The following is a 144,179-nucleotide window of genomic DNA, read 5'->3' on the forward strand; positions in this document are numbered from 1 at the left end:
AAGATTTCCTTGGCAGACGTCAGGATATGCTTCTACGGGCACAATGTTCTGAGGATTCAGAGCAGGCTGCGCAATGGGGATGGGGATGTGAAGAAATTTGGCAGCATGTGACCTCTAGAAGAAGAAAGGGGAGTGTCCATGTACCAGCAGCGCAGATACAGGTAAGCAACCATTTTCATGTTCTCTCCACAGAGTGGACTAGATGATACATCTGAGGGAAGGGAACAGAAGGAGACTCCGCCGACTGGAAGGCATGAGATGCACTGTCCTAGGGATGGGGGTTCCACGACCACCGCTCCGAACAGGAGGAGGCAGGTAGTGGTGGTCGGGGACTCTCTCCTCAGGGGGACTGAGTCATCTATCTGGCGCCCCGACCGGAAAAACCGAGAAGTCTGCTGCTTGCCAGGAGCTAGGATTCACCATGTAACAGAGAGACTGCCGAGACTCATTACCTCTGCCATGTGGGCTGTTGTAGCCCGAGGAGAAGTTGGAGGATGCTGGCGTGGTGTTCATCCATAGCTAGGGTACTGGTAAACAAAGGTGGGTGCAAGGTTCTGGAGTGAGGAGGGGAATGCAGTGTTAGCCCAGACCCCCTTATTTGCACTGAAGCACAAAGTCTTTCTGGTTGAGACACAGCCTGGTTCTTAGCAGGGCATCCCCCAGCATAGTGTCCAGGTTCCCCATAATACAGCCATAAATCCAAAGCACACCACAAGCCCTTCTCCGGCTGATCTGCCTGGGTCCCTGTGATAAGAATGTGGAAAGGGGTTGGGAACTTGACTTTTCTCTCCAGGTGGTGTTCAGTCAGGCAGTTGTCCATACTGATACACAGCTTGACCAATGTGCCAACATCAGGTGGCAGCTCCACCCATGCCAACTCAGCTTTGATTTCCTCACTTAGGGCATGTTGGAAGTGGTAGACCTGTGCCTCCTCATTCCGTTTGGGGTCTACTGCCAGGTGCCAGAACTCAATGGCAAACTTGTCAACTGGCCTGTTCCCCTGATGTAGCCCCTAAAGTCTGCTCTTGGTGGACTGCATATGATTTGGATCCTCAAATACAATTGCCATGGCTCAGATGAACTCTTTGACTCTGCCCCAACAGGAGGCCAGAATTCTCCAGGAGTGGAGATGCCCTGGCCAGGGATTCCCCAGTTAGTAGACTAGACTAATAATAAGTCTTTACTTGGGCCTGGTCAGTGGAGAATGACTGGGGCCATAGTATGAACAGGAGCCAGCACTGGTTCATGAAACTGCAGAACTTTCTATGATCCCTGTTAAACTTATCCATCACTGGAATCTCTGGCTCCCTAGATGCTGGGTGGCAGATATGGGAAGAAAGGCTTGATGCTGTAGGGCTGCAGTTTGTACCTGGAGGGCCATAACTGGGGCCTGGAGGGTCTGCAGGACTTCCACAATGTCCATAAAGGGCATAGCTGTCATTACAAAATCCATCTAAAGGCCAATCCAGGCCTTTACCCACCATTTCTCAATCTTTTTCGGCTGTTCAAACTGTCAGTGACTGAGTTGTCAGCAGGCCTAATGGTTGGAACAACAGTTCGGCCTACCAGATAGAGCTGAATCCAGCCGGGGTGGGGTCCTGGAATGAGGTCAAAAGTCATCCCAGAGAGTCTGAAGCCAAAACCTCAGCTGAAAGGTAAGTTGAATTTGCAGTCCGAGGGTGTGGCTAAGGAGTCAGACCCAGGAGTCAGAAGCCAAAGCTGAAGCTGAGCGGGTAACTGGAGTCACAGTTGAGAGGCATAGCCAAGGGTCAGAGCTGGGAGTCAGAAGCCAGGATGGAGCTGAATGCTAAGGCAGGAACAGGTACAGGCTGAGGCTTGAGTTGGGACAGTTTCGGGCTGGGACAAGACCAACCACAGCTGCAAGTGAGGAGCACATTGAGCAGCCACTTGACTGTTTCTGCTAAGCTTAAACATCAGCCAGCTGGTTCCCGCAGTCAATCGGGTGGCTCAGTCAGTAAGAAAGCTTGTATCAGAGATAGCTGTTCTCATTAGGTTGCCTGGAGATTGGCTCTGCTGCAGGCTGGCCCCTGATACCCACATGCATATGAACTTCATACTACTAAATTAAAAGTGGTGATATAGATTTGGTATGCAATGGAACAAACAGTTCAATAATGCCAGAGTATTCCCAGATCTAGCGATCATTGCAGTTACATGCTGTCTTCACCTGAGAGGGTTTCAATAAGACCATCTCGCTGTGGGGAAAAATGAGTTTGCAAAGTTAAAAATAAAATATATGCCACACATCATCAGCATGAATGGGCCTGAACCTTAGGCAGCCAAGATACATGTGTTTGTAGATGTCAGGAGTTTGATGAATCCTGGAGATGACCACAGAAATCAGGAATTTCATCAGTTTGCTCAGATTACATCACTTGCGAGCATTCCCATAACCAAAGATAAGGATATTTGAAATTAAAAAGAGCTTCTACTATTTCTATATGTTTGTTACAATATTCTATCAAACCACAGACAGTGGTAATGGCCATGGGCCAGAATTGATATATGGTAACTTCTACAACGACAGCATGGTGAACATTTGACGATATACTCAAGGTAAAGAAAAAAAAAGTGTAGTAACTCAGGCATGGGAAACCTTTAGATAGAAGTGCTAGCTATTGAGTTAATCAAACCGCAATCTTTTGCTGGCCCTTCCTGGATCAAAACCATTGGAAGAATGGAGTAGAATCCAGAAGATATCACCTTCGCCACCTGCACTTGACCTACAAAACAATAAGTGCCAAGAAAGATCCTAAGAAGATGAAAGGCACTAGCTAGAGCTCTATTAAAGACTGTCTATATCAACAAAGGAAAAGGACTTTGAAAGACATAATAGAAGTATATATGGACTCTTCTGGGGAGAATGACCCAGCAACCACTACCTGATTTATCCCAAATAACAGCTCCAAAGCTACAGGATATCTGTTTTTAATTTATCAGAGTTTACAAGGACTTTGTGGGCAGAGGCCAGAACTGTCCATGGATCAGATAGCTTATTGCAATATAACTGCCCTCCTGTAGCAGAGGTTCTGATCTTTATGCAGTGCTCAGAATAATGCTGAAATCTTTGCTAACAAAACCACAATACTGATGATGTACTACTAGTATATAGAAAAATTTATAAGTGATATGAAAGGAGCTTCTGCCATGCTATTTTCAGAGATTTTCAGCACCTGGTCACTAAGGAAAAAAAAGTCTGCAAATCAAATTCAGTGCTCAACCCTAATCTAAATAATAAATAAGGGACCATTGACCTTCCAGTACTCAAAAATATTTCAGGAGTAAAAGTATTTCCAGGCCTGATATGATATGGGACCAAAGGGCAGAAATTGAAAGGCACAGATTTTTCATAATGTGATCTAGGGCAGCTTTTCTAAATCTTCAATAAGAATGGCAAACAGTTGACTTCACTTGTTGAGACCTAACAGAAGTAGAGCAGTGGTACATGTATTTTGGGAATAGAAAGCGTTTGCAATAACATGGACATATTCATGCTTTTACACTTGGCTGATGAGCAGCTAGCTCACTGTAGAAATAGACAATACATCTTTCGCAAAAAGAAAAGGAGTACTTGTGGCACCTTAGAGACTAACAAATTTATTAGAGCATAAGCTTTCGTGAGCTACAGCTCACTTCATCGGATGCATTTGGTGGAAAAAACAGAGGAGAGATTTATATATACACACACACACACAGAGAACATGAAACAATGGGTTTATCATACACACTGTAAGGAGAGTGATCACTTAAGATAAGCCATCACCAACAGCAGGGGGGGGGAAGGAGGAAAACCTTTCATGGTGACAAGCAGGTAGGCTAATTCCAGCAGTTAACAAGAATATCAGAGGAACAGTGGGGGGTGGGGTGGGAGGGAGAAATACCATGGGGAAATAGTTTTACTTTGTGTAATGACTCATCCATTCCCAGTCTCTATTCAAGCCTAAGTTAATTGTATCCAGTTTGCAAATTAATTCCAATTCAGCAGTCTCTCGTTGGAGTCTGTTTTTGAAGCTTTTTTGTTGAAGTATAGCCACTCTTAGGTCTGTGATCGAGTGACCAGAGAGATTGAAGTGTTCTCCAACTGGTTTTTGAATGTTATAATTCTTGACGTCTGATTTGTGTCCATTCATTCTTTTACGTAGAGACTGTCCAGTTTGGCCAATGTACATGGCAGAGGGGCATTGCTGGCACATGATGGCATATATCCCATTGGTAGATGCGCAGGTGAACGAGCCTCTGATAGTGTGGCTGATGTGATTAGGCCCTATGATGGTATCCCCTGAATAGATATGTGGACAGAGTTGGCAACGGGCTTTGTTGCAAGGATAGGTTCCTGGGTTAGTGGTTCTGTTGTGTGGTGTGTGGTTGCTGGTGAGTATTTGCTTCAGATTGGGGGGCTGTCTGTAAGCAAGGACTGGTCAGTCTCCCAAGATCTGAGAGAGCGATGGCTCGTCCTTCAGGATAGGTTGTAGATCCTTGATGATGCGTTGGAGGGGTTTTAGTTGGGGGCTGAAGGTGATGGCTAGTGGCGTTCTGTTTTCTTTGTTGGGCCTGTCCTGTAGTAGGTGACTTCTGGGTACTCTTCTGGCTCTGTCAATCTGTTTCTTCACATCAGCAGGTGGGTACTGTAGTTGTAGGAATGCATGATAGAGATCTTGTAGGTGTTTGTCTCTGTCTGAGGGGTTGGAGCAAATGCGGTTATATCGTAGCGCTTGGCTGAAGACAATGGATCGAGTGGTATGATCTGGATGAAAGCTAGAGGCATGTAGGTAGGAATAGCGGTCAGTAGGTTTCCAATATAGGGTGGTGTTTATGTGACCATCGCTTATTAGCACCGTAGTGTCCAGGAAGTGGATCTCTTGTGTGGACTGGTCCAGGCTGAGGTTGATGGTGGGATGGAAATTGTTGAAATCATGGTGGAATTCCTCAAGAGCTTCTTTTCCATGGGTCCAGATGATGAAGATGTCATCAATGTAGCGCAAGTAGAGTAGGGGCATTAGGGAACGAGAGCTGAGGAAGCGTTGTTCTAAGTCAGCCATAAAAATGTTGGCATACTGTGGGGCCATGCGGGTACCCATCGCAGTGCCGCTGATTTGAAGGTATACATTGTCACCAAATGTGAAATAGTTATGGGTGAGGACAAAGTCACAAAGTTCTGCCACCAGGTTAGCCGTGACAGTATCGGGGATACTGTTCCTGACGGCTTGTAGTCCATCTTTGTGTGGAATGTTGGTGTAGAGGGCTTCTACATCCATAGTGGCTAGGATGGTGTTTTTAGGAAGATCACCAATGGACTGTAGTTTCCTCAGGAAATCGGTGGTGTCTCGAAGATAGCTGGGAGTGCTGGTAACGAAGGGCCTGAGGAGGGAGTCTACATAGCCAGACAATCCTGCTGTCAGGGTGCCAATGCCTGAGATGATGGGGCGTCCAGGATTTCCAGGTTTATGGATCTTGGGTAGCAGATAGAATACCCCAGGTCCTGGCTCCAGGGGTGTGTCTGTGCGGATTTGTTCTTGTGCTTTTTCAGGGAGTTTCTTGAGCAAATGCTGTAGTTTCTTTTGGTAACTCTCAGTGGGATCAGAGGGTAATGGCTTGTAGAAAGTGGTGTTGGAGAGCTGCCTAGTAGCCTCTTGTTCATACTCTGACCTATTCATGATGACGACAGCACCTCCTTTGTCAGCCTTTTTGATTATGATGTCAGAGTTGTTTCTGAGGCTGTGGGTGGCACTGTGTTCTGCATGGCTGAGGTTATGGGGTAAGCGATGCTGCTTTTCCACAATTTCAGCTCGTGCACGTCGGCGGAAGCAGTCTATGTAGAAATCCAGGCTGCTGTTTCGACCTTCAGGAGGAGTCCACCTAGAATCCTTCTTTTTGTAGTGTTGGCAGGAAGGTCTCTGTGGGTTAATATGTTGGTCAGAGGTGTGTTGGAAATATTCCTTGAGTCTGAGACGTCGAAAATAGGATTCTAGGTCACCACAGAACTGTATCATGTTCGTGGTGGTGGAGGGGCAAAAGGAGAGGCCCCGAGATAGGACAGATTCTTCCGCTGGGCTAAGAGTATAGTTGGATAGATTAACAATATTGCTGGGTGGGTTACGGGAACCATTGTTGTGGCCCCTTGTGGCATATAGTAGTTTAGATAGCTTAGTGTCCTTTTTCTTTTGTAGAGGTCAGAGTAGCAGCCGTGTTAGTCTGTATTCGCAAAAAGAAAAGGAGTACTTGTGGCACCTTAGAGACTAACAAATTTATTAGAGCATAAGCTTTCGTGAGCTACAGCTCACTTCATCGGATGCATTTGGTGGAAAAAACAGAGGAGAGATTTATATATATACACACACACACACACACACACACACACACACACACACACACAGAACGCTCCAACCCCTCAGACAGAGACAAACACCTACAAGATCTCTATCATGCATTCCTACAACTACAGTACCCACCTGCTGAAGTGAAGAAACAGATTGACAGAGCCAGAAGAGTACCCAGAAGTCACCTACTACAGGACAGGCCCAACAAAGAAAACAACAGAACGCCACTAGCCATCACCTTCAGCCCCCAACTAAAACCCCTCCAACGCATCATCAAGGATCTACAACCTATCCTGAAGGACGAGCCATCGCTCTCTCAGATCTTGGGAGACAGACCAGTCCTTGCTTACAGACAGCCCCCCAATCTGAAGCAAATACTCACCAGCAACCACACACCACACAACAGAACCACTAACCCAGGAACCTATCCTTGCAACAAAGCCCGTTGCCAACTCTGTCCACATATCTATTCAGGGGATACCATCATAGGGCCTAATCACATCAGCCACACTATCAGAGGCTCGTTCACCTGCGCATCTACCAATGGGATATATGCCATCATGTGCCAGCAATGCCCCTCTGCCATGTACATTGGCCAAACTGGACAGTCTCTACGTAAACGAATGAATGGACACAAATCAGACGTCAAGAGCTATAACATCCAAAAACCATTTGGAGAACACTTCAATCTCTCTGGTCACTCGATCACAGACCTAAGAGTGGCTATACTTCAACAAAAAAGCTTCAAAAACAGACTCCAACGAGAGACTGCTGAATTGGAATTAATTTGCAAACTGGATACAATTAACTTAGGCTTGAATAGAGACTGGGAATGGATGAGTCATTACACAAAGTAAAACTATTTCCCCATGGTATTTCTCCCTCCCACCCCACCCCCCACTGTTCCTCTGATATTCTTGTTAACTGCTGGAATTAGCCTACCTGCTTGTCACCATGAAAGGTTTTCCTCCTTCCCCCCCCCCCCCTGCTGTTGGTGATGGCTTATCTTAAGTGATCACTCTCCTTACAGTGTGTATGATAAACCCATTGTTTCATGTTCTCTGTGTGTGTGTATATAAATCTCTCCTCTGCTTTTTCCACCAAATGCATCCGATGAAGTGAGCTGTAGCTCACGAAAGCTTATGCTCTAATAAATTTGTTAGTCTCTAAGGTGCCACAAGTACTCCTTTTCTTTTTGCATAATGGAGAAAACACTCACACTCACATTCAGAAAGTCAGATTCTTCCTTGAGCAACAAGAAATGAGACACATTGTTGCTAGACAATGATCCACAATTGTTTGCACAGCCTCTACCAGTTTGAACAAAGCTTTTGATTTTGAATCCAGGGACAGTCATCCATACCTTCCTTGGAGTCACAGGGAAGAGGAAAGATTGGGGAGAAGAGGAAATCTAAAAGCTTCTCTAAGAAACGCAGGAGACCTCCAAAGATTGCATTTCCACATTACCCAGCTCTCCTAGCACATGCAGTATCTCTCATACAACTTGACATGGGAAGAATGGGGTGAAGGGGGAGGAAGTAGGGGTTGGGAAAGGACCTGAATGTAGAAGGGAATATGGTTGTAGAAAATTTAGGAACACTTACTGATAGCACTCTTTTTTGTCTTGGAAATTTGCACACTTTGGCAGGGGGAAGGGAGTAAGTGAGAGCTGAATTTTCCCTTCCTTGTACAAACCAGAGTGTAGCGAAGCGATGACTCACTGGTGTGGTGCCTCCGGCTGGTCATCTTGGGAATTAGCTCTTTCCAGCTTTCGGAGCACCCTCTGCTGGCTGGTGTCTCACCTGCTGTTGGCTTGTGTCCCTCCCAGATCCCGGTGCCCCTTTACCTCAGGATTCTGGCCCAGCAGTACCCGCACACTCTGGGTCTCCCCTCCCAGGAGAACCCCCAACCCTCTATCCCCACCTTGCCTCAGTGGCTACTGCCAGTCATCATCCAGCCCACTTTCCCTGGGTCAGACTGCAGTCTGTAATGGCCATTCATCACTGGCAAGGGGGTAGGATCTACTGCCTTTGCCTATCCCCAGGCTGCCCCTCTGCAGCCCCAGTACCTTTCATATGTCTTCAATAAGGCCTGCAGCCTGTGGGTTTACCAGGCTGGAGCTCCCCAGTTCCCTTTGCCCTTCCCCAGCACTGCTCTGCTTCAGGTACCTTGCTCCCAGGCAGCTAGCCCTTCCCACTCCAGGGCTAGAGTGAGACTCCTTCAGCTCCTGGTCCCTAGATCTCTTATAAGAGCCTAGCTTGGTTGCTTTTAACTCCTGTTCTGCAGGAGTGGGGCAACCACCCCACTACACAGAGCCACATGGAATGCAACTGAAATAAAGCAGTTGGGGAAAGGTCCTGAATGGGGAAGGGAACACAGCTGTAGAAAACTTACAGTTGTTTCCCTAAGGAACAGTTAGACAGAGCACAGCAAAGTTATGCTATGTCAGGTAATTTCTCAGCTTGTTCCAAAGGTCAAAAATATAATGGTCGCTTTCTCTTTCCATTGGCTGGACTTTCAGCTCCGCTGGTAGAAATCATGCTGCCATGAGGAGCACCCTAGAGTGGGCAGGGCTAGATGGAGAAGGGACCTAGAGAAGCTGCCAAAAAGCACTGGTGTCTACTCTCAGGATGGACATTAGACACCAGGAGCAAGTGGAGTTCCTCCAGGAAAGGAAGGAGTCATCTTTTCAGCTGGAGGACACACTTATCAACTGGCCAGAACCAACCCATCCATTGTTGCCTCCTTCTCCTCTTCTGGTTGCTACCAAGCATGCACTGAACTTGTAGATCTTGTGCCAGTGTTTCCCCAACCAAGAAGAAAGAAAACTTTAAGCCTGCAGGAGTTCTAGACCACCACCACCACGTATTGGGCCCTGTGACTGCTTTCAGGAGAAGTCCCAATTCTCATCAAGAATCATTTCCCCCGTAGTTCACCCCTTCTGATGATGAGGGGAAGGAGATCAGTGCAAAGACGTTCACCTGTGTGTAGCGTTCTCAATTGTGAACAGTTAATATTTTAAAAAATTTGTTCTGTTTTCAAAATATTTCCATAATACCTTCTACCTCATACTTTTAAGAAAAGTTATGCTTTTTTTAACTGCGTGTGGCTCCTCCTTCCCAATTATAATGAACTGAAGCTGTTTATTGGTTCGAGAATAGGCACCGCATGTAAGCAAATGGGGTGCACAAATGGGGTGTCATGATAGTGAATATATTTTAGTCTCCCGCCTCTACCCCCGTCCCACAAGGTTCAATAATATCTAAAGTCCTATGGATACACGTGAGAGAGGGGGGAAATGCAGCATATATATTATGTGCTTTTAAAAAATTACTAACTTTCAACACAGCATATGTCTAAAAGACAGACAAGGGGTCAATGTCTTCATGGCTTTATTGAACATGTTTAAATGTTTATGATCTTCAGCATATCAAAGAGGACCAAAACCCGCACAAAGCTATGCAGCTCTGCTCCATATGTACAAATGTTCCCCCATATACATTTCAAGTAGCTTTACAGTATGTGAAGGTGTCTCTGGGCAGAAGCAAAGGGCAGATGTCTTCTTCTGCCTCCCTTCTGTGTACATACGGAATCCCTAATTTCCCTTGCCCGCTGGACCAGTATGCACATGGGTGAGATCCTGCTGCCTGCACAGATTTTGCAAACCAGACTTGTGCTGAGCCCAGTTGGGATGAAAACATTCTCCCCTTTGCCCTCACAAATGTTGTATAGTGTGGCACAAGAGATGAGCATACGAACGACATTTGCCACATTGCAATCTCGACAAGTGTGTAAGCTGCATCAACAAGCTCTCAGTCTATCAGACATGTATTCCACGACCATTCTACAGGTACTTAGCTTGAAGTTGAATTATCTTTTTCCAGGAATAATCAAAACATCCAAACTGTTCCAAAATAACACGTTGGCACAGCTATAACACTCAGAACAATATTGTTTCTGGGAAATAAAGTCCCTTATTCCCCCTTCAAGTACAATCCTGATCTACTCAGCACCCATGGTGTGATGAACCTGTCCAGTGTTTCCCCACATTAGCATTCATTAATCTGCCTCTGTAGTCCATTGACCCTTGTGAAACAAGTACACATACTCACGTGCCCCTTGTGGTGGCCAAAGCATTGGACTATGAGTGCTGTCAGTGGCCCCAGCACAGTTTGGAAACCCCATCCTCTGAAAAACAACTATAATTTCTAGAAATTTTCTTAGGCCAACCTCCTCACAAATCTGAACATCCATAACTCCAACAGTAGACTTTCCAAATGGTTTGCAATGGACCTATAGCTGTCTGGTAATCAGCTTCCACAGGCAATAGGAACTCACACCTGAACTTGTGTGGGTTACCTAAATTGAGTGTTCTGATGCTAAAGGGCTGGTGCCAGCTCCTCGTACAGCTCCCTGAAGGCCTGTTTCCTCATGCAGAAGTTCTGAAGTCACTGCTAGGCATCCCAGATTTCCAAAATCATGTGATCCAACCACACTGTGCTGGTCCTCCTGCACCAGAAGCAACAGTCCACCAAAGAACATACCGTGGAATACCAGCATTCAACATATCTGTCTAATGTGACCTGAATAAATTGTCATTGAGCCTTAAAGTCAACCGTCTTTGATGAATGAAACAAATGATGCCCAAATTCTATCCAGCATTTCTCTGAGCACTTACGGAACTGCACAGTCTACCCTCCGTAAGGAGCAGGAGCATGACCAGATCAGCATCCCATTGCTCCAAGTTTTTGACCCAGTTTTGCAGAGAACAACAGAGAGTGGGTGATGTGATCAGCAAGTGTGACTGCAGAAGCAACACCACACAACAAAGCAGTTCCTAGAGCATCTCTCTGTGACACATAGAACCCTGAGATGCCACCTGAGAAACGGTAGCACTAATGTCACATACCTACTGCTACAGTGTGAACACCAGTATGTGTATGTACAGAGCATTATACCTGTGTCCAGCAAAGCACATGTGGACTCTCAGGTCTGGATAGGGGAAGCATGCATGAGCACAATCCAGTAGTCAGGTATGCATGCCAGTGTAGCCAGAGCCTTATTCTCCATATAGATAAGCCCTTAGAATTCAGGGTGTGAAGACTTGGAAGCAATCTTGACATCAATCTAAATTAGAACAATGGAATTTTGTGGCCATCTTTATAGAAGCAGCCTCTCTGACACCTGCACTAAATATAATAAAAGTTTGAGACTTGGCAAAATTAGTAGAAATATCCCAATAGCCTTTCTAGCCCCTGTGAGCAACTCCCTTTCTACATGTAATCCTTAGTGTTAGAAAATGCTAGCACCACCACCAGGCCAACAGAAAATATTCAGAGCTGGTTGGAAAATTTTCATCAAAATCAGGGGAGATCACTATTTGATATGTAAATATAAAATCTATTTTAATTAAAGATGATGGCATAAAATAACCAATGCTTAGAATGTGGAGGCTGGAAAAGCATGGGAACCTGCTATTAAAGTTATTTTGACCAGGAAACATTAAGAATGCAGTTGAGCATGGTGGCTAACACCTCAAAAGTTTCAAAAGAACTTTTAGACATCTAGGGCAATATATTTCACTCAATCCCCCTGGATTGGATTAGATGTATGTTTTAGATTCAAAGATAGTATGTGTCTCTCTAATATTCTCCTCCTCCTCTAAATAGTTTCAAGTCTCAGTTGTGTTAAGTTATTAAAGAAAAAATAAACTTTAGGCCAAAGCATCCCCAGGTGTATTAGCTAAGCAACTGGTTATACTCAATCTTTAATGTAAAAATGTTCTGCTTCAGGGAAGGACTGTAAAATTTAAATGAATGATAATCTATATTCTCAATATCATGAAAATGACACTGAAAACTTGGAAAGACCTTGAGCAACTAGAAAAGTTAAATATAATCTGATTAGATAGGCAGCAGCACATGCACATGGTGTATTATGGGTGGCTGCTTGTGAGACTTTGTGTGATACTTCTTTGGAGTATGTGAGGCACCTGCTACTAGCTGCCCTTAGCATGAGGAAACCTTGCCTGTGCCTGTCAGTGGGTCAGCTCCCTGATACCACCAGTCATGGGTAAAACAAGCACTCCCCTCTCAACCTCTGCAGTCTCTACTGTCTCTCTGCAGGTTAGTGATAGGCACATTCCACCCCCTGAGCCACCTGAGCATCTCCTTGAGGTGTCCAGTCCTTGTTCCACTGGCACTCCCAGTTTTGACAGATTCACTGCTCCCAAAGAAACAGTAAATGTCATCTTACCAGCATCACCTCATATCACTGCTCCATTTAACACACAACACTTAGATACGTTTATTACGAAAACCAGCAAACATTTAACAAAGAGGAGAAATTCAAATGATAGCAAGTAGAAATATTTGCAGCAAATGTTACATATACAATAAAATCATAACATGCATTCTAGAACCTAGACTATTTTACTAGATATTTTTATGTTTAGTGAAGCGAAGCTCACCCCAAAGTCCTTCTGGCATTTTTCAGCCAGATGTGGCTGTGATCTTTTTTTCATGAGACAAAATACATCGCCAGCTTGCCCCCTAAGTAAAGGATACTGTCAGGCTCCTTCCAATCCCAAATATATCAAAACACTCCTTTGATCTTTATTCATAAATTGGACACCCTCCTGCAATGTGTCCCTTCCTGTAGATATAGCATTCTCTTATTGATTTCACAATCTAGAATATGCAAATAGAGATACACAATGACCAGACCAGGATATAAGCATCTACTTTCCCCTGCCTGAACAAAACCTGTCAGACATTTCACTTCCTGGGGATCTGCCTTTAATTTCAAGTCTTTAAGCATACAATTTCCAGTATAGATACATAACTTCTTAAATATTATCCATACATATATTTCACAATGATTATGATAATCAAAGGTAAAGACCTGACCTACCAGTCTTTGGTAAATTGTTGTGCATACTTGCCCCAGGGAGCCCTATAAAATGTTATGCTCCCCTATGATCTCTGTTAATTGGCACAAAAAAATTCCTGGGTCACAGTTTTCAATGTGTGTTGGGAGTTCTATTCTGCTGACGTCCATTTGTTGAACCAACATACTTACATCTCTGTCTAACTAGGCATTCTGCCTTGTTGAGATACTGTTAGGTGATCATTTGGATCAGTTGAGCAAACCCCTCACTAAATGTATTTCTTTGGGGGGGCATTATTTTGCTGAACTGTGTTGGGAACTTAAAACATTTCTTGCCACTATAGCTGGTGTGGAGGACCAACTGTAAGTGACTGCCTTTGACCCTTGACTTCTACAGGCTGGAGGGAACCTTTGAGTTAATCTAGGAAAATTTACAACTGTAAGTAACTCACACAAGAGAAGCTGAAAACTGAAATAGGTTTATGGAAAGTTGTTTTGCTTGCTCTCATGAAGAACAATGCACTATTGGAAAAGTAAAACCTGGGTCGGTGAGGGATTAGGGGAGACGTACAAAATTCAAACTCTTCCAAGTGTTAGGTATTAACACTAGCCAACTGCAGCTGTGAAGTCAGTCTTGAACATCTCCAATTTATTGGGTTTAATATTGTTTTGAAAAAAATGACCCACCTCTGAGTAAATAAAAAGTATTTGGGATTCAGTGTTCACTGTTTCGGTTGCAGGTAACCAATATACTTGGATCCCCAATCTATGGATAAGTGTCAGGCCTTAACTCATCAATATTTTTCAGCATTTAAATGACACTGTGTTTTGGGCATAAAGAGCAGAATCAAAAGTTGTATTTCTTGAACAGAAACAGTGAGTGTTTCCTGATGTGATGAAAGTTTACAGCTTGAGGGATTAATTCTCCTATATTGGAATACAGACAGTAGTGATAAGGTGAGGACTACATATCCCCAACACAAAGCCAGCCCCATCCTTAGATCTTTCTTTGGATTAATACTTCAGTTGGCCCTTCTTCAATTAATGCTGACTGTGCTGTCAACTACTTCCATAGGAATTTATTAAGGAACTTCCATGGCAGGCAGGACAATAATGCTACTTAGAGTAGGTCTACACTGCAATTGGGTGTGAGATTGCAGCATGTGTACACATATGTGGGCTATCTTTAATCTAGCTAGCTCAGGTACTGATAGCAGTGAAGCTGTGTAACCCATATACCTCCTGGGTGGGGTGCTCTGTCCCATCTAGTGGCACTGAGACCACTTAGAGAGAAAGAGAGATGAATGAGTTTGCTCTACAGCCTTAGCTAACAGCCAGTTGGCTTTTAGCTCATGTGGTAGAGGCCCATGCACTAAGCTCCAGAGGTCTCAGGTTTGATCCAACCTGCCGACGACCGGGGTCTGTCAGTGTTTTAGCAGCACAGGTTCAAGCATGGGCTGTATAAGCTCTCCCAGGACTCTTGGACATGCTGAAGTCCATGCTCCTGCAGCTTTACTGCTAGTGGTATGCGAGCTAGCTAGATCAGTAATTCTCAAAGTTTCGTACTGGCGATCCCTTTCTCATAGCAAGCCTCTGAGTGTGACCCCCCTTATACAATACAAACACTTTTTTTATATATTAAACACCATTATAAATGCTGGAGCAAAGCAGGATTTGGGATGGAAGCTGACAGCTCGTGACCCCCCAGTAATAACCTCACGACTTCCAGAGGGATCCCGACCCCCAGTTTGAGAACCCCTGAGCTAGATTAAAGCCAACTCAGGTATGTCTACACATGCAGCAATTACTCCCCTGATTGCAGTGTAGACACACCCATAGAGTGCCAGTCTTTTATTCCACTTCCCTGGGCTGAGTCATGCCCCCATAAAATCACTGTAAATCCAAACATGCACTGGTTGTGCAGAATAGCCACTGCATATCTGGGGGAGATTGAGTTGCTTAAATTATTCTCCCATGCTTTAAGCTGACCAGGCAGCTTTGGCTTCTATTTTATGTCTGTGTGACATACTGCGTTATACTTTATGTCTGTGTCATACTTTAAATGTCATTTTGTTACCTATTGAAAAGTATTTTGAATGTGCATTTACTTACCCCTATGTCCCTTATGCCTTACTTAACAAGTTGTTATTGCACTTTATTATATTTGCATCCCTTTGTATTCATACATTGTCATGTTCATTGCTGATATTTCTAGATCTTTCATTGATTTTGTTCTTTCTTTGAACTTGATACCTAATTTTGGTCAAAGATAGACTCCTTTGATATATCCATATAACACCTAGTTATTGGTTTGCAACTGCATCCTGGAATCCTTGATTATAGTTTTATCTTCAATTTATTTTTTCCATTCTGCATATATATTGCAGGATTTATATACTTTGCAACTTTATACTCTTCCCCGCCCCCCAGCCACTTTATAAATGAATTCCCCTTCCTACAACTGAAAACTGTGGGATTCCTCATGCTCTGATATACTGCTTTGTGTTTGTAGGAGTCCTATATATTTTTCACTGGGCACAGTGCCAGATTTTCTGCTGTACTGAGTTCACACTTTGCAGAAATGGGGGGGGGGTTGTCAAGGAACCAATTATACTTACCTGATTCTCTGCCTGGCCTCCTCATGGTGCACATTAAGCCAGTCTGGGAGTAATGGTCCACAAAGCACCATCCACCAGTTGAGAATAAGCAGTATGTGTTTACTCTGGTCATGCCTCCTCCCTGCCTTCTAATCCAAGCTGGTGGCCATCACATAAGTGTAGCTGTCTAGCGAGGGCTGTACTATATCCATATCCTCTGGAGATGGGCAACCTGTAAAACACACTGATCACTAGATTATATGCAAATCTCAATAAAGGGAACAAAGAGCCAAATTTCATCCCCTCTGCACATCTACAGTGACACAAAGAGGACAGAGTAGAGCAGAGAATCTGGCCCATAACATCTTACCCAGCAAACTGAAAAGTAACAACAAATTTTTAATTATATGTTCAACTTTCAAAAAAAACCTACACAAAACCAATATCAACTTAAAAAGTGCCTCAAAAAGGGTCCTTCATCTCTAATTTGTCTTTTATTATAGTTGGATTTAACTTTATGAATATAACTTACTTAAAACAAACTTAAATTACAGTACCTCTTCATAATTATCTATAATGTTAAATAGACTTGTTTTTGTCATTGATTTTAATCCTCTGACACTTACTATAAAATAGCATCAGGGTACTTTTCATGTTATCACTGCTATTGTTACTATATTTTTTAAAATAATTGTATGTATAATTATCCATTTTTACCCTTTTTCACACATGATTCTTGTATTCTAAAATTCAGTAAAAACTGGGTGAACTGAAAGAGAGAGACCATTTAAATTGAGTTTATAATTAGATTCTAATCCTGATAGATTCACTTTCCTTCAAACATGAAACTCATGAAAAGAAGTGGTCAGAAATGCAAATAAGATATCTCTCCCTAACTATATTTGATTGCAGAATAGTTCTTTGCCTCGCCTTAGAATTTCTGTAGACAGTACGGTCTTTTAATTTTTTTTTAAAGTATGATTCAAGTTAATTTATTCTTTACAAAACAATACTAAATGCATTTCAATATTTAATATTGTTTATACCACTGACTTTCAAAGGAATATCGTATTTGCTGCATATGGTAATGCTCTGCACTTTTCTAGTGACGTCCATGTGAAGAACTCAAAGCACTTTAACAATATTAATCAAACCTTGTGTAATATTTCCAAAGCAGGTTAATAGTACTCTCCCAATTTTATTGATTGGAAAACTGAGGCAGAGAGGGCCTGCTCTTGCAACACTGAAGTCAGTGAGAGCAGATTGGGCACAAAGACTCAGATTTATAAAGGTATTTAGGGACCTAGAGATGCAAGTAAACACCTAGTGGGACTTTCAAAACTGCCTAGGTGCCTAATTCCCCTCCATGGAAGCAATATGCCCAGGTACTTTTGAAAATCGCACAGATATCTATAGTTTTCAGAGTAGCAGCCGTGTTAGTCTGTATTCGCAAAAAGAAAATGAGTACTTGTGGCACCTTAGAGGCGAACAAATTTATTTGAGCATAAGCTTTCGTGAGCTACAGCTCACTTCATCGGAATTCATCCGATAAAGTGAGCTGTAGCTCAAGAAAGCTTATGCTCAAATAAATTTGTTAGTTTCTAAGGTGCCACAAGTACTCCTTTTCTTTTTACAGATATCTATCTGCATCTTTAAGTGCCTAAATACCTTTGAAAATCTGGCCCAGAGTGATTACCCACATAGCTGAGCCCATAATAGACTCCCTGATTTACTCGCCCCCTCAAACATGATTATATAGAGGATAATTAACAAGCAACTGTGAATTACAGGGCAAGTCATCTGATGACAACATAAACCACACAAGCAAGTGCTTTGAGATTCTGCCCATTTAAGTCCCACTAGAAGGAACCACTTCTGCTGTGCTGTCTACAGTGCATGGAGCTGACTTATATGTAAGTTACTTATTGTTGTTCATCTTTACCTAATATACTTACTTGTCTGTCTGCCCTAGACTGTGGGCTCTCAGAGCAGGAAGTGTCTTTTCTTGAGTGTTTGGAAAGCACATAACGGGTGCTATCATAAATGAAAAATAAATACATGCAGAAATTATGAAAAATAAATGGTGCATTTTAAATAAGCTAAAATGAGACTATGGGGCATTGATTGGTTTGCAGTCATTTCTCAAGTGTGACATCATATCCATGCATATGATTTCCTGATTTTCATAATTTGCAGGCATGACATTATGCTCATTAATTAGGATACACTTGCCAGGTTGCAGCATGGGTAATTGGGTTTGAAGTGATGCCCTGGATCAATTCACTTCAAAAATTTGGAGAAGTTTGGTCCCAGATTTGAATGTTGTCTCTCATCCCCAACTCTGCTTAGCTCTGCAGTCCATTTATGGTTCCTCATACTTAAAGCTGGCTGAATAGTTTAAAAAGAACCTTTCATAAAAAATTGCATCAAGGTTGGTTTGCTATGATCCATGCAGTTATATTCTTCATTAGCATATGGATAGCTGTTGGGTATCCTAGAAAACATTTCCAATAATTTCAGACATTTTGATGTTAATAACTACTAGAGTTGGATGATTCTGTTTTGGAGAAAAATAATGAACCAAAATGCATTTTTTTCAGTAAAAAATTTTTGAAATGTCAAAACACGGTGTTTTGACATTTTCAAAACAATCCATTTCAGGAATCTCATTTTGAATTGGCATTCAAAACATTTTGTTTGACCTAAACAATTGTTTTTTGGTTTTTCATTTCAGCAAGAAAAAAATCAACTTCACTTAGCTCTAAAAACCACATACATACAACACACATTATTTGTTATTTAACAAACATCCAGTTTTAAAAATATTTGAAGCAGGAAGCAGAAACAATATCATATGACTTAATCACACCACAAATAGTGAATAGAGGAAGCAAACACATTACAAACAGTCCAGGGATCTGAAAATTATTGGTCCATCTGTTTGATGAATACTTACAAATAAGGAAATGAAAATCAGCAAATGCTACTCAGAAAAAGGAGACATCTGTACTGAATATGATCAGGAAGGAAGAGCTCAGCCAGCTCTTTACATACTATTTGAGATCTAATTTGTTTTTCAAAGGAGTAATGTTTATTTAACACATTAATATTGTACTATATGCAGTGCTAATAGAGGTTAAGTAAAAGACACAAGGGCAGCAAAATCACTTACTTATTCTTAACACAAGGACAAAACTGTTATGTGAGCAAAATGTAAAGTAACTTTTCAATCCTCACAGCACTTTTAACACCTTAGGCTAGCAGCTGCCTCTTAAGTATTTGAAGATTTTAGCAGGGCTGACTGATTTAGATTTGGATAGGTTTAAGTCTAACTTGTCAGAGTGCTATTCATTTTTAAAAACACAGTCATTTTTTTTCCCTGGACATGTTAATATGCCAGAAGTCACATGCAGCATCAAACTTTGACCCATGCTCTCCAACACTTGCATATAGCACTTTTTCAGCATGCTATATTCAAGAATCAGGATTCTAACTATCTTCTTAACAGCCTGCAGATATAGGCATCTACAGACCTCTGAATGAGAAGGCACCCAACCTGGTCATTTGATTATCAGATATACACTCTTTGATGTGTGCCATTCTTTTCAGATTCAATTCAGAAGAAATATAAGCAACTTTGGTTGTCCATTTAACATGGAGAGCACTGTTCCTTCTTGAATGGTGCAGGTTGGTGGAATATGATATCACCTTGCAATCTGCTAATTACTTAAATGTCTCTTCTTGACCTTGAGCTTTCCTTGGAAAACCACATCAGTCAGAAAAATTCAGTAAGACTGAAATCACTGCTGTTTAAGCAGGATGAAACACTTTTGATTTATGTCTTTATTACAATCAGTTTGGGGACCAGTACAATTCCATCTTTTAGGCATCCTGCATAGATAACTACATAATTCCAGGTTGTTTAGAATTCTCAAGGAGTGGGAACTTTGCAGGAACAAAAGTGAACTAGCACTAGAAGCATTTCATTTGTTTTGGGTCTAATACTGAATTGCTTTTAAAATGCTTGCTTGAATTCACTTGCAGCTTCTGAAAACTACTTCTTTCTTGTAACCTCCTCTGGAAAAAATCAATACATTTTAGACTACATTTTAGGCTAAAAATTATTAAACAAATAACAATGAATTGGATGTATAAATTTCACTGTTCACAGTGACTGTCTGCACAGATTTCCCAGGCAACAGTAGGGTAGAATCAAGGACTTCCTCTCCAGAAGCACAGGTCTCTATCACTTGAGTTAAAAAGGGACTTTTATATTATATCACAGCATTAGGTCTTTGTCGGTCATTCAATATAGAGCAAGGTGAGAATCACACACAAATGCAAATTATCAAGCAGATGACAGTGATAAAAATACACACTATCCAGCGTCCTTCATGCTACAAGATAAAGATTAAAATATACGCAACACCCATATCATTACTTTTATTAAGGATTTGGGAACCAATCTAATGAAAATAAATCTCAAAACTTTTATGCAGATGAGAGACAGTGTGGACAATCAGCTAGAGCACCGTACTGGAACTCAGAAACTTGGGTTCTACTCCTGGCTCTACCGCTGATCTTTGGCAAGTCACTTCATCATTCCATGTCTCACTTTCCCCATCTGTCAAATTGGGATAATGATACTGACCTCCTTTGTAAAGCTCTTTGAGATCTATGAGTGTCAAGGTATGATCCGCAGAACCAAATCTTTGCCAGGATTCTTGAAATATTTGATTAGCTCTTAGCCCTGCTTTATTTTTAGAGAAATATTATTTTTTTAAAAGTACTGATGTGCTCCTCTCTTCCCTTCAGGACAATGCCTCTTTCCTCTCTACCCTGTCACAGCAATCTGCCTTAAATAAACAACACTTACCTTAAATTTATGCTTTTTTGTTTTTTAATTCCCATTTCTAACCCCGTCTCTCCTCTACCTTATGTGCCTTTCATTCTTCCCTGCTCCTTCCAATATGAATGTATTCTTGCATCCTTCAGTTTTACCATATTATTTGCTAATCAACACTACCTTTCCATTCAAATTGACTCCAACACCTGCAGTCCAAACCACTTGTTCACAACTTTTGACTCCCTTTGGAAATCTTCCCCCACTCTCACACCCTCCCACTTACCTAATCTTTCTGATCTTCCCAAAGAAAAGATCAGTGTGTCCTCATCAGTCCTCTGAAGCAACAAAAGCATCTAATGAAGTATCAAAATAAATAGTAACAATAACTAATAATAAAATGTGAATTTCAAAAATAATTATTAATCATTTGAAAATTCACCCCTTAAAGTCCATTACCACAACCATAATGGTGTCCTCATACTCAAGATCCAGAATTTTGCATATCATATGTGTACACATTAATACTGTCTCTGATGCTATTGAGTTATCTGGGCTTGTGTTATATATTTTTCAAAGTGCACCTTTTATATGTAAAAATAATAATCTTAGTAAAAGGTCAATTTCTCTGTGTCTCAGTTCCCCATTTTTAAAATGAGGACAATGGGGCTTCCTTTCCCCCATCCTTTGTCTGTCTTTTTGCAGACTATAAATTCTCTGGAGCAGGGACTGTATCTCACTGTGTGTTTCTGCAGTCCCTAGCATGATGAAGCACCAATTTTATTTTGGGTCTGTATTATTAATTATTGGTATGTCTTTTTTGATAGTTATCATGGCAAGGTACTTCAGATGATATCTATTTCAAAAGTAAGACATTTTCAATGAAATCCCACAGAAAAATAATATTACTGCCACTGTTAATAATACAAAAATAACCCCCTCTGTTGCTAACATGTTCAGTCTTTTTATCTTAGTGGCTAAAAATCAAAAAGCTTAGTCTGGTAGAAGATAAATGATTCAAGGAGTTTGGGGAAATAGCAAGAGCTTCTGAAGAATGGCACTAGATCTGTTCTTTGAAAGACTAGAGAGGACATGATGTTTTTAAGTGGGGAAGGTGACACTTTCTTTGCCAGCAGTGTATGACTAGACAATGTAACGGATAATGTGAGAGAGAACATTAGAATCTGACAGGATACTTTCCAAGAGGCAATTGAACCATAAATTTTGACAGTCATCTGTTGGGCTCCTTATCACATTTACCCTTAAATCCTCTTAAACATTTTGTAAGAGCTTTGTTCCAATGGAGAATTATCATCAATTCTTAATGAAATATTTGTTGCAAGGACATTTTCGTTAACTCAGGAATGTAATTTGGACAGCAGTGTAACAAATGTTGTCTTGAACCCCAGTCCTGAAAGCTGCTCTGTGGAGAGCCCATTGACTTCATAGGGGGTCCGCATGAGTGGAGTTAAAGGTCATGAAATCAATGGTGCTTCACACAAAGCCTGATTGGTAGATGGTTTTAGACTTCCTGGCTGGGGCTGAAGAATACAGATAAATGCATCAGAGTAAGAAGGAAATTTACTTTGTGAAAGCACACACACAGAGACACCAAAGGCTAGACTGGGATCTACCATTGCACAGGACAGGTGACTTATATTTCATGTCATACAAACACATAAGTTAGATAAAAACATGAAATACTCTTGCTGGACGTTTGCAGCATAACATTACTTTATTTCTTAGAATTTAGAACAACACACAAGAATGCAAAAAATCAGAAAAGACAAAGCAGGCTGCTCCCTAAAACAGAGAGGCACAACTCATACTTACTCTAGACTGGCAATCTGCTAACTGACTTACTTGATCCAAAGCATATGGCTTCTCTCACAGCACCATAGCCTGCAGGCAAGAGCAGGACCACACGAGGAGACTTTCCTCAGCTAAGCTCTGTTTTCTATTCCAATGTAGGTGTGCAACTTCCATGGAAGCATATTATATTTATGTATGTGCAAAACTAGTCCCATTAAGATATATATTTAAAAGCATAAATATCCTATACTTCCAGTTCTGCCATCAGATATAATGAAAACTATAACTTACTTCAATGGGAGTTGTAAATATGAAGCCAAATTATGTTCTCTATTGCACCCAAGAAACAGCGTGAAGCAAGAATCAGAGGTTGCATGGGAGTTTAAAACAGCGGAATCGGTCCATTAAAGTAGGTATGTATAAAAACATAACTAGTAATCAAAGATAATCTAAGACATCCAATTCTGTCCTTCTTATTTTATTGGGGGATGCAGAAGAATAATTGTGCACAAAATTTGGAATGGTGCATTGAGGCTGAGTTTAGATTACTATGATAAAATGAACACTTTTAAATTTTCTGACTTTTGATTGTTTAAAAATGAAGTCAATGTTAAAACAGACTTGAAAAAACCTACTTACTCAACTTTCGCTATAATCATTAATGGCAATGAAACAAATAATAATATTTTACTCACCCCAATAAAACAAGAACAAATCTCTCCTTCTGCAAGTGGTTGTGTACAATTTTGTCATGCTGAATCAAGCTAAGTTTTGTTCTGTTCTATTCTATTTAGGTTCTTATTCCACGATCACCACAGTATTTGAACGCTTTCCAGTAACTAATTTAGCAACATGACTACACAGCTGTCGTGTTTGTTCTCTCATTCTGTCCACAGAGGGAGAAGTGTGTGCAGTAGAGTGTCTTGGGTCTGGTCTACACTGGCGGGGGGAGAGGTAAGTTGTTCTAAATTACGCAACTTCAGCTATGAAAATAGCATAGCTGAAGTTGACGTACTTAGAGCTACTTACCGCGGTGTCTTCACTCCACCATCAACTCCACTGTATCTCGCTCCAGTGGAGTACTAGACACGATAAATTGACCTCTGCCGGACCAATCACTCCGGAGATAAGTGTAGACATGCCCTTTGTTTGGTAGTGTGAGTCTTTTTTGGTTTCGTGTTTTGTTTAATATGACTATATCTGATGCTGTGTGTTTACATTACAGAAGTGAAGGTCAAAGAAATGTGCCTTGCAGTTGTGGTGAAAAGTGGTGAAATTTGTGATGGCCTTCAGTTCTTGAGGGAGTTCATTCCACAAATGTGAAGCCAAATTATGTTCTCTATTGCATCTATGCAACAGGGTGAGGCAAGAATCACAGGTTGCACATGAAACAGAAGATAAGTATTTAACTTGGAAGAGTGGTTTAAATCCTGACTCTGTAACTTATTGCATTTGAGCAGGCACTGGGTCTCTCTGTGCTCAACAAGTTGCAAGATTCCAGCCTTAATTACCTATCTGAGTACTCTGGGTATTTACACAGTAACACTTACACAAAAACAAAAACACAGCAGTCCTGACCCTGATCCCATTGAATGTCAAAATATCAACATGCCTGTTGATTTCAATTGGAGCAAGATGGGATCTCACTATGGAACTCCACAGTGAAACTGCAGCACAAAAATCACATCAGTATAACTAATCTATGTTTTATATTATGTATTTATATTATTTATAGACCTGCAATTAGTATCATAACTTTAGTCACAAGGCTAGCTAAATTGATCATTTAAATTGGCGTAGCTCCATTATTCTAGCTGAGAATCTGCCCCATATTGTTTATTTCATGTTATTAGTTTGCAAATTATTTGTTCAGTCACTTATAAACTTATAACTCCACTATTGTATAACAATATTTTGTTTTCGCAAACAGGCCTCCAATTGGCCTTTTAAAAGAATGAGCCAAAAGGACAGCCTCAACTTCTTAATTCAGTCATTTTGGAGTTATGTCAATGTCACAGTGTAGATTCTCTAGAAGGGTTTATGTTGGAGTGTTTTTCTCTCTCTTTTCTTCACATACTTAAATAATAAGTTAAATGGATTTTCCTTGAAGTTAAAAAATAACCCTTTCAGGAGGAGACTAAGCATGGGATAATTCAGATAAAATGGGGTGGGGGGAATCTCAGAAAATTACAAGCACATGAAAACAGTGGATTATAAGGGATGTCTCAAGCTAAAGTTAACTATAGCATTTGTTACAAGTGAAATCTGTAATAATGCACATCACTGTTTACATTCCATTTGTGACCATCATCTTAACATATTTCAGTGAGATGTTTGGAGCCACTCTGTCTTGCAGAGCATTGAGACACTAGTGTTTCTAAGTGAAAGAGGCAATGAAAAGAGATGAGCTTAAATCAGAACCTCATATCTGAACCCCTTTAGATTGTGAGTGGCATATGGAGACAGATCACCAAATAAAACCCAACCTCGACACTTCTAGTTACAAGCATATTCCAGAAGGGGTCTGGAATTACCTGGTTCAGGTTTGGAAATGGCCAAAATCACATAAAAACAGGCAATGTTGTGAGATTTCCATAATTCAATCTCACAAAATCTTATATTTCATCTTTTTGTGACGGACTTTGATGCCACTGAATTTAACCCCAAAATCAAGCCTTTACAAAGATTTAACCTCAGACAGTGAATCCAAAGCTAAATTGATCTAGATCCAGATGATGCCTCTTTGGACCATCTAAAGAGATAAAGATGCTTGTGTAGAAATAGGTACATTAAAGTAAGAAATTGAGTCTGTCCCTAAATTTTGCCCATTCCCAAAGACAAGATACTATTTTATTTAGTTTGCAGTATTGTTGTAGTCACGTTGGTCCCAGGATAGTAGAGACAAAAGGTGGGTGAAGTAATATCTTTTTTTGGACCAACCTCTGCTGGTGAAACAGACAAGCTTTTGAGGTTAGATAGAGCTCTGTTTTTGACCTGAAGAAAAGCTCTGTGTAAGTTTAAAAGCTTGCATATTCATCAACAGAAACTGGTCCAATAAAAAAAAATACTACCTCACCCACCATATATGTCTAATATCCACTTTAGTGATTAGTGAATATAGGCCAATAAACTCTGACTACAATATTTTTATCAGATGTATCTCAATAATATGAATGCTCTCATTTTTTCTAAATAATCATATAGGCTTGGATTCCAGGAACAGGATAGTTTTCTGCTAGGTTGACAAATCAGTTTACAAGTATATAGGATATTTTATCTAGTCCAACTGATTTACAATAGGTGAAATACTATAGTACACTTTTAAACAGAGATACAGTTTTAGGTGGCAAAAGCATGTGGGTTTGCACCCAGTAAGCTTTGCTCGGTTCCTAATCTAAAGAAACCAAACAAGAGGAGATTTGTGTGTTTTCAGTTTTCACTGCAAATCTTGTGTGTAGCTTCAAGTTTTGCTCTCCATTTCACAAATAGATAACTGTGACACACTGGGCTAGACTGTGAATGGCCCACTTTGGTCACACAATAATGGTCTCTGTAAAGCAAAAAGATAACATATACAATATTAAAGAGCAATGTGTAAGTTGAGCTACAAATCTATTGGATAAGGCCATAAACCAAAAACAATAAATAGCACTGTAATTTTACAAGGTCACGGTAAGCTGATAACTATTGGAGGTGAATTCATTATTATTTATTTCACTTCAAAGCTAAATGTCAGTTCTCATGACCCAATAAATGGAGTGTAATTACTAAAAGTACATAAATAACATAACTAGAAAAATGCTACTCCAGTTGATGTTCAAGAAGTTTTTCTTCTATACATCTGGGTGATTTAAAAATTGAACTCCTGGGCAGAGCGATCAGTCAAATTACCTCCCAGTCTCCTGACAGACAATATATACATTGAGGGGTCTTATTAAGCAATCTCTCTCTATAGAGATCATTAGATTCTAGACAACTAATAAGAATTTAATAGAATCTTGGATGTCCTCTGTAACATAATCTGACAAGCTGAAACTTAAATTCAACTTCATTTGGATGAGCAAACTATAAACCATGTGCTGGTTTAAGACAAAGTTGTGCAGCTCCCATCTAGAGACAGTGAGACCCCAGGGGGTATAAAGAAAGCCAGAATATGACCCAGGCTTGAAAACCTGATGTCATTCATGTCCCCTCTCTCCTTCTCACATACCCAGGCTGTCAACAAGTCATCTTGCTTTTTTCTCTACACTATTCGCCTCTTTAGGTAAGAGCTCTGTATAAGAAGTCAGTTGCTATGCACAAGAAGTTTTATTGGTCCTACGAAACCCAGGAACTATGCTACATGTTGAGCATTCTTGCGTGTCTTCTACTGGGACCTAATCTATTAACACATTATATATAGCATGTATGTGTGCACAAAAACGTACTGTACAGTAACATCTTTTTCACTGTCCTGTTAGCTAACTATGACGCTTTGAGGATCACCCTGAACAATAAGAGGTTCTGTCATTGCCTTCCCTGTAAACTTGGGTGCCTTTATACTCTGCAGCTTTGATTCAGAGCCTTGATACCAACAGCCCACTCACAAGCATATGGTCTCACCATGACTTCCACCAGCCTAGTTACTCTTGCAGGGTGACACCAACAGCCCTTTCAGTGCTGAATTCCCCCAAATCCCATCCACACAAGTTCTTAACTACCAGACACTGAAGTTTCCCCTCTGCTTCATCACCCCAGAAGGTGTGACACCAACCACCCTGACACCAGCTCACTTTGGGACACACACTCCACATAAAGAAAAGGAGTACTTGTGGCACCTTAGAGACTAACAAATTTATTAGAGCATAAGCTTTCGTGAGCTACAGCTCACTTCATCGAAAGCTTATGCTCTAATAAATTTGTTAGTCTCTAAGGTGCCACAAGTACTCCTTTTCTTTTTGCGAATACAGACTAACACGGCTGCTACTCTGAAACACTCCACATAGTTTGCACACCAGGGACCTGCTTGTTTTAAAAATTAAAAAGCAACAACGTTATTTATAAAAAAGCCACAAATCGAAGAAGAAATACTAAAGGAAGCAAACACATACAAATTACACAGAAAATAAACACATAGATGCACATACTTCTATAGTTGTGAAAATCTCTTCTCTCATACAAGCTACCTATTTCCTTTGAGTAGTTTCCTAGCATATCCCCTATCTGAAGGGGGATCCAGCATTTCACAGATGGCTTCCCACTTGGAGGCGGCTGCTCAGTTTCTAGATGAAAACTTCCGTTTCAAGCCTCCTCTTAAAAAGATTTTTCCCCTCCCCCACTTTGCTGCCATGGTGACATGGTTATTCAGAGTGGGAAAATTCTAACATATACGTCTCAGTGTCTCTCTATTAACACTAATGGCTCATCATTTGTCTTTTACCATGTTGTACATGCTAGTGCTTGGAGCTAGTCTCATCTGGTTGGGGAAAGCCCCTCCCTGCCTGACTACCTACCATCCTGTTGTGTGGCAGTGATGAAGCTGCACCATACAGAGTATGAGCAGTTTTCTATATATACACAATACACAAATTCATAGCCGTAGTCTGTGCACATATTTCACAATGATGAGTATATTTAGAACATCACAATGCTTCATAAAAGTCTTTACTCTATATATTTTGATTCACAATAACATTGAATACAATCAGTTGATCCAACTGCTTATTCTGTGGTGTTCAGAGCCCCCGTTCTGCCCTTGGGGCATCTGGACCCTGATTGTCCGATTAACCATGCCTTGGTTATCTCCCAATTTGACTTCTGCAATCTCGTTCTCTATGGACTACCTCTTTCACATCCTGCTCCCCATGGGTCCATCCAGGACCTAACAGCCCTAATCCAATTTCTGAGATGCATCATGGTATTGCCCTTGTCAAATCCCACCTTTAGCTCCCCGTCTCCTAACAAATCAAGTCTGAGATTTTAGTTTTCACCTTCAAGGCTTTGAATTACCTCAGGCCCGATTCCCCTCCTCCCCATCTTCCTCCATTACATTGCATTTTGCCTTTGGTCTGCCAAAACCCCCAGCCTTACTGCTCCCTTTGTTCTTCTTCCCCTGCTTCTTGGAATGACCTCCCTACCCTATTGCAAGGGATACATATGCTGTCTTCATTCAACTTCTTGCTAGACCCTCATTTAATCTGCAATACCTACAGATACCACCCCATTTTGTAGTCATGCTGTCACAAGCCCTAAGATCATAAATAAAAACTAAATTAACTTTATGTGGGCCTTCTATTGTGCATTTTGTCTGAACTTTGTCTTTCAGATTGTAAATTCTTCAGAACATGACTGTAATCCTCCCTCCTCACATGCACTTTGAATAGAGGACTGAACTCTCAGGACTTGTCTTCACCTCATTGTTAGCTTCAGTTATAACTTGAGTTTTGCTCCTAACCTGACTACTGTTCACACACAAATCTCTGGATGAAGTTAGGTGGTGCATTAAACTGCAGCTATTAACCTATTGGAGATGAGGGGCAGGAAAAGAAGCTGACTTGCTTCCACTGCTGCAGCTAGTAATGCAGTGGAGATGCAGCAACTCAAGTTACAACTCATCATATGCTAATCTCATTACTCTGGGCTGCTAATCCAATCCCACTGTGCAGCTCCTGTTGTTTTGCAACATGGTAACTCTCAGTCTTCTCCCATGCCAGCTGGCCTGGGCTAGCTCGAGTGGATCAACTTGAGTGTTCTAACTCAAGCTAAAGACAAGCCCCCACAGAGCCCAAGGTAGTAAAAATCTACCTCAGCCTGTGACATGTGAGCAAAAGTTAGAGACAAATTAATAGAAACTGCATTCTTTGAATTAAGAGAACTCTGATAAGAGATCAAGGCTCCCACGGTAACCTAAGGGGTTGGCATAACAATGAGCTGAAAGATTTTATAAATGAGAAAAAATGTACATAATTCTAATCACTGAAAATTGTTTTGATTTTAATGGGGTGAGATTGTTACCCCTTCTTGGGCATTGTTTATCTCGGGGTAACTGAATGGGAACAAGTGGAACAGGTACTTGAACGAACAAGCTTTAGCATCATGGCTCACACCCTAACCATCTGACCACTGGGCCTTCATCATCCTGAAAGGCATACTGGCTAGACAAGGAGAGAGAGTGGGAACCAGATGACACCACCACCTCCACCAACATCAGCTAGCTCCTGAACAACACCTGGAATGAGAGACTTGAATTCCTGAGGTCACCCCTGACTCCTGCATGTGTCATTTTCCTTCACCATCTTATTTCTCCTTTCCCATCTCTCCGCTTTTGCCTTCTGTCTAGTAAGAGGCTGCTGAGCTGGGCAAGAGAACTCCACCTTCTGTAACTCCCTTGAAAATCTTGTTTTATTCACAAAGCGAATAAGTAAATACAGTTTAAGCTGAATGAGTGAAACTTTATTAACCTCTGTGGACTGCTCTGTCCATGTGGCTGAGTTGCTTCCACCCTTCACTGAACTGGAGGCGGGGTATTCCTATGTGCCAAAAATGCTAACAAGGGGTCTGAGCTAGAAGAACCAGCCTTGTGTAAAAGTCCCTTTGCCTTGTTCACAGCGGATTCCACCTCACCATTACTCTAGGGATATGGTGGCGAGGAGGTGCGCTGCGGTGGTCAAACTCCCATTTTTATGCAGATTATTTTAATTCTTCCTAGGCAAACTGGGGTCCATTGTCAGTGAATACCGTCTCTGGAATGCCATACTTGTAAAGTTGTCTCTGAGTTTGCCAAGCACTGATTTATTCTTGTATCAGGCAGGGCTTCGACTTCCTAAAAATTTGAATAGTAGTCCACTGTAATCAAATACTGCTTTCCCTTGAAGGTAAATAAATCCAATCCCAACTTTTCCCATCGTCAGGTGGGCAGCTCATGTAGTAAGAATCTCTTTCTGCTGGTGGTAATCACATGACTGGCAGGTGTCACAACCTTTTATCAAGGAGTAGAGTTGTGTGTTCATTCCCAGCCAGTAAACACACTCTGTAGTCCATCTAAGACAGCTGTCAATGCCCAGATGTACGTCGTGTTTTTTTGTATGACATCCTTACATAATAAGGTGGGGACAACAGCTCTCTGTCCTCGGAATGCGATTCCATCCTGCACACTCAGCTCATCTTCGATTTGGAAATGGTTCTGCTCCTCCTGCTACTCGACTTTTGTCTTCTGGCCACCCTGCTAGTACCACTCTTCCCATCAGCTTCACTGTTGAAACTTGGAGACTGAATCCATTAATGTGCTGCACTACATCCCAATCTCCTTCCCCCCATGCACAAATACATACATACACCAGTAATTGTCCTGGACAAAATATCTAATCTCTACCTGGTAGCTCTGGAGATACATAAACACATGCTGCCATCTCTTTGGCGCCGAGAAGGGGCTTTGCTATGATTGTCTACAGGGGTTTGTGGTCTAATTGCACTATTATGGGATGATCATAAATGTATTGATGGAATCACTTCACTCCCAATACCACAACCATAACCTCTTTTCTATTTGGAGGTACTCCAGTTCAGTTTCTGACTGGACTTTGCTGACATAAGTGACCAGCTGCTTCTGCAAAAGAGCTTCACCTGATTCTTCATTTGAAACACCACATGAAGGGTCAGTGACTCTCCTGGCTGGTAGTACTTCAGGATAGGTGCATCCATTATCATTTGTTTTAATGGGTCAAATGCTTGCTGTTGGGGATCTGTCCAGTCCCACTCAACATCCTGCCTTATGTGTTGACATGTGGGTTTTGCTACCGCAGCCAGGAATGAATAGAACTTGGATAGAATATTTATCATTCCTATGAAGCACTCTACCCCTTTCACGTCCACTAGAGCTGTCGTGTCTCTAACTGCCTTGATCTTGTTGGGATCTGTTTTCAATCCCAAGCAAATTTCCAATATATGTCACCTCACTGTATCTGAGTTGCCTTATTTTGGATGTTGTGTTATGTTCTTGTCCCTGTATCTCTGTAGAAAAGCTTACAGTTTTCTGTCACTGTCTCATTTAGCTTCTGTCTCATTGCTCCCTTCATCTACAATGAGAATATCAACTGCAATTATTTTCATTCCAGACAGTCCTTCCAGTGATTGTGTAAGTCTTCTCTGAACACTTCTGGTGCTGGCCTTATGCCCATCAGCATGCATAACCATCTGTAGCGACCAAATGGTCATGCAAACATTGTCAGCATGCTGGATTCTTATCTAGGCTTATGTGCCAAACCCTGTTCCTCATGTCGCAGACCATAAAGATTCTGGCTTTGGAAATTTCTGGCAAGATGTCATCAATTGTGGGCAGTCCTCAGTCCTGTGGCTTTAGGTCTATTCAAATGCATACTTTTCCTGATGGCGTCTTTACCACCACCACCACCACCACCGTCCTTACCCAGGCTGTACTGGGCTCTCCGGATACCATAATATCCCTGCTCTGCTGACTTCCATATTGAATTACATATGCATATTGAATTACATAGTGCAACTGGAATTTTCCTTTGTGGTATGCACAGTTTCCACTGTGGGATTACTTCCAGTCATAGCTTTCTCCAAGGCATCCATCATCTTTGAAAATATCTCCTTTTTGCTTCTTGTACTGAATCTATAAAGTTCTGATGCTGCACCCTGAACTTATCCATTGCTTCTATGGTTGTATTCCCCTGAGAGAGTTTGTGATGCTGTCCATTTTTAGGGAGGGTTCGTTACTATGAGGTTACTCTGACAATGAGGTCACTATGACGCTCTCCTAAGGACACCCATAACTATAAGCCACTGTGTTACCCCTCTGCCTCAGCAAAGGAGCGTTTTTCTCAGGGCTTAAATTATGCGTCAGTTCCTGGCTATACCAATCTGTCTTCCTCACCAGCAAACTCCTCAAGACTCTGCCAGTCTTAGCATTGTCTTGCAGACAAGAGTCAGTGACATCAGTTCCCAAGTTCTCCAGAGACATCTCTCTGCAGTACACAGCCTGTCTCACTTCACACTCACAGAAAATATGAAATTTACTGCCTCCAAAGAGACAGTACACACACCAGTCTGTTAGGTCAGCTGGGATCTCACTCTTGACCTCAGAATAGCAGAACTGAGATGGTTTATAGTAAAACTAAGAATAAATATCAGAGATTTAAGTGATACTAAGCAAGAGAGAGAGAGAGAGAGGGAGAGACTGGTCTGATTACAAACAAAAATAACATGATTTCTAGCTCCTAAAATGATTTTTTTGTAAGTTATATCTTTGCCCAAAAAGTTCTTTCTGGTAGGAGAATCCAATAGTCACAGAATCAAAAGAGGGTATTGTCCTCTTCATTCCCTAAGTGATGGATAACTAAATTGTCTTTCTGCTCCCCTCATTTTTCCCAAACTCCATTTTCTTTACTTCAAGGGCTAGGAAGACATCTTGGTATTGCAGACTCTGTCCCTCAGTGTGCTCACTAAGCTGTTTCTCCACCACTTGTTAGCTTGATTGCTTTGTTTACCTGATATGTAAATGCACTTTCATGGTCCTGGGCCTTTCATCAAGCCAGACAGGTAAATCCACATTCCTTTGTAAAGAAATTCATTTAACATGGGGGAAAAAACAACAACAAAAGGAGAAAATGTCTGGGACCCTTTTTTTAAACTACTTAGATCATGTTCCATTTCATTGGTATTGCTTTTACAAAATTACCATATGATGCTCCTCATGTAACCATTCATTTTCATCAATGATTTAAACCAGCGTATGCTACTTTTGACTACACTAATTTATTTCCATTCCATGTGCTCCTTGCAGAAAATGAAAGATGTACTGGACTCCTACCACTTGGTTGTCATCCAGCACAAAAATAGTAAGAATAGCTTCTGCTTTTGTTTGTTTTTTTCTCTGAATCATCAGTTTGCTGTCATTAGAGGGAAAAAAATTGTTCTTGTCAACAGCTGTTCTTTCAATAAAAAGCATCAGTCTATTTCTGAAACTTTTTTTATCTATATATATACAGAGATAAAAATATATAATTTGCCATGCAATATCTTTGCCTCCTAATACAATGCACTGTGCCCTTTGATGTGAGACTAGACATTGTGAACAGCCTCATGTGATGTTACATGATGTACCACATCAGCCATGCTGCCTGAAGCATCAAACTGTATATGATTTAGATTGCGTAAAAACTAAAAACAAACACAAAAGCTGAAGGGTACAAACCAAAGTGTTTCTATTATCTTGTCATTAACTGAGCTGAAGTATATGATTGTTCTGGTAAATCATAACACACCATTTCTTCACTTAAAATGACAATTTAACAGGATTGTGTGGATCAGTTTGTTTGCCTTATCTGAAATGGACCCTGCAGGGTACATCTATGTAGATTGGCAATGGCCACCATAGTTCACTTGGATTGTTCACTGTGGGGTGCACTTATGCAGAGCCTGTAATTCCCAGGGAGCACCACCACTCACACTACTGTTCCCATGTATAGTTAGTTGTCAATTGAGCAGAGTGAAATTTCAACTACTGTAATTTTTTTTTCTTAAAAAAAAATCAGATTTGAGTCAATTGAAACATTTCATGAATTTGTGTCAATGTCAGCAAATTATTTTGGTCAAAAAACATTCTACAATGTTATGCTAGATTTTCAGATGTGCTTAGTGCCCGTAATTATGGCCAGTTTTTCAAGATTTCGGTTACCATTCAACAAGAAAATCAAGGACAAGGATTACAAAAGAGCTCATCATATGGTGTCAGTTACTTGCATGTCTAGTACAATGGAGCCCTAATCCCTGATTGGTGCTTTCAAATGCTACTATACTAGAACTTAATACATAAAATAATAAGGGGAAGCAGAAATGCAAAAATACAATTACTGCTTGGAATAAAAAGTGTTTTAGGTGAATGTTAGAGAGAGATTTTATTAATCTAACTTTATGAAAGCCCTATTATACATGTTATTAATTTTATTTATTTCTAAGTCAAAATTTTAAAGTGGATGCAGAATTTAACAAGAATCAAAGTTAAACCCTTGTTTATTAATAACTAAGCCTGGGATTGTCAAAGATGTCACCCAATTCCCATTGAATTTCAATGGCATTTGGGTACTTAATTTCCTTAGATTCCTTCCTGAAAAACCCAACAAAAGATTTGCTTCATCTCATTTACAATTGACATTCTGGGTAGTGTAGATATTCTATCTCATCTCCATCACTGTGTATTTTGGACGAGGCTGAAGTGAAATAGTATTATGCAGTTGTTGCATGTCTGAGTTAATGACTCAAGATTGTCAAAATAACAGGCTCAATTGAACTTTTTAATCTAAGATTATTAATCAGAGATTAGTACAGCACTATACAGAATACAGAAATAAACAGATACATTACCACCCTTTGTTGTCAGACTAAGAGCCGGACATGTGTCATCTGGAAGGGATGCGCAGTTTTCATTCCCCCAACCTAAGTTTTCATAGCACTATCTTTATATAGGGTTTCAGACAAAGGAAACCCAATTGCCAAAAATATTCTCCCAGAAACATATGTTGTGATGTCATTTCTATACAGTCTCATTTTATCTGATTTATGTGAAAAGGCATGGTTATTTACAACTGAAAGGAGGAGCAATTCTTCAAGTTAATATTTCTCAGTGGGACTTTCTTACCCCACAATCATTCTTCCATATTGATTTCCCCCACAGAGAACATCTGCTATAACAATAATCTCATATTAGTTTCCCTAGTCTATATATGCTTATGCTAGCATTTTATAAATATGTTAAGGAGATGGTTTCCAAGAATATCTAGAATGTTATAGACATGAAGGCACCCTAGAGTTATTAAATACAGTATAATGAATAAATTCTTGAATAGGTATGAGAGGGGTAGCCATGTTAGTTTGGATCTGTGAAAGCGGCAAAGAGTCCTGTGGCACTTTATAGACGCTTTGCTGCTTCCTGAATAGGGTTACATATTGGTCAAGACCAGTGTTCTGGGCCTTAGACTTCAGACATACTCTTTGTTGAAGATAAAGATTCAAAGAATAGTTAATATACATAAACGAATCAAATACACAGAAAGAAAGAACTAAAGGTATTACTATCTCCTAACAAGTACTAACACGGTGTTGTTGTAGCTGTATCAGTTGCAGGATATTAGAGAGATAAGGTGGGCGAGAGTAATATCTTTTATTGTACCAACTTCTGTTGGGTAACAGAGACCAGCTTTCAAGATTACAAGCTCTTCTTCAGGTTGGGAAACTAATTCAGAGTCTCTTGTGGTATTTGGGTGGCCTGTTCCATGATGCAACCTACTTCTTAAATGCACCACAAAAATCAATGATATACTTGAGATACACTGATATTTTCATCCTCTCGACAGACGACAAACTCCCTCATAGATTTCCATCACAACTTCAGAAGCCACCACCCATCCATTAAACTCTTTCGGGAACAATCCCACACCAACATCAACTTCCTGGACACCACGATTAGCTTCAGCAATGGACCATTACAGACAACAATATACAAGAGACCCACAGATCACCACATCTACCTTCATAGATCCAGTAGCCATGCCAAATACACCAAGAAATCTGTTAGCTACATACGGGCATTCAGAAACCACATAATATGCTTGAAGGAGATAGTCTGGTATATACACCTTAATGGACTCAAAACTGTCTTCACGAGACAAGGCCACTCCACCAGACAAGTAGATCCAATCATAGAATGGGCCACCCAAATACTCTGAGAGAACCTGCTTCCATACAGAAAAAAACCCTCCAACTGCATACCCTACGGGGTATCTTCAAACAATTACAACCCATACTCAGTTGGTAACATATCTGGAAAGAAATCTTTCCTGACTCCCCACTTCTGGCCTTCAAACAACCCCCCAATCTCTCCAACCTCCTCAGCAGCAGATCAGGACAAACCAACTCAAAGAAACACCAGACCCTGCCAGAACAATAGATGCAAAACCTACAGACATATCTCCTGCTACAATGATCAACATCACCACAGCACACCTTTCAGAATCCATGGATCCTACACATGCCTATCACAACAACCTGTGGTTGTCATCCCGTCCACTAACTGCTCCAGTAGCAATTTATGTGGGTGAAACCAGACAAATCACTATGCTCTCAAATTAACTCACACAAGAAAATGATAAAAGATAAAAACACCATATCAACCTTGGGTGAACACTTTTCACGAATTTCAGAGTAGCAGCCGTGTTTCATGTTCTCTGTGTGTGTGTGTATATAAATCTCTCCTCTGTTTTTTCCACCAAATGCATCCGATGAAGTGAGCTGTAGCTCATGAAAGCTTATGCTCTAATAAATTTGTTAGTCTCTAAGGTGCCACCGGTACTCCTTCACTTTTCACAAAGCAATCACTATATCTGACTGATCAGTCCTCATCCTCAAAGGAAACCTGCACAACATTTTCACAACAACCCGAGAGCTTAAATTCATAATTTTGCTAGACGCTAAAAATCATGAACTGAATAGAGAGACTGGATTTATGGTTTATTGCAATATATATATATATATATATATATATATATATATATAAAACCCAATAACAACACAACACAAACCCCAGCTTCTTTTCCTCACTATGACTAGAGGGGTGTTAACAGGCCATGTCATCTTGAATGGTCCCTTTAAATATGCATTAACCACTTTTTCTCAATAATCTGTTCCACCTTGTGACACTGAGTTAGTTCCTTGACCTGAAAAGCTCTGTGAAATAGTATTCTAATTCGTCAATGATTGCTTGTACTTTAATTAAACCCAGTCTAATTCAGCCTTATAATCTATTGGCACTAGAGGGTCCATGGTTTTTATCACCCGAACTAACATGTTTTAGCATCAATAGGTTCATATTATAGCAGAGGTGGATGGAAAATGGAATTTCCATTCTGAATCAGAACAGAAAGCTGAAATCTCAGTTTTTCCAGCAAAACAAAATTGGATTTTGACTTTGTCTAATCATTGCATTTCAAATATGATCAGAATGGTTTGTTTTGATAAGGTTGAAAGTTTCCTTCCAACTTTGTTTCAACTTTAATTTCATATTATAAATTACATTCTAAAATTTAAATGTTAAAATGAAATGACATCAAAATATTTCATTTCTGTAACATTCCTATTAAAAAAATCAATTAAATTAATATATTCCCAGAAAACATTTTGATTTTGACATATCAGAATTTTGTGATGGAAAACTATTCTGGCAGGAACATTTCAACTGGTTCTAGTTAATAGATACTGACAGTTAAAGCATTTTGCCCTAATAGATCTGTTTTTATCTCTTTTTCATTTCAAGCTGCTTTTATGTGGTGGCCTTCTCTCTGCTCCTGTTAGCTGAATGGCCTATTGGAATTCACCTACCTACTTATTCTGGTTATCACCTATCAGTCAGCCAGCAGGGAGTACAAAAGTTGGAATGACCAGAACATCTTTTATCTTTGCTTATTGAATCCTCTAAAAGTAAATTTAGTGGTAGTTAAAAGGGCCAGATCAACAACCTCGGACTGAAATTCTCCCTTCATCCTGAGCACGAGGATAGCATGCACCATGCAAGCTTCCCCATAATACCCACCAATTTGATTTTACCCTTTCCTGGAGCACTTGGCTGTTAAGGTAAAAGAGTAACTCATTAAGTCCAGGATACATGTATTTCACTGGAATGCAGAAAGCAGTAATATCAGCTATGGTTACTGACAATGATTAATATATCCCTCAGTCATCCATCAAAGCTAAATTTTGGTCATTGGTTAATGGTTAGTGAATATGGTAACTGTGCTACATTCCAATATATTTTCTAACTCCTCCATTTTGCTTCTTGTCCTATTTACAGGGCTGTCTTTTATTCCTCACTGAAGAGTTGACAACTTCTGCTTCTTGATGGATGGGTTTTCCCATATGCTAACTTGTCTTTAGGTAGGAGCAGCAGTTATGGAGGCAGAGAAGGTGATGGTGCAAAGGAGCACACTCAAAGTCTAAAGTAACTTGTGCAGTTATCTGCATAATATGGAAAACTCAACAGGTATATTTTGAATAATCAATTTTATTTTTATTAAGTGTAGGAGCTGCAGCATTCCAATCATATATTACATTTAATCTGCCTGTCCTTTGTACATTAAATGGCATATTAACATCAAATAAAGAATAGATATAATTATCATTCCAGTGAAATAAAGTAAAAATAATTTCTGAAATCAAAATTCCTTGTTTGGCTGTAATAAGACAAGACCATGTATATGCTTGTGCACTGGGAGGGGAGCTGGGGATGGAGTAATGTCAATCAATTTTATTCATAAGCAACATTAGAGGCAATCTATGCATAATTTAGATTCTCTCCTGGCTTGTTGAGTCTACAGGCAACCATGCTTTATGTTGCATTACCATTTTGATTGAATAATCAGGGTCAATATCATCATTTTTTCTCATCCAGGGAAAGAAAATTATTCTGAAGCCAATCATCGATCAATGTATGTAATCAGCCTTTATAAAGTAGCTTGGGTTTTTCAAATAACTGGCTCTTTGGCGTAACAAAATCTAATCATCAACATTTTTGTTTCACTTGGTAGTCCTACCATATAGACTATAAAATATATAAAGGTCAACCAGGACTTGAAATGTGTTTTGCTATAAAAAAAGATTATTGCAATGGATTTATTCCAGAGGTTACACCATTCCCACTCTATGACCTTTGGTATCTGAATTCATTTGCATATAATTGTTTATCCATTACTGTAACGCATCAGATAGCTTTGCTACTTCTATTTAATTTCTTTAGGTTAATGGTTTTTTAAAATAAATTCAATAAAGTTAACAAAAATGACACTAAAATCAAGCAAGTATGCTTTTCAATATACTGTCATAGCAGCTGACAATCTGTAGGTCATAAAAATATAATGCAAATATATTTTAGTAAGTTGTTTTTCAATAAGCCAAAAAGCAGAAGTCTTAGGGCATTTCTCCACTTTGAGCTGAAGGTATAAATTTCAGTTTAAGAAGACACACTTGTGCTAGATCCAATTGAGCTAGCATGCTAAAAATAGAAATGTAGCTGCGATAGCACAAACAGTACTAGCCATTCGAGTACATGCCTAGAATCTTGGATGGGATTGTACTCAGGGTAGCTAGTCCCTCCCACTGCATATACCACATTCTGAAGCTACACTTCAAATTTTAATATGATAGCTTGATCAGAACTAGCGTTTGTATGTCTTCTCAAGCCCAGAGTGGACATATGCCCTAAAATCACTGGTTGCCAGCTTAAGTCTGTTGTTTTAATGCAATCTCATCCTCCCAACCTACCCCCATCTTGTTTATCTCTTTTGTGCAACTGTTGTAACTGTCTGATATGTAGACTATAAGCTGCCAGGAACAGGGTCTGTCTTGGTTACTTGTCTATCTGGTAGGCCCAGCCCAAGGGACCATATCACATAATTGGGGATCTAGGTATTAATGTAATACAAATAAACCATATTCAAGGCCTCCTAATGCCCTATTCAGTTCTGTATCCAATGGACCAGACCACTGCCTCTCAGACCATCTACACTGAACCACATCATTGCTTCTCTAGAATAATTAAACTTCATCTAACACCTCATAGGTATAGAAAACTCTCTTATAAGCTAGACAGCCAACATGCAAAGTCAAGGGTTTAGTATCAATTTATACAGGTCTGAATATCACCCGCCTGTAAATCTATATTGAGTATAATCAGCCCAAGTCAGTAACATTAAGGTCTTTGAGGCTCATTGGACAGCCTATATTTTTTCTTTGAACTCTGTACTAAATGGTCCTAAAAACAGACAGAGAACAAGCTGTTCTCTGGTACAAATCACCCAACTGCTGAGTGGTGTTACAATAAACATCTCTCTGGCTGTAACAGCAAACCAGAGAATTTGTCTTCTACTTCATTACTGAATCTCTTGGTCTTGCTCCAGACTCAGGGTCACCAATTAGGCCCCTGGATGCTGCTATGCAGATTGTGGACAAAAATCTAAGCTTTCACCCATTCAAAGTTCAAAGATGCACATTTTAATTAACTAAAAGCCATTTCAATATTTAATAGCCAATGGTAAGTGTAGGATCCTATCCTATTATCTTTGACAGGTGAATAGTTATATCCTTGGAAAGTTGACAGAATCATTACTTGGCTATTCAGGGCAGTAATCAGATTTTCTGAGCATCAATCAGCAATCACGAACTTAGGCACATTTTATCATGAAATCAGAAATACAGAGGGTTTCCATAAGCTAATCAGCAGGCATTAAACAGACAATCTAATTAGTAGCTCACATTTGCATGGCAATCACAGCTGCCAAACCTAAACGACAGACTTCATTAGTAATGATATCTGAGAACTATGATTTGTGAAAATTGTGATCAGATAGGAATTGTAGTGGTTTAAAAAGAAGAAACCCTCATTTATTGTGGTAGTTTGGGGCATTAAATTGAGAATTGAAACTATACAAGAATTTAATTTGTTACTCTTTTTCCTCAAGGTACATCTACACACATGACCAGAATTTCCAAAAGACTCAGTGTTGATTTTCAAAAGAGTGCAGCACCCAACATCTGGCCACTTATTTTGCTGACTAAAATTTTGCTGGGCTCCTATGAAAATCTGGCCCTGAATTTGAGTGCTGAGATCTCTTAGAAATCTCAGCCAGAGCTAATAATGGCAATAGTAATGATCATGACTATGTAAAAATTTCTACAACTGGAAATTTAAATTTCTCTCTCTCACACACACTACTATATGAAGGGAATAAAAGCAAAAAATATGCCCTGAGAGGGAAAAAATACTTCCAAACATCATGGTGTATTGCCCAATACCAAAGAGAGGATAACAAAAAATGATCAAGGAAACTATCTTTCATGGGGGGGAGGGGCAATTACTGCTTTTGCCCCATCAGCCACCTAATAATCACTTTAACATGTCTCTCAACTGTTTTCTCCCCTTTCTTTCCTCCTTGTCCCTTTTCTCTTTTCCAAAGTATCTTGCCTATCACTTTCCCTCCATTGCCCTTCTAGATTTTTGCCTCTATGGCTACTTTCCCCAGGTTTCTGTGGGCCGAACCAAGCAATTGAGAATTGTCTACTTTGCCCCACTCCCTAGTGTCCTTGTAGCTGGGGCACTGGAAGCAAGAGCCAGGAGTTTTCCCCTCATTGCTGATATGGCATGTTGAGAATATGCATGCTGAGTGAAGGAGTGAATGATAAGAGGGCAGGCTGCCACAAATCCTGCAGTGCCACCACTTACACTATTTTATTTAGTTGAGGGCAAATAGCACAATTCCATCACATGATTAGTTTATAATCAATGAATTATATATGTAATTTTAGAGTTTTGTTCCACGGGTACGGATTCTGATGTAATAAAATGTAATTAAGCCAGAGTAAGGGCATTGGAATCTTGCCCATAGTACATGGATAAAAAGATTCACATTAGGACCAGTCTATCAAATGCAGTGGACAAAGTCACTTGATACTGAAGCCACTTTATCTGAACACTATTCGGCCATGTTGTTTCACTCCTTCACTTATCTTGACTATAACAATTCTGCAATTCTAAAATATTAGTGGTGCTGCTGATGTAGAATACCATCAGGATCATTGTCATAAGCACAATGTCATCTGTCCCCACAATGCTTTAGGAGGAATAGAAAAGTATATAGTGTTTAATTTAATCTGATATCTATCGTTAATATTATAATTTTAATGCAGCAGGTCAGATTTTCATGTTAGCAGTATCTAAGCATTAAAACGAGACTTGTGTTTAAATCAGATTTAAATGGATGGAGGCCACTGGCAGGCTCCAGAGATTTGAACGTCTCCAAATTTTCCTAGGAAAATTCAGGACAAATCTTGAATTATTAACATGCATTTTTTCTCATTTTGTAGTTTAAATTTTGTGACATCAGGTTGCAATTCTGCTTTTCAACATCCTTACCTAACTGCTGCACAATGTTAACAAAGTGGCAGAAATACAAAATATTAAGTAATGGGATCCATTAAATTTATATATATAAAACGAACAGTCAAGCTGTGAATTGAACTGAATGCTAACAATAATGTTAACAGCTTCAAATGAACAGTTGAAATTAACAGGTGCTATAAGCATATGTTAGATTTAACTGCCAAGTATTTCACACCTTCATTAAAACCTTTCACATCAATTTTAAGGCAATGTTAAATAAAGATGAAGAGAAAAGCTTTTAAAATGAATAATTAACTGTGCACATTCCAAAATCAGTAACAGAATATGTGGTGACTGAGAAATTATAAATACATTTTGGGTAGGCAGGATGGACTATTGGATAGGGTACTGAACTAGAATTTACGAGAACTGGGTTCAACTCACAGCACAGCCACAAATTTCCTATATGACCTTTGGCAACTCATTTAATCTATCCTTTGCTTTAGTTCCCCATCTGAGCCTGCTGATGACATCACATAGCCACCTGAAGGAGTGCTTCCTATCTCACGAAGAACTGGTTTCTCCTAGTTTAAAACATACTTCTATTAGCTAATTTAACTTTCAGGTTGCAGGTCCCCAGTAAGGGAAGTCAATTTGCAGAGGGACACAGCTGTGAATATATTTGATCCAAATTTTGGATCCATACAACCATCTCCATACTTTCCGCCATACTTATACATGAAACACCTTCCTTAGATGGGTCACAAACATGTTCTCCTCTCATCATGTACATCTCTCCTCAAGTGCCACTTCTTCCATGATGCCTGCAACAAACCTACTTATTTAATATAATTACCCTACATGTAAAATGATAATTTATATGTAGGAAAGGCATAAATGTTGGAAGAAAGGTGGGTAAGGACACTGGAATTGAATTTAGGGTGACAACTTACTGTGTTCAACTTAAAAAAAAGTACAGCTATCCTTATAACTAATCGGACACGTTCCACTCATCACAACAATTGCACCCAGTTACCCACACACTTCATTTTTCTTTTCTTACTGAACTGGCTTTGAAGCAGGGACTCTGGCTTCCACTGTATTAAATGAGCAAAAGCACTTCAACATCGGACAGTCTCTACGTAAAAGAATAAATGGACACAAATCAGACGTCAAGAATTATAACATTCAAAAACCAATCGGAGAACACTTCAATCTCTCCGGTCACACGATTTCAGACAGAGTGGCTATCCTTCAACAAAAAAACTTCAAAAACAGACTCCAACAAGAGACTGCTGAACTGGAATTAATTTGCAAACTGGATACAATTAACTTAGGCTTGAACAGAGACTGGGAGTGGATGAGTCATTACACAAAGTAAAACTATTTCCCCATGTTATTTCTCCCCCCCCCCACCCCACCCCCCACTGTTCTCCAGATGTTCTTGTTAACTGCTGGAAATGGCCCACCTTGATTATCACCACAAAAGGTTTTCCTCCTCCCCCGCCTCCTTCCTGCTGGTTATAGCTCATCTTAAGTGATCACTCTCCTTACAGTGTGTATGATAAACCCATTGTTTCATGTTCTCTGTGTGTGTGTATATAAATCTCCCCATTGTATTTTCCACCGAATGCATCCGATGAAGTGAGCTGTAGCTCACGAAAGCTTATGCTCAAATAAATTTGTTAGTCTCTAAGGTGCCACAAGTATTCCTTTTCTTTTTTGCGAATACAGACTAACACGGCTGCTAGTCTGAAACCTATTATTATGCAAGGCACTGAATATAGCCGTATGGAGTGGAAATCTATCAACTTCATGAAAAAACTTGTACAGATACAGACAGACATCATCTTTCTCTCCAAATGTAAACAGATGGACATCATACCAAAAGGACTGAAGGTAAAAAATCCATTACAATCTACATACGACACAGACTACGCTGACAGCTTGTGCCACACACTCTCAAAGAAACTGCGGAACCACCTGATCAACATCCTCTGCAGCAAACAGGGAAAGATTAAGAATGAGCTCTCAAAACTGGATACTCTCATAAAGTACCAACCTTCCACACAAACTTCCTCGTGGCTGGACTTTACAAAAACTAGACAAGCCATTTACAACACACACTTTGCTTCTCTACAAAAGAAAAAGGACACTAAACTCTTGAAACTACTACATGCCACAAGGGGCCACAACAGTGGTTCGCTTAACCCACCCAGCAATACTGTTAATCTGTCCAACTCTACTCTTAGCCCAGCAGAAGAATCTGTCCTATCTCGGGGCATCTCCTTTTGCCCCTCCACCACCACGAACATGATACAGTTCTGTGGTGACCTAGAATCCTATTTTCGACGTCTCCGACTCAAGGAATATTTCCAACACACCTCTAACCAACATATTAACCCACAGGGACCTTCCTACCAACACTACAAAAAGAAGGATTCTGGGTGGACTCCTCCTGAAGGTCGAAATAACAGACTGGACTTATACATTGAGTGCTTCCGCTGACGTGGACGGGTTGAAATTGTGGAAAAGCAGCATCACTTGCCCCATAACTTCAGCCGTGCAGAACACAGTGCCATCCACAGCCTCAGAAACAATTCTGACATCATAATCAAAAAGGCTGACAAAGGAGGTGCTGTCGTCATCATGAATAGGTCGGAATATGAACAAGAGGCTACTAGGCAGCTCTCCAACACCATTTTCTACAAGCCATTACCCTCTGATCCCACTGAGGGTTACCAAAAGAAACTACAGCATTTGCTCAAGAAACTCCCTGAAAAAGCACAAGAACAAATCCGCACAGACACACCCCTGGAACCCCGACCTGGGGTTTAATATCTGCTACCCAGGATCCGTAAACCTGGAAATCCTGGATGCCCCATCATCTCAGGCATTGGCACCCTGACAGCAGGATTGTCTGGTTATGTAGACTTCCTCCTCAGGCCCTACGCTACCAGCACTCCCAGCTATCTTCGAGACACCACTGACTTCCTGAGGAAACTACAATCCATCGGTGATCTTCCTAAAAACACCATCCTAGCCATTATGGATGTAGAAGCCCTCTACACCAACATTCCATACAACGATGGACTACAAGCCATCAGGAACAGTATCCCCGATAATGTCACGGCTAACCTGGTGGCAGAACTTTGTGACTTTGTCCTCACCCATAACTATTTCACATTTGGGGACAATGTATACCTTCAAATCAGCGGCACTGTGATGGATACCCGCATGGTCCCACAGTATGCCAACATTTTAATGGCTGACTTGGAACAACACTTCCTCAGCTCTCGTCCCCTAATGCCCCTATTCTACTTGCGCTACACTGATGACATCTTCATCATCTGTACCCATGGAAAAGAAGCCCTTGAGGAATTCCACCAGGATTTCAACAATTTCCATCCCACCATCAACCTCAGCCTGGACCAGTCCACACAAGAGATCCACTTCCTGGACACTACAGTGCTAATAAGCGATGGTCACATAAATACCACCCTATATCGGAAACCTACTGACCGCTATTCCTACCTACATGCCTCTAGCTTTCATCCAGATCACACCACACGATCCATTGTCTATAGCCAAGCTCTACGATATAATCGTATTTGCTCCAACCCCTCAGACAGAGACAAACACCTACAAGATCTCTATCATGCATTCTTACAACTACAGTACCCACCTGCTGAAGTGAAGAAACAGATTGACAGAGCCAGAAGAGTACCCAGAAGTCACCTACTACAGGACAGGCCCAACAAAGAAAACAACAGAACGCCACTAGCCATCACCTTCAGCCCCCAACTAAAACCTCTCCAATGCATCATCAAGGATCTACAACCTATCCTGAAGGACGACCCATCACTCTCACAGATCTTGGGAGACAGGCCAGTCCTTGCTTACAGACAGCCCCCCAACCTGAAGCAAATACTCACCAGCAACCACACACCACACAACAGAACCACTAACCCAGGAACCTATCCTTTCAACAAAGCCCGTTGCCAACTCTGTCCACATATCTATTCAGGGGACACCATCATAGGGCCTAATCACATCAGCCACACTATCAGAGGCTCGTTCACCTGCACATCTACCAATGTGATATATGCCATCATGTGCCAGCAATGCCCCTCTGCCATGTACATTGGTCAAACTGGACAGTCTCTACGTAAAAGAATAAATGGACACAAATCAGTTAAAAGTGCCATTGACATCAATGGAATTTAAGTAATCAAAGATCAACATGCTGAAGTGTTTTGCTAAATTGGGGTCCAGGGAAAAAACCTGGCACATTGAATTAGTAAACAGACTTTATGAAACTTCAAGACATAACAGGATTTTTCTAAGCATCTTCCTACATAGATCATTATGGTTATTAAAATAGCTTATATTTTCAGTGTTGATGTTTTTATACCATCGCTTGCTAATCATAATTGGAACTTTCTACAAACTGATTTTCAGTGTTAATTGAATATGGAGGGTTTTGGTTGGTTTTTTTTTTAGCTTGAAAAGGCAATGTAACTTTATAGACTTAATAAACACATGCTTACCATTTCATATGTATATGAACAGGATTATTATGTATTTGTACTGCAGCAGCACCTAGAGGACAGAACCCATTGTGCTAGGCACTGTACAGACATAACAAAAAGATGTTCCCAGCCTAAAAGAGTTGACAGTTTAAGTTTAAGACAAGAGACAACACTTGGGAATGTCAAACAGATGGGAGGGGTACAACCGAACAGTGAGACATTTATGAATTGCAGAACAAGCAGCCATCACAGCACATCAGCTGCCTAACCATGGCCAAGTATTTTGTAGGCCTTATTTCATAAGTGACTTGGGCCCTCGTAGTGATGGGTGCCGAACAAACATATCTGAATATACCCACATGATACAGCAGGGACTAGTATGGTAATTCAGTTTTAAAACAGTTAATTCCTATTATTCCTATAGACTCTTAGGTATTACAATGATGAGTATAAGAACCTATACAGTTTAAAATAGAACACAACCATGATTAGAAAAATGGCATGTATGTTATTCTGCCTTTTGAAAGCTAACAGTAGGTCCACACCCTCCCTAGGCAATTTGTTCCCCTGTTTAACTACCCTGATAGGTAGTGTTTTCCCTAATGTCCAACCTAAACATCCTTTGTTGCAATTTAAGTCCACTGCTTCTTGTCCTATTCTCAGAGGTTAAGTCGAACAAGTTTTCTCCCTTCTCCTTTTATACACTTGAAAACTTATCATTCCGCCCCACCGCCAGTCTTCTCTTCTTCTGATTAAATCCACCCTTTTTTCCCAATCTTTCCTCATAGGTCATGTTTTCTAGACCTTTAATAATTTTTGTTATGCTTTTCTGGACTTTCTCCAATTTGTCCACATCTCTCCTAAAATGTTCCACCCTGAATTGGACACAGTACTTCAGTTCAGGTCTCAGTGTGGAGTAGAGTAGAACAATTACTTCTCATGTCTTGATTATAATATTCCTGCTAATACATCCCAGAATGCTGTTTGCTTTTTTTTGGTAACAGTGTCACACTGTTGATTCTTATTTAGCTTGTGATCCACAATAGCCCCCCAGATCCCTTTTCACAGTACTCCTTCCTAGGCAGTCATTTCCCATTTTGTATGTGTGCATTGACTGATCCTTCTTAAGTTGAGCACTTTGCATTTGTCCTTATTGAATTTCATCCTATTTACTTCAGACAATTTCTTTAGTTTGTCCAGATCATTTTGAACTTTAATTCTATCCTCCAAAGCACTTGAAGCCCCTCCCAGCTTGGTATCATCCCCAAACTTTGTAAGTGTACTCTCTATGCCGTTATCCAAATAATTGTTGAAGATATTGAACAGAACCAGACTCAGGACTGATCCCTCCGGGACTCCACTTGATATGCCCTTCCAGCATCACTGTGGACAACTGATAACTACTCTCTGGGGATAGTTTTCCAACCAGTTATGCACCCACTTTATAGTAGCTACATCTGTGCTATATTTCCCTAGTTTGTTTATGAGGAGGTCATGTGAGATAGTGTCAAAAGCCTTACTAAAATTAAGCTATACCAAATCTACCACTTCCCCCATTAACAAGGTTTGTTATCCTGTCAAAGAAAGCAATTAGGTTAGTTTGACTTTATTTGTCTTGACAAATCCATGTTGACTGTTACTTATCAGCTTATTAACTAGGTGTTCACAAACTGATTGCTTGATTACTTGCTCCATTATCTTTCCGGGTACAGAAGTTAAATGGACTGGACTATAATTCACAGATTGTCCTTATTTCCCTTTTTAAAGATTGGCACTATATTCATCCTTTTCCAGTCCTCTGAAATCTCTCTTGTCATTCATGACTTTTTGAAGATAACCACTAAGAGCTCAGATATCTCTTCAGTCATCTCCTTGAGTATTCTAGGATGTATTTCACCAGGTCCTGGTGATTTGAAGACATCTAACGTGTCTAAGTAATTTTTAACTTGTTCTTTTCCTATTTTAGCTTCAGATCCTACCTCATTTTTGCTGGCATTGACTATGTTAGATGTTCAACCTCTACTAACCTTCTTTTATGAAAACACATACAAAAAGGCATTTAGCTCTTCTGCCATTTCCACATTTTCTATTATTGTCTTTTCCCACTCATTGAGTAACAGGCCTATCCTGTCCTTGGTCTTCCTTTTGTTTTTAATGTATTTGTAGAATGTTTTCTTGTTACCCTTTATATCTCTAGGTAGTTTAGTCTCATTGTGTGCCTTGGTTTTTTAATTTTGTCACTATATGTTTGTATTATTTTTTATATTCATTCTCTGTAATTTGACCTAGTTTTCACTTTTTGTAGGACTCCTTTTTGAGTTTTAGATCATTGAAGGCCTCCTGGTTAAGCCCAGGTGGTCTCTTGCCATACATTCCTATGAATTGGGATAGTTTGCACTTGTGCCCATAATAATGTCTCTTTGAAAAACTGCCAGCTCTCTCAAACTGCTTTTCCCCTTAGACTTGCTTCCCATGGGATTTTACCTACCAGCTCCCTGAGTTTGCTATCTTCCTGAAATCCATTATCTTTATTGTGTTGTTTTCTCTCCTACTATTCCTTAGAATCATGAACTCTGTAATTTAATGATCACTTTTACCTAAGTTTCCTTCCTCTTTCAAATTCTCCTTTTTTGTCACAAATCAAATTCAGAATAGCCTCTCCCCTAGCAATTTAATCCACCTTCTGAGATAAAAAAAATGGCCTCTAATACATTCCAAGAACTTGTTGGATAATTTGTACCCTACTGTGTTATTTTCCCAACAGATGTCTGGGTAGTTGAAGTCTCCCATCATCACCAAGTCCTGTGCTTTGGATGATTTTATTTGTTGTTTAAAAGAGTCATCCACCTCTTTTTCTCATTAGGTGATATATAGTAGACCCCTACCATGAGTCTGACACCCAGAGACTGTCAACAACTGCTTCCTATTTCCATCTCAGTCTCAGCCCGTCCTTCCTGAGCAATCTGTACCCTTCTATACCAATATTCCAGTCGTGTATTATCCCACCAAGTTTCATGCATTCACTTCCAGGATGCATCTGTCTTTGCCTGGGCCTCTACCCTTGACCAGAAGGATCAAAGAGAACTCTACCTGCACTCCCAACTCTTTCACCTTTACTCCCAGAGCTTGGTAGTCACTTCTGAACTTTGCAATCTTATGGCTATGTGGCAGCCTAATTTAACTGACTTGGTGGTCTCTCTCCATTTCTTAGTAGACAAACTCTGATATCACAACCACTACCATAGTAATTGTTAGAACATAAGGATTAAATTATCCTAGAGGCTGAGCTATTCTCTCATCTTTACATATGGGCCCTCCTGGTCACATCTGAGGCACATTAAATATTTGGAAGATTTCACTGCTTGTGTTCTGTGGATTAAAAAATGAACTTCACCCTACACAGGTACTAGATACGAATCACCAACACAAACATCACTTTGAAATATTTAAAGAAAAGAATACTAATAACCGTACTCTCAGGTTGGTTTGTTTCAAGGTAAAGCAGATGTAATGAATCTTCTTGGGCATCAATCCTGCAATCTGATCCATGTAGAAACTCATTAACTTCAGTGGGACTCTGCATAGGTGTAGGAGTCTGCTGGTGTGGATCAGAAAGCAAGATCGCTAATACCTGGGCAGATTATATTATTTTTCATCCCTGCTATGAGCAGAAGTTGAAAGAGAAAACTTACTACAATAAAACACCAACAATCAATTAACATAAATTCGTCACCACAACCCTATTGTTTAATTCATATTTTTAAAAGCAGAGCATGGACAAGAACCATTCTGTAAAAGCCTGACCTAGTATAATTAACAGACTGAATTACCCTGTTTTTAAAATGATTTGGATATGGCTTCTGCTGAAGAGAGATGCATATAAAAAATAATTGCAAATAAACATCTTACTATGATTCAGCAACATGTTTTGACCTATGGTGACCTTGGACAATCACAAAATATATTGCCTTGTGAATGAAGGGCACACCAGAAAAGCATCCTCCTCGATACAAAAATGAGTCACAGGCAAGTCACAGCTGGGTAGTTTTGTGCTGCCAATTTTTTTTTAAGTGTAATTAGATTCTACTTAGATGCTGGAAACATTGCAATTTTTCCCCCAGCTTTTGTGTATAAATTATACATTTTCTAAAATATCAGCATTTTCTATTTCAAGTTTGAATGGATACCCTCTGTTTTGCACAGTGGGCAGACCGCATGCTGTCAAGAGCTGAAACATGCTTGCTTCACATGCCTTTCAAGAAAGGAACATTTACCCGAATGCCCTCAAGGCACATCTGATTCTGTAAGACAGTCAACACAGTTCTCTCTCCCTGACAAAGTAGCATTGTTCACTATGTAACCAATGAAAGGGTTTTGCTCTTTACAGATGATTCTTAAATGTGTTCTATGAACTTTATGGATAATCCCTAAGCCTTTACACTAAAGGAGCAGGGAGAGAAAAGTCTGCACACAGAGCAGCCATTTTGTTTAATTGAGTGCCATAGAAAGGATCAGAAAGGAAAACAACTTCCCATCATAGTATTTGGGGTGGGGGAGGAACCCAAAGAAATTTAAATTGTGTTAGATTTGGTTGTTTCGCACTGCATTTTTCTTCTTAATAAAGAGGTGGATAGAAAAGAATCACCAGCAAAGGGTGAATCTCCTCCCTCTTACATCCTTGGGAAACAGACAACATGGAAAAAGGAAGAGAGTCACCCCAGGTAGACAGATTAATCTTTCACAGAGGCATTTTGTATGCAAAACGTTTCCCCTTCCCTGATTCTCGGGGCAGAACTTGTTAATTTCAAATGGAAAGTTACAATCATGCCTACTGCCTTATTTGTTAGTGTAAATTCATGTATGGTTGTTCTTATCTTTTCTCTGCAACAGGTAAAGCCCACAACCTTGACAGAAATCCTACTTTCGTCCAGCCTTAGCATTATAGAGGGACTATAGCCTTGGTGGAGAGTAAAGAAGGGTACATGCTTCCAGCAAGGCTGTACATTGCACTGAGCAGTCACAATCCTAATTTGTTGGCAATATAAAAAAATTCAAGGGATATCTACAAAACTGCAACTTGGTTTTCAACTGGCTCTGTGGGCTTTTAAAGCCCTTAGTGGAAAGGGGAGGGTTCATATTCAGAACTGACTGCTTGTCCTGAGTATTGCAGGGTACAGGAATTCCACCACAGCACTTTAGATTGGTGAATGCCTGTAGGATTGCTTTAGAATTTAGGAAGGCCTGATGAGCCACATGCCCAAGGGTCTATTCTCCCTGGCAGTCATTTTTCAACACTGTTCAGTCTCCAGCTTCCTTTCCAGTCGGATATGTAACAGAAAGCCATAGTCATCCTTCCAAAGGGTTCAATCAACTGGACTTTTTCTATTGACTACAATGAAGGTTGGATTGAGCCGTAAAGGAACAAAGAGTGCTGCTGTACCCTGCCTAGACACCGTAGGGTATGTTTACATTCCACACTAAGCCCAGGCTCCAACTCAGGAGGAGTCCAAGCCCCCTTCCATCCACACAAAAAATCAGTCTGATGTGGGTCAGCAAGCAATAAGGACTGGAGTCCTAGGACCCTGTTCCAGGGGTGAGTGCGTCAGAGCCAGAGTCCCACTGAGACGCAGATCCAAGCCATGTTAGTATGACATGCTCAAGTGGCAGACCTACGTCAGATAGTCTGTGTAGTGCAATATGGGCAGTTAGCATGGCTGTGAGACCCAGATCCAGCAATTATAAACCCAGGATTACAATGCAGTAAGGACGCTCAAGCCTAGGCTTGGAAACATTGAGTCCATAAGCCCAGGTCCACAGAATTGGGTTAACAATGCAGCACAGACACACCCTTAGTTGGGGGATACTTTATAAATGCATTTATTACTAGCACTGTGGTTTTCTGAGATCACTGGCAGAGTTTCTGCATTTCTCTGACACATCTGCTGCCATTCATCACTCCTGGTTAAATCATTCACATCCAATATCTAATACTTTTTACAAAAATCCTCATACCACTGACAACTGATTTCCAGCTCTTGTTTTTTGACCTTTGCATTGAAGATGCTTGCCCTTGTATAAGGGCAAAGAACTGTTTTACATAGTAAGGGTACCCTGGCAATGGAGCATCGTTGTTCAGAAGCTATTCAGATGCAAGTCACAGCTGTGTAGCTTTGTGTTGTCTATATTTTAAAAAAGTGTAATTAGGTTCTACTTCTTCGACACCAAAAAACAGAGCAGGGCTTTCTCTCCCTCCCCCCTCCGCAGCCTTTGTGTATAAATTATACATTTTCTCAAATATTCTGCATTCTCTATTTCAGGTCTGAATGGATAACCTGTGTTTTTCCACAGTAGGCAACCCTCATTCTGTCACAAACTGGAGCGAGACAGCCTCACATTTCCACTTTGCCTCATTTCAATAGTGAGCCCTTTGCGATTATGCTATTAGCGGTAATGTGAAGCTTTGAGTTGAAACACAATATGCAACAGTGAGGCATGTCAACCTTTCCAGCCAATTGCATCATTTAAGCCCATCCAGTCATGCTGGCCCTAGTTAACAGCAGTCGTTAATTTCCAGAGAGAGCAATGACAAGCATCATCAACATTAGCTTTGTTATACTGAGGGAACAATATGGTTGTCTTCTGAAAAGATGGAAATTAACATGAGTCAGTGTGTCAAATTCCTTATATGCCATTAAACTTCATAATACATATTTCCTGCAACTGCACAGTGTGTGCGTGTGTGTGTGTGTGTGTGAGAGAGAGAGAGAGACTCAACTAGACAAAATGTAGAGCTGGGGCCCTTCTACTGCTTACTTTATATGCCAAAAAAATAAAAGATTTGGGACATAGATATTTGTAACTAAGTTTCCAGTTGGCCTGATCCAGCCCCCATTGAAATCAATGGAAAGACTACCACAGATTTCTATGCTACCCTACCCTCTTATACTTGTAAGATGGTGGCAAATTCTATAATTAAGGGGATGCTCTTTTGATGAGTCAGCCAGATGACAGGGCCTTGAACAGTATGCAAATATGAAGTAGGATTTTTGAAGAGTCACTCTGAGGTTAGATTAATTACCTCAATTTGAGGGGCACAATTCTTCATTCTAGTATGCCCCCCTTTGTGCCATTCACTGATACAGAAGAGCCAGAAAGCTTGTGAATCTCACCACCTAGGAATGCCCTCTGTGTAGATCATGGACAGTGTCACTAGAGCTCTTCTCTTTCTCCACATTATGAATTCCTGACTTGCATCCAGTCTTCATAGCTGTCTTCTTGCATGGACAGTTGCTTTGTGTTGATTGTTGTTGTATTGTGCAACAGGTCACAACGGTGTCCTTTCTTCTAGCAGTTTCTGCAAATAAGTGCCTGGCAATCCTTCTCATCCTGCACAGTTTTGCATGCTATGATCACATGGAAATTCCTTACATGTCTTTTGTCCTCTGCCCCACCAATTCAGAAGGTGAACTTCTTGGTTCACACTGAATTCCAGAGAATCCTTCCTTGAGGTCTCCATGACAACTGCTACTTCAACAGCCTTCTGGAATGTAAGCGCTGATACTTAGATTCTTCCAGATCTGGTCATTGAGTAATTCAGAGACTAATTGGCCCCATGAGGCATCACTTAATGTTTGTCCAAACAATAATCTGACAGCTTCCTTAGAGCAGCAACAAACTGTGCTACCAACTCTCCATTTTCCTGATTTAATGAAACCGATATCATTCCATTCTCATTGATGACATAGGAGAAAAACATTACTGCAGCAATTGCAGCGTATGTGGAAGTCCCAGGTGCAGTTGGAAACAACAGATCATGCAGCAGTCCATGCGCCTTTGGACCCATTACTGTCAGCAAGGTTGAAATTCTTTGCCTGTGTGGAATGATGTTGCAGGTTACACATGGCTCAAAACACAGCCCATGATTCGCAGTTGTCATAAAATTCACCACCATTGCCCATAAAAGTTGCCATTTCTCAGCTCTCCTGTTGGGTTTCATGCCTCCTGGAAATTTGCTCTGCCACAGGGAAACTGTCTTTTTTGAACCTCTATTATGATTTTTAAAAAAAGTTTGTCTGGAGTTGCAGGCATTTTACTCTTGTGACTGTTCCTTTTAATTTTCTGCTCCACATTTTTCTGTAATTCCCCTTTCTGAAGTTAAATGCTACTGTGGTGGTGTTTTTTGGCACTTCCCCACTGCAAGAAAGTTAAATTTAATCAAATTTTGGTTGCTGTTACTGAGCTGTTCAGATATATTCACCTCTTGGACCGAATCCTGTGCACCACATAGGACCAAATCAAGAATTGCCTCTGCCCTTGTGGGTTCCAGGACTAGCTGCTCCAAAACAGTAATTAATTGAAATAATTCCAAGGGGAGTTGGATCAAGGCTCTCTGTCAGCAATTTCAATTCAGCAAATCTACATGGATTAGACACTGATTCTTGAAGTGTTTTTAAGTACTGACAGCTGATAACATTAAACAAGTACACCACCCAACACTATTCTCCCTTCTCAGACAAAATCCCTATTAGTCAAATGGGAATTTTGCCCGTGTAAGGACAGAAAGATAATGTCTAAAGAACACAAAAAGCAGTTTGTATTGCTAGCTGGACTTTTGCCCCATAAGCAATATGTTTCTAGGTTCAGGTTACAAAACTGTAACAACCCAAAGCAAATATTAAAGAATGAGTTTTTGTAAAATAAAATATGCCAACTCACTATTTCTGGCAATGAACATAATTACTTGCAGAGTAGGTCAGCCCATCCTAAAAGTCTCCCACACTCACTGAGTACTATTATTTTATAATACAGTAATGCAAGCAAACACATTCTGAACCACCAATTCAAATGAACGTTTAGTTTCAAAATACGAAGCAAGCTGGAAATGATATTTATGAATTAGCTATTACATCATTAGCATTTCCATTTTGCTTCATTTTTAGCTTCTTAAGCATAACAATTCTACCATACAGTGTGACCTGTATCCTTTCCCTCGTCTGGCTACTAGGCTAGACACTGGTGTAAAGATCGGCAACCTCAAATCTGCTCTACTCCACACCAGCTGCCCATAGCCACAAGAGGGCAATTCCATTTGCCAGGAATCACTGAAGCATAGGGATGACCTGTCACCCAACCACAACACTTTCACTCCAATAGATGTCTCTTGCTTGGTTTCTCCCTGTTTTACTCCTTGCAGTGTTGTTGCCCTGTCTTGTAAATCTAAACTTGCGCAGAGGGGAAAAAAGTTCATAAATGTCCAAAAATAACAGACTCATTCTCTGCCCTGAGATTAAGGCTCATTGTGAATCACGATCACTCCATCCCCTTTCAAACAAGCAGTAGCAAAATTGGTAAAGGTATTCAACCAATAGCTTAATAGAAATATATATTTGAGCTAAGACACCCTCACAACAACTAAATTTAAGACTATTGTTGTAGATCCAGTGTCTTAAAAAGGTGGGATAAAGACTCAATGATGAAGCACTTGACGAGCAAACAGACAAAACATGTAACCCATATTGTTTCACCTGTTGGCTTAAAAGCTAGAAATTTATTTTTCATATAAAAGGGAACTCAGGGTATGGGTATGATTAAATCAGCGATGAAAGATAATATTCTGATCTTATTGAAGCCAAATGGAGTGTTACACTTGATTTTAGTGCGGCCAGGATTTCACCCCAAAACATCTTGATTGCATAAATGATACTTAATTCAATGCTGGAGGTTGGAGGTATTGGATGGTGGCTCAGTACATGCACTTAAACACAAACAGTTTGAACTGTATCATAAATTAGAGCAGCCCAAGGGCTGATTCTACTCATGCCTAGCTAACTGTGACTTTAAGGGTCTGTTTCAACAGCTGAGAATGACTGGAACATAAAAGGTATGTCTATACAGCACACTAATACTGCTCTGACTCAGATTTAAGCCCAAGGCCCTCTTCCATCTACATAAAACTTAATCTGACTTGGGCCAGGAACCTCTCTGGACTGGGGCCCCATCCTGCTGGGGGATGGGGTCAGAATCCAAGTCCCACTTGCCAGCCAATTGCCAAGATATCTTCAGGTCCCACCACTTAACACAGCTCTCGGTGATTTCAGATCTCAGTTATTTCAGCTGTTAGTGGGAAAGCCTCACTGCTGGGGGACACTGATTAGTCTCTTACATAAGAGACACTGTCCCAAAGCAGGTCTAATACTTGAACCTAGGAATCAGTGATTTCAGCTCTGCAGCATGTAACAAGACTCTCAATTGAGTCTAAATTAGGTCTTTTATGACACAGTGGAGAGAGGAAGGGACAAATGTTGTCTAATACTCTTAAGCAGGGCACACACCACCAGCTACAAGTACCTGTCCCCACCTTCTCTCAACTGACTGGGCTTTCGAACCCATGACCCCTGTCTAGCGAGTGCCATTTAGTTGAGGGGGAGTCCCTCCATTGGGGCATGCCAGGTACAGTTCTGCAGCCCTTGGTTCACACAACAGCTCACAAAAGCTGCTACTCTGAAACACAAGGATAGCAACCCATTATTACTCCTGCTCCCATAACATGGAGATTGGGGATCCAACACCAGCCAAAAGTGATCATTTGGGCAAGCAATCCCATCATGCTGAGCACCAAGGCAGGGTGTGTGTGCCCATAAAAATGAGATCAGATCCTGAAGTCCTCTTCCACAGCTCATCACAAGATGTCAGAGGAGAGCTCATTCCGACTCTGCTTACATTAAGAATGGGCTAGATTAGACAGAAAATATCATAAGGCCTCTATATAAATCCAAAGCACACCCACACATTGACTACTGCATGCAGTTCTGGTTACCTACTCTCAAAAAAAAAAAGATATATTAGAATTGGAAAAAGTACAGAGAATGGCAACAAAAATGATTAGGGGTATGGAACAACTTCCATATGAGGAGAGATTAAAAAGACTGGGACTTTCAGTTCAGCATGGAAAAAAAAGACAACTGAGGAGAGATGAGACAAGTCTATAAAATCATGAATGCTGTGAGAAGAGTGTGCCTGCACCCCCATGTTTATCCTTATAATATGATTGTGTGGAATCCAATTCAAAGTTTGTCATGTTGGGTGTCTTCGGAAGGCTCATGATGCACTGAGTATTGTTGTTATAATACTGTTATAGGTTGTAATTTCATGTATATAGTTATGAGGCTGGGAATGTGTCCTCATGGCTTAAAACAAGCCCAGGCAAAACTCTCCAGGAGCAGAGGAGCAGTTCACACCTCATCAGGGCATGTATGGCACAAACCCAGCCCAGCCTCACAGGAACAAAGGACATTAGCCTAGTCAGTAACAAAGGATCTGTTGGACTCTCGAGTGAATCATCCCCCCCCTTCCTTTGGTAGGTTGGGACTACGAAGAGATAATGCTCACCTGACTCCTAAGATGGGGGGGGGGCAAAGCCAAGAGGGAAGAAAGAACATGATAAAAGGGAGAGACATTTGCCTTGCTCTTTCTCTTCCACCTCCATCTATAGACACCACCACCAAGTGACTGAAGTGCTGATCAAAGGGAAGAGCCTGGCTGAAGGGCAACTAGCCTGCCTGTTGTGAGAAGCATTTAGGTTTGTAAGGGCATGGAAAGTATTAAGATCAGTTTAGAATGCATTTTGCTTTTATTTCATTTGACCAAATCTGACTTCTTGTGCTTTGACTTATAATCACTTAAAATCTATCTTTTGTAGTTATTAAATTTGTTTGTTTATTCTACCTCAAGCAGTGCATTTGGTTTGAAATGTGCCAGAGACTCTCCTTGGGATAACAAGCCTGATACATACCAATTTCTTTGTTAAAATGACAAATTCATATAAGCTTGCAGCATATCAATTTCTTTGTTAAATTGATGAACTCATATAAGCTTGCAGTGTCCAGCAGGCATAACTGGACACTGCAAGATGGAGGTTCCTAGGGTTCTGTCTGGGACCAGAAATATTGGCTAGTGTCATTCAGTTGCATAATTCAAGCAGCGGCTGGCCAAATGTGCTCACTCATTTAGCTGGGAGCAGCTTAAATGTCAGAGGCTGTGCGTGAACAGCCCGGGAGTGGGGGTTCTCTTAGCAGAACAGGGTAAGGCTGGCTCACAGAGTCGAGGATTGGAGAGACCTAGCAGATCACCGGTCCGGATAACTCCAGGGGAATGTCACAAAGAGTGAATAAGGAAATGTTACTTACCGCTTCCCATAAACCAAGGGTCACCCAATTAAATTAATAGGCAGCAAATTTTAAAACAAAACAAAAGAAAGTACCACTTCACACAACACACAATCAACCTGTGGAACTCGTTGCCAGAGGATGTTGTGAAGACCACAAGTTTAACTGGGCTCAGAAAAGAATTAGATAAGATCATGTAGGATAGATCCATCACTGGCTATTAGCCTAGATGGTCAGGGATGCAACGCCATGCTCTGGGTGTCCCTAAACCTCTGACTGCTAGAAGCTGGGACTGGATGACAGGGGATGGATCACTTGATAAACTGCCCCATTCTGTTCATTCCCTCTGAAGCATCTGGCATTGGCCACCATTGGAAGATAGGATACTGGACTAGACAGATCATTGGTGTGACCCAGTATGTCCATTCTTATGTTCAATGGGAGTTGGATCAGCTCCATAATGAATTGGCCACACAAAATTGTTTTGCCGATGTGTGCTATTGTTGAATATTTCCTTATGTACAAAATAGACTCTAATAAGGAATAGGCTGTAATGGAGTAGAGGGGTTATATACTGCATGTATACAGCACTTAATTAACACAGTCTATATTTTCATAAACCATTGTTCAAATTACACATAGGAGATTTGAAAACCTACACAACTATCCCAGCTGTTTTATATACTGTACCTTACTATAGTTCTCACTTTGTGTAGTCACGTTTAATTAACTTAAAGATCATTATATTTCATTGCTAAATGTTAAATGTTAGTATTATAAATATCCTAATATAAACAACAACAGTGGGAGGGAGAGAGATGAAGTATGATTTGAAAAAGGTATTATTGAGGGAGTGAATGACCCAGGCAATTGATGCTAAATGCCTTAAAGTCATCTCTTCAATTTCTGTTGTGTTTGAAAAAAATCAGTAGTATCCTACTGTGCTGGAAAGTATTATAAGGCTTAATACTATAGATCGTACTGCCTACAGAAGCAGAACTGACTTTTCTTTGTCACACAGAGACATTGCTCATGAAGAGCCACATTCTGACCCTGGTTCACACTGGTCTCATCTTCCTTCCTGTGTAGCCTCATTTATTTCCATAGATCTGGGAAGTTAGTACTCAGCATAAGCAAGGCTATCATAATCAGGTCTAAACACTCTGACTGCACCCAGTACATGGCTGAGGCTTTACAGTTGGGAGGGACAAACCTTATGAGGCATCCGGCCAAAACAGGATTTTTTAAAAAAAGATTTCTCACTCCGGTCCAGAAACTGAATGTTTAGTCAGCCTCTCTGGGAACCCTTAAGCTAGAGGATAAGGCAAGGCAAAAAAAGAAAGAAAGAAAGATAAAGAAAAGGCAAGTCTAGAAAACAAGAAAATGAAGATCCGCAAAAGAAAGCCAAGAAGTGTTGTGGTGTCATTTTGAGATTTGGGAAGGGTGGAAGATCAACTGGCATAACAACATACTTGAACAAGCAATATTAATACACACACGGTGTTTCATATTCATATATGTATATATCTCCTGGTGGAACAGAAGATTAGAATGTCTTTACCAGTCCAATCAATCTGATAATATGCTAGGACAGAGTTTCAATCCTTTAACTGAAAAAAAAACCCACTGCCACAACATATGACCCTGCCCCCAGTGAAGTCAATGGAAATTTTGCCAGTGACCTTATTGGAGCAGAACTAAGTCCATGATCTCATCCCCCATATGCACTAATAGCCATTATATGGTTATACATGGCTTTTTAGAGAAAAGATTCATGCCCTGAAGCTAAAAGTCACCACAATCTCCCTTTTCCCAGCTTTTGGGCCACAGCAAACATCACTGATCTTAAAAATGAGGGAACAATTCAAAGTCTTGCTTTGTGACATCTTTTGTGAGGGGGGGTATCATTTGTTAAAATTCCTATATACAGTCAGGAATTTGAAAATGAGGATCCTGGATAGTGACAACACATGTAATTATTATTGTGAATCTTCCATTGGAAAAAAAATACAAATTTGTTGCTTTGTATTCATTCATCTGCAAAAGAAGCTTTAGATAGCTTCAAGACCATTACTTAAGAGACAAAAAATGTCTAATGCTTCATTTCATTTCTCCAACTGTCAGATCACTCCACTGTCTCCTTCTCTGTTCCATATATAGCCACTGTGTCTGTTCTGTATATCACAGATGGAAAAATGGATTACATTTCATGTGTTTGAAAAAATCTGAAACTGCTGACTAACTCATCAGCTGTAATGTTTCTGGTAAGTTTAGTACATTGTTATCTTCTAAAAGATACCATAGAGTTTCACTGTACACAAGGATAATTCCTTGACAAAGGGTGTAAACAAATGTTTATGGGATTAGATTTTTTTAATTAAGGAGATAATGCAATAGTGTGCAGGGTTTAATAAAATGCAAGAAGTTTCCAATTTCATTACCCTCAATTCCATTCAATGGAAATTTATTAGCATCCAAGACTATGTATTTTAGTTAATTTTAACTGGAAAAGAAAAAAATTAATTAATGAACTTCAAGTTTTTAATTAAACATTAGTTGAATAATTATTCACTTAAACTTTGACTAATGTATTTAGTAAATTTAATCTTTCTACACTTAAACCTAACTAATTTCTACACAACTCTGACAAATATCTGAAGCCACAGACACCGTGTTGAATCTTAAGGCCTCCATTCTGGAAACCCTGCTTGTATAAGCCATCTTTATTCATGCATAACAGACATTGCCTGCCTAAATGCTGGCCTGTGCAAAAGACTGCAGAAAAAGGGAGGAAAGAACTAAGGGCTTGAAGCAGCAAACACTTCCTGTTAGCTGCTGAGTGCACTCTGCTCCTACCGACACCAAGGAATTTGAGGGCTGTAATAGTATATGTACTTGTGATATATCACTAGATGTCTCCTTGTATCCCTGGCAGAATGTGATGGTTGGTAAACAAGGGAAACAGAGATGGGGCATGCCATATAGAAGCTTGTTTGCCTATAGACTCAGATTTCAAGGTCAGAAGGGACCATTGTGATCATCTAGTCCAGTGGTTTTCAACCAACGTGTAACCCTGGGGGTACACAGAGGTCTTCCGGGGTATACATTAACTCATCTAGATATTTGCCTAGTTTTACAACAGGCTACAGAAAAAGAACTAGTGAAGTTGATACAACTAAACTAAACTAGAATGTCATCCAATGACTTGTTTATATTGCTCTATATACTATACACTGAAATGCAAGTACAATATTTATATTCCAACTGATTTATTTTATAATTATATGGTAAAAAATGAGAAAGTAAGCCATTTGTCAGTAATAGTGTGCTGTGACACTTTTGTATTTTTATGTCTGATGTTGTAAGCAATTAGTTATTAAGTGAGGTGAAACTTTGGGGGTACACAAGACAAATGAAACTCCTGAAAGGGGTATAGTAGTCTGGAAAGGTCGAGAGACAATGATCTAGTCTGTCCTTCTGCACATGGCAGACCACAGAACCTAACCCACTCCTGAAACAGACCCCTAACCTCTGGCTGAGTTACTGAAGTCCTCAATCATGGTTTAAAGATTTCAAGTTACAGAGAATGCACCATTTACACTAGTTTAAACCTGCAAGTGACCTGTACCCCATGCTGCAGAGGAAGGCAAGCACCCGCCCCCACCCTCCAGCCGAGGGTCATGCCAGTCTGACCCGGGGAAAAATTCCTTCCTGACCCCAAATATGGCAATCATTTAGACCCTGCGCATGTGGGCAAGACCCACCAGATACCCAGGAAATAATTTTCTGAAGTAACTTAGAGCCCTCTCCATCTAGTGACCCATCACAGGCCGCTGGGGAGTTTTGCTACTGTAGCTGGGTTGGGTTTTTTGTGGGGGGAGGGTAGTTTAGTTTAAGAAAAGCTGTAATTCCATGTATCAAACCCTCATTGTTAATAACATAGCTTTTTATTGGACTGATTCAGAACCGACCTGCTGGACCCCATAGCTCTGACCCAAGTAACAACTAATGGCTATCCCATTTTAGCATAAGAAGTAGGGGTCTATGCTTAGAGGATTTAATTTCTATTGCCATTGGTGTCATGAAGTTTTGATTGTCCATGGTGTGTAGCATAATGAGAAACACGTACTAGGTAGCTATTGATTTGATATTGTCCTTTGAGAAGGTAAATAGACATGTCGGGTTGCTTTTCAAAGACACAAAGGGGGAGTTAGGTGTCTGACTCCCACTGACTTTCAATGGGACTTGGATAATTTAACTGCCCTTTGTACCTCTGACAACGTCCCCCTTACTGACTCATTACTGGACTGTATAACAGAAGGCCAGGCTTTTTTCCCTTCAATTGTAAAAAATGCAGTATATTGCTCCTTGAGCACATGGTTCGATTTGCTTATATGAGTAAAACTTGCTGTAATACTTTTCAGGATTATTGCAAAATTTCCCAAACTACTGAGCAAACAGCCGAGATTGTGGATATTAATGCATTCATATCCTGACAGTAACCCAGTTATCTGGTATAATCCTTTGATTGAGTGGCCAATTGTTTTTTCCATTGTGCCTATTTAAAAAAATACTACAATGGCAAGATGCAGAAAGGTGTGTGTTTTGTTCTATATTTGCAATTTTAATATGTCCTGGTGATAAATGTTTTTTAAAAAAGAAAGTGAAATCCCTTCAAGTAACATATTTTATTTTCTCTCTACTTTAAAATGTTTAATCATAAGTAATATCTATGTGAGCCAAGTTATGCACATGCTTAAATTCTTTAGACTGGGGGCTTGTCCACCACCTCAGTTTTTAATCTAAGACTAAATGTAGGCACCTCTGAAACACTCAGGAAAAGAAAAGCTGGTAATCAACAGGGTTCCTTGCTTTCATGCTGTATATGTTTATGCTGGAACATAGGCACTGACATTTCATTTTTACTTGTTTTCAGACAATACTGCATAACAGATCAAATGTAGCAATTAAAAATGTTTTGAAATTGCAACTCCTGCTCCATAAATTACCACAATCTTTTGTTACAGAACCATCAAGTCAACTTCTTGTTTGTGCTTAAACTATTCACAGCTTCAGATGATGTCCTGCAGTGTCTTCTCCAAAGGTCACACCACACTTTTCGATTCACACATTTGATTAAAAATATAAGAGCGTGGTGCCCTGGGAAAGGATCTGCAGTAAAAATAGATCAAACTACCTGCTGTTTCCAGAATAGACCAGGTTAATGCTTCTTTATCCCATTTTGTTAGCATTGCAAAGTGAGGAGGAGATATGCATTACTACAGATACCCTGACTGAACACCTAAGAATTACCTAATGTGAACCTTTTTTTTCTTAAAGCACAGCACCTATAGCTAACAACAGATACATTCAAGTAACATTCAGATTATTACAGACTGCGGGAACTAAGATACTGAAAGCTGTGAGGCATCCTTATTCTTTTGTACTTAGATACTACAATATTAAAGGCTAAACTCTGCCCTTATTCATGCTCCTGCATCACTATTTTGTGCCACTTAGACCCAGATAGTCATAACCTTCTTTATATTGACTTGTTCATAGGAAATCCTTGTAGTATACAGAATAATGGTGTAAGGTGCTATCTACAGTTTGAGATAAGATGTCACAACCTGGACTTTTCTTGGGAGTAAGACCAGGTCTCAAATATACATGGCAGGAGAATTAAATTTCCATACTTGTAACTGTCACTTTTCTGTATAACATCCAGAAACTGATTAGAAAAATATTCTCCTGTCTAGTCTAAATTCATTATACAATGTGAGTGAAACGCAAGCAGTAGATGTGACAGCATGGGATATGTCTGGGTCAAATTGTGAACTCCATTTTGAATTGTAACTTCTATTTTATATAAGGACTCTATTTTGTGCTATATGCTGAACTCATGTCTAACCATGCTGAAGGCAAGGTTCATAGATGCATAGATTCATAGATACTAAGGTCAGAAGGGACCATTCTGATCATCTAGTCCGACCTCCTGCACAGCGCAGGCCACAGAATCTCACCCACCCACTCCTATGAAAAACCTCACCCATGTCTGAGCTATTGAAGTCCTTAAATCATGGTTCAAAGACTTCAAGGAGCAGAGAAGCCTCCCTCAAGTCAACCATGCCCCATGCTACAGAGGAAGGCGAAAAACCTCCAGGGCCTCTCCAATCTGCCCTGGAGGAAAATTCCTTCCCGATCCCAAATATGGCAATCAGCTAAACCCTGAGCATATGGGCAAGATTCACCAGCCAGATACCCAGGAAAGAATTTTCTATAGTAACTCAGATCCCATCCATCTAATATCCCATCTCAGGGGAATTGGCCTATTTACCCTGAATATTTAAAGATGATTAATTACCAAAATCCCATTATCCCATCATACCATCTCCTCCATAAACTTATCGAGTAGAATCTTAAAACCAGATAGATCTTTTGCCCCCACTGCTTCCCTTGGAAGGCTATTCCAAAACTTCACTCCTCTGATGGTTAAAAACCTTCGTCTGATTTCAAGTCTAAACTTCCTGGTGGCCAGTTTATATCCATTTGTTCTTGTGTCCACATTGGTGCTGAGCTTAAATAATTCCTCTCCCTCTCCTATATTTATCCCTCTGATATATTTATAGAGAGCAATCATATCTCCCCTCAACCTTCTTTTAGTTAGGCTAAATAAGCCAAGCTCCTTAAGTCTCCTTTCATAAGACAAGTTTTCCATTCCTCGGATCATCATAGTAGCCCTTCTCTGTACCTGCTCCAGTTTGAATTCATCCTTTTTAAACATGGGAGACCAGAACTGCACACAGTATTCTAGGTGAGGTCTCACCAGTGCCTTGTATAACGGTACTAAAACCTCCTTATCCCTACTGGAAATGCCTCTCCTGATGCATCCCAAAACCGCATTAGCTTTTTTCACAGCCATATCACATTGGCAGCTCATAGTCATCCTATGATCAACCAATACTCCAAGGTCCTTCTCCTCTCCGTTACTTCTAATTGATGCGTCCCCAACTTATAACTAAAATTCTTGTTATTAATCCCTAAATGCATAACCTTACACTTCTCACTATTAAATTTCATCCTATTACTATTACTCCAGTTTACAAGGTCATCCAGATCCTCCTGTATAATATCCCGATCCTTCTCCGAATTGGCAATACCTCCCAGCTTTGCATCATCTGCAAACTTTATTAGCACACTCCCACTTTTTGTGCCAAGGTCAGTAATAAAAAGATTAAATAAGATTGGTCCCAAAACCGATCCCTGAGGAACTCCACTGGTAACCTCCCTCCAACCTGACAGTTCGCCTTTCAGTAGGACCCGTTGCAGTCTCCCCTTTAACCAATTCCTTATCCACCTTTTGATGTTCATATTGATCCCCATCTTCTCCAATTTAACTAATAATTCCCCATGTGGCACGGTATCAAATGCCTTACTGAAATCTAGGTAAATTAGATCCACTGCATTTCCTTTATCTAAAAAATCTGTTACTTTTTCAAAAAAGGAGATTAGGTTGGTTTGGCACGATCTACCTTTTGTAAAACCATGTTGTATTTTGTGCCATTTACCATTGACTTCAATTATTGACTTTATTCAATTGACTTAACTAATTTCTCCTTCAAAATTTTTTCCAGGACCTTGCATACTACAGATGTCAAACTAACTGGCCTGTAGTTACCCGGATCACTTTTTTTTCCTTTCTTAAAAATTATCAGGTTATTATGATGTATTCCAGACAGCTAACCTGTCCAAGAATGGGGCTCAACACCTGGTTGAAAAAACTATGGCTGTGAAGCCATCACAGAACAATCTAGGGTCCATGAGGTTTGATTGTCTCTTAACTGCTGGCCCAACCCCAAGGAAACAATAGGATTTTCTAGGAGGTGCTAGCATAGCTGGTGAATCTCCTGCTTCTGAGTATGTGCACACAGTAAAGGAGATAAACTGTATTTAAGTGAGGGTGTTGCTCTGAGAAAAGGAGGCCATCCATCGTCACATACAAGAAGAACTGGATGGAGACAAAAAAGTTAGAAGGACTTTGCCGAGCAGACTCACAGAAGGATGAAATCAGATTAAGGATGGAGCATGTTTTAGGATTTTTTTAAACAACACCCTAACTTTCTAGTATTTAAGAGCAAAGTGATTGGGTAAGAAATTCCTTTGCTAAACCAGGGTTTCATTGCTTTCCTGCCACATCATCATCGAGGGGATTACATTAAATACCAAAGTGCCCTCAGGTAGATGGATCTCTGAGGGAATTTATATAAGCAACTGAGCTGCTTAAGAACTCTGAGGCACTGGTTTTGGGTGTCTGGACTACAGAGTCACACATCCCAAGGAAAGGCTCAGACAAGATGTTTGAGCATAGAAGTGCACCTTAGGAACCCAGAGCTAGAAACAGCGACGAGACTATGCAGACTCAGTGGGCTTAGAAGCATGTGGGATCCAGCAGATGTGTTTACTTACAATTGACTTGTGACTGTCCATATAGCAACTGGTCCAGGTTGAAACCATAAACCTACAGCATGCACCCTTAACTGTAAATTGGATTTTAAAATGTGTTCACTTTTAATTATGCAACTGTGAGGTGATCTTATAGTTTATTAGAAATGTAGGTAGTGCCTTAAAAATAAAGTATTATTTTTATCTTAACCATGACTCTGTGCTGAACTTTACATTTGTTTGATGATTTTTTATTATAGCTTTAACTGCATTTAAACAATTTCATGTGCATAGAACATAAACTTCATCTTTTAAGCGTATGTAAAAGTTGTCAGAACAGGCCGCAATCCCTCTTTCAGAGCTTTAGTTGTAACTGTGTGTTTGGACTATTTAATAAGGACAGTACATATATAATCAGGATTCAGAAATAATGGCTCTGATCTACTAAACATTGTGGTTGGGATTTTCAAAAGCACTCAGCATTGGTGTTCTGCTCCCATTGGTGTTACAGTCACATTTCATTAATTTACACTGATCCTGAAATGGCACCTTGCAAGCATGAACTTCTGCAGTCTATAGATTAGTATGTCTGTTTGCAGGATCAAAGCACAAATGACCGCATGCCCATTAATCAGGGAGGCAGGGGCATTGCTGGGATTGTTGGAGGAAGGTGTGTACTTCCTTAGGGGCATAAAGATGCATGGAGTGACTTTTATGGCAACTGCACGGCTGGTCTGTGTGGGACACTGACCCATCCCTCCCTCCAGGTGACCAGAAGAAAGGGGATACTATATAGGTCCTTGCCATGCAGGAAAACCCGCTTACCTGGACCAGACAGAGCAGTACCCACCCTCCTACCCATGGAAGTGGTGAAATACCAGGTTATCAGGTTCCCCTGTGGGCATTGTGCTAGTTGCTCCTTTCTCAGGGGGGCGGGGAAGGCATATTTCCCACACTGCCAGATTGGCCAAGGCAAAGTGTGTCTGAGGGGGTTTCGCCTTCCTCACAGTGGGTTGTGGGGGCTTAGTTGGGGTGAACATGGAACGGAGCTAGGCTATGATGTCGCAGCTCATTATGTAAATGTGGGTCAGATGTTCAATGCAGGTACTCCATAGGGAAGAGAAACAGTTGTCACGATTTAAAATGTGGTATTTCTTAAAGGAGCAGAAACAGGGTGTGGGTTTGGGGCTCCTATGACTGGCATGGCAGGGAGCCAAGCCCACCTCCTTTATAGCCCAACCCTAATTCGAGAAGGAGGTGAGATCCCAGCAGCAGGTTGGCTGGTGTCAAGGATGGGTAACGGGGAGGACTGTTATGTACATTGCTTATACCCTCTGAGTATACATGAAAATGATCATGGAATTACCTGCACTGTACATTTATCTGCCGGGTACTCCCAAACAGTTAAGAATAAAGTTGTGGCCTACCTAGACCACATCCAGTACCTCTTGTCTTTCTTCTGGCATAGCTGGACACTGTACTTGAGAGTACTTATATGTGCATTATTGAGACTAGATATTAACAGTATCATTTTCATAGGAATATGATGAAACAAATGAAGGTTATTAACTATAATGGCTCCAACTATTTATTGTGCTAATTTGGCAGCTGAGTATTGGCAATTTCTGCATTGTTACCATAAGGGATTTTCTTTCTTTAAAAATAATCTCTGCACTAACTGATTTTTCAGTTTGAAAAACTATTATTGTGTTTTTTCCCCAGAAAAATATTCAGATTTTGATCCGTAAATATATTTACATTAGAGCTGTGAATTAATCGCAGTTAACTCAAAACATATTAACTCAATTAAAAAAATTAATCATGATTAACCACAGTTTTAATCATACAGTTAAACAAAAGTTTCATTTGGTATTCTATTCATTATAAATATTTTAGATGTTTTTCTACATTTTCAAATATATTGATTTCGATAACACAGAATACAAAGTGTACAGAGCTCACTTCATATTTTTATTACAAATATTTACGCTGTAAAAAAGATAAACAAAAGAAATAGTTTACATTAAACAAACTTGTTTGAGTGATTGGCTGAACAAGTAGGACTGAGTGGACTTGTAGGATCTAAAGTTTAACATTGTCTATTTTTGAATGCGGTTATGTAAAAAAATTCTACATCTGTAAATTGCACTTTCATGATAAAAAGATTGTACTAAGTACTTGTATGAGATGAATTGAAAATCATCTTTTGTTTATCTTTTTACAGTGCAAATATTTGTAATCAAAAATAATATAAAGTGAGCACTGTACACTTTGTATTGTGTATTGTAATTGAAATCAATATATTTGAAAATGTAGAAAACATCCACAAATATTTAAATAATAGGTATTGTTTAACAGTGCAATTAAAACTGTGATTAATCGCAATAATTTTTTAAAATCATTGACAGCACTAATTTGCACTGGTCCACACAAAAATCTCAAATTGTAAGACTTACAAAAAAAGCAAGCCAACAAACAAAAACAAAACCTCTATTTTTGTGCTCTTAAAAATAGCCACAGCAATTTTTGTCCCCACTATGTTTTCTGAAAACTATACAATATAACAGCACTACACCATTTTGATAGCTCACAATTGCAAGTCTACTTTCCTGATCCAATTTCAGCTTGATATTTCAGCAATCACAAAAACCTAGCAGTCAGCAGAAAGAATCAGCATAATCCCCATATTTAGGGCCCTGTCAACAGACAAAGAAAATATAAAGAAAATATTTTGAAATTAGAAGTGCTGTTATATGAATATTTGCTATCAAGTCTGGAAGTATGGTTGACTACAGGGGCTGCTAGCAACTGCATATATTATTGTCCCTGAACAGTGGCTATGAAAGGCATTAATGTACAATAACATTGCCCACATAAATACATCAGGTATAAAGTAACCTACTTTCCTTCAAAACAGCATTAACATTTTGCTTTTCTCAGATTAATATGCCTTAGCATGCAAAAATACAATGAAACCACAATTTTTGTTTGTACTCCAGCTTTTTGGTCATGCTGCTGCCTCTCAGTCTTATGTATGTTTATTTTTCTAAAGAAAATGTAATGCATGGTTTGACAGTTCTGGAGACAGAACAGGAACAACATAAGCATCAGTTTTGCAAGCCTTTGCACACTGCTTTGCAGTGGGATTAAGAGAGACACTCACTCTATTTAAAATCTTAACTTCTGTCCTAAGAATGCGAATTATTACATACCTGTCCGTTAAGACCACCAAGTTGTCTCACAATGGCCTCTGAACTTCAATTTCATGGGAGCCATTTACATATGTAGATGGAGATTTTACTGCTAACCTCCCACTGAAGAAAAATGGTCCCACTGCCCAGCCAATCATTTATTTATCAGTTAGTGTCTGCACAGTGTTCTGAAAGTACAGCACATTATATGAATCCTGTATTATTATTAGGACTGTTAAGCAATTAAAAACAATTGTTAATTGTGATTAATCGCACGGTTAAAGAATAATAGAGTACCAATTATTTAAATATTTCTACATTTTCAAATATATTGATTTCAGTTACAACACAGAATACAAAGTGTACAGTGCTCACTTTATATTAGTATTTTATTACAAATATTTGCACAATAAAACACAAGATAATATTTTTCAATTCACCTAATACAAACGATGTAGTGCAATCTATTTATCATGAAAGTTGAATTTACAAATGTAGAATTATGTACAAAATATAACTGCACTCAAAAATAAAACAATGTAAAACTTTAGAGCCAACAAGTCCACTCAGTCCTACTTTGTGTTCAGCCAGTCACTCAGACAAGTTTGTTTACATTTGCATGAGATAATGCTGCATGCTTCTTGTTTACAATGTCAGCTGAAAGTGACAACAGGTGTTTGCAATGGCACTGTTGTAGCCAGCATCGGAAGATATTTACATGCCAGATGCACTAAAGATTCATAAGTCCCTTCGTGCTTCAACCACTCTTCCAGAGGACATGTGTCCATGCTGATGGCAGGTTCTGTTCAATAATGATCCAAAGCAGTGTGTACCGACACATATTTATTTTTATCATCTGAGTTAGATGCCACCAACAGAAGGTTGATTTTCTTTTTTGGTGGTTCAATTCTGTAGTTTCCACATCAGAGTATTGCTCTTTTAAGACTTCTGAAAGCATGCTAGACACCTCGTCCCTCTCAGATTTTGGAAGGCACTTCAGATTCTTAAAGCTCGGGTCGACTGCTGTAGCTATCTTTAGAAATCTCACATTGGTACCTTCTTTGTGTTTTGTCTAATCTGCAGTGAAAGTGTTCTTAAAACGAGCAACATGTGCTGGGTCATCTTCCAGGATTGCTATAACATGAAATATATGGCAGAATGTTGGTAAAACAGAGCTGAAGACATACAATTCTCCCCCAAGGAGTTCAGTCACAAATTTAATGGTGAATTTAATTAAATTTAATTTAATGGTGAATGGTGGCCGAAGCATGAGGGATCATACAAATGTTTAGGATATCTGGCACATAAATACCTTGCTATGCTGACTACAAATGTGCCGGGCAAAACCTGTTCTCACTTTCAGGTGACATTGTAAATAAGAAGTGGGCAGCATTATCTCCTGCAAATGTAAACAAACTTATTTGTCTTAGCAATTGGCTGAACAAGAAATAGGACTGAGTGGAATTGTAGGCTCTAAAGATTTATATTGTTTTGTTTCTTGAGTGCAGTTATGTAACCAAAAAAATCTACATTTGTAAGTTGCACTTTCATAATAAAGAGTTTGCACTTCAGTACTTGTATTAGGTGAATTGAAAAATACTATTTCTTTGTTTATCTTTTTATAGTGCAAATATTTGTAATAAAATAATAATATAAAGTGAGTAGTGTACACTTTGTATTCTATGTTGAATTGAAATCAACATATCTGAAAATGTACAAAAACATCCAAAATATTTTGTAAATTTCAATTGGTATTCTATTGTTCAACAGTGCGATTAAAGGTGTGATTAATCACAATTATTTTTTTGTAATCACGATTAGCTTTTTTAAGTTAATCATGTGAGTTAACTGCGATTAATTGACAGCCCGAATTATTAGACAGTGGTTGGAAAATAAAAATTTCCATTCTGTGAGACATTCCGTCATTTCAGAATTTGTCACAGAATCCAAATTCAATTGTTTTTCACTGTTCAAACATTTAAAACTTTTGTTTCTATAACATTGAATAATTTCATTCTGATAAGGCAAGAACATTTCATTTGAATAATGTGAAAACAGAATATAAATTCATAGGTGAAATATTAAACAGATATAAATGTTAAAATATAGAAATCAAAATGAAATAAAATAAGATCAAAATGATTAATTTCGACACTTTTCCTTTGAATTTTTTGTCAAAATTGACATATCCCAGCAAAATATTTTCTGTTGCATCAAAAAACTTTTCCACCAGCTCTAATTTTTATTATTCCACATGGGAATTCTCCTGTTGCTCGTGGAGGCAAAGGTAAGCAGAGTTACAAAGGACTGGCATATCTCTGCAGTAATGGAGTTTCCCCAATTGGTTTGCAGACTTTTTAGCTTATTTACATTTCAATATATCCCCTCCCACCAGGCTTTTTCAGGGTTCAGTCCTCATTACAGGGCTAGATTGTGCTTAGTGCTGTGGGCCTGCCCAAGGAGCCAGTCCCTCATCACAATGCACTCCTTTGTGGATTTAGGGCAAAAGTTCAGTCTTTACTCAGGTGGTGCACGAGGACTAGGACTTTAATTCTGACAAGAGATGTCTAAACTACATAGAAGAGAAGAAGCAAGGGTAAGGCCATGAGCCGTCCTCTCCAACAGTGGCCAGAGTAACTGGACTGTCAGTGGGAGAAGTGTAACACACATACCTGCTGGGTGTGGTGCTCTGTCCCCCTCCAATGGCACAGAGACCAATTAGAGAATAATGAGTTTGCTACTGCCTTAACTAAGTGCCAGGTGGCTTTTAGCTCATGTGGTAGAGGCTTATGCATTTAGCTCCAGAGGTCCCAGGTTCGATCCTGTCCACTGATGACCGGGGTCTGTCGGTGTTACAAGCATACTTCCTCTAGCTGAGGAAACACATCCAGATCTTCAGAGACTTCCCAGTCGATATCCCGGACGAGCCTCCAGTCATCAGCAGGCGGGATTAAACCTGCGATGGCTGGAGCTAAATGCGTGAGCCTCTACTGCATGAGCTAAAAGCCACATGGTGCTTAGCTAAGGCTGTAGTAGACTCAATCTTTAAGTGATCTTGGTGCCACTAGAGGGGACAGAGCACCATACTCAAGAGGTGTGTGCATTACAGAAGCACTGACTACAAGCAGTGAAAGGGCCCAGCAGATCCCATGAGGGTGCATTAAGTGAAGAAGAAGACTGGATTATGTGATTAAAGCACTGGCTAGAGCTCTGAGTTCAAATTCCGATTCTACCATAGATTTCATATGTGACCTTAGGCAAGTCACTGAATCGCTCTGTGCTTCAGCTTCTCATCTGTAAAATGAGGCTAATAATACTGCTTTATTTAGATTGCAAGCCTTTGAGGGCAGGAACCATCTCTTACTATGTGTTTGTGGAACACCTAGCACAATGGGACCTCATTCTCAGTTGGGGCCTGTACGTGCTACAGTAATATAAAGGAATAATAGTAGTAATAATGGATACATCCTTGCAGGGCTCCTGGAGGCTTATGCTTGCATAAGTAACAATACCACTAGTGCAAAGCCAATCCCTGTTCTGACTAAGTGCCACGTGGCTTTTAGCTCATGCAGTAGAGGTTCATGCATTTAGCTCCAGAGGTCCCAGGTTCGATCCTGTCCACCGAGTTTAAAGCCATGGTCTAGCACATAACCTTGAAAAGAATAAGAAAGATGCTGCATAGCTGATACAGACAGTAGCAATTCAGAAGGGTGAGGGGTTCCCCCCCTGCTCTAAAGATAGCACTCAGATATGAATCAGCTGCACCTTCAGTGAATCAGAGTTCACCTGGGATAGTAAACAAAAAGGTTAATAAAAAGAACAGGAGTACTTGTGGCACCTTATAGACTAACAAATTTATTTGAGCATAAACTTGCGTGGGCTAAAACACACTTCATCGGATGCATGCAGTGGAAAATACAGTAGCATGCATCTGAGGAAGTGGGTTTTAGCCCATGAAAGTTTATGCTCAAATAAATTTGTTAGTCTCGAAGGTGCCACAAGTACTCCTGTTCTTTTTGCTGATACAGACTAACACAGCTGCTACTCTGAAAAAGGTTCATGAATTTCATCCACCTTTTTGAAGGATTAACAGTTTGTATCACCACCATTGTGAAATATACCCTGAGAATGTAGATCTTCCCTCTTCAAACCTTTCAATGGATTATGTTATTTCATGGCTCTCGCTGCTATTTGAGGTATCTTCTCTCTGCCTATACATCATCATTGGCCTCCACAATTATCTATTCTGTCACCTCTCCCTGTTAATGTGGGCATCATTGCAGATTGAGAAGGGCAGTGGATAGAAAAAACTTTAAGGCTAAGAGGATAAGTGAGAATGCATGGGAAAGGACAGTTAACTGAACTTGACATTGTAAGTGACATTTCTAATTTCCAAAAGCCTTTTAGCTCTTATGAAATGCAAAGAATGACAGTGTTTCTTTGAAAGACTGGCAGAACCATTTGCCTTACAGTAAATGCTAACAAATTAAATCCATAATGAAGGTCAAAGAAAGGCAAGGTAGAGTTTCCAAAAAGAAAAGGAGTACTTGTGGCACCTTAGAGACTAACAAATTTATTAGAGCATAAGCTTTCGTGAGCTACAGCTCACTTCATCGGATGCATTTGATGAAGTGAGCTGTAGCTCACGAAAGCTTATGCTCTAATAAATTTGTTAGTCTCTAAGGTGCCACAAGTATTCCTTTTCTTTTTGCGAATACAGACTAACACGGCTGCTACTCTGAAAGGTAGAGTTTGTCAGACTTTGTTACAGGTCTATAAAATCATGACTGGTGTGGAGAAAGTAAATAAGGAAATGTTATTTATTCCTTCTCAGAAAACAAGAACTAGGGGAAGTTAATAGGCAGCAAGTTTAAAACAAACAAAAAGGAAGTATTTCTTCACACAACTCACAGTCAGCCTTTGGAACTCTTTGCCAGAGGATGTTGTGAAGGCCAAGATTGTAACAGGGCTCAAAAAAGAACTAGATACATTCATGGAGGACATGTCCAATCAATGGTTATTTGCCAGGGTGGGCAAGGATGTAAAACCATGCTCTGAAGTGTCCCTAGCCTCTGTTTGTCAGAAGCTGGGAATGGGCGACAGGGGACAGATCACTTGATGATTACCTATTCTGTTCATTCCCTCTGGAGCCCCTGGCATTGGCCACTGTTGGAAGACAGGTTACTGGGCTGGATGGATCATTGGTCTGAACCAGTACTGAAACAAGTGGGAAGATACTTCCATGCAGAGATACATCAGGACCCAAATTTTGCTGGGTCCTGTGTGTCTGTGGACAGGATTCCAAGGCCTGTTCCCCTCCTTGCATTCCCATGCAGGAACTGGGGAGAATTGCAGTACTTGTGAGACCCAATGTTCAGTGCCCTTTGCATGTCTCCCAGTGTTCTAGACCCACAGAGGATTGCATATGTTGGTAGGTTGGAGACAGCCCCCTAACGCAAGCTGCAAAAGTTCTGCTTTCTCTCTCAGGGGCCTAGATTTGATCCCCTCTTTTGTGAGGACCAAAAAGATGATTGTTACACTTGCAAAGAAATGGGTGTGTACTTATACACTGCAGCCAGAGGTGTGATTGCAGAACATGTAGACGTACCTCAGTTACCCTTAATCTCACTAGTTTGGGCACCAATAGCAAAGAAGCTACTGCATCATGGGATAAACTGCTAGAGTATGTACCCAGGCTCCCTGACATGCTTGTAATGGGGCAGCTAGCTTGTACTGCCATGGCTTCACAGCTATCGATACTGTGATGGGGCAAGGCCTGATGGGTATAGAAAAGTAGTGAGAGATAGATATATTAGCTCCAGGCTAAACAAATCCCTTGTACCAGGTTAAGTGAAATGGAAGCTGCTCCAGGTCAATTAAGACACCTGGGGCCAATTAAGAACTTTCCAGAAGGCAGGGAGAATGCTATGTTGAATGGGACACCTGAAGTCAATCAGGGTCTGGCTGAAACTAGTTAGAAGCCTTCCAGTCAGTCAGGTGGGTGTGCATGGCAGGAGCTGTAGGAGGAAGTTGTGCTGTTGGAGAGGCTGACTAGTACCACTAGTACACCATATCAGGCACAAGGAAGGAGGTTCTGAGGTAAGGGTGAAGTGGAGCTTGAGGAAGTGAGGGCTGCTGTGGGGAAAGTAGCCCAGGGAATTGTACATGTCATGTTTCTAAAAGGTCAGCTACCACAGCTGACACTATTAGGGTCCCTGGGCTGGAGCCCGGAGTAGAGGGTGTGCCTGGGCTCCTCCCCCCCCCCACCTTTTCCCCTGTTTAATCACTGAGACTGGGAGACAACAGAGACTGTGCAAGGAAGGATAACTTCTCTTCACCTCCCTTGCTGGCTTATGATGAAAATGGCTCAATAGACTGTGACCCTTGTCTCTAGAGAAAGAAGGGTTACGTGGAGGGTCACAGTGAGCCTCTGAGGCTAGTGAAATCCACCAGGAAACGTGGGACCCACGGAGGCAAGGACAGAGCTTTGTCACAATACCCAAACTACCCAGATTAAAACTATCTTGGATATATCACACCTCTGATTGGAAGGTACTTACCGTATCTGTGATTAGTTCTCCTAGCCTCCTCAAAGGGGACAGGACCTCGCCAGCACACTCCATAGGTTGGACTCAGATTACAGCACATTCTGTACCCTCTCTACAGTCCTTAAAAGCCCCCAATCAGCAAGTATTATTACTGCAAATGAACTCATCTGAACATAATTTGACTCCAATTCTGTGCTTTCTTGTAACAACACCTTCACATACTGTGTTTACAGGTGAAAATGATCTTTCTGCCATCTTTCAACCACTTTTAACAGTGAAGATAACAGCCAGTGGTAGGATCCAACACAACACACTCCACCTTTAACTTTCTATTATTTATATTGTAGGGAATAATCATTCAATGTAGGAATACTTTTTCTTTGGCAATTCCCACCACTTTGCCAAATAATCTCAAGAGTGCATTTTCAATTTTATATGCCATTTAAACAAGATTGAGCAGGAATTTAATTTAACTAATTTGTTTGTTTTGAATGACTGTTGCAATCATCCGCTAAGCAAGATCAAAATATTGTACCAAACTCATGAAGACTATAGTGTCATGGGAGCTGAACAGTGGTGTGTGGAATTTCTGTTTTCTCTACCAGAGAAATGGGTGACAGGGGTTATCCTTACCCAGATGAAATGCACAGATATTAAAGAGAGGTTTCAGAGTAGCAGCCGTGTTAGTCTGTATTTGCAAAAAGAAAAGGAGTACTTGTGGCACCTTTGTTAGTCTCTAAGGTGCCACAAGTACTCCTTTTCTTTTAACAGATATTAAAATATCCTTGCAAGCTCAAGATCCTTAAAACACATTATAAATCAAGAGCTACCATTGGATGCAAGGAGGCTCCTGTTCAATATGGCACATAGCAACATTAGACAATAGTTTAGGAAAGGAAGGGAGTAGAACATTATACCCAATTGACAGATAATGGTAGCATGGGCACCGTTGCCTCCCAAACTGGATACATCACAAAGGCGATGTGTGTGGGGAGTGCCTAGATTTCTCCCTTAGCCCTGCTTCCTTGGAGGAACATGGAGGGGAAGGGGCACAGAGCGAGCGATGACACGAAGCAGTCTGTGTCTGCCGGTCAGTTTGCCCACATGGGCTGTGCAAGAGGGGAGGGCAGGGAGCAGCTCCTTTTGACTCACTGCACAGCCCACTTGGGGAAACTGACCAGCAGGCCCAGAGCACCTGGTGTTGCTGCTTGCCCCTTCCCCATCAGCCCTCTGGGGGGATCGAGGAACATTTAGGGGGGCAGCCAGGTGTTCTCTGCTAGCAGGTAAGTTTCCCCCTAATAGTCAGTTTCCCCCTCATGGGCAGGAAAGCAGTGACCTATGAGATCCAGAAGCTGAGCTGCTTTTCCAGCTCTGTGCAGTGTCCAGCCCAGGTGAGTGAGAGAGTGAATTACTCCTGGGGGAATTGGAATTCTGTGACTGGCTCAGCCCCTTGGGGGAGGGGGTGGAAAACAGGACTTCCTCTTCCCCTGGAGCAGCTGGTGTCAGGTCAGACCCACCAGGAACCTCCTTCGGTGCAGGAAGCTCCACACCCCTCCCCCGCTTCCTGCTCCCATCACTCCTCAGACGCAAGGGGGAGGGGTCACTCTGTAGGAAGCTGTCCCTGCATCCACCAAACCTCCTTGCATTTGGACCCACACCACAACTCCCCCACTGAGCCCTCTACACCTGGACCCACCCATCAATGCCCCTCCCTCCTCCGCACCTGAATCCATACCCAGCCATGTCCCCCCACCAAGCCCCACCCCCAACCCCCAGATCCCCTGCCGAGTTTCACGCCCCACCACCCCTTGCCCCCTCCAAATATAGAAATCAAACTATGATATGAATGGGAGGGTATAAAAGAATACCGGGAGGATATACGGGGGATATAATTGCAAGACTACGTGAAATTCACAATCTTTGTTTAATGAAATTTCCCACCATATCTGCCCCCACTTTTAAAATTGTCATTCTTTCCCCAATTCCTCTCTAGCTTCCCAATTTTGCTTTATTTGCAAATATGGTTTTCCCCTCCACACTCAAGAATTTATGCAAACATTAATTTGAATATGTTTTCAATGTGAAAGCCTTCTTCACTTAAAAATAGGGCCCTCTTTAACTCAGAAATGGAAATGTGTTTGAAAACTCATTTTCATTGAAAAATGGGTCTATTTTTGCTTGGCAAATGTGTTGAAATTTCTGGTCAAATGAGCCCATTTTGGTGCATGTAGTAAAATGTCACCAGCTTTGCATTTCATTAAAATTACTTTGCTAATAGTTAGCCAATTTGGATTTTACCCAGAATGCTGGGTCTAATGCCTTTGATCTCTCAAAAAATAGTGGCTAGTGATCTTCATTAATAATATACAGGCCAGGAGTCTGCTTTTACATCTAAGATATTGTACCTCCAATTAAACAGTGCTTTATAGATCAATGCTTGAGTGATGATTTAATACCTGATTCGAAAAGAAGACTGCTTTTTGCTGTCCCACATGAATGGAGTATTTGTTACAGATGTCCCATCTATACTACTGCACAAGAGTAGAGAAGAGCCATTGACATCCAATTCATTCAAATCAAGGTTAGTGAAATGAGTAGTAACTAAATCAGTGGGTCTCAACAAGGGGTACATGTACCCCTATGGGTACCCAGTGGTCTTCCAGGGGGGACATCAAATCATCTAGATATTTACCTAATTTTACAACAGGCCACGTAAAAAGCACTAGTGAAGTCAATACAAACTAAAATTTCATACAGATGACTTGTTTATACTGCTCTCTATATTATACACTGAAATGTAAGTACAATATTTGTATTTCAATTGATTTATTTTATAATTATATGATTAAAATTAGAAAGTAAGCAATTTTTTCAGTAATAGTGTGCTGTGACACTTGTATTTTTATGTCTGATTTTGTCAGCAAGTAGTTTTAAAGTGAGGTGTAAACTTGGGGGTACAGAAGACAAATCAGACTCCTGAAAGAGGTACAGCAGTCTGGAAAGCTTGAGAGCCACTGAACTAAATGCATACGATGGAATATAGATTCATAGATACTAAGGTCAGAAGGGACCATTCTGATCATCTAGTCTGACCTCCTGCACAGCGCAGGCCACAGAATCTCACCCATCCACTCCTACAAAAAACCTCATCTATGTCTGAGCTATTGAAGTCCTTAAATCATGATTTAAAGACTTCAAGGAGCAGAGAAGCCTCCCTCAAGTCACCCATGCTACAGAGGAAGGCGAAAAACCTCCAGGGCCTCTCCAATCTGCCCTGGAGGAAAATTCCTTCCCGACCCCAAATATGGCGATCAGCTAAACCCTGAGCATATGGGCAAGATTCACCAGCCAGATACCCAGGAAAGAATTTTCTGTAGTAACTCAGATCCCATCCATCTAATATCCCATCTCAGGGGATTAGTCCTATTTACCTGAATATTTAAAGATCAATTACTTACCAAAATCCCATTATCCCATCATACCATCTCCTCCATAAACTTATCGAGTAGAATCTTAAAACCAGATAGATCTTTTGCCCCCACTGCTTCCCTTGGAAGGTTATTCCAAAACTTCACTCCTCTGATGGTTAAAAACCTTCGTCTGATTTCAAGTCTAAACTTCCTGGTGGCCAGTTTATACCCATTTGTTCTTGTGTCCACATTGGTACTGAGCTGAAATAATTCCTCTCCCTCTCCTGTATTTATCCCTCTGATATATTTATAGAGAGCAATCATATCTCCCCTCAACCTTCTTTTAGTTAGGCTAAACAAGCCAAGCTCCTTAAGTCTCCTTTCATAAGACAAGTTTTCCATTCCTCGGATCATCCTAGTAGCCCTTCTCTGTACCTGCTCCAGTTTGAATTCATCCGTTTTAAACATGGGAGACCAGAACTGCACACAGTATTCTAGGTGAGGTCTCACCAGTGCCTTGCATAATGGTACTAAAACCTCCTTATCCCTACTGGAAATGCCTCTCCTGATGCATCCCAAAACCTGTATCTATCTACTGTAACCTCATGTTGCTAGTAGATACAGATTGAGAAACTGTGCAAGCTTCTGACAGAACCCACCATTATTAGAAAGATAGCTGAGAAGATTTCCCCATGTTTATTCCCCCCCACCCACACAGTTCCTCACACGTTTTTGTCAACTGCTGGAAATGGCCCACCTTGATTATTACTACAAAAGGTTTGCCCCCTCCCTGCTCTCCTGCTGGTAAAACCATGCTCAGAAGTGTGCCTAGCCTCTGTTTGTCAGAAGCTGGGAATGGACGACAGGGGACAGATCACTTGATTATTACCTATTCTGTTCATTCCCTCTGAAGCCCCTGGCATTGGCCACTGTTGGAAGACAGGATACTGGGCTGGATGGATCATTGGTCTGAACCAGTACTGAAACAAGTGGGAAGATCCTCCATGCAGAGATACATCAGGACCTAAATTTTGCTGCGTCCTGTGTGTCTGTGGACAGGATTCAAGGGCCTGTTACCCTCTTGCATTCCCATGCAGGAATCCCTTGCCCCTACTTGCCCCGCTTGCCCGGAGCCAATAAGAAAAAAGAAGCAACAAGCTACAACAAGGAACAAGCTACAAGCCAAACAAGCTACAAGCCAAAAACTAGCCAACAAGCAACTCACAAGACAATTAAGCCAAAAAGCCCAGTTTCTGGGTTTTTTCATGGGTTTGGCATGTCTGAGTGCAATCTCTTTTTTGTGAAAGTGCAATTTACAAATATAGATTTTTTGGATTACATAACTGCACTCAAAAAGAAAACCATGTAAAACTTCAGAGTCTACAAGTCCACTCAGTCCTACTTCTTGTCCAGCCAATTGCTAAGAGAAACAAGTTTGTTTACATTTAAGGGAGATATTGCTTCCTGCTTCTTATTTACAATGCCATCTGAAAGTGAGAGAAGGCATTCAGATGGCACTTTTGTAGCCAGCATTGCAAGGCATTTACGTGCCAGATATGCAAAACATTCATATGCCTCTTCATGCTTTGGCCACCATTCCAGAGGACATGCGTCCATGCTGCTGATGCTTGTTTTAAAAAACGAGTTAATAAAATTTGTAACTGAAGTCCTTGGAGGAGAATTGCCTGTCTCCTGCTTCATGGTTTTACCTACATTCTGCCAAATATTTTTTGTTATGGTAGTCTAGAATGATGACCCAGCGTATGTTTGATTTAAAAACACTTTCACTGCAGATTTGACAAAACACAAAGAAGGTTTCAATATCAGATTTCTAAAAATAGCTACAGCACTCAAACCCAGGTTTAAGAATCTGAAGTGCCTTCCCAAAATCTGAGAGGGATGAAGCGGCATACTTTCAGAAGTCTTAAAAGAGCAACACTCTGATGCAGAAACTATAGAACCCGAACCATCCAAAAAGAAAAATCAACCTTCTGTGTGTGACATCTTATGAAGATAATGAAAATGAACATGCTTTGGTCCGCACTGCTTTGGATCGTTATTTAGCAGAATCCGTCATCAGCATGGATGCATGTCCTCTGGAAGGGTGGATGAAGCATGAAGGGACATATGAATCTTTAGGGCATTTGGCACATAAATATCTTGCAATACCAGCTATAACAATGCCATGCAAATGCCTGTTCTCAATTTCAGGAGACACTGTAAACAATAAGTGGTCAGCATTATTTCCTGCAAATGTAAACAAAGTTGTTTGTCTTAACGATTGGGTGAACAAGGAGTAGGATTGAGTGGACTTGTAGGTTCTAAAGTTTTACATTGTTTTATTTTTGAATGCAGTTATTTTTGTACATAATTCTACATTTGTAAGTTCAACTTTCATGATAAAGAGATTGCACTACAGTATTTCTATTAGGTAAATTGAAAAATACTATTTCTTTTTTTACAGTGAAAATATTTGTAATAAAAATAATATAAAGTGAGCACTGTACATTTTGTATTCTGCATTGTAATTGAAATCAATATAGTTGAAAACATCCAAAAATATTTAAATGGTATTCTATTATTGTTTAACAGCGTGATTAATCATGCAATTAATCCCAATTCATTTTTTTAATCGCTTGAGAGCCCTAGGTGGCACTAATTTGTATTGATTGGAAGGCCAGATGTTAGAGGCCAGAGAAATGGTTGCTGAAATCAAGGCATAAAACGAGGAGGGCTTTGATTAGACAGAGAGAAACAAGGTTAAATTCATACAGATGTTGTGCGGTGTGGAAAGGAGAGGAGAGAATCCAAGATAACCCCTAAGTTACAGGCCTGGGAGACAGGGAAGATGTTGGTGTTGTCAATATTGACAAAAAATTACGCAGTGGAAGAGATGTACTAGGAAAGATTCCCAGAGAAGATTATGAGTTTAGACTGGACCACATTAAGTCAGACTCTGTGGTGGGATGTCTAGGAGATGTCTTCAGAGAAATAGGCTGACACATAGGGCTTGGTTTGAGACAAGAGAACTGCAGCAGGAGAAGAAAAGCAGATTTGTGAGATATGATAATTAGGGCTCTGAATGAGGCAGAGAAGGGACTTAAACATATTGGTTTCTTGAGTCCAGGATAGAGTTAATAGATCCACCCACCCAAGAATAGCCAATAGCCCAGTTGTGGGATACAAGAAACCTAGCTTGAGAAAAATATTGGTTTTAACAAATGAACACTTTCCAATAATTTTTTTGGAAAATTCCTAACTATATTATTAGTCATAATAAATATGGTAGCTGAAGCTATATGAGCAGATGAGATTACCAAAGAGAGTGTAAATAGAGATATATTCTTATCCCCTTTCTACAAATGGTGACGTAACTTAAAATACCGTCTGCAATAACTCCATCAGGTGAGTCACAACCATGTCACAGAATGACCCACCCAACCAAGTTGTTGTTAATGCTGTGATTAGAATTCAAGCATTTTTATCTCCTAGCCCTGTGCTAATTACTTTAGACCAAGGCAATATTTTATGTATCAGATTCTAAAAGATTCATTAGAACTCACAGGGGGGAAATGCTGAAACAAGCACATAACTGAGCATTTGATTTAAATACAGCAAACTGGTAGCAAATTATACACAGAAGATTCACATGAATAATGCTACTCATGCTATCAGCATGGAAAGATGCAATGTACAGTTTAGAGCTTTACATGAAAGAGTGTATTGGGAAATTTATATAAAAGCTTAACAAACTGCCCATAAACCGTCATTCCAAAGTAAAAAATCATATTTAGCAGTAAGTAGTAAAGGTAGATTCAATAAGTAGGGTTCTTTGTTTTAAGATTTGATCCAAAATTTACTTTATGCCCAGTAAATTTGTCCTATATATTTGTAACTAAAGCAACCCATGGCTTCCTCTTCTGATGGAAAAAAACCAATCCCTTAGAGCCATTTGCAGAACATTTGCCTTTGTTATTTTCATTCTCTTCAAAGCACAGGAAGATATCATGAGTTCCAATTAGTGCTGCTGTTTATTCAAGATCACTAGGGGATGCTACTGTTTTTTCCATCGATTTTGGGTCTGTGTGGCCTAATGGGCCATTTTGGGCTATTACAATGTTTCATGCTCAAGACTGGAATTCAAGTAATCTTTTGGGAAATGCCACAAGCATTGTTTGCAAAGGAGCAAATTCTGATACCAGTTATGTTAGTGCACATCTTTACACCAGCCTAAGAGATCAGATTTTGTCTTTAAGTGTGTAAAATATCATCACAACAAAATAAGTCTTATTTAAAAGGTAACTGCCTTAAGAGACACCAGGTTCTTAACACTAGTAAACCACCCAGAAAAATAATAATGCTTAGCTCTTAAACACTTTACGTGTGTAACTCTCCAAGTCCATTGCTAACTCAAGTGGCATTTTATAAATAGAGAAACTCAGGCACAGTCAGGTGAAGTGCCTGGCTTACAGTCCACAGCAGGTCCATGTCAGAGTAACAGAGTTGTAAACGGGAGTTTGAGTGGGAGTTCTGTTGGAGAAGAAGGTATTTGTACTTGGTTTTATATTTGTGTGTGTGTGTGTAGAGGCTTGTAGGGGCTTTGTGCTGGGAGAGAAGCTGAGCCCTGATTAGGGGGTGGGGCTTTTCTGACTGGGGTCCTATAAAGGTAGCCAGCCAGCCAACCAGCGGCACAGACAGCTGCAATGGCACAGGAGCCAGTAAACAGAGCTGTAAACAGGGGAGTTTGTATTGTGGTGCTTGTTTGGGGTTTGTTTTTGCTGTGGGGGGTGGTCTTTTGGTGTGGCTTGTGTTTCCCAGAATAACAGGATTTATGTGGGAAGACTATGACAGATATGGAGGCAGCTGTGGGAGTGACTCCTATAGTGGAAGACACTTTGAAGATGACTGGATGTGGAAGCTGTGGTATGTACATGATCCTGGAGGGGGGACCTGGTAAGAGTTTTTTCTGCATGAAATGCCATCTGATAGAGCTGATGGAGGAAAAGATCCAAGGTTTGGAGATGCAGGTGGAAAGTCTGGTTGAGTTTAGGAAGGGGTTTGAGCAGATGATGGAGCAAAGACATGAGGTATCTGAGGGGAAAAGCTCAGACTCACGGATGGAAGCAGGGCTGGGGAATTTTGAGGGGAGACTGGGTGAGGAAAGTGGTCAGTGGAAGCATGTGACTAAAAGAAGCAGACAGAGGAAAAGACGGGCTAGTGAAGGAGAAATACAGCTTAGGAACAGGTTTGCAGAGTTGGAAAATGAAGAAGGGCTCAGCAGGTACTTGTTGAATGTGGAAGGGTAAGGAAGAAGAGAAGAGAGGTTAGTCCTATAGGAAAAGGGAAAAAGTCAATGGAGACTACACCAAATATGAGTCCCAGGAGGATACAGGATGGGTTGAAGAGGATTATAAGGGAAAATAGGAATGGAAAGAACTTGCAGCCAGAGGGAACAGGGGAGAGACTGGAGAATAGCACCATCACCAGGAAAAGGCAGGTTTATGTGATCAGGGACTCTTTATTGAGAAGAATAGACAGGCCTGTAACTAGAGCTGATCCAGAGAATAGAAGGGTGTGTTGTCTTCCAGGTGATAAGATACGGGATGTAGACCTGAGGTTGAAAAGGATCCTCAAGGGAGCAGGAAAGAATCCCCTAATTATCCTTCATGTGGGAACAAATGATACGGCTAGATTCTCGCTGGAAAGTATTAAGGGAGACTATGCTAGGCTGGGGAAGACGCTTAAGGAAATTGAGGCTCAGGTGATCTTTAGTGGGATTCTGCCTGTTCCTAGAGAAGGGCAACAAAGGTGTGACTAGATTATGACTGTCAACAGATGGCTTAGACAGTGGTGCTATAAGGAGGGCTTTGGGATGTATGGCCACTGGGAGGCATTCATGGACAGAGGACAGTTCTCTCGGGATGGTCTTCATCTGACTAGGGAAGGAAATAGACTTCTAGGATGGAGGCTGGCACAACTGATAAAGAGAGCTTTAAATTAGGAATTTGGGGGAGATGGTTGGGAGATGTCCAGGTAATCTCCACCCCAGATTTTAGCATTGAGAGGGAAGAAAACGAAGTAAGAAAGGAGACAGCCGTGGGTAGGAGAATGTATATAAGGAGGAAGGGCAGTGTGGATACCAGTCTAATAGGTTCTACTGGCTGTAGAATGACTGTGCCTAATAGGGTACAAAATGTGAGCGAGGCCAAAGAGCAAAAATTAAGATGTTTGTACACCAATGCGAGGAGCCTAGGTAACAAAATGGAGGAACTAGAGCTACTGGTGCAGGAAGTGAAACCAGATATTATAGGGATAACAGAACCATGGTGGAATAGTAGTCATGAGTGGACTACAGGCATTGAAGGGTATGTGCTGTTTAGGAAAGACAGAAATAAAGGTAAAGGGGGTGGAGTAGCATTGTATATCAATGATGAGTTAGAATGTAAAGAAATAAGAAGCGATGCAATGGATAAGAAAGAGTCCGTCTGGGCAAAAATTACATTGGGGAAGAAAACTAGTAGAGCCTCCCCTACAATAGTGATTGGGGTGTGCTATAGACCGCCGGGATCTAATTTAGATATGGATAGAGCCCTTATTAATGTTTTTAATAAAGTAAATAGTAATGGAATCTGCGTGATCATGGGAGACTTTAACTTCCCAGATATAGACTGGAGGACCGGTGCTAGTAATAGGGATCAGATTTTCCTAGATGCGATAGCTGATGGATTCCTTCATCAAGTAGTTGCTGAACCGACTAGAGGGGATGCCATTTTAGATTTGGTTTTGGTGAGTAGTGAGGACCTCACAGAAGAAATGGTTGTAGGGGATAATCTTGGTTCAAGTGATCATGAGCGAATTCTGTTCAAACTGAACGGAAGGATTAACAAAAATAAATCTGCAACTAGGGCTTTTGATTTCAATCGCTGACTTTCAAAAATTAAGGAAATTTAGTTAGGGAAGTGGATTTGACTGAAGAACTTATGGATCTAAAGGTAGAGGAGGCCTGGGATTACTTAAAATCAAAGCTGCAGAAGCTATCTGAAGCCTGTATCCCAAGAAAGGGGAAAAAATTCATAGGCAGGAGTTCGCAAAAAGAAAAGGAGTACTTGTGGCACCTTAGAGACTAACAAATTTATTAGAGCATAAGCTTTCGTGAGCTACAGCTCACTTCATCGGATGCAGGAGTTGTAGACCAAGCTGGATGAGCAAGCATCTCAGAGGTGATTAAGAAGCAGAAAGCATACGGGGGGGGTGGAAGATGGGAAGGATCAGCAAGGAAAGCTACCTTATTGAGGTCAGAACATGTAGGGATAAAGTGAGACAGGCTAAAAGTCAAGTAGAGTTGGGCCTTGCAAAGGGAATTAAAACCAACAGTACAAGGTTCTATAGCCATATAACTAAGAAAGAAGTGGGGCCACTAAGCACTGAGGATGGAGTGGAGGTTAAGGATAATCTAGGCATGGCCCAATATCTAAACAAATACTTTGCCTCAGTCTTTAATAAGGCTAAAGAGGATCTTGGGGATAACGGTTGCATGACAAATGGGAATGAGAATATGGAAGTAGATATTACCATATCTGAGGTAGAAGCGAAACTCAAACAGTTTAATGGGACTAAATCGGGGGGCCCAGATAATCTTCATCGAAGAATATTAAAGGGATTGGCACCTGAAATTGCAAGCCCATTAGCAAGAAATTTTAATGAATCTGTAAACTCAGGAGTTATACCGTATGATTGGAGAATTGCTAATATAGTTCCTATTTTTAAGAAAGGGGAAAAAACGTGATCTGGGTAACTACAGGCCTGTTAGTTTGACCTCTGTAGTATGCAAGGTCCTGGAAAAAATTTTGAAGGAGAAAATAGTTAAGGACATTGAAGTGAATGGTAAATAGGACAAAATACAACATGGTTTTACAAAAGGTAGATCGTGCCAAACCAACCTGATCTCCTTTTTTGAGAAAGTAACAGATTTTTTTAGACAAAGGAAACGCAGTGGATCTAATTTACCTAGATTTCAGTAAGGCGTTTGATACCGTGCCACATGGGGAATAATTAGTTAAATTGGAAAAGATGGGGATCAATATGAACATCGAAAGGTGGATAAGGAATTGGTTAAAGGGGAGACTGCAACGGGTCCTACTGAAAGGCGAACTGTCAGGCTGGAGGGAGGTTACTAGTGTAGTTCCTCAGGGATCAGTTTTGGGACAAATCTTATCTTAATCTTTTTATTACTGACCTTGGCACAAAAAGTGGGAGTGTGCTCATAAAGTTCGCAGATGATACAAAGCTGGGAGGTATTGCCAATTCAGAGAAGGATCGGGATATTATACAGGAGGATCTAGATGACCTTGTAAACTGGAGTAATAGTAATAGGATGAAATTTAATAGTGAAAAGTATAAGGTTATGCATTTAGGGATTAATAAGAATTTTAGTTATAAGCTGGGGACGCATCAATTAGAAGTAACGGAAGAGGAGAAGGACCTTGGAGTATTGGTTGATCATAGGATGACTATGAGCTGCCAACGTGATATGGCTGTGGAAAAAAAGCTAATGCGTTTTGGGATGCATCAGGAGAGGTATTTCCAGTAGGGATAAGGAGATTTTAGTACCATTATACAAGGCACTGGTGAGACCTCACCTGGAATACTGTGTGCAGTTCTGGTCTCCCATGTTTAAAAAGGATGAATTCAAACTGGAACAGATACAGAGAAGGGCTACTAGGATGATCCGAGGAATGGAAAACTTGTCTTATGAAAGGAGACTCAAGGAGCTTGGCTTGTTTAGCCTAACTAAAAGGTTGAAGGGTGATATGATTGCTCTCTATAAATGTATTAGAGGGATATATACCAGAGAGGGAGAGGAATTATTTAAGCTCAGCACCAACGTGGACACAAGAACAAATGGGTATAAACTAGCCACCAGGAAGTTTAGACTTGAAATTAGACCAAGGTTTCTAACCATCAGAGGAGTGAAGTTTTGGAATAGCCTTCAAAGGGAAGCAGTGGGGGAAAAAAAGATCTATCTGGCTTTAAGATTAAACTCGATAAGTTTATGGAGGAGATGGTATGATGGGATAACAGGATTTTGGTAATTAATTGATCTTTAAATATTCAGGGCAAATAGGCCTAATGGTATGTGATGGGATGTTAGATGGGGTGGGATCTGAGTTACTACAGAAAATTCTTTCCTGGGTATCTGGCTGGTGAATCTTGCCCACATGCTCAAGGTTTAGCTGATCGCTATATTTGGGGTCGGGAAGAAATCTTCCTCCAGGGCAGATTGGAAGAGACCCTGGAGGTTTTTTGCCTTTCTCTATAGCATGGGGCACGGGTCACTTGAGGGAGGCTTCTCTGCTCCTTGAAGTCTTTAAACCATGATTTGAGGACTTTAATAGCTCAGACATAGGTGAGGTTTTTCGTAGGAGTGGGTGGGTGAGATTCTGTGGCCTGCGTTGTGCAGGAGGTCAGACTAGATCAGAATGGTCTCTTCTGACCTTAATATCTATGAATCTAAGTTCCCAGTTCTCCTGATTCCCATGCCAGTGCCCTATATGCTAGTCCACTTTTCTCAACTTGGGGCCCTGAGCAGGTTTCACGGGGTCTGCCCCAGGTGGTGGAGCTTGGGCTTGAGCCCCAGGTGGCAGGGTTCAGGGAGGGAGCACCACCTCCACCCCCGAATCACCTCAGCAGGCCACCCAGCCAGTCTGGGTTGGGGGAATCAAAAACTGCTGCACTACTGCAGAAAAGAGCTCCCTTCCCTTTCCCTGGATACTCTCAGAAATGATCAAGTCCGCTACCTCCAAAGAGACAGAACACTCGCCAGTCTGTCAGCTTAACTGAGAACCCACTTTCCTTTACGTTTATAAATGTTCTTGTCCTAGACAAAGCAATGTGGATTTGCCAGTCCACCAGTCCAGCTTTGTAAACCAGAGACAATGACATCTGAGGTAAATACCAGTTATCAGGAGGATGGGAAGTCAGCATGGCGTCAGTTCCCTGGAGCACATGCAGCAGGGGAGAATACACTTCAAAAGAATACATTTCTATAGGACTGTAGGAAAGAAAGGAAGAAAATCCTTAGTTATGGCTCACTTAGGAGACAAAGAACAGCACTTTCTGACTCTGAAGAGCAGAGGGGATCAGGATGCTGATAACTTAATGTAAGTGAGAAAGCGACTTAGGCAAAGACTGTAGCTTGCCAAAGTTAAGTGTTAGTTATAAGAAGTGTGGTTTTGTTTTGTTTGTAACCAGACCGGTCACTTTTTCTCTTTATTAATAAACTTAGGCTTAGTTTTACTACAGACCCTCTCCATGCTACAATATTAAAGTGTGGGTCCTTGCTAAACTAATAGGCTGGTCTGTACACAGTCCTTTTGGCGGCAGTAGACTCGATAATTTCTGTGAGTAACCAGAGAGAGGTCTCTGGAGAACTCAGGAACTGGGGTCACTTGCAAGGCAAGGTTTAGACAAGCAGAGTCTGGAGAGCAAAGCTCTCTTGTCCAGGCAGAGGGGCAACATAGTGGGTTTTTTTTTTTTGGTTCTGGGCCCCCTGAGAAGTGTCACATTCATATCTATATTTCCCCAAAATTTCCCTCATTCTTTTTGCATTAGTGTTTTAGCTCCAATCCTGGCCCTGTTTTACATAGGAATAAGGGGCGTTTAACCTGGCTGTGTGCACATACAACTACTGGATTTTTGCATAGGTATTGGGCATTAATGCCTGGATGATAGATGTGTGTATATTATGTGTGCAATTGCATGTACTGAATATTGAAAATTCAATTCTCCCCCCTGCCTTTTTTTTTTTTAAGATCAACCAATACAATGCCAGGGTTTAAGTTAGAGGGGTGGAAATATTTGCAAATTTCTAAACAAACCCAAAGTAGAATTGGAGAGGTTCACTAATTATGTTGCATCAACACTTTCTGTGGAACAGCATGCATGTTCTCTTTTTATCACCTCAGAAACACTGCTGGAGATTCTCCTTTTTGCCTCTGTAAGATCTAGAAAGTCTGTTTCACAATTTTTTGTTCTTTTGAGCTATTGCAATGAACTATTGTAGAATCATAGACATTTAAGGGGGATGGGGGGGAAGAGAAACTATAGCCTCTCCTAATCCATCCCACTGTCAGCGAAAGAAATTATCCCTGCCGTGTGTATACTAATGCTTTGCTCAGCCACTTTTCACTGTCCCAGAATATCTACAGACCTTCCTTGTAAATGTTGTTTCATTTAACAATTATTCAAACTGCAACTGCTCATATGGTTTCCATATGATAACTGGTTTCTAAAAGAAAGTTCAATCACATCCAACCCTTTGTTCTGGCATGTCATTTTAGTGATGCTGTTCTATCTGCTTTGCAGTTGTGCCCTATTGTGCAGGGAGCTGGACAAATAGAGGTAAGCATATACCCTGCCCAAAGAGCATGTGAACTGATTTTACATTAAAAATAACACACACATTTTATCTGTGAGAGTAATTAATCACTGGAACAATTTGCCAAAGGTTGTGGTGGAGAAATGAATATTGGATGTTTTTTCTAACAGATATGGTCTAGGAACTATTTTTTTCAGAGTAGCAGCTGTGTTAGTCTGTATTCTCAAAAAGAAAAGGAGTACTTGTGGCACCTTAGAGACAGACAAATTTATTTGAGCATAAGCTTTTGTGAGCTACAGCTCACTTCATTGGATGCATGAAGTGAGCTGTAGCTCACGAAAGCTTATGCTCAAATAAATTTGTTAGTGTCTCAGGTGCCACAAGTACTCCTTTTCTTTTTGCGAACTATTTTTTGAAGTTCTATGCATTGGCACTGGAACTGGGAGGGGGGTGGGAGTGGAAGGGACCATGGCCCCCCTCTTTTTAACAAAAGAATCATATGCACTGTGGGGGAAAAACATGATTGTATTGCTAAAGGCCAAGCCACACTGACATTGGATTGGATGCATTCCTAGATATCCACTGCAATCCTAGATAATCGTGTAACCATGTGATCAAAATTGCATTAAGTTTACATTTTTTGCTAAATAGATATTGTAAGGCTTCTATTTGCCACAGCCTGTTGATGGTGTTTGTTAGGTTTTCCAGAAATAAAGATATATACTTTGATTTTATTTTTTTATAAAACATTACAAAAAATCATTGTATATGGTAGCTCTAATATGGGGACACATTTATCTCCCTTCAGAGTTGTTTGTTGTTTCCAAGGAAATTTACAATTTACGGTTACAATTGTTAAAATATGCATTATATATAAACAAGGATGATTCGACTGTAATGTTACAGAACTGAAAGTTACAGTTTAATAAATATTACTAATAGTGCAGTATTAATAGTGGAGTATATGCAGTAAAATGATAAATGCAAGTGAAGTATGATACATGAAGTAGAAAAATAAAATGCAGTCCCAATGTTTAGAATTAAATTATTTTTTTTCTTTTGTTGTACTATAATTATACCTTAGATACTACAGGGTGGCTACATTTGTATTCTGGTTGTTTGTTACTATTTATCCTGCAGAGTAGAACTTCTAGAAAGATTCCAGCGCCCTTGGTCCTATGGCCTGTGCTATACAGGAGGTGGTGAGGCTAGATGATCACAATGGCATTCAGTAGCAGTATCTAATTTTTCTTTATCTTTGCTGAAATATTTAAAATTATAATAAGCAAAAAGCTTTTCTGGGAGCTATTTTTCTGTATTGTCCTGTTTCTCCCTATTGACCTTTCAGGAGAATGAGATGCATTCATCACTCCTGAGCTATATTCAAGTTAATAATTTTCCAGTCATAGAATATCTGAGTTGGAAGGGACCTCAGGAGGTCATCTTGTCCAACCCCCTGCTCAAAGCAGGACCAATCCTTAATTTTTGCCCCAGACCCCTAAATGGCCCCCTCAAGGATTGAACTCACAACCCTGGGTTAGCAGGCCAATGCTCAAACCACTGAGCTATCCCTACCCCCAGTCTAGCAAGGCATTTAACAATATGTGTAATTTTGCTTACCTGAACAACCCCCCACTTCTCAAATCACTGGATCAGGCCCCAAGGTTGTGTCTAAGTAGGGAACTGAACCCTAGTCTCAGCCTAGCAGTCTAACTGCTAGACCATCTTTCCCCTCACTGGTGGCTCTTACAGATTCTACAACCCCAGCTCAGACTTCCTCATCGTCACACACTTTACTGGGGTTTAATCACAGAGTACGTGGGATTTTTTTATTTATTTTTATTTTTTGGTGAAGCACTTGTTAAACAACTGGCAGATCCATCACTGCTTCCTAACTCTTGCTATATTTCAGTGAAATAGATTCCTATTTGCTGATAAATCAATATGTAAATAAATACAAAGAATATCTCAGACAATACTTTATTCCAAAATATCATTTCTAGGTACCTGGGAATGGAATTTGAGGAATAAGAATTTTATGAAATGTTGAGCCATCTAGTCAGCAATGGGCAAGAACCAATTTCATAAATTCAGTCTTTCAGATCAAAGCTGTGGTAACTGCTTTTTTTTTTTTTTTTTTTTTTTTTTTAAAGAAAAGGCACTCTTTGTTTTCTCTAAAAAAGAAAAGAGAAAAGAAAAGGAGTACTTGTGGCACCTTAGAGACTAACAAATTTATTAGAGCATAAGCTTTCATGAGCTACAGCTCACTTCATCGGATGCATCCGATGAAGTGAGCTGTAGCTCACGAAAGCTTATGCTCTAATAAATTTATTAGTCTCTAAGGTGCCACAAGTACTCCTTTTCTTTTGCGAATACAGACTAACACGGCTGCTACTCTGAAACCTGCCTTTGTTTTCTCTGTAATCCTGTCTTCCTTCCAGTTGGATGAGAAAGATATAACAGCCTGGTTGTCAATTGTGAGTTAAGACAGAGGTTGTGTTCTTGACTGATACAATACTGTCAACCCAAGCATCCAAAAGCAATGAGCCACAGATATGAGAGTTACTTAAAAAATCAAGAAATTTTACATATAGTCATGGAGAAAGGGTATATTTTTGTTCTGGTTTCTGAGCCTTTTGGATGCACTCATGAGACATTTTCAAGCTCTCTTTGCATTCATGAGATCTGGATGCTTACCTTTTTTTAAAGTAAAGCTGACATTCTCATGCAATCATGAGATTCCAGAAGCTGGTGCTTTAGCCAAAAACAGAAACCATTAAAACAGACTTATGACATAATTGCAAGAAATGACAATACTATGATAAAACATGCTGCAGAGGGACTTGTAGAGTCAGTGACAATTAACAACAAATTCTTTTGTCCTTGTTTCTTGATTCTTAAGAACATATGGTGGAGACCTCTGTTTGGATCCTTATTATTTATATTACAGTAGCAATTACAGGACCCAGCTGCGATTGAGGGCCCCTGTATCAGACTCTGTACAAGCACATAAGCAGAGATTGCAAACTCTGCAATGCAGTGACTATCTAAATAGATACAAAAAGGGGGAAGGAAGGGAAGATTCTTTTTCTTATTTCACAGATGGGGAACAGAGGCAAAGAAAAATTAAATGATTCATATGAAGGAAATGTATGTCCGAGCCAGAAGTGAACCCAAATCTTCTGAATTCCATTGCGAGGCCCTATGTAGGAGATCATCCTCCATCTCAGTCCTTATTCCAAATTTTTGGAAGCTTATCCTACTCTATTTTCAAACTTCTTGGTTTGTCCACCATGAGCCTGAAATACTAGGAAACATCTCCCTAATTTTTCAACTCACAATGAAACCCATAATGGCTTTCCTTATAGTGGAAATTGCATGATAAATTTCCTCTATGGTTGATGGCATTTTATCTAAGGAAATCTCTTAAGGATTTCCTTTAGCTTTGTTTTACATCTTCTCTTCAACAGTGCATTACTGGTATGTCTTAAAGTCCACTTTCCATCTAAATCAAAAGCACTTAAATTGCTGTTGTAATTTTTGTAATGCTAGGAGTATGAAATTCAAATCAGAGGGCTAGATCCACTGAAGCCAACGGAGTGATACAAGATATGAATTTGGCCCTGTGCCTATATGGAAAACATACATTAGGATAGTAAAACAATTGATGGAATTATGGGCTTATAAGGGGGAAAATGTGAAATTAAACAGCAATCAAAATCCATAGGTTTTGAAAATTAGCTGAATAAACTGCATACATGTATAGCACTGCCTAAGAAAGCACTTAAAAAGAATCAGTGCTGAAGTCTGATTACATTATCCCTGAAAATGCAGAGGTAATGCAACTACATCCTTGCACACAATATGCTATTTATGTATCTGATTCAACTTGTCTAGACCATTCAGTAAACTCTAGAGACTAAGCCGCAGTCATTCTTTCATTGAATGCAGTTAATGTACATTAATTACAATAAAGGGCATTGGAGTAGAATTTTATGATTGCATTCAGTGGTGCATTTTGGAGCAGAACAACATATCTTAATTTTAAGATCACCAGATATCAGTTGCATCTTTTTTTTTTTCTTTTTAAGGTTCAGCTGTGAGCTCATTCGTTCAGTAGCTGATTAACTTGTGAGATTCATAGCAAATCCTAATTTCTACCATGGAGTTCTCAAATTCAACTCATTTTGGTCTCAAATTATAATTTTTCAGACACGCTACAATGCACTGGGCACCTTATAAACAAGAGAAACCAAAGCTATCTTGAAGAAGAGCTATCTTGATGTGATATGACGGGAGAGGGTCATAAACAAAAATGGACAAATAACTATGAGATCACTTATTCAGTAAGGCCCTGATCATACAAGCACTTATGCACATGCTTAACTTAAAGTATGTGAGTAGTCCCAGTGGAGTAAATAGGATTATTTTCATGCTTAAGGTTAAGCATGGGCGTAAGTGTTTGCAAGATCTAATCAAATGGACTAGTCACATGATTAAAGTTAAGTGCATGCCCAAGTGTTTGGATGAGCAGGGCCTTATGGTTCAGTTGCCTTTCTCAACCTTTCCTTCTTATAGACTTGCAGTATAAGTAAGTTTTGAGGCGGGATTTGAATGTAGCAAGGAAGTGGCTTAGACAATAGACTCAGCAGCAGTGTTCCAAACCCAAAGAGTTGCATGGAAGAAGGTACAGATATACCTGTGAGAGATTGCGATGAGGCAGTGATTACTGATGGCACAGAGACGTTGTATGATATGAGAACTAAGAATTCAAAACCTAGGTTTTGAATCGCTAGGGGGAAAAATGAGTTAAACTAAATATTAACAAACACGCTCACTGGATAAGGGGCAAGCAGGTGACAGGATTTCACTGGTAGTCTCTGGTGGTTTATATGAGGTAGTAATTTTCACTGTGAACTAACCTTTGCCATGTCAGGATCTCAGTGTCAGTTTCATCAGTGTGTCTTGCTATCACTACTATTTTCCTCAGCAGCAGTAGCACTAGCCCTGCTATTAGCCACTGCTGGGCTTTCCCTCTGAAGTGCCTGATGTCTCATTGCTTGGCAGGTTACAGAAGAGTGAGGTATTAATAATAAAGCTAAAACAAGGTAAAATACATTGTCAGCAGAGTACAGGTGGGCTAGTTGGCCAAAGCCATATTTGTCCATTTAGACGAGAGAAGGATCCAACCAGTAACACTGGGCCTGAAGCTTACTAAACTCTGGATTCACATGCTAATCTGAGTTTTGCAATTGGAGCCCATCTCTCATTTTAACCTGTTAATTCACATAATAAATAGAGTCCTCCCAACTCCTTCTATGTCTCTCTTCTCTGCAGCACCTACCACCCTTGCTATATACAGTACTCCTTTTCAGGATCCCAGACAAAGAGGCTCAAACTATTCAAGCCCGTCTGCTAAACCAACCATTATGAACTCAATTCTGCCCATCAGTTACACAAATACAATTCCCATTGAAATTTCTGTGAGAGTTCAGATGAAGAATTAGATCCTATTAATTATTGTTATTGTTATTATTATTATTAAAGTAACATCAAGGACACAATCAATATTATGGCCCTTTATGCACTAGTCATCACACGTAGTAAAAGACAATCCCTGCCCCCAAGCAGCTTAAAATATAAATAAATAAGACTAGCAAAGGAAATATTATCATCCCCATTTTACATATGGAGCACTGAAACAGAGAGAAATTAAGTGACTTACTCAAGCTCATACAGACAAGACCTATCTTCTCCTCTGATTCATGCATAACCAGGATCTGTAGTTTATTTTGGAGTTCACAGGCCAACAGAGACATCATTTTCCAACGTTTTAAAGAGCAGGGGGGGAAAAAAGCTTAAAAAAAGGAAAACAAGCACATTTTTGTCCTGTGGGTTGTATGTAGGCCACAATTTTTTTATAAAAACAACAACGAGTCCGGTGGCACCTTAAAGACTAACAGATTTATTTGGGCATAAGCTTTTCTGGGTAAAAAAACCTACTTCTTCAGATGCATGGAGTGAAAATTACAGATGCAGGCATTATTATACTGACACATGAAGAGAAGGGAGTTACCTCACAAGTGGAGAACCAGTGTTGACAGTGGAGGCCCAATACAATCAGGGTGGATGTAGTTCATTCCCAATAATTGATGAGGTGTCAATTCCAGCACAGGACCAGGTTTTTTATAATAATTAAGAGGAGAAGAAATATAAACATGTTTGTGCGTCCTTTTCCTGGAATTCAGGAGATCTGATTTCTGTTGCTCATTCTGACACTGGTTCCCTGAGCATGTCTATTAATATTTCAGTGTATCTGTTGCCCTATCTGTAAATGGTGACACTTATTTTTCCATATCTTACAGGATCCCTAATGTACGTAAAGCCCTTTGAAATCCTTGAATGGAAGGTGCTATATAAGTGGACAATATTCTATTATACTAAATCTATTACTATTTTATCTTCCTAAATGATGCTACTGTGCAGAATATGGTAATATACATTAAAGTGCCATACATTATCCTATACAAAAATACATCATATAAAAGTATAGAAAAGGAAAGGTATAACCAAACCAAGTAGCATCACAGAAGACGAAAAAATACTTACCTACCCCACCATCATTCAGATTGATAATTCTCTGAGAGATCTTCAAAGAGACCCTCTCTGCAGCCTATTGAATTCAAGAGACCATTGTTTGTCTATTTAAAAATCCTTTGGTTCATCATAATCAACACAATATATTTGGAATCATAAGAATAGTCCAAAGCTTTACTAGATGAAGCATATCAGCTTATTCTCCAATTTTAGACAATTCTATTTTATGGATATCACAATTCCAACAGGGAATTGCCCAAGAGCAATGGAGTTGCCCAAGAGCAGCTAGCTGGAAAATAGCATAGCACTATCCTGAAGAAAAGACTAAATGATGACAAAACATGGCCCTTATCAAATAACTCACCACAAAATAAAAAGATGTACTAAGTGACATGATTCACCAAGGAAGCACTCAGACCCTAAGGTGATGGGGGCTATATAAGTAACTAAATAAGTAAGTTCATAGAGAAATAAATAGCCTCTGATATACTCCAGAACATGAAACATTTTTTCATCACGTAAAAGCAGATCTTTTCCTTATGCATAGCCTCAAGAAGTGAGTAAACATGACAGATAGGGCCTGATCTCTCACTCTCTACTGAAATCCCCAGACTTGCAAATTTCCTGCTCTAGTGTTATTCTGCAAAATGTTGAATTAGCATTTCAAAGGATATATTGTCTTTGATAATAAACAGCTTTCAGATTCTCCATCTCTGTGTTCATTGCCTCAGATCCTTATTTATAGATTGTCAAGTCTCCTGGCATGTAAAGGCTTCAACTTTTACAAGTCTAGGAGACAAAGAATCCAGCTGGTCTTCTGCACTTCTAATACCATGAATGAAATAAAATCATTATAGCTCTCCCAAGGGAAATCGCTCCTTGCCAGAACAGGGTTCTTTAAATGAGGAAGTGGGGATTGGCGAACAGTAGATGAGAGAGAACTCCCAGATATATTTCCCCCATACTGCCAAATACTGTTTTAAAAGTTAGGCTACACCTACACTACAGCACTTACAGAGGTATAGCTGCACTACTGTAGCACTTATGGTGGAAAGGCTATAGGCCAATTAGAGAGAACTCTCCCATCAGTTTAATAACTCCTGCCTCCGTGAAGCTCTCCTGCTGACATAGTGCTATCTACACTGGCACTTAGGTCAGTATAACATACGTCGCTCAGGATGCAGATTATTTACATCCCTAAGTGACGTAGGTTATGCCAAAGTAACCTCTAGTGTAGAAAAGGTCTTAGTCTGTTATTTTGCAGAAGTTGCTGTTTCTTATAGCCCATGAAAAAAAAACAAATATAAAACAATTACTTACGGGGGAGGAGAAATAGTCTAGAAAAGCATTGAACTAAAGAGCACATGGGCCTGAACCAAACCACATCAAGTCAATGGAAGGACTCCTGTTGGTTTTAACAAGCCTGGGATCAGGCCCTGACAGCATAAATTACTTGCAAGGGTTTGAAGTCAACCCTTCACAGAACAAACAGCCAACATGGAATAATTCAGAATACTAGCACCCAACCCTTCAACCAAACTATCCAGGACATTTACATTTTTTAATTACCAGCTAAAGGTACAGCAGGAAAACAACTCAAAGCAGCAACAGCTTCAAAAGGCGAGTCTGAGAACTTAAATTTATAACGCTACTAGGCACTAAAAACCATGGACTTAACAGGGACTCTGGTTTCATGGCTCATTACAACAATTCATAACAGACACCTGCCTGCTAACCCTTGGTGGCTCACTTCAAACCCCTTTTGCACAACAATCTAACCCTTATTGCAGTCAATTTCAAGCGGCCTCCTACAATGTGTTTGACTGTTAAGCACACAGGGTATCCCAGTGTTTCTCAACCTTTTTGATACCAGGGACCAGCTTGCTGCCCTCCTAAACTGTGTCAGAGATATCTCAGGGACTGGCAAGGAGGCTGCCATGGATTGGCACTGGGCCATGGACCAGTTATTGAGAAACACTGGTATCCCAAATTTGTTTGCAGTATTGTTGTAGCCCCGTTGGCCCCAGTAGATGAGAGAGAAAAGGTGTGTGAGGTAATATCTTTTATTGGACCAACTTGTCTGTCCCAACTTGTATTTAGCTCAAACATTCAGATTTCCTTTCCTTCCCCACATGTAACGATGAGCTCTAGGTAGATCAAAAGCTTGGTACTTTCAGCCAACAGAAGTTGGTCCTATAAAAGGTATTATCTCACCTTGTCTCTCATATCCTGGGATCAACACACCGACAACACCACCACAAACAAGTGTCAGCTTTGTCAATCAAGGAAAGCTGATCCAGCCCACGAATATGTGTCATCGCAAACAGGATTTATTCTCTGACCTTCAGCTCTCTCCTCTGCTGTGACAAACAAGTTTAATTTGCCACTCAGAGAAATCAGTTTATTTCCAGCAAAAGAAAAAAATAGCTTCTTGCTTCCTAGGGAAAAAAATATTTTGTACCCAGCTGGAGGAAATGCCATAATTTGCTAGTTTCACTTTACAGGAATACTTTCTGTTCAGTTCCAGATAGAACTTCCTTTGACACAGGTAAAATCTGCACGTCATTAAAGTTTAAACTGGAATTCTATCCTTAGGTTACGCATCATCTACTATGTGATGATTCTTCATAACAAGAATTAAAGAAGTAGAACTGGTAAAAAAGTAACAAAAATGGATTCATGACGGTTTTTAAAAAAAAAAATAAAATCACTATTTGCTTTGCTAGGATTTTGCAGTGTCATGTTATTTGTTATTCATGAGTATTCAGATGAGAGCTAGGTATCTGAGAAAATGTCACCCAAAACTGTGAATTTTATGGTAAATTAATAGTTGTCTCAAAATTTCTATTGAAAATCATTATTTGCTATCCTCTATTCATTATTGTCCAGTATACGAAGCATCAGAGTAAATTTTTTCAAAAAGCACCTAGAGATTCAGGAGCCAGAGTCCCATTTGTAGAAGTGAATTAAGCACTTAAAAACTTAGGTCCTATTGACATTCAATGAAATTTTTGGCTCTCATATGCCAACTTCCCTTCTGAAAATTTGAATTAGGAATTTTTGAAAATTTTATTCTTGCTCACTGGCAATTGTAAACTATGGTGCACACTATGGACAATGATGTGTTTTCAAAGGACTTCAGTAGTTTTCTCATCCTCCCCATCTTTCCCTTTAGTGTCTCCTTGTTATTGACTTCATTCTCACTCACAGAATTGTTCTATGGCAACAGATGCTTGTTTGTGTTAATGTCAGTGCTTGTTAACGTTAATAAGGGTAAGCGTCTCTATGTTCCCCATGGAAAAGCAAGTTTATTTGCCATTCTCTGCAAAACACTCAAGAGCAGGGATTGATGGGTAGGGAGCTTAAACGAACCACAGCATGTTATGATAGCACTAGTCACAAATCCTTCCTCATCTGTCATTTGAGTAGTAGCTGTGTGAACACATGATAAAACAAAGGTGTCAAAATTAACTTCTTATCATCTGTGTCCCCCAACCTCTGTAGATCCCTGGTCTAAGTGGCACCACATCAGACAAACCCCTCAATTATTGCCCAAAGGGGACTTTTAACTTCATTACCTGCTCATCCAGTCCAATGTTGATACTAAAGTAATGGACGTCATGGAAACACCTCAGACAGACAGAGGTGTGACCTTGCCTGTCAGAAATCAGTGTCTACAATCTCCACCGGTTTTGGGTTTGATATGTATCATATGTTGCATCTTGTACTTTCACTGGCTGACAAACTATATTCCCTAACACACTTATTGCTCAACTCTGAATACAGCCCAGTGCTATTGTATCTTAGATGTGTCAGGAGGGGGTAGTATTTGTACATGCCATATTGCAAGCAACACTTTGCTTGTCAAAGACAATGCTCATACCATAGGATATCTCTCTTCATCTTTTTTGGCCTGAAGCCCAGGAGCTCACCACAATCTCCCGAGTCACATAACTGAAATTCCATTAGAATTTCCATGACCATCAAAAGCTTCCAAAATACAGAACATACACTCATTGATCTTTCAATGTTACTGAACCCCAAAACCTATCATGCTTGTATCTCATGTACTATATTTAAGGAAAGGGAAATGCAATTCAGTAAATTATCCACTTCAATTTATTCTACTTTCAGTCATTTCTGAAGACAAAGGAGGGATCTCTTTTCTTCTGTTTGTTTTAAATCCATTACTAAGATGCCAACCATATACTTAGCTTTAGCTTGGGCTCTGCTGTAAAAATCTGCAAGAAGGCTCCTCAGATAGGAGTTATAATGAGCATAGCTGTCACAAATAAAAGTAATCTCTAACTCCTAAGACAAACGCTGTTTATTGTGCAGCTGGTGACAAGCAGCAAGAGAGCTAATTCCTGAAAACTGAGACTTTAGTTTCTAACATTAGTGAACCTAACATTTTACTCTTGCTTTTAACATTTATCTAATCAGAACACTCCAAAAAAAAAAAAAAAAAGGGGATTATCATTAAGCCAGGAAACAACAGACTGGAATGTGTAGACAGTTGGAAGCTAACTAAGGAAAGCTGGAGCATATCACCCTGGCATTTACATGACTTATAAGAATATTAATGCTGAGGAATATTTTCAACACTCCACAATTACCAGTGATTGTTTTATCTTTGAATTAATACCAGCAAATGCTGGAGACATCAGGGTTGTAGCAATCTGAAATTTGTACACACCCACTAATCTATGATCCTCAACCCACAATATGTTTAAGCCAAGATGCGCAGGTGTGGGTGGCTAACGTTAGACACCTATGACCATATTCAGGTACTTCAACAAGCTTCAGTCTGATTTTCAGAGATCCTGAACATGTAAAAGTCCTATTAAAACCATCTAGGACCAGGCTACTTGATTCAGGTGTCTGGACATAGATTTATGAGTCTAACTTTAGGCACCCAAATTTGAAAATTTAATTTTCCTGCAGAAGGTTGGTTATTGTGTTCTATATGGGGCCCAATCCAGGTAGGTGCTGAGCAGTTTCTGATCAGTGCTTAGTATTCTCAAGTTACATTGACTTTAATGAGAATTGTAGATGCCCAGGACCTTGCAGGATCAGGCCCATGATCAGCGTTCCCGTTAAATTTCAACATTATTTAAAAAAACCAACAACAACAAAAAACCCTTGTCACTTGCCAGGACCATAAGAAAAGTCACTACAAACCTTCCCCTGTCCCTTTGGCCCTAGAAATTAAGGGCAAGCTTCACTCACCTGAATAATCGCTTACTAATAGCAGCCATCTTAATGAAATTAAACTCTGTTGCACTAGCGGGAGGGAAAATGGGACCCAGCCAGGGCCACGCCTTCCTCTGAGCACCCCTGGACCCAGAATTGTATGGGGGAAATCCATAAGGGCCCAGATCTTGTCTCCCTTCTATCCCACCATGAGGGCTTGGGGGAAAGCTGCAAAGAGGATCCATCCAGAGACTCCAGCCAGTAGAGGCAGAAGCAGCCAAGCAGAGACCTTTGGTCCTTCAGAAAACTTTCTACAGTTTTGACTGGACTTTCTGTGCCCTTTGCTAATTGGCTGTGTGTCCCTCTCCTCTCCGTTCCCTTTACCAGATCCCCTCCAAATTAAACCCACAAGGAAAATAAAATAAAAACTTACATGGCATTTGCTGCCATCACATTGTTCACTCAGCTGGTATTATACCTTTCCCCCCCCCAGCCAATGAGTATCTTGTCTATTTACATTGTAAGATCTTTTCGACAGGGACTGTCCTTTTTTGTGTGTGTTCATACAGCACCTAGTACAATGAGGTCCTGTCCATGACTAATGCTCCTAAGTGCTATACTACTATCAGTAATAACTTTCTTCATTGTGTTATTCCCATCACATGGATCCACTCTACAAGGCCTCTCCTTCCAAAGTGTTCTCTGCCAATGCCGTATCCTCTGTCACACTACATGCCAACATGTCTTCCTTTATGACTTACCACCACCACTTCCTGTGTTGGCCTCTCTGTCTTTTTCCTTCTACCTTGATCTGTTGGACTCTCTTACCCACACAGTTGCCAGGGCTGCACTTTAAATGACAAAATCGTCTGAGCCTGCACTCCCTCTTTTTTGGGGGGGGCATATGGGTGTTACTTCGAGCATGCCTCTAATATACACTTTCCTCATGTGGTCTTTCTTGCTTACACCACTCATCTATTTCAACATTCACATTTCTGTGGAACAGATCATTTGTTCATGTTTCTTCTTTGTTCCCCAACACTCAGTACTACACTTTAAAAGTGGCTGGACCACCATTTATTAGACTTTCTCTTTTAACTTTACTGGTATCTTCCTGTCATACTACACTATTTATCCCTCTTCCTTTATGCTAGGTATATATTATCCAAGCTCTGATTTCTATTCTCCATTTCTTCAGACTCTGGAACCCAGATACTTAAAATTTTGCATTTTCAGTATTGTGTCCCCATCTAGTTTCAAAGATCATTCTTTAATGGCCACATTAGTGAAATTTCATACCATATACTCTGCTTTTCCTCTGTTTATTTTAAGCCCATGTCTCTCTAACACATCTCTCCACTTATCAAGATCCTCTTCTAGACTATTGTTTTCCTTGTTGCATAGAATCATATGGTCTGCAAACAACATTAATCATGGTGCCTCCTTCTGTCTGTTCCTCATGAGGGTATCCAGGATGAAGATAAACAGGATAGGGCTCAGTGCTGACCCCCGATACACCCCCACCTTTACTAATAGTTTGTTTCACCAGAAGATGTCCTTACTATTGACACTGCACCTACAATAATAATCATAATCATCATCATGCTGGTATACTGAAAGCTGTGTAAAAATTAAAAGCTATCACTTTAAATTGTAGGGGGTTTCCTGGTCCTGCTTGCAGGTTAAGGGCTCTGAAGGAAGTCATGTGAAATGGGTTCTCAGCAGGCAATGTGTAAGAAGCTAGTTGGGAGTAAGGCGGGTTGAGTTTTGCCTTGGGTAGCAGACTGCTATGTCTCCCTCTATATTTCGTAGTTGTGTGTTAGAGTTCTGTATTCTAAAAAATAATATTGTTTCATTGCAAACTTTCAGAAAGAGTATTTTGTGGGGGTTCTAATTCTCTCTGTGTCTGCAATGAAGAGCAGTAAATAAGTGCTACTCAACTTGAAGAAGGCTGGCACAATCAGATCTTGAAATGGTTTGCTTGCCAACAACCAAAGGAGACAAGATAATGGACTTTATGGACCAGGGGGGCAGATTTGGCATGACAAATTCTCCGTGCCTCTAGGGGAAATGCTAGTAGAATGGAATTTTGAGATTTACATTTTCAAAATTTCAGCTTTCTGAGTTCTTAAATGGATCTTTAAAGCAATCTCCCCTCTGTTTTTTCCACCAAATGCATCCGATGAAGTGAGCTGTAGCTCACGAAAGCTTATGCTCTAATAAATTTGTTAGTCTCTAAGGTGCCACAAGTACTCCTTTTCTTTTTAAAAGGGAGAATGTTTCATAATGGAATTGAGATAAATCCTAAGCAAACAGGTAACTGAAAATTAAATATTCATGCAATGACCACACTTTTTGTATTACTTGTTAGTATCATAACTATTAATAGCCTGAGGATAGAAAGGTATACATCAATTTTAAACATTAACCACCTGTGCCCTGGCCCATACAGTTGTGACTAGGTCTAAACAAAATGATTATAGTGTATATATTAAACAGGGAATATTTAAATATATGTCTGATTCCTCACTAGGAACACTGATGCAAGTGGACTAGAAAATTAAGCTTTTTATATTTGCTTCCCAGGGGAAGCTAGGTAAAATAGAATAATAAATTATTGTCAGTTAATTTTAGAACATAAAATTAATCTCTGAAAACAGAAAAGTCATGAACAATATTTCAGCTGTATTTCATGGTTCTATGGTTATTATCACTTGCTAACATTAAGGTCACAAAAGGAACATTTTTCATTTGTTGCCTAGAGTTTCTGTGACTTTGTGACTATTGTCAAGTGTAACCATTATAAGAACCACAGACGGGAAAAAAAAACTATTTTCAAGTGTAGTTTCTTTTGTTGCAATATGTGTAAAAAATTAAAATTAAAAGCCTCAGGCTGTTGAAAATGAAGCAGGTCAAAAACTCTGTGTGCGGTCCCTCTCGGGAGGAAAGCATAAACCAATGTGCCCCTGCAGCACCTCCTCCAGGAACTCCTATGCATCCTAGAACACAAATTGCTTGCGCGTTCCAAAGCGATCACGTTTCTCAGGAAATATATGATTGGGGGCGGTGCGGGGGAAGGAGACAGCAAAATAAGGTTAGGAACTTAGTAAAAGCAAGAAAGTGTAGAGGACTAAGTGGTTGGGGGGAAAGAATTGTATTCCTCTGTTCCCAAGTGGTAGCTTTTTCAACAGTGAGTGGCTGTTCTCAGGCCAACATCTAGAGTACAAGTGTCCACATCACAAAAACCACTATCACATTTATCATTAATCGGTCTATTTTTTTGGGGGGGGTAGTTTCAGCAAAGGCCAAGATCTGATTAAGCCTGTAAAAGCTATTCTCAGATCCCTATTGTCCAGAAAGATGTGAAGAGCCAGACAAGGGAAACCATCTGCAGTTCACAAGAAGTTTTTTTGGTCCAATAAAATCCACAAATTAACACTACATGTTCCTGAGAACTATCTGCAATGCTGGAGGCTTAGACCAACTCTAGGCTTATGTATCAGCTGAGGGTCTGTCAAGTTTAATGCTGGTGGAACATTATTAAAATTAAGTTGTTAAAACTGCAGAAAATATGTAGTGTTTGGACTTTCCTAAATGCTAGTGAACAGATGACAAATACTCATATGCTAATCTAAGACTATAACAGGGTTTAAAAGAGAACTGGATAAATTCATGGAGGTTAAGTCCATTAACGGCTATTAGCCAGGATGGGCAAGGAATGGTGTCCCTAGCCTCTGTTTGTCAGAGGGTGGAGATGGATGGCAGGAGAGAGATCACTTGTTCATTACCTGTTAGGTTCATTCCCTCTGGGGCACCTGGCATTGGCCACTGTCGGTAGACAGGATACTGGGCTGGATGGACCTTTGTTCTGACCTTGTATGGCCATTCTTATATATTTCTCATGTTAAGAGTAATGTCTGTATGTATGTTACATAACTCTCACGTGGCTTAGACAGACCCCATAACAAGATCCATTAATCATTGCTGAGGTTTGCCCACAGAAACAGCTAGGCTATGTCTATATTACAGCCTAGGTAGGCATAATTTATGTCACTCTGTGTGAATAAACCATCCCCCTGAGCGACATATGTTCCACCAACATAGCGCCCACTGCACCTTGTGGAGGCTTTCCCCACAGGAGAGAAAGGCTCTGGCTGCAGGGAGTTGGAGGAGCCTTTCCCTGTGAGAAAACAGATACTTTCCCCACTGCCTCCTCCTTGCCGGATCCTTTCCCTGCTATCAAATCTTTCACTGTGGCAGGGAAAGCTTCAGCACCAGGGAGGCAGTGGGACACTACGTTGCTAGAGATGGGGAGGCAATTCTCAGGCAACTAGAGAGCCATGTAGGGTATGTACTTGGATGCATCCCCACACCCTTTAGGTGAGTCTTTATGCTAATTTGCCTAAGCCATGCCTCATCATCTACTCTTCTATTTATACACATAGCGGGGGGGGGGAGGGGAAGAGAAGGGGCAGAGGGTGGCTACCTGACTCTGTACTCTAAATGCCAGTTATTACAAAAATTTTTTTTTTAAAAAAAAGCACAGTGTAGACACTGTGCCTGTGCTACAACAATTCTGGAGAAAGACAACTTCTGGTTGCTGGGGACTTTCAGTTCAGCTCCTTTCATGACCATTAGTATATTTTATAAATAAAAATCCTATAGACACTAAACCAAAGTTTCAGAGTAGCAGCCGTGTTAGTCTGTATTCGCAAAAAGAAAAGGAGTACTTGTGGCACCTTAGAGACTAACAAATTTATTAGATTTGTTAGTCTAAGGTGCCACAAGTACTCCTTTTCTTTAAACCAAAGTTGAGTACCAGCAAATGATTTATTCATGTTCCGTCTATTTTTAAGAGAAGCAAAAAATTCTTCAAATACTAGGGGTCCACATTTCAGCTTCTGATGTTGGAACATCAGAGAGAGAATAGGGTTATAACGAATGGCCAGCATGAGTTTGTCAAGAACAAATAATCCCAAACCAACCTAATTTCCTTCTTTGACTGATTACTGGCCTAGTGGATGGCAGGAGTGAGGAGAGGCAAGGAAGAGATGAAGATGTGATATATCTTGATTTTAGTAAGGCTTTTGACAGTCTCACATGGCATTCTCATAAGCAAAACTAGGGAAATTTGTTTTAGATGAAGCTTATATATAAAGTGGGTGCACAACTAGTTGGAAGACCATACTCTAAGAATACTTATCAATAGGGCTGTCATTAATCGCAGTTAACACACACGATTAACTCAAAAAAATTGCTGTTTTAATTGCACTGTTACACCATAGAACACCAGTTGAAGTTACATATTTTTGGTTTTTCTACATTTTCATGTATACTGATTTCAATTACAACACAGAGTACAAAGTGTACAGTGCTGACTATATTTATTACAAACTTTCACTGTAAAATTATAAAACATATGAGGTGAATTGAAAAATACAAGCAAATTTGTGATCTCTTTATTGTGAAAGGGCACTTACAAATGTGGATTTTTTTGGTTACACGCTGTGATGGTTTACCCCCCTCTGCTTTTGGACGCCAACTGATATACTTGGATACCACTGAGCCCACCCTCTTCCACTAGCCTGGGCTCCCTCATTCTGTTCTGCTGAGCCAGCCCACACACAGGTAGGGACATACCCAGATGCGAAAGACACGGACACTGAAATCAGCTCTGCATAGAAAGACTCAGCTATGGAATTGCCCAGCACTCAAATGCACACCTCCTCTGAAGTGTAAACCCAAAATTGTATTGTCTTGCACTACACAGAGAACTAGACAGCATAAACTCATTAAATTTAATCCCTCCCTCAATATGGAGGAAGATATGCACAGTTCTGCCCCCCCCCGTGATGGATTCCACAAACTGGGTTTTAAAGGGGGAAAAAAAAAAAAAAGAAGCTTATAAATGACGAGATATTTTCAGTGATCATACGAGAGCAAACAGATTGAAGCAGATTACCGAGCAAATAAAACAAACAATGCAAATGAAGTTTAATATACCGAAGAAGCTGGTTACAAATGGTAATTTCTCACCCTAAATGTTGCTGTAGGTTCTTGATTGCAGAGGTTCTTGAAGACAAGCTGCTCTTGCTTGCAGCTTAAAACTCTAGGTATTTTGTTTACGGCCCAGACACCTTTTCCAGCCAGGGCTCAGTCTTCCCCCCTCCTCCCCTTTGTCTTTGTTTCTTTAGATATTTCCAGCAGTCATCCTGGGTGGCAATTCAGTGAAGAATGAACCCAGATTAACTCACTTCCCTGCCTTAAAGGAGGCCCACCATATGTAAATCCTCTTCCTTTCCCATTCTGTCTATTAAATTACACATTGTGCCATGCACCATATATTTGACAGTCATGTCTTTATATGTATCAGTAGTATCAAAGCAGTAGCTTTGAAGTCATGAGTATTGGGTTATCAACAATAATATTTTACTCCTACATAGTGTCTTACATCTTCAAGTATCCCAGAGACCTTTATTACTATATAAATAGAGTACTAAATGCACACATCGCATTCTGGTACAATGGGAATTTTAATTTTTCACTGCAACGTTTATTAGGGTTGGAGGGGAAGTGTGAAAATAGCAAAAGTGTGTATTTAGTTTTGTCCATTTCCACTGTTCACAAGCCCAGACTGTATTATATAGCTTAATTAAAACTCAGTTTAGGGAAAACACAAATGAATGAATACATACATGTATAATGTGCTGGACTGGCAATAGGAATCAAGAAGTCCCAGTGTAAATAAAGCACTGTCAGCAGGTTGACATCCTTCAGTAGTTTCCTAGACCCCTTTGCAGTTAAGCAGAACAGAAATGAACATTTTGCCACACTTAGCAGAAAGAGGAAAAAAAATACGTGTAAAAAAGTAGCTGACCTAGAATCTTTGCTTTGGAAAAAGGTTTCCCTACCACCCAGGGAAAGTTTTAAAAATTGATATTTTTAATAAATAAAGCAGTATTCAAAATGATCTTCTCACACTCAAAAGCTCATATGTAGCTGTGGGTTCACAGCAGAGCCAAATTTTATCCAAAGTCCAAGATAGGTTTGTTAAGGTTCATCAAGATTTTTTTGTTTTTAAATAAATGTGGACTGAACTCTGAGTCTCTTGCAGGTGCCGAGGAGGATTATAGGTAGAATTTTGAAGAGGGCGGACAAAACAAAAAGCACAGATGTTTGATCTTTGCACAAAAGGGGGCAACATTTTTATCCATGTCAGATGGATTTTATTTTGAGATTTTAGGGGTTCAATTCAATCGAACCTAGAGTACCAAGGGGAAACAAGTTCTCAGGGTCTGAATTCTCCCAAACCAAAAAACAGAAACAGGTTTGTTCAAAACCCTTGGGAGCTGAAACCATCAAGATTTGCAGAGTGTTGGTGGCAATAGGCTAAATACCCCCACTTGTATCTCCCCCTTGAGGTTAATAAGAGATCGATTATAGGAGGCAAATGTTGAGGCTGCAGCTCCAAACATTTGAAATCTGGTGGAATTCTCCACTGCTGTTGGATGGTCGGATATCAAACAATGGCCAGGGTATTGGGCTTTGGTTTATATTTTCCTTTTTCCAACTACATCTGGCCAGGGGGTTGTGATTGTTCCCCCCCCCAATGCAGACCATGATATCATCCATGCTTCTGTCACCACCAGGTCAGCTTACTGAAATGTGTTCTACATGAGGCTAACCTGTAAATGCATACGGAAATAAGCTGTGAGAATTCAGAAGCCAGTTTTCAATCAGTGCATCTCACTGTGACCACAATTCTCTGGTGCTCCATGATCTCTGCTAGCTGCCTATTGTGTTGGTTTTAAACACAGAAAGACCTAAATAGGCGAGTAACTGCCTCAGTTGAGATGCCCAAGCTAAAACTTCCTTGTTTTACTATACAGGGAGCTGCTAGCAGGATATTCTCAGCAAGGGCCCATTAACTTGGAACCTGCTCCTTATTTCGGTCCAAGATAACTCGTCTTCTGCCCTTTTAAGACATGCTGCAAAGATCATCTATTCTCCCAACCTTTCACAGAATAGGGAGAATCATGAGGGTGGAGAGTTATGCTGTTTATTTGGTCATTGTTGGCAGAGAGGTTGTATGAAGTTGCTTGATTTGTGCATCATAAGAACTGCATTTTATGCATATTTCTCAATGACAGCTAGAATCAAAGAGGCTCTAAACTTTTCTATACACTGAAATAGGTAAATGCCCTATTAAAAGCAGGACTAATGTTGCCTGGGTTTAAGACATTTTTGGTCTCGGATCAAAGCAGCAATTTCTTTATGTGGGGATGAAAAAAGGAGGCTATGTCACATGGGGGCTGGAGTCAGTCAACTTATATTTAATGGGAAGGAAAAATTACTCAGAGGTGATTAAAAAACAGACATCTGGATAAATTGGATACAGCCAAACAAAAGTGGTCTGTGACATGCTGTAATTAAGGCAGACAGTTAATCATTTGAAAAGTAACTATTAATCATAACTTAGAGAATCTTCTTCCTTCCCTAGCCCATCTCTTGTAAGATGGGGGACTGCAAATGTTCCCCAACCCTACTGAGTGAATTTATCTTCTGAAAACTGTTTTGGAAAACAGAAAAGGAATGCTGCCCTGGACTGAAGGGGTTGACAAATGAGTCTGGTGGGTAACATCTCTATGCATACATCAGCAAGAGGTCATGAGGCTGACCAGGAAAACCATCAGAGAAGGGACTTGCTTTTGAGAGAAGCAAGATTTTCCTTTTTTCTCTGAACTAAGCTAAGGAATGCCTGCCCCACTAGGTTTTGTATTCAGATTATCTTCTGAATCAAGATAAGGTAGGTTATGCAAATAGGGTGACCAGATAGCAAGTGTAAAACATCTGGACTGGAGGGCAGGGGTAATAGGTGCCTATATAAGAAAAAGCCCCCAAAATGGGGACATCTGGTCACCCTATAGGCAAACCACTTTTGTTTTAAGACCATTTTCTCTAAATTGTACGGGCAATTGCATGCAGATGGCCTCAAAGAGGTCTGAACCCCTCAACCTATTGAGAAATGTACTAGAGCATCTGGTATCTAAACCCTCATTCACTTTTTCCATGAAACTCTGCTGCCAAGGGATGAGGTAAACTAAGGGGAAAAGCCTAAGACTAAGGAGGAAACATGAGTCGGCAAGGGTTCTAGCGACAGGCAGAATTCATTATTCTTCCTTATATGCAACATAGGCAGCAGTGAGGTTTCCTACCTTGAGTTGATGGGAAAGATTCTGTGGCTCTCCCACTAAATCCAAACTACCATAAACTTCCCCAAAACAAAGTTATTTTATTTAAGCCTTGTCTGTAAAACTAGGAATTGGTCCAACATGACTCTCTCTCTTCATAGATGGGTTTCAGAGTGTGCTGACTTCCACCCATTGTAGGCCTGAGACCTGATCAACCCCATATTAAACCAGCCTTGGGTGAAACTTGGAGTTCACCACTAAAATTGGAAAAAGGAATATTTGCTACTGATAAAGCACCCCTAGCTCAGGAATGTTCCTCATGAGTTATAACCACCAAGGTTGTAAAGACACTGGGAAATTAGGGAGGATACAGAAAGACTCAACAAATGATAAAATAAGCTCTGACCAGCATTTTATGCTGACCATCTGCACAAATAGAGAAGGTCAGTATTAAGTTACAATTTGGGCATGAAAGATAAAACGTAAAGAACTTGGGAAGGAAGGGAAGACACATAGGTGCTAGTGAGTAATTGGTTAAAATGTTTGTTATTTAGGAGTGAGAGATAATGTTCAGTAAAGCATTCAGTAAATTTGAAGAAGGGAGCTAGTTTTACCTATATAAGTAAATGAAAAACAGTGCTCTTTGGGAACCATGTCCGGACCGCAGTTCAACATCAAGCTGCTGGAACTCTGACCCCTCTGCACAACCATGACATGCAGAGGCATCGCCGGGAACCCCCAGATGTGTGGATCCTGACTGGCCATCAGGTGAAATCTATTTGTATATTGGCAGTGGTGAGCATGAGAGATTTGCTGGTATACGTGTTCTGTGTGTGTTGCTAATAAATAGATGTTTAGAGCATAACTGTGTAAGGCTCTTTCACTCTTTCATTGCTCTGCTAATGGGGTGCGCAAATCGGAAGTCAAAACTCAGCTTGACCATGAAACTACTGTTCTAGTTTTAGACTCTCTACTATACTACTGGGGGGGGGAGGGGAGGGATTGAAAACTGCATTTCTAATATTGAATTTATTTTCCTTAAGTCAGCATCAACGTTTCAGAAAGTATTTCTCACAAAATGCATCTTAGATCATATTTACAAATTTACCTTGCACAGGCTACTACAAAGCAATTGTACGTTCCACTTGCTTCATATAAACTAGTAGCATGTAAAAACCATTCTGATCACCTCCCTTCTCCTTCCCCACGAGTCTCAAGATTAAAATATCAACTTTCCTCAGATGATGTTCTTTAAAAATAGCAGAGAGTTTAATTCACATCAGTGTGATATATCCATTAAGCCACAAACAATTAAAATGGAATTTTGCTCCATGTAATGAGGACGGTGAGCCTATAAACCTCTTACTGTCCTGGTTCTCAGTTCTTTTATGGCATTCTGGTGGTATAAAGAGGGAAGAACCAATCCTCTGAGAATATCTCCCACCCTCTGTAGAGCCTTTATGACAGCTTGGCTTGCCAGAGGTATGGTTGAGTGCAGAACAAGGAGTAATGGTCTCAAGTTGCAGTGGGGAGGTTTAGGTTGGATATTAGGAAAAACTTTTTCACTAGGAGGGTGGTGAAGCCCTGGGATGGGTTACCTAGGGAGGTGGTGGAATCTCCTTCCTTAGGAGTTAAGGTCAGGCTTGACAAAGCCCTGCTGGGATGATTTAGTTGTGGATTGACTTTGAGCAGGGGGGTGGACTAGATGACCTCCGGAGGTCCTTTCCAACCCTGACAGTGCAATAATAGAATCATAGATGTCAGCTATTTTCTGTTTTCCCAAGGTCCAAACAGGGGACAGGAAGCAGAGCATAAGACAGAGTAGCCCTGAAGCTGTATATAACTCTCTGGGCAGGGATACTCATTGTAAAGCTCAAAATGGTTATTTTCAATTAATTTCTATAGGACATTTCCACAGGGGTTATGCTATACAACTTTTTAAAAATAATTTTTAATCATTTGCATCATTTAATTTTTCACATTACTCAGTTTGGTACATGAAACTATATTGTAGAGTTTCGTTTTTGTTCAGTGTCACTTCCTGATTCTCATGTAATAACACAGTGCTGTGTCTGGAAAAACAATGAGGCGTCCTTGTGGCACGTTACAAACTAAAATTTATTTGGGCATAAGCTGGGGCTAAATTTGTTAGTCTCTAAAGTGCTACAAGGACTCCAACAAATTTAGCCCCAGCTTATGCCCAAATAAATTTTAGTTTGTAACGTGCCACAAGGACTCCTCATTGTTTTTGCTGATACAGACTAACACAGCTACCACTCTGAAACTTGTCACCATGCCTGGGTTTCCACCACTCCACAACACTGACTATTTTCTCTTTAAAAAAAAGTTAAAATTCATAAAACATTTCTATTCCTATTAGGTTTTATGAAGCCTCATTTTAAATAATTAAAAAAAATGACAACCCCATATTTAGATCTCAAATGACTTATTGCTGTTCTCTGTAGCAGCTTTGAAAAAGACATTAGGAAATAGCAATTAGAAACAGCAGGATGTCACCCCAGGTAAGAACTTTGTCTGATCAGGTTAACATGATCTTGATACACTCCCTCTTTTCCCCAATACTTTCTAGAGTCTTCCAAAGAGGTCAAGAATAAAGGTGTTAAAAACAATATCTTTGTCACCGTCCATAAAGAAATCTAACAGCTGAAAAGGATGCATCTTATCAGAGCATGTTAGCCTGGAAAATAATAAAAGAACGAACATGGCAAAAGGGGGAAAAAGAATTCCTTGGCAATAGCAGCATCTCTCAGCTCACAACTTCAAAAACCTCTAGAACATGAAAACCCTACAGAAGATGAATTCTCATAGTGCTCACAGGCAACACAGAGGACTCATCTTCCTTGTGAAAGGAGACGTGCCTTTATGAACACTCTGCTGCCCGAGTAGCAGAAACATGGGAATTCCATACACTGCCATTAGAACTCACCTGGGATGCATCTCGAAACCAGTCTTCTCCTTGTCTACATCACACTTGGTTTGTTGATAGACAGCCTCAGATATCCATCTAGACTGCTATATAATGTGAAAGAACTGAAAATATAAAGAATGCCCCCTCCGCTCCTAAAAAACCCTAGTCTGTCAAGAAATCTTATTACCCAGCTAGCTACCTATTTATATAGTTCACATCATCACACTGTCTGAGCACCTCACAATCATGAATTTAATTTATCCTGCAAGATATCTGTGAGGGAGGTACTATTGCCATTGTACAAAACTCTGCTTGCTTTTAGAATTCTTCTGTATCCCAATTATACCTTACATGGGTTCTTATGCTAGGCTTCAAGACCCTGACCCTCTAACTCCAGACAAAGTGGCCAGACTGTCACATCCATATGGAACCAGCTGAAGGATTAGCATGCAGTTTGGAACAAATCCCAAAACTGGGAAAGTTTTGCCTGGCCTCAGATTTCATAACAAAAATTGTGTACAGCACAAGTGTTCTGCTTTTATTTGTATCCTTATTACTGAGGCAAAGTACAAGGGAGCAAAAATAGTTAATTAAAATAAATCTGAGGAAACAAAAGTTACATAAACTCTATTTTACTCTATTATAGTTCAGAAAAAACAACAGCTGTCATAGCTCAACATGTATTCCATACATAAGACAGGGCATTACCATCTTGAAGAGAAAAAAAATCCACTATATTTCTTTGCATTGCTAACCCCTAGATATTCCCCCCCCCCCCCCAAGAAAATAGGGCAATCTCATTTAAACCCTGAGGTCTGTGGGGGAGAAAAATCATTGTGTTTTAATTTTAGCGTTGCCAGCACTTGTGATACTTGGTGTTTTTCTGGGACCCATTTGAGGCCACGAGTGTAACCTGGTGGGTTTGGCCACCAGCTCAGGTGGAGGGAGAGAAACAATGAGCTATTTTAGCCTTCCAGGCAGACACTTTTATTCTCTTACATAAATGGAGAAAAAAATAGAAAAGAAACAAAAAAGTGATCATCCTGACCTGGATTGATACTGCAGTGTCCTCTATCCACCAGTAGCTCAAGGTCTTAGACCTCCTTTAGCCTCAGGAGGCTCACAGATCCAGCCAGATCCCATTACAGCCTCCTACAACTGTCTCCCCTACTCTCTACTATAGAGCTTGGGTCTTTACTTATATCTTCCAGCTGGGAATCAGAGCAATCATTAGTTGCTGCTTACCCAGATCCTCTTATTCCCAACACCTGCCTACTGGACTTCTCTTTAGACAGGGCTTTCTGCTCCCTGGCTCTGCAGGCCCTTAAAAGAACAGACTGCCCTGCTACAATGAGAATGTCACATTTATTTAAAAGAAAATGTACGCCTCTAGTCTTTGCGATTGAGAATAAAATCAGGAAAACTTGAACCCCAACAGCTCAAGCTGCAAGCAAATAAAAAGAACCCCACATTTATTGTTTTCAAAAGCTCATGATTTTTAAGCCAGTTGCCCAGACCTTGTCACACCGAGAGCTTTGTTGCCAGTTTGACAGGGGTCTGAAGTGTAGCAATTTTACATATAAACTGACATTCGTATCACCTCTGATATTTGGTTGCACTTGTATCTTCCACAATACACTAACAGTAATATGCTTATCTAGTAATCAAAACCTGCAGCTGACCAGCTCTGTCTTCACCCTGCAAAGAGAGAGCAGGGAAAGGACATGTTTTAGGACTTCACTGGCCACATTCAATCATAGTGATAGGCAATCAGAGGCAGGTAAATAAGCAATGCACAATATGCCTCAGCTGCTACCTTTCTTTTAAACTACAGTGAATGGCTGATTGGAAATAACTAGGAGGTGATCATGGAGGTTAACACCTGCCTGAACCACAAACAGCTTGCATTTGTCTAAGTCATTTTAAGACAGTCCAATTCTAAAAGTAGGCTGTGTGTGCTTAGATGCCACATCCCATCCCCACTTATTTGTACGCCCTAGTTCATAACACATACTCTGTCCAGCCACTGCCTTTGCAAATCCTACATTCTTGTGCCCTAGAATAAGTGTTAATATGAGCATTTGCATGTATACAAGCTTTTGGAACTTTAGGCTTGATTAAGTTATCACACCATAGAAGTTTCATGATACCTTCCTCATCATGAGGCCATTCTATGGCTTATATAATGCAGGAGGTCAGACTAGATGTTTATAATGGTTTTTTCAGGCCTTAAACATCTATTAAACAGATGGGGAGGAGCAGAAAAATGTACACTGGAAAGAAATCCCAGCACTTGCCTTAATAGATTTGGCATCAAGAATATGCTCTGGAAAATACCTCTCAACAATATATAAAGCAATGTAGCTACCAACAGTAGAAAGTAGAGAGCAGGGGTCAGACAGCAGAGTGCTAAAAGGATAGTGGCCCACTGAGATAAAGAGTTATAACCAATGTAGAACTGAGAATGATGCTATGGCTGCTGTAGTAAAGACAAAAATAAAAGATTCAGAATTAAATCAATGAAGCATGAGTTCTGATAGCTTAGCAGTATTCTCTGGCTTGGTAGAGCTAAGAGAGAAAAACCACTAGGGACAAAAGTAATAAACTCATGCTACCCATAGGCAGATGTCACAGCTGTTGGGTAAGACAAATAAAAGAAAGTTGCAGCTGCTGCCCATAGGGAAATGTAATGACCCAAGTTATGACCTGCAAAAGAGAGTATCCCACAGAAGATTAAGAGAGCCACAAACCTAGGAAGTTATCTGAAGCTGAAATAGGGTCTGAACAAATTGCAAGTCAGAAATCAGCGGATGAGGAAGAGAGATAATTTAACGAACACACACATCCTGAAACAAGAAAAAAAAGCCAACTGTATCTTACTGTTTGGCTGGCCAAGCTTCACATGTGACAGAACCAAAATGTATTCATGCAGGAAAAAAGGTGAAATACTGCAGGGTTGCTTCGTTCAGCATCCGTAGTCCTGAAGCCTCTGTTCTGTGAGTTTTTATTCCTGGTGTAAATTATTTTCAACAATAAAAGGGAGAGGACACTACCTCACCTCAGTCCCTGGAAAAATCATGGAGCAGGTCCTCAAAGAATCAATCCTGAAGCACTTAGAGGAGAGGAAAGTGATCAGGAACAGTCAGCATGGATTCACCAAGGGAAGGTCATGCCTGACTAATCTAATCGCCTTTTATGATGAGATTACTGGTTCTGTGGATGAAGGGAAAGCAGTGGATGTATTGTTTCTTGACTTTAGCAAAGCTTTTGACACGGTCTCCCACAGCATTCTTGTCAGCAAGTTAAGGAAGTATGGGCTGGATGAATGCACTATAAGGTGGGTAGAAAGCTGGCTAGATTGTCGGGCTCAACGGGTAGTGATCAATGGCTCCATGTCTAGTTGGCAGCCGGTGTCAAGTGGAGTGCCCCAGGGGTCGGTCCTGGGGCCCGTTTTGTTCAATATCTTCATAAATGATCTGGAGGATGGTGTGGATTGCACTCTCAGCAAATTTGCGGATGATACTAAACTGGGAGGAGTGGTAGATACGCTGGAGGGGAGGGATAGGATACAGAAGGACCTAGACAAATTGGAAGATTGGGCCAAAAGAAATCTAATGAGGTTCAATAAGGATAAGTGCAGGGTCCTGCACTTAGGATGGAAGAATCCAATGCACCGCTACAGACTAGGGACCGAATGGCTCGGCAGCAGTTCTGCGGAAAGGGACCTAGGGGTGACAGTGGACGAGAAGCTGGATATGAGTCAGCAGTGTGCCCTTGTTGCCAAGAAGGCCAATGGCATTTTGGGATGTATAAGTAGGGGCATAGCGAGCAGATCGAGGGACGTGATCGTTCCCCTCTATTCGACACTGGTGAGGCCTCATCTGGAGTACTGTGTCCAGTTTTGGGCCCCACACTACAGGAAGGATGTGGATAAATTGGAAAGAGTACAGCGAAGGGCAACAAAAATGATTAGGGGTCTAGAGCACATGACTTATGAGGAGAGGCTGAGGGAGCTGGGATTGTTTAGTCTGCAGAAGAGAAGAATGAGGGGGGATTTGATAGCTGCTTTCAACTACCTGAAAGGGGGTTTCAAAGAGGATGGCTCTAGACTGTTCTCAATGGTAGCAGATGACAGAACGAGGAGTAATGGTCTCAAGTTGCAATGGGGGAGGTTTAGATTGGATATTAGGAAAAACTTTTTCACTAAGAGGGTGGTGAAACACTGGAATGCGTTACCTAGGGAGGTGGTAGAATCTCCTTCCTTAGAGGTTTTTAAGGTCAGGCTTGACAAAGCCCTGGCTAGGATGATTTAACTGGGACTTGGTCCTGCTTTGAGCAGGGGGTTGGACTAGATGACCTTCTGGGGTCCCTTCCAACCCTGATATTCTATGATTCTATGATTCTATGATTCTACATTTATGTGGAAAAAAGGTAGCTTTGGGACTAGATTGAGTGACAACCCCTGAAATGAGAAACATTTGAGAGTTATGAAAAGCACCTAGGCCAGTGACTTCACCAGAAAAAGAATAAAAATAATCTCTGCTGGTGAAAGGAGGAGGTTGGGGTGTAAGTGTGTGAATATGAGAGAGAATGAATGAGCAAGCACATTTTGATGCCTGGCAACTAGCCTGCATCATGAAAGATGAGCTCTATTATTTTCTGAGGATGAATGAACCTCAAGGACCTTTAGAAATGGGTGCACCCTTCTTCCGATGCATAACTCAAGTAATTTCTGTATTGCTTGCCAAGTACTAAGGAAGGACTATATCAAGTGATATACATGGACTTGTATGCAGTATTTTTCCAGAGATTACTGTAAAACTAAATGATAAATAAGTTTAAAATTAATATTTAAGATTAGTCCAACTTTCTGCAAACGGTGGCAGACATCGCAGAGTTCAGAAATTTTGTTCTGATAAGCACAATGAAGTTCTAAAGGTTAGCTGAATTTCTAGGACTTGCACTGCAGGATAGGAAAAGAAAAAAAGGATATACTGGACCAGACTGTACTAATGTTGCTTCTAGCCCAGTGCCATCAGAAAGTGACCAGTGCTGGATGCTTCAGAAAAATATACTATCTCTCATAATGAGCAATTATAAAATAGCCCACAAAGGAAGTTTCTTCCTAACCCCATCAGTTAGAGGTTTGCTTATATGCATGAAGATTTATCTCCCCCCACTATTTTTTTTAAACACACAATCTCATGTAACTCTGCAGATGTTTTTATCATCCATGTAAATGTTCAACCCTTTTCTGATTTCTTCTAAGTTATTTGCCCCAAAGATATATTGTGGCAGTGAGTTGTACAGGTTAATTATTTGCCCTATAAAAAGTATTTCCTTTGATCAGTTGTAAATTAGTTGCCTCAGTAGTTTTTCCTCTGTCCTTTTATTATAACCTTTATTATAATAGGAGTGCCCAATTTACTGTCTCTATACCATGTTATTTTATATACTTCTGTCACATGCCCTGCCATTTATCTCCTCTCAAAACAAAACAAATTCCTTAAAGTTAATATTTTGGCATCAGGATACCTCAACCCTTGTACGAGAGAGAGGAAAGGCAGCTGTGAATTAATATTTATCTGAGATTTTATTTGAATCACGTCAGAAGAGATTTATGTTCTGAAGCTAGAGGTGTGAACCTAACCTCGGATAAGTAGATTTTTAAACAAGAAAACAGAAGCACCATTCTTATGGCACTATTCTCCCACCACAAAATAGGAATAATTCCTTTGGAAGTAAACAAGAGTTGTTAATCATTCAAAATTGGTGGTGCCCAAAAGTTAGAATACACACACCAGAGTAAAGATGGCAATATATATTGAAATCAATGGAAGTTAGGATCCTAAATATCTCTGAAGATCTGGGCTTCAGTGCCTTTCACTCTTACCAGAGTCAATGTGAGCTAGGACAGCATCTTGTAAGATCAGGATAGAAGGGGAAAAAGAGAGAGATCAAACCACTAATCAAAATACAGAGTACAAGCCTCAAGGAGTCATAAGAACATAAGAATGACCATACTAGGTCAGACCAAAGGTCCATCCAGACCAGTATCCTGTATGCCGACAGTGGCCAATACCAGAGGGAGTGAACCTAACAGGTATTGATCAAGTGATCTCTCTCCAGCCATCCATCTCCACCCTCTGACAGACAGAGGCTAGGGACACCATTCCTTACCCATCCTGGCTAATAGCCATTAATGGACTTAACCTCCATGAATTTATCCAGTTCTCTCTCAAACCTTGTTATAGTCCTAGCCTTCACAACCTCCTCAGGCAAGGAGTTCCAAAGGTTGACTGTGCGCTGTGTGAAGAACTTCCTTTTATTTATTTTAAACCTGCTATCCATTAATTTCATTTGGTGGCCCCTAGTTCTTATATTATGGGAACAAGTAAATAACTTTTCCTTGTTTACTTTCTCTACACCACTCATGATTTTATATACCTCTATCATACCCCCCCTTAGTCTCCTCTTTTCCAAGCTGAAGAGTCCTAGCCTCTTTAATCTCTCCTCATATGAGAACTTTTCCAATCCCCTAATAATTTTAGTTGCCCTTTTCTGAACCTTTTCTAATGCCAGTATATCTTTTTCGAGATGATGAGACCACATCTGTACGCAGTAGTCAAGATGTGGGCATACCATGGATTTATATAAGGGCAATAAGATATTCGTCTTATTCTCTATCCCTAACATCCTGTTTGCTTTTTTGACTGCCATTGTACACTGTGTAGAGAACTATCCACGATGACTCCAAGATCTCTTTCCTGATTAGTTGTAGCTAAATTAGCCCCCATCATATTGTATGAATAGTTGGGGTTCTTTACATTTATCCACATTAAATTTACAGTGTTCCAGAGAGTAGAAATGGGAAAGATTATGTCAACTAGTTCATCCCCAGCGAGTACAGGACTATCCCTTCTGTTCTAGTAATTTTTCCAGTCAAATTCTAAATGCAAGTCATAAAATGTTACTGCAGGGCATAAAACTAGACCACCCTGATTCCCCAGCTGTCTTGTTATCCAATAGAACTGTTGTATAAACCAAAAATATGTCTGTCAGCTAAAACTACCACCACATGTCTAAACAGATTAAACTACTTTGGTATGGACTTGTACTAAAGATGAAAAAAATTCTGATACAGTCCTCATGCAGATGAAAAACTCCATTGAGTGCCACAGTAGATGGTCACCTGTTCTCCGATTGGTGGGTAATAGCATGCAGCTGTAAACCTTGTAGGTCAGACAGTCTCAGGCTCCTTTACTTTTTATTTAACATATCCCACACTTGCGTGGTGCCAGTTTGTGACTACATAGACCATTAAATGCATTTACTTCTTTGCTGAGATATATTGTTCATTCTTTTCTGATTCCCATCATATGCTATTTGGGACTTAAATGCTCTTGTCAATAAAAAAAAAAAGGCGGCTTAATGAGCATCCTGAAAATTTCCCAGAAGAATGTTTAAGGGGTAGTCAAGCTACATTGGTTGACACTAAAGAAATTGCTGTAATATTTCCCTGAAACACTGGAAGAGCAACTGTGGCTATTTGGAGTATAAGGTTATCCTTCCTGGTGTGTAAAATAGACAGCCTTATCATCACAGAGAAACATGCAGATGCCTCGCTCTGACATACTTCTATAACAGCTCATTTCAGTGAAAGTTTTGCCTTGTTAGAGAGAATTGAATAGGGCCCAAATGCAGTAGCTAGCATTTTAAGAACATTCTTCCCTCCCAAGGAGTACTGTACTAGATATGCCATCGATTTGTTGCAGTTCAGAAATATACATAGCCGAGCAGGAAAGGCATTGGAATAAAGTTCTGAGACAGACGGTCATCTTCAAAATGTCCCTCATTATTTTATTCATCTCAACATATTAAAAAAAATCACAGCTGCACTTATGTGCAGAGGCCAGAGTTACGTGTCCGCCTTGTTATTCTTTTTTCTCCAAATAAGCTTGAAAATGAGGCATTTCATCCACCAGAAAAAAATACCCCCAGAAGGACAATTGGTAGGTGAAAAAGTGAGAGAGCCAAGGGCTGTGCAACTCCTTGCATATTATTATGCCTATCTACAGTTTCAGAAACCCCAGCTACTCAGCTGGAGAGGTTGGAAAAGCTGGATGCAGAGGCACCTAGTCCAAAAGCAGCAGGGAAGGTTACAGGACACCAACCTATTAGTCTGAAGATGAGCTCAGAGCTAAGAGTGATGGCAGGGATACGGAGAGTAACCTAATTATCCAGGGGAATGGTGGAGGTGGAGATGGGTGGGTAGTACAACCTAACACAGAGATACTATATACAATAGACAGCAGACAGATTGTTCTGCTGCTTTAACCATACAGCCAAAATGCACCAACACCTAGATGAATCCAGTTCTGGCCCTTTGCCTGAGGTTGATAATATTTATGGTCTCCATATTAGCTAAACACCTACCAAGTCCTTCAGTACAATGACAGTAGGTCTGTGTTTCCATTCAGCAACTCTTTGTTAGATGATGGATTTAATAAGGCAAGCTCTGCCATTGAGTTTGGGCTGCTTGCCGTGTGTAAGCTGCTACGGGTCCATATTCTGGTGCAAAGGGTTTGAACCTGACTATGCACCTGCAGTCCAATGTTTTGGGCAGACAATCCAACGGTAGGTACATTTTGCAGCCTGGACCCACAGTGACAGTTCTTGGCAAAGTTTGTTGGGCACAGCTCACGGGTGGCCAGATTATTCCCATCTTGAACATGTTATTTGGCTCAAGCACCATGGGAACCTTTTACAGCAGATACAGATGCCCAAGTTAGAGGTACTGTGACCTAGGAACTTCTTAGTGCCCACTGGCCAGGGGCAGAGAGGGGTTGTAAATGGGTTTGGGACATCCTGAGTCTGGTATGCACATTCTAGTTAAGCCAAGAGGGTCATGAGAGGTCTGCAGTGAATGCTGGTGTCACACTGGTCATTTGCATCATTGTGAAACATATGCACAGATGTTGTGTAAGGAGTTATGTATATGCACAGAAATTTTTCTTAAAAAGGTCTGTGTCCAGGGACCAGTCACCAGCAAAGGGTAAAAACAGGTTTTCTGTCAGAAAGACAAGTTTATCTAGCTGGCTGTTTGCATGCAAACTGAGTATTTTATAGTTCACAATGGCTCTCCTCTCACCACTCTGAACTGAATGTTAATGAAGGATTGTAAAATCTTCAGAGAGAAAAGTAAGAGGAAAAGCAAGCAGCAGGAGGAGGGGAGGAAGGAACTATATCTGGAGAATATATCTGCAGCATCCCTAGTGTCTGTTTGCCAGAAGCTGGGAATGAGTGACAGGGGATGGATCACTTGATGATTACCTGCTCTGTTCATTCCCTCTGAAGCACCTGGCATTGGCCACTGTTGGAAGACAGGATATTGGGGTGGATGGCTCATTGGTCTGACCCAGTACGGCTGTTCTTATGAGATGCAAATCAAAAGGTTTGCTTACATATATTTGGGAGACACAGAAGAAATCATTCTTCACCATTTAAATAAATGGATAGTGTGTTTTCTTCATGAAAGAGGGGCCTCAACCAGGATTGGCTGAAAACACTTGGGAGAACATTGGATAAAATAAGCTTCTTTAAACAGGAGTGTACCTTGTTAATTAACTTTAGGCTCTAGAAAACACGTTATGCAATTGTTTTATATTTGTAACCATTGGTTTCCAATATTCTTACTCACTGTCACTTGAATTTCAGTTCTTTGATCATAAACATTCTTATCTTCAATATAAACACATCTAAGTGCTGTGGCATTAACCAAAGTGCTGGGCCTGAGTTAAATCTTACCAGCTTGTATGCACCATTCCTTTGGAAACAGTAGGCCTGGTAATTTTGAGAGTAGCCAGAGAAAAAGGGGGTGGATACTAGAGGGAACGCACCAAAGATTCGGGGGAGAGGGGTTGATGTGTGTCTATTGCTTGCTACCTGTTGTCAGCTGACTGGGATGAGGGCAATCTAGCCTAGTGGCAAGAGCAGTCAGTTGTCAGGAGCCAAGCCCAAAGGTAAAACTAGAAGGCAGGAACAGGGTATGAGAGCTAAGGGCTGAGCTGCAGCCCATAGTCAGGGGCCAGAGCCAAGGGTCAAGCCAGCAGTCAGGAACAGAGAAAGCAGGGTAGCAGTTAAGGAGGGAGTCAAAACAGAGGCAAGACTGGCATGCAAGGCAAGAGTACGGTAACACAAGAGCAGGCACAGCTGTCAGCATGGTTGCTGAGAAGCCAGCCAGCTGCTGCAGTTGCTGGCTTAAGAGCCAGCCTCTGGCCTCTGCAGCCAATCAGGTTGTATGGCTAATCAGGCAGCTTGCTGCAGGCCAGCTATACTGATGAGGTTCCCTGGAGACTAGCTCCACTGCAGGTCCTGGTTCTTAACACCTGTACAGAGAGAGGGGTTTGGAAGGTAGCACTTGTGCTGCCAGAGGCTGGTGATTTCAAGGAGCTGATCCACAGCAGGCACAGATGAGACTTCCTTATGCTGAGAGTTGGTGGTGGTGCCTTACAACCTTGGCTGCCCCTTGGGAGCATCACAGCTGCAAATCCTCTAAAAATGTAATTCTGGGCTGTATAATCCCTCATTTCAGATTCGCATTTAACTTCATTCTACATGCTCCTGCTTTCATCAGTGCAAACACTAATTTTAAACTAAAAAACCTGGATCATGCATAGCCAAACCCAATTGCTTTAAAGTGCAGTTCTACTCAAGAGCAGGTACATGGAAATGATGTTTATTACCTCCACAGACCTGCTAAAGTCAGCGCCACTGAGTCTAAATACAAACCATAAGCAACAACAAATATTTGACAACTATTAGTCCTGCACTGCCAACACAGCTAAGAGCTTGAAGTAGATTCTAGTCCTTCTTGAGCGGTTTGCTCTGGGCCAGATTCCAATACCCTGGCTCACACTGAGTAGTACCCTAACTCAGTCCATGGGACCTTTCACTTCATTGGAAGTGCTGGTTGAGTAAAGTGTTACTCAACACTAGCAACAATAATATAATCAGGCCTTAAATTCCAATGATTGCATCTATGTAAACCTATGAAAGGCCTTGGGGTTGCAGAGTTGGATTTGAAGACAATCATGTGAATAATAAATGAGTCAGTAAATGAGATTGCACAGGTGTTATAGTGACAGCCTAATTGGACCTGTAGAACCTGGAATACTGATGAAGTGAGAGAAGCAAAGCACACTGCTTGAATTTCAGATCCTGGTTGGAGCTGGTGGGGCAGACAGTGTGTTCTTATAAACTGAGCACATTTGATATGGGGATCACTCAGCGTGGGGAAAAAAAAACAAAAATCAAAATTCCATGGTGATGTTTTTACAGATACATTTCAAAGTCAATTAGTGTCAGTCTGCTGATTATTGCTTTGTTGCTGACCTCTTGGATTGAGATGTTGTCCCTGCCATTTTTTTTTTAACTGAAAGCTTGAGATGCAGATCATGTGGCTCTTTCACACTACCCCAACACCTACATTTACACTGCACCTCCCAAAATATCACCCTAACCCTAGCCCACCCAGGAACATCACAAGCAGCCACTGATGGTTCTGAAGTCACTGCATCCTTCAACCTTTTTGAAGGATATGGGTCTGGGTTCTGCAAGGGGTGTAGTGTTTCTCTTCTTAAGACAGAGAATATGTATTAAACAATTACATTTTTTATATTTGAACTGTGTGTCACAGCAATGAGCTTACAGTAAGCTTCAGCCAACCCCAATCTGTTCCAGCTATCCAGCCTTCCAAAACTGAGAATGACCTTCAACCTCTGTAGCCCACACCTACATGCTTACATACCAATAGGAGCTGCTCCTGTTTGAACAGTTATTGCCATTCTTTCTTTAGACTGACTTCTCTCCTATCCCTAATATAACCTATCACTTTTTGACGTAACTGTTGAAAAATGTGGAATAATCATCATCATCATCATCATCATGATTTTGGGAAAAAATAAAGTTAAAGTTAATTATATAATCTCGGTATAAAACCTTGGTGTTTTGAAAGCCATTCCACAATACACAGAGCAGGAGGTGCGATAACTTGCATTTCAGAAGGTACATTGTTTTCCATGAAATGCTGGATTTGAATATGATAAGTACTGTCTTTTATTAAAAAGCAATGCAAATAGTCACACAAACGCCTGTCTAAATAGCAGAGCAGAACATTTATCCAACCACACTTAGTGTAAATCCTATCTTAACTGCAGAATTTGGTCCAGATATTCTGCAGTGTCCAAATTTAATTTTGAGGCATTTGTTCACCATTCATGAAGTTGCTTTCTTTCTTTCATTACCAAGCTTTGTTCCATTTTAGCCTGCAAATGTTTCAAATCAAAAAGATGTGAACTATTTCTGCACATGGGGGTGGGGGGGGAAGTTGTGTTTGAAACAAATTTTATCCCTTTATTGCTCATGAAACTGTTGGCAAACAAATTCTCACAGAAGCCTTCATCTATAGGATACAGGATTTCTTTCCTTTGATTAAGTCTTCTCTATGTTTTAAACTCTTCTTTGTTTATAAACTTTAGAACACTCTTCAAGAACATGTTCTTTAATCTCATCTGAAATCTAATTCCACTTCAGCTATCCTTTTGACAAGTGATCTTCTGTCTCCCCAACCCCTAACTGGGTAGGCGGTAACAAATAAAATGTCTGCCTTTATGATTGCTGAGCAGGGGAAATATTCTAGATATCAAAACTGATCATATATTGCTGTTCATCAGAAATGTTGCCCTTGAAGAATTTCAGTGAACATATTCTTTTGTGGGAGCCGTTTCATTAGTTTATTTAAATGCATTTTTCATCTAAAACAGGTTGGTTGTTTCAAAATGTCAAAGTCCAGGAGCAGATTTGAGAGCAATTCCTGACAAACACAATTTTCCAAATAAAAAATGAACCGTAGAGACTTGACACCAAAGTGGACCAATGACTGGCCTACCATCCGTCACTGATGGATTAAAACAGTCTTGCTGTAAGGGTATCAAGGAGACATTAATTCCATAACAAATACATGGATTGGCTTTACAGGACCAGATTTACTCAGACGAAGATGTTTTTTCCTGGTTGTTGAAAGTCAGCTGTAATCTCACCAAGACAAACTTCAGTCACTACATATAATTCGTGTATGCCCTTAGTGGACTAAAAAAAGCTGCACAGTTTACAATTACACCCCCATCAGTTTCATTTCTGTAACCTTCATCCCAGCAAAATCACCATTAACCACACAAAGGCAAAAGGATTTGACTACAAAGAGGAAGCCTTGAGGGAAGTTACAGTAACAATCCACGAACTCCTTTGGTTTTACTCCAGATTGGAGCAGTCTGACTACTGCATAAAACAATGCCTGTGTACATTCACTCAACTTCAACAATTGGCTTCTACTCTGCTTGCATCATTAAGAAATTATGTCCATGGGTGGGATTTTCAAAAATGACTGCAACCTTTGATTTCATGGGACATTTTGCACATCAGAGTTCACAGCTGCAGAGTTTGGAATGTTCTCTCAAAGAATCCTAGAATATCAGGGTTGAAAGGGACCTCAGAAGGTCATCTAGTTCAACCCCCCAAACACAGGCCTCGCTGTGAGCAGGAAGCTGTCATTTTAGTGATACAGTATTCTACTACCCAGCATGGGATCCAACCTGTTTATGTGTTATAGGAGTGGGTAAATACTACTCCCAAGATAAACGAAGCTGGGGGGACGGAGAAGAGAACAGCGTGAATAATCAAAACATGGTGGGGAAAAGGGATATCATGCAGTCAGAGTGAACATTGTGATGGTTTGCAAACATCATTTTAGTTCCACTTTTTGGGTGGATGAAGTGGGGAAGAGGATTAATGAAATGGAAAGATAAATGAAAGGAGAAGTATGTTAAAGGAAGGGTGGGCAAGAGGGGTTCACATTTTTGAATCTACAGTGCTCTTTGGTTTGAGGGATTAAAAAGTAATCCCCATAATATGCTGGATAAAATCTTTCATTTTTTACTGGCTTATGAAATAAGCATCCACAGCAAAGTCAACTACCCTTTGGGGATTATTTATATTTACTGTGAAAAGTCATTAAAGTGTCTGGTCTCCTGTCTTTTCCAATAAGGCAACATATCCTAAGGATTATCACTATGCTACACTTCACATTCCCACTCTTGCTCTTTATCAAAAGCTGCCATAAGGAGAGGACTATGTATTGGTGACATTAATACCCCACTTTCCTTTCCTGACCTCAAAGACAGTAGGCATGACAAGGATTTCAACCTGGCCTTACTTCTAACTGACTGTAGCAAATAGCTGATAAGGTCTTCATTAATCTACATAGGTATTTACCCCAATTGCTACCAGTGTAACAACAACAATGCAACATCCAATGTAGACGGACAAACCTGCTATTTGCACTAGTGGTGTTTTCCCCTTTTTCAAGTTGGGAGTAAACTCATCAGTGCAAATGCCTGCTTTGCCTGACTATACTAAGGGTTTGCACTGGGCCAGCTACACCACTAACCTGAATAGATACAAGGGCTAAGACACTCATCCCATGTCTATCTTCCATTCTTCTTAAACTACCACTGTGTCTCTCTCACACACACAAACTATAGTTCAAAAATTGAACAGGTGCATGAGAAAGTGACAGGTGCTCTCTTAGGTGAGCCATTGTGCCTTGCTACACATTTGCTGCTTAGCTTCTCAAACTCCCTTGCCGTTTGACTTTTCAAACATCTGCCATTTGACTTCTCAACCTTGCCGTCAGGTGCCTTCACTTTTCCCCAGGATAAATGTTTCTCAAATGTTACCTCAACCCACACCAGAGACGGCAAGACAGTGAAACTGCAAATAAAGATTTCCCCCACCCCCTCTGTAAGCAATGTGTTCTTCTGCTGGTAATGTGAGATTATGAAGTTTGCCTTAGATCCAGGGTATTTTAGCTAATTGTTTGGGAATCAGGTTTCATGTGCAGAAGATTGTATGAATGCAAGAGCAGTTCTTATTCCTAACTTATAGTTCTTAGCCAAATTGTACTGTGAAGAGCTGGGAAGTTTGCATGCTCCCTTGCTTTTTAATTAGCTGAACATAGGCCAACATTTTCAAATACACCTAAAATGTATATGTAAGCTAGGGTGACCAGATGTCCTGATAAAAATCCAGACTTAGTTTTGTCCTGGCTCCTGACTGATGCATCGCCAGGACACCATTTGTCCTGATATTGCTGCTTTGGCCGCTCTGGGGTTTTTTTTTTGTTTGTTTGTTTTTTGGGTGTGTGTGGGGGGGTTGCGCTTCCCCCATGTGTCCCTATATTTTGTCTGTTTCATCTGGTCACCTTAACTTAAGCAGCTGCATAAATAAAAGGTCTGATTATCAGAAGTACTGAGCAGTCAGAAATCCTACTGACTTTTGTGGAAACTACAGGTCTTTGGTAATTTTAAACAAAAAATATTTAGATGACTAAACAGGGATTTAGAAGTCTAAATCAAGGTCCTTGGTCTGAAATGGATGGCTAATGAACAAGTACATCAGCAGATTTTCTACAGATAGCAAGTGCCTTTCTTGCTTTTCCTTACTCCATAGACAACTGAGTAGTTATTAGTGTTACAGTATGCTCAGAGGGCCAAGCGAGTGAACCTCCACACTGCATGGCCTGTACCTACACCTACCAAGACACTATTTCTACTTCACAGAGACTATACAGGTAAGACGTACAATGGGATTAACAGTTAGGCAGCTAGTGTGCCGAGATCACTATATCCTGCTGACCATTATTGTGTCATGATTTCCTTGTGCTTCCCATCTGCCTGTATCAATCTGTTGCGTCTTGTCCTATACTTAAGATGGTAAGTGCCTTAAGGCAAGGAAGAGTTGTTGGGTTTTTTGTTCTGTGTATTGGTACAGCACCTTGGACAAAGGGTTCCTGGTGCATGACAAAGGCTCTTATATGCTATCATAATACAAAAAAAGCCAACCCCCCCGCCCCCAAACAAAATATTATTCAGGTTTTACAGATGGGGGATTTTGACAGTGAGATTATGTAGGAAGTCAGTCGTAAAGCTAGAACTTGAACACAGCACTCAAGTCCCCATCCAGTACCCTAACTGCAAGTCCAACTTTCACAAATTAAAGGGCCAATTTTGCCATCACAGTCCACATCTAAAACTCTCCAGAAATAATATGAGGAATGATTGTGCACAAAGATGACATTTTCTTGCTCTAACTTATACATGAACTATTTTCATCAATACTAGAAGTGTCCTGTAGGGCAAAATATTGCCCCAAACTCAATCCTGACTCCTCAGAGGGAGTTGTGCTACATATGCCAGCGCTGAATTTGAGACAATGTTTTACTTAAATACCCAACAGGGTAGCCTTTTAAGTAGAACCTGGGTTACACTTTTAAAAAGATGCAGCCACGAGCACTAAGCTCACTTAAGAACTAAAACTCAAATAATTCAATAGTTGCACAGCTAAAACTGAAAGTCAGAAACCTATATGGGCACAATCTTTCACACAATTGAATATTTTTAAACTGGCATGAAGGAGCCTAGGACTGGATACAGATATGCATGTGCATCTAATTTGCTCATGCAATTGCATGCACATATCAGGTACTTGTGCTGGAGAACAACATCTTCCTAATTAAATGTCTTGAAATGCTAAGAGTCACCTTCACAGAAGTGCAGGTGGAGCTATGTACACAACATGCACTCCCAGCTACTGTGAATGTGCACACAAATTATGTACCTGTGTGCGGAAATGTATAGTGAGATGTGTGCCCCAAAAATCCAATCTTGGTGCATCAAGGTATTCTAACAAAAATTAGGCACAAAAGTGCCAACACATCTTTGTCTCAGAGTTTGAAAATCTGGCTTATGAGAACCATTAAGTACCAAGGGCGGGGGGGGGGGAAGCATGTAATCAAGGAAACTGGGTATGCAGGAGGATGGAGCCAGCTATTGACAGAACCTGGTATTCAACAAAATTTTGCTGCTAACTCTAGTCATTTTGTGTACAGTGGTGGTGGTGCCTTATTTAAGAGTATAGATTTTTAAATTATATTTAAGTTCTAAATATCAGGAGACTCCCCCTTCCTGATATCACAGGATTGTATATAGCTATACAAGGCTGAGAACTGCTGAGCAGATCCTGTTCCTGCCTAGAGCCTGTGGTAGTGATCTCAGAGGTCGAAAGAGATAATGGTGTTATAAACTTTCACTGTCCGACATTAAACAAGGATTGGTATACAAAGACCTCAGCCTGCTTAGTACCATGGCAAACATGCCATTAAAAATCCTTTTACCCTTTTTTATTACAGATATAGAAAAGGAGGGACAGTTAAAGCATTTGAAATGCCAAGTATTAAGCTTTCATTTTAACATTTCTTGTTAACTTTCCCTTAAGCAGGAGTGCTTTGGCAAGGAACCCCCACTCCCTTGTTTTACAGTCTTAGAGGGTATCAAAGATGGTAACAGCTGTCCTTTTGGGGAAAAAGAAGTTAGTTGAGATGTTGTTATTGTTAAAGTATAATCTCATTTCATTTTAGGTGGTTGGCATTCAGCTGGAGCCAGTAGAGGTGGCGATGTTATTTGTCTCTCTTTGGCCTAGTCTGATCAGAACATCTCAGAATTAGGATGTCAAAGTCCCAGGAGATGGTGGGAGTGGAAGCAGTGATGGTGAAACTTACTTCAGTAGCTCCATCTGTTCTTTAAGAACACAACAGGAGTCCCCTGCTCCAAATATTTTATAATCTATGTAAAAATAAAATAAGATGATCTCGTGTAAGCTCTTGTATAGCAGAATAACTGATCACTCACGTGGATTGTACCACTTTAATGATATCAGTTTCTAAATATAGAAATCTTTGACATGGTACAAAAATTTTGTTTACACCAGCCCCAAGTATAGTATCCTAACCATTGGATTAGAGTGGAATTTTAGACCTACATTCTCTTCAATACTCCATCACAGACTTCCAGTGAGATCTTAGGTAAGTAACCTGGGGTATGTCTCCACTGAAAATAAATAAAGGCAGTAAGATTCGGAACCCGGGTCAATAGACTTGGGCTTGTGGGGCTCACAACAGCAGTTTAGATATTCCTGTTTGGGCTCCGAAACCTGAGCTCTGAGACACCCCTACCCTGCCTTGCTGCATTTCAGAGCCCAAGCAGGAACCTACTTCAGTGCTATTTTTAACCCCATAGTGGAAGCCTTGTGTGCCCAAGTCAGTTGACAGGCTGAGACTCCCTGTCAAAGGTTTTAGCACACCATAAACATACCCTTACTTCCTCCAGTAAAATGGGGATAGTAGTACTTCACTACCACACAGGGGCATTGGGCAGGGCAATTCAGATTTTGCCCTCAATCAGGGCAAAAGATTGAGGTGCTTAAACAGTATGGTCATGGGGCCAAATAAGTACCTAGGATAGATAGTACAGTATGTCTGAGAACGTGGATAAAAATGTTAACCTTTGAAAGTAAATAACCTGATGGTAAAACAGACTGGACAAGTGTCCGCTACTGATTTTCACTTGAGCTACTGAACCATTGTTTGTTTGGCTGAAAGGAGCTATTAATGAGGAAAATTACATCAAGTAAATAAGAGCAAAAATAGGAGGGAACATTCACGTATTCGCTCAGAAGTGGGTCCAAACAAAAGACTCCTGGAGCTGAACACATGAACTATCAGGAAGTTTGGACTCAATGCAGATCTGAAGTTTATGAGTCAGATCTCTCTCTACCTTGTATGGAAATCTCTTGACTGTCTACCTACAGACGCGTAGTATCTGAGCAGCTCTTGCAAAGTTGTAATGGGAACCAATCTTCCCCCTTAGTACTGGGAGTAGAGGGGGACAAGGTCAATCCCTTCCAAAAATAAACCCACCCCTCTTCATGAGTAGTTTGAAAAACAGTTAAATCTAACATTTACTGCAATACATATTACAACTAGTCATACATCCATCCTCCTCAACCCCAGTAACAGTCAGCCAATTGTCATATTCTTTCCTGCCTGGGGTGTCTATGTAGGAGCACATGTAAAAACAGCTGTTTATTTTCTTCATCCTGTATATTCAGGATATCACCATAATCATATTGGCTTGGAAATTTTCCATTCATCACTCCGCTCCCTTTTTATGAATCACACTTTTCAAGAAAGCATCAGAGCCCTTCATGTGGCACTTTGCTATTTTTAGGGCAAATGCTGCAAGTATATTTACTTTCAAAATTTCACAGAGAAATCAACCCAGAACACTAAAAACCACAGGCTGATTCTCCATTCATATACCCATGTCATTCCACTGACTTCAGTGCAGTTACTTCCAGTTCACACCCCTGTAAGTGAAGAGAATCAGGCCCATTGTTAGAAGATAAAGGAATGCTTATGTCAGAGCATAAAAATAACCCACAAGTTAAAAGGAGCACTGCTGTGAGAACAAGCCATTTTAAATTACAAATGGGTCCTGAGAAACAAAGTTCAGAAAAGGATCCTAGTTCTCAAGTTCCAGGGGTTTCCATTTATGATACAGGAGATGTTCAGCCATCTGTAATGAGTTCCCGTCACTACCTCAACTCTGCAACAAGAAAGCAACAAAATAAGAATCAGATCTGGTATCAGACCTGAACTCTTCCCAAAGTTGATGGGATTTGGATTCAGTTTTCAGGCTTGTATTTATACAAAGAGATGCAAGCTTATAATTCCCAATCCTGGTCCCACTGGAATCAACTATAGTTTTGCCATTGATTTCAATGGGATCAGGATTTGGACCTGAATTTCTTCTATTGCTTTTATAACTCAGCACATAGCTCTCTCGTATTAAAGGGAACTAAGCATGCAATGTATTGATCAAGTATTTTAACAATCTTTTAAAAAGATCCTTATCTTAACAACCTTAGTCTATTCTCTGCTGCATCACTAACCCACACAGTGTTTCGAATGACTGGACGACGACAATTCATTTCATGGCAACTTCCAAGATTTTGATATTTGTTTGTTCCACACTGGTTTTCACAAAAAATGAATTGTGTCAATGTTCCTAACCAAAATCTGAGGTTTTTGATTAAGGAAGAGGGATTGAAATGGCTAGGAAGGCTATGGGGCATGTGTATGCACTCTGGTGAGTAAGGCCTTCGGCTAGGGTGTGCGAGATCAAGGTTCACGTCTTCTCAGTTTAGAACAGAGTTTTTCCATTCTAGATCATTCTGAAGGAGGTACAGAAGAGATCTGTACCTCTCTCAAGCTCGATCCAAAAGCCTTTTCAATGAAATTTATCAAAACTGAAATATCTCCACAAAAAGTTTTGGTTTTGATGAAACAGCATATTTAGAATGACATTTTTCTAAAAATTTTCTATCCAGCTCTACCCAACAATGTTACCCAAGTACCCATAATTAAAAGGTGGTTGAAAAATTCAGCTGAACAATATTCCATTAGAAAATGCAATTTTATCTAAATAATAATGTTTCCAGGAAACATTTCAAAACAAAAACAAATTTGTTCCCATTCAAAAGCACTTAAACATTTATGTAATATCAAGATGTTTTATTCTGATAATGGCAAAACATTTCATTTCAACTTTATTAAAAATTAATATTGTAACAGATACAAGTAGAATGATATAGTATATTTATACAGTTAATTTCAAGACATACTATAATAGTTTAATATTAAATATATAATTATGCAATATCAAAACAAGATGGTTTTACATTATTGAAATGAAATGTTTCCAAATCAAGTTTTTTTGGTATTTCTATTCTGCAGAACATTTCTAAGTTTCAATTTCATTCCCCAATTCAGAATGAATTTAAATAATATCGGTATTTCTGCTCCACAGGAAGTTCTATTTTGTGATCAGCTTTACCGATAATAGAGACAGGGCTCAGCTGTGCATTTCACATCCTCATCCAGATTCAAGCTTTCCCAAAGTTGTATGGGTGTCTGGATCCAATCTCCTGTAAGAACAGAGATGTACCCCATAGAATTTTACCCTGGATAAGAGAAAATGGGATATCAACTGCTGGAACTAAATGTGAGCAAATCTCAGATTAAATCCAATATTGATTAGTCTCACTGAAGAAAACAGGTGCACATGTTCTTTGGATGCCAGTGCCTGATTTTCTCTCATTTGTAGAATCTTGTTGTAACATGAAGCTAAACAAATGAGACTCAGGATTTACTTTCTCCCCCCCGCCCCCATTCACTCTGCCTCTTAAATTAACCCACATCTTAAAATAGGATTTATCAAGGTTGACTTCTTGGGCCAAGTAATTTATTTTTTGGTTGCTTTAAATTCTTCCTAGCAGGGACTTTGACTCCACATTGTCAGATTAGCCTGCAGTTTAATCTGGTTCCAATTTGTAAATAGCAAGCCAGTTTAGTGCACTTTCCCCTTTAACAAGAGGGGTAACAAGAAGAGGCATGAGAAGCAGAGCAAGGACAGCAGTGACTAGCGTCAAACAAGATTTGAGGGGATTGTTCCAGTCAGATATCATAATCCTACTTTGCATGTCCATAGAGTGTTTGGCCTGGGGAAATCCGTAGTGAGCGCTTTGTGGCGCTCATTAAGTCTTTAAAAAAAAAAAAAAAACCCACCCACATCTGGGCTATGCAACGACCACAAGGGTTCGTGAAAGGGGTTTGTGAATTGAGCTCTGCAGTTTGTTTTGCATCCATTGGAAACAAGCAACCAGCTGTAGGTTTACTTGGAGAGCAGAGTTGAAAGGTTTGCGGGTGGGGTGTCTTCATTAACACTCCAAGGCCAGTCCTCCACAGCCTCTTAACCATCCCTTAATCTGACAAGCCCTAGGGTCTTCACCTCCTCTTAGTTATCTTGTAATCAGTGCATCATTAACAAAATAACTTAACTGGCCCAATATGTTCACATGGATGCAGCAGAGAAAAGTAGGCCAAAGTGGAAGAGGCTCTTGACAGCCCTTTCCAGATACAAGGACACTTGAACAATGGAACAATTGCCATTGCCACCAACAGCATTCCTGTAAATAACTACCAGTGTATTGATTTCTCTCAGAGAGATACACCACCAGCTGGTGAACAAAGCAGAGGGGATTGTTTTTTGAAATATGATGGATTGAACAAGAACTTGTTCTATTTCTGGAGCCAGCAGAGAATGGGGTTGCAGACAGAGGGAGCTGATGGACACGTAACTGTCTGCTGCAGCTGTCTTTATTGTTCTGCGGGCAAAACTGAAACGAACACCAAAGTGAGGCGTCGCACTGGGGAGAGTCCTCAAAAATATATAGGGATGGGACATCACAATTCTCATCGTTTATAAAACAGTTATAGATGTTTGCTCTTGATAATAGGTTGAGTTCATGACATGTTAATGAAATTGCTGTAATAAATGAGGCGGAAAGAAAAATAATGGTGACAGAAACATGCGAGTTAATGAGGATTTTCTCATCATTTGAGAGGGAAGAGAGAGACTTCATCTTCTACTGAAACTAAAGAGTGTTGATGTCTACCTTGGGAAGAACCACCCCCAAGAGAGCAAATACTCAACAGTAAGCTTCACTGAGGAGGTATATCTAGTGATCAGAGCAGGGTCCTACATGTCAAGACTCCTGAAGTATTTTTCCTAGCACTACCACTGACTTGCTATGTGATCCTGGGGAAGTCATTTTTCAAGATGGAGATCTTTGGGGCATACTTTGCCATTTTATTTGTCCATAAGGCATCTAGTAAAGGTTGATGCTATGTAAATAATAATTTGTTTAAACATTGAAAATTTAAAATGAGGCACAAGAGGCTGTTAAATGGGTGTAGCAAACCTCACAGCATTTGAGAGACAATCTCTGTAAAGTTTGAGGTCCTCAGAGAGCAGTACAGAAGAGCAAAGAAATCTTTAGCCTCTTTCAGTAAAGAAGAAGTAACACTACAGACTGCGTGGGAAAGACAGGAAGAATGAATCATAGAATATCAGGGTTGGAAGGGTCCTCAGGAGGTCATCTAGTCCAACCCCCTGCTCAAAGTAGGGCCAATCCCCAACTAAATCATCCCAGCCAGGGCTTTGTCAAGCTTGACCTTAAAAAGCTCAAAGGAAGGAGATTCCACCACCTCCCTAGGTGATGCATTTCAGTGTTTCACCACCCTCCTAGTGAAAAAGTTTTTCCTAATATCCAACCTAAACCTCCCCCACTGCAACTTGAGACCATTACTCCTTGTTCTGTCATCTGCTACCACTGAAAACAGCCTAGATCCATCCTCTTTGGAACCCCCTTTCAAGTAGCTGAAAGCAGCTATCAAATCCCCCCTCATTCTTCGCTTCTGCAGACTAAACAATCCCAGTTCCCTCAGTTTCTCCTCACAAGTCACGTGTTCCAGTCCCCTAATCATTTTTGTTGCTCTGCTGGACGCGTTCCAATTTTTCCACATCCTCTTGTAGGATGGGGCCCAAAACTGGACACAGCACTCCAGATGAGGCCTAATGAACGTCAAATAGAGGGAACAATCACATCCCTTGAAAGATAATGGAACAAATAATTAAGCAATCAATTTGCAAACATCTAGAAGATAATAAGGTGATAAATAACAGACAGAATGGATTTGTCAAGAACAAGCTGTGTCAAACCAACCTGAGCACTTTGACAGGGTAACAAGCCTTGTAGATGGAGCGGGAGCGGTAGACTTGGTATATCTTGACTTTAATAAAACTTTATGAAAAGGTCATGTGAGACAGTATCAAAACAAACTAGGGAAATGCAATCTTGATGGAACTACTATAAAGTTTATGCATAACTGGTTGAAAAACTATTCCCAGAGAGTAGTTAACACTGGTTCAGTCATGCTGGAAGGGCATAATGAGTGGGGTCCTGTGGGGATTAGTTCTGGGTCCAGTTCTGTTCAATATCTTCATCAATGATTTAGATAATGGCATAGAAAGTATACTTCTAAAGTTTGCAGACAATACCAAGCTGGCAGGGGTTGCAAGTGCTTTGGAGGATAGGATTATAATTCAAAATGATCTGGACAAACTGGAGAAATGGTCTAAGTAAATAGGATATAATTCAATAAGGACAAATACAAAGTACTCCACTTAGGAAGGAACAATCAGTTGCACACGTACAAAATGGGAAATGACTGCCTAGGAAGAAGTACTGCAGAAAGGGATCTGGGGGTCATAGTGGACCACAAGCAAAATATGAGTCAGCAGTGTAACACCGTTGCAGAAAAAGCAAACATCATTCTGGGATATATTAGCAGGAGTGTTGTAAGCAAGACACAAGTAGTAATTCTTCTGCTCTACTCCACACTGATTAGGCCTCAACTGGAGTATTGTGTCCAGTTCTGGGAACCACATTTCAGGAAAGATGTGGACAAATTGGAGAAAGTGCAGAAAAGAGCAACAAAAATGAGTAAAGGTCTAGAAAACATGGCCTATAAGGGAAGATTGAAAAAATTGGGTTTGTTTAGTCTGGAGAAGAGAAGATTAAGAGGGGACATAAAAGTTAAGTATATAAAAGGTTGTTGCAAGGAGGAGAGAGAAAATTGTTCTTCTTAACCTCAGAAGACAAGAAGCAATGGGCTTAAATTGCAGCAAGGGAGGTTTAGGTTGGACATTAGGAAAAACTTCCTGTCAGGGTGGTTAAGCACTGAAATAAATTGCCTAGGGAGGTTGTGGAATCTCCATCGTTGGAGATTTTCAAGATCAGGTTAGACAAAAAGGGATGGTCTAGATAATGCTTAGTCCTGTCACGAGTGTAGGGAACTGGACTAGGACCTCTCAAAGTCCCTTCCAGTCCCATGATCGCTCTTTAATTGGAACAAGGGGAGACTATGGAAACAAAGATCACATAATGGGGACATGGAAGGAATGAAAAGTGAGAACAAAGCATAGAAGCGTGCAGGACCGGATCTTTATATCATTTACTCTTATAAAAAAAAAGATTATTCCCAGCCTTGTTGGAACTGAATGTTGTATGACTTAATACCTACTAGCATTTCTGTGCCCAATTCCTTACATACTTTCAACTGCAGGATTGGGCCTACAGCATGTTTGAGCATGATAATCAATGCAGATTCATTGATTCAGCTTTAAAGGAGGATTTACCTTCTGAAATTGCTACTGGGCTGACAACAGAATTAACAGGAGATGGACAGTTGTTGGTGCTCAACTCTGCCATGCTGGTTTCATCAACTCAGAACAAGGCCATAAAAATCAAGTTATATTCCTGTTGTGGGAATTCTACCCTGTTCCCCCATCCCCAGCGTTCACAGAGGGAACTGAAGGAAGCAGAACCATTGTGACATGGTTGCATCAGAACACCATTCTGGAGGAGATTGCGTGGTGGGAGTGGGCGGGAAAATCCTCTGCGTGCATTACAGCTCCATTTGCCTTCTTTTGCACCACTGGACTTGGGGGGCAGGGTGGATACAATGATTGAGTAAGTCGGAGGGGCACCGACAGTGGAAATAATATTGTGTGTGTTCTAGACAAAGAGGATCTCCTTCAAGAAGGAGATGTTCTCTTCCCCTGAGGGCTAAGTGGACTTCACAATGCTCCCTACCCCAGCCAGCAATGGAGCACTCAAGGTTGACTCCACGTATCCATAGAAGCTTTTTCTGAATATTTTCCCCAGTCAGTGGAGAAAATAGTAACAGTTTTAATTGAAATGAACTGTCACGAGCAATGACATGCTCATTAACTTTCATTGTAAATACTTTCACTTATCATAGTGACAAAGAAATAAATGAGGAATCCAAACATGCCAACTAGGCTGCTTAAAAAAAAAATCCATACATTTTGCCTTCCCCTGTTCTCTTTAGCTAGCATAAGGTAACAGAAAATGAGATCTTCCCTGGATTTCTGTACAAGACTAAATGACAAGAAACAGCCAACTTCTGTTGACCTCCTCACCTCTATTAGTGTTGACTTCATAAGAAAGCTATAAGCAGTTCTGTTCTGTGAGAGAGAGAGAAAGTGAAGATGTTAACAGGAACTAGACTGTACTTTGGGTTTTATTCCTGGCAAATTTTGGTCTCATGAAATCTAGAACATTAAAAAAAAAATTTTTGCTTGCTTTGAAGTTCAAAAGAATAAATGCTGGGCCAAAATCAGGACTGCCTTCTGAGGCATTACACTCAACTGACAACAGTATAAGTTGCAGCAGAATCTGGCCCTAGGTATCTGAATGGCATGAGCAAATATGGTCTACCAATAGCATGCTCTAATAGGCAGCATAATCTAGTGGACATGGCACTGATCTCTGAATCAGAAGTCCTAAGTTCTGTTGCTGACTTCTTCATTGACCTACTGTGAGACCCTTAATAATAAATAATACCAGTATGAAGAAAAAAAGACAGACATCTCATTTCAATACATCTTAATAATGCTCTTTAACCTTCTAGTCTTACACAAAGAAGTCTTACACATACAGAACAGTTATTGTATTCTTTGTAGAGCACTGACAGTGCACTAGGTGCTATCAAAAACATGAAATTGGGACAGATTCTGATCTCGTTTACACAAGTGCAATACAAGAATAACTGCACAGAATAAATGCAGAGTGGCTTCACACGGTCAGCACTCAAACAGAAAGTTAGAAGGAAATAACTAAATGTTGTAATGAAAAGTACAAAATATTACAGAAATTATCTAGAGGGCATAAGCACGTCATTCCCGAAGATCCCCAGGATCCTTATTAACTCAAGTCAAAATTGATGTTTAAGGCTTAAGTGTCCAATACAAAAATTAACAGCATCAACAGGCACCATGAGAACCATTCTAAATGTTTGTGTACACTACCAAGCCTTGGACTGGTATAGCTATGCGAGCAGAACCCCCTAGTGTAGGCATGGTATAAAGCAGCAGGAGGCATTCTTCTGCCAGCATAGCTACACTACCTCCCAACATTTCATTAGCTATGCTGACAGAACTCTGTTGGTTTAGAGATATCTACACTAAGGGTTTTTTGGCTTAGCTATGTGAGCTACTGGGTGCTAATCCCGCCCTCCTTCCCCTGCCCAACTCCTCAGCAACATAGCTATGCAGGCAAAACTCTGTCGTGTAAACTAGGCCTAAAGCTCTGGAAATTGACAAAGAAACTGAACCCGTGAACTGGTACTACAAAATGTGTAAATTTGACAATCAAGAGGCTAACACAGTTTTAAAAGTAGTATGAGGATTTTAAAAGAAACAAATGGTTTAAGATTTATACGAATAGTATGTTCTGGAATGGTCACAGGAATATATTTTTTAATTCTGATTATATATTATCTGCATAGCCCCTAAATGTCCCAATGAGATCTGAGCCCAGTTGTGATAGGCATAGTGAGACAGTCTCAGGCCTAAGGAGCTTACAATCTACATAGGCAAGATAGAGAAAGAAAGGGAAGGTTAAAAAACAAAAAACAGATGAATAGAGATGAAGTGAATTTGTCCAGTTGCACAACCGATTAGTGGCAGAACTGGAAAGAGTACCCAGGTCTACTGAGTCCCAGTCCAGAATGCTACCCACTACATCATGCGGCCAGTATTGTACAGTATTCTTAATACCCAATATTTTCATGCACAGAGGACATGTACCATACTGTACTTATTCTACAGTAATACCTTCACAGCCACATCCTTCTGTCTTTACTTCTGTGTTGATTAGGAATAATTGGCTCTGCATCTGTGATTGGAGTATACATTCACACTATTACTGGTCCTCTAATGCCCCTACAGGGAAAAGCTCCAGTGAGAGATGCTGCATTGGGGGAAGATTTTGAAGTCTGATTGCATTAGTTTTCCACCTCTCTGCAGGGCTGGCTGCTAATTGCATTGAGAGCAGTTGCAGAGAAAGAACCCCCTTTCCACAACATCTAAGGCACCAGAGATTCAGTGTCTGAGAACCCCTTCCCCCAAAAGTACTAAACACTTGGGTCCTTGTGAGTTTTCTGTACATGCTATGTAGCAGCAGCTTTCTCCCTTTCTTTGTATTTTCTTTTGCTCTCTGGTTTTGGCACTTCCTTGCCTACAAGAATAGCTCTTCAGCCGGTGTAAAATGGTGTAGCTCCACTGACTTCAATGGAACTGAATTAATGCCAGCTTAATATCTGGCCCATAGGCAGCTTAATATCTGACCCAAAGCCCATGGAAGTGAGTAAGAGTAAATCCACTGATTTTCACTGGCTTTGGATAAGACCTGTATTTTTCAGCCAGTTTCTGTCTTGAACTTTTACAGTATCATGGATATCATATCAGAATTAAGTGGATAAAT

General features: G+C 40.3%; 1 long non-coding RNA gene across 1 annotated transcript; it reads right to left on the reverse strand.

The window, feature by feature from the left end:
• Nucleotides 1–12,720: 12,720 nt before the first annotated feature.
• LOC119853772 lies at nucleotides 12,721–117,585 on the reverse strand. The gene is made up of 3 exons (XR_005292210.2): nucleotides 117,022–117,585; nucleotides 15,845–16,055; nucleotides 12,721–13,027 (listed from the first exon to the last, which is right to left on the reverse strand). It is a non-coding gene; the product is annotated as an uncharacterized LOC119853772 (long non-coding RNA).
• Nucleotides 117,586–144,179: the final 26,594 nt, after the last annotated feature.

The sequence above is a fragment of the Dermochelys coriacea genome, chromosome 3, assembly GCF_009764565.3.
Source record: "Dermochelys coriacea isolate rDerCor1 chromosome 3, rDerCor1.pri.v4, whole genome shotgun sequence".
Taxonomy (NCBI): Eukaryota; Metazoa; Chordata; order Testudines; family Dermochelyidae; genus Dermochelys; species Dermochelys coriacea.